The sequence below is a fragment of the Callospermophilus lateralis genome, chromosome 2 (assembly GCF_048772815.1).
Source record: "Callospermophilus lateralis isolate mCalLat2 chromosome 2, mCalLat2.hap1, whole genome shotgun sequence".
Classification (NCBI taxonomy): Eukaryota; Metazoa; Chordata; class Mammalia; order Rodentia; family Sciuridae; genus Callospermophilus; species Callospermophilus lateralis.
In genome coordinates, this window is record NC_135306.1 from 50,223,068 (window position 1) to 50,367,246 (window position 144,179).

The 144,179-nt window shown below is 38.1% G+C and overlaps 3 protein-coding genes and 2 non-coding genes across 6 annotated transcripts; 3 read left to right on the forward strand and 2 right to left on the reverse strand.

The window, feature by feature from the left end:
- Positions 1–880: 880 nt before the first annotated feature.
- Positions 881–21,349, forward strand: Plin2 (perilipin 2). Its single transcript, XM_076845942.2, has 9 exons — positions 881–966; positions 2,518–2,576; positions 2,663–2,858; positions 4,353–4,435; positions 8,424–8,709; positions 9,774–9,955; positions 11,213–11,347; positions 12,106–12,396; positions 20,978–21,349. Exons 2-9 carry the CDS (start codon positions 2,547–2,549, stop codon positions 21,104–21,106), a joined length of 1,332 nt encoding a protein of 443 aa, XP_076702057.2. The 5' UTR covers positions 881–966; positions 2,518–2,546; the 3' UTR covers positions 21,107–21,349.
- A 2,506-nt stretch (positions 21,350–23,855) lies between these two features.
- Positions 23,856–63,527, forward strand: Haus6 (HAUS augmin like complex subunit 6). Of its 2 annotated transcripts, XM_076845944.2 has the most exons (17): positions 23,856–24,218; positions 28,243–28,338; positions 30,324–30,402; positions 31,816–31,948; positions 34,108–34,255; positions 35,438–35,503; positions 35,808–35,856; positions 38,674–38,844; positions 40,729–40,922; positions 41,892–42,018; positions 42,589–42,691; positions 46,452–46,533; positions 53,164–53,230; positions 53,592–53,768; positions 55,762–55,897; positions 57,258–58,286; positions 60,375–63,527. In XM_076845944.2, exons 1-17 carry the CDS (start codon positions 24,091–24,093, stop codon positions 60,428–60,430), a joined length of 2,841 nt encoding a protein of 946 aa, XP_076702059.2. In that variant the 5' UTR covers positions 23,856–24,090; the 3' UTR covers positions 60,431–63,527. The 2 variants fall into 2 exon arrangements, with proteins under 2 accessions (XP_076702059.2, XP_076702060.2); XM_076845945.2 differs by lacking the exons at positions 23,856–24,218; positions 28,243–28,338; positions 30,324–30,402; positions 31,816–31,948 and adding an exon at positions 33,957–34,039 and having other exon boundaries at positions 34,129–34,255.
- On the reverse strand, positions 43,227–43,299 carry Trnaa-agc (transfer RNA alanine (anticodon AGC)). The gene has a single exon. It is a non-coding gene; the product is annotated as a tRNA-Ala (tRNA).
- Positions 52,950–53,080, forward strand: LOC143393247 (small Cajal body-specific RNA 8). The gene has a single exon (XR_013090547.2).
- A 2,178-nt stretch (positions 63,528–65,705) lies between the features above and the next one.
- Positions 65,706–67,337, reverse strand: Rraga (Ras related GTP binding A). The gene has a single exon (XM_076843411.2). It carries the CDS (start codon positions 67,062–67,064, stop codon positions 66,123–66,125), a length of 942 nt encoding a protein of 313 aa, XP_076699526.1. The 5' UTR covers positions 67,065–67,337; the 3' UTR covers positions 65,706–66,122.
- Between the last annotated feature and the right edge of the window lie 76,842 nt (positions 67,338–144,179).

Here is a 144,179-nt window from a genome sequence, read left to right on the forward strand (position 1 = left end):
GTCTTTTGAGGAAAAGGAAGAAGAGGAAGAGGAAAGGACAACAGAAGACAGACGGCCCATTCTAGGGCTCTTTTTGAAATTTTCCATTCATCTTTGAATTAGAAAAGTGTTTGACAAATTGTCTTAACAGTCAAAAGAGCAGTGGAAGAACTTTCCACAAGCACATTGTTGGGTCAGAATTTCATCAACTTTAAATGTTACTTGTTTGCTAAAAATTTCCTAGAAGCAGCCAAGGTTGCCCTTTTTTAAGGATTCTAATTTGAGGATTCACTCTAGGGGTTAATGACCTTCCTGGTCTGGAGCTAGAACCCAGGGCCTCGCGCCTGCGTGCTCTACTGCTTAAGAGTTCATTTGCGTTTTTCAAAACCCCAAAGGCCACCTGGGCTCCTTCCGCCATTTGCCACCGACCTCGCTGGGCCCCCCAAACGGGAAAACACCTGCTCCCCGCCGACTGACAGACCGCAGCAAAGAGGGAAGCGACAGGCGAATCCCGCAGACCGTACAGCAACCCCCACGTGCTCACGGCGCAGCTCCGGGCGCCCCCGCTATATATGCTCCTCCTCTTTTGTCTCTCCTTAGGCCCGGATCAGGCTAAGATCCCCTCCCCCAGGCAGGTGCCCCGCCCCTCCCTCCAGCCGCCCCCTGCGTCCAGGGCCCTTGAACCTGGCGGAGGTCCCTACCCACTGGCAGCCCGTCTCACGCCTCTCCCTGACTGGTCACACCGCTGGCCCGCGGCGGTGGGAGGAGGCGCAGGCAGGCTACTGAAAGCGACACCCGTTCTTTGACCTGAGGTGTTCCTAGTCCCTGGCCTCCGTCACGTGTTGCAGAGACGCGGGGCGGGGCGGGCGAGGTGGGGCATATATACGGGGGCGCCCGGGAGCCGCGCTGTGTGTGTCGGGGTTGCTCTACAGCCCGCGGGACTCGTGAGACTCGTCTGCCTCTTCCCCTCTTCGCTGCGGTCTGTCGGTGGGTGCGCACCCCCCAGCCACCGTGCACCAGCGAGCTGCCCCGGGCCACCCCGCAATGCCGAGATGGGAGGGATCCTCGGGTTTGGGGGGCTGCTGCTGTGCTCCCAGCGGGGCTCTAAACTGGACCGCCGAGGACGGTGGTCCCGGGGCCTGCCTGCGGGGGGGGGGGGGGTGGGCTCTGGGACGCCTGCTCTCTGTCGTTGGTGCTCCATCGGCGCTTTTGTTGGTAGAGGCTCTTCTCCTAGTAGCTTCTGTGCTGTTATATCTCTTGGTGTGCAAGGAAGGTTGTGAGGTAGCAACTTCTATTTGTTCTGAAGGGACATTTAATCAAGTATCTCTTGGTCTGCATGGAGGCTTGTGGGGAAACAACTTTTATTTGTTCTGAAGGGACATTTATCTGGGGCAGGAATTAGGAAATTGTTGTAAGGCAAGAGTTTTTTGGGGTGTACAGTAACAATACTTCTATCGATACTTCTCCAGGTTTCTGTTTCTTTCTCTCTCGACCGGTCTCGACCTGTACCAAGGATTAAACCCAGGGGCGCTTTACCAGTGAGCCCTATTTTGTATTTTATTTAGAGACAGGGTCTTGCTAAATTGCTGAAGCTGGTCTTGAACTCAGATCCTCCTGCTTCAGCCCGCTGGGATTACCAGTGTGTGCCACCGCGCCTGGCTCTTACTCATTTCTTTTAGAACTGTGACCCTTGGTGGTGGGAGACTGGGCTGACACGCCCAGAAGTGGTGGGCAGCCGGCTTGGCCGGTTCTTTGCTTCCAGGTCAGCTGATTGTCAGGGCGGCAGTTTTGTGTGGGTATGGGTCCTTGGGGCTACAAAAATATACACGTAACACATCCTGAAATCTTTCTCAATTCCTCTAAGCACCTCCTTCCTCTTAAACTTGGTTGCTCATAAAGTAGTTTCAGTCCTTTTACAAGGGAGTTAAAATAAGCCCCCATAAAAATACTCCAACTTTATTGTCCTGATCCTGTGATTCTCAAAGGAGTGTTGACTAAAATATTTTCTATTGAAACTTTTCTTTAGTCTCAACATGGATTTTAATCTGGTTAGCAATTTGTGAGCAGAAAAAAAGCATTTGTGAAGCTGGGCATAGTGGGTCTCACCTATAATCCCAGCGACTCAGGAAGCTGAGGAGGAGGATAGCAAGTTTGAAGCCAGCCTCAACAACTTAGGAAGACCCTTTCTTCAAAAAGCGTTTGTGGTTTGCCTTAGTGGTAGAGCTTAGCCTAACATGTGGAATCCCTTCAATCCCCAGTTAAGGATGGGCATTTCTAGCTTCCTGGTGGTGAAGCAAGACAACTGTGTCAACAACTTTGCCTTTGCCTTCTGAGCCTCTTTTCTAAGTTTACACTTAAGCTCCCAAACCTTGCTTAAGGGGTGTTTGCCCAGGAGAGGACTCAGAGGATGGGAAGAAGCATGGGAGACCACACTTAGCACTCTTGAATTTTTTTTTCACTTGAAATGTGCATTTACTTGGGTTGGAGAATAATCTGGGAGTTATCCTCGTGTCCTGAAATAAGTTTTCTCTTCCACAGGTTTATTTTTTTCCTCCTCAAGGAAGAAAATGGCATCTGTTGCAGTTGATCCTCAACCGGTATGAATTTTAAATAGCCGTTTTCTTGACTCCTTCCTCTCCTGACATGTTCCTGTAACTTAACGTCTACCCCTCTTTGGTTGCAGAGTGTGGTGACTAGGGTGGCCAACCTGCCCTTGGTGAGCTCCACGTATGACCTGGTGTCCTCGGCTTATGTCAGTACAAAGGATCAGTATCCCTACTTGAAGTCTGTGTGTGAGATGGCAGAGAAGGGTGTGAAGACCATGACCTCTGTAGCGGTGACAAGTACTCTGCCTATCATCCAGAAGCTAGAGCCACAAAGTAAGTTCTGATTGATTGACTTTATTTTCCCTCAAGATTCAACTCAAGGAGCTGGACATAGTGGCACATACCTATAATCCCAACTACTCTGAGTCAGGATCCTAAGTTTGAGGCCAGTGTGGACAACTTAGTAGATGCGGTCTTCAAAATGAAAATAGAGAAAAGGCTCAGTGGTAAAGTTCCCCAGGATTTAATCATCAGAACTGGAAAAATAGAATCATAAAATATTGGTTACCTAGCATGTTTTTTTTTTTTTTTTCCTTTAGTACTGGGGTGCTTTACCAGTGAACCACATCCCCATTCCTATTTATTATTTTTCTTTCTTTATTTTTTGAGACAGTGCCTCACTAAATTGCTTAGGGCTTTGCTAGATTGCTGTGAGGCTGGGCTTGAACTTGTGATTTTCCTCATCCTCCTGAGTTGCTGGGATTTCAGGTGTGTGCCACCATGCCTGGCTCACTTAGCATGTTTTCAGAGTTGATCCATTTTATTGTATCATATCAGCCCTTCGTCTCTTTTTATTGTGGAAATACCCCATTGTGTACTTAGACCTATTTTTGTTTATTTATTCATCAGTTGATGGACACTTGGGTTGCTTCTACATTTTGTAGATGATATTTCTGTGAATATCTGTGTACAAGTTTTTTTATGGGCATGATTTTAGTTTTCTTGGGTACATACTTAGGAATGGAATTCCTGAATCACATAATAATTGTGTTTAAGCTTTTGAGGAACAGCCAGACTGATTTCCAAAGTGGGTGCAACCCTTTACATTCCCACAGCAGAGTGGGAAGTTTTCTGTTTTTCTCCACAGTATGCATGAACTTCTTTTAATAAAAATTTTAAGTCATTCCCCAAATGGGGGTTAAGGCATAAATTTTCAGGATTATAAGGAACCTTTAAATGCCAATTTCCAAATGAATTTGGTATGAGTACTTGGCTTGATCAACCTTCAGGGAAGCTTTGGACTGAAATCTGCACCTTATTAGGGAACTCCAGGGTGCTGTTATCTACTGTTTCCTGATGAGAACCCAAAATGTACTGCCATCTACTAAATTAGGTGCATGAATTAAGTAGGGATTAAACTAAAATGGAAATGCTAATTTTGAGAGTTTCTGGACACTTTATTTCTTGAATGAGGGTTCAGGAAAAGCCTTGCTACTCTTGGCATTAACATTAGGGGTCAGCTGTTGAGGAAGAAGTTTCTTAGCTAACTTCCTACTGACGTGTTGATGCCTCTGCCTACTCCTCCTTCACACCCTCTTATTTCCCTTTTTGTGGAAAAAAGTTTCCGGCAACCTACCAAGCCTCTTTCTGTCTGATCTAGAGAAGCCAGATAATACATATTGTGGTGAAACATTAAACATTTTGGTTGTTTTGTTATAAAAAGGCTAAAGACATGAGGTACAGTAGTGTGGGTTCATTCCATAACACGTTACATTAGCATTATTTAGTTTTGCTATATAATCTCAGCAACATCTGTGATTGTTCCAGTTGCCGTTGCTAATACCTATGCCTGCAAGGGGCTGGACAAGATTGAGGAGAAATTGCCTATTCTGAATCAGCCAACATCACAGGTGAGCTTGAGACTAAAGTAATGAGGTCTGCTACTTCACACGTTTTCATGTTCTATTGTTTGGCACAGACTGTGCATGCCATAAACAAGAAAACAATTGTTTGTTCCCTTACCCTGGAACTGGATCTATTTTTGAAAGACAGTGGCCACTATCTTACTTTCTGAACTTTTGTTAGGTTGTGTTCAAGAAGCAGAGAACTAGTCAGCTTTGAGTAGAATACGTTTAGCCTATCAATTTATGACTTTGCTCTTGCAGATGAAATGGGTCTCAAATAACTGATTCCAGTGTGGTGCTGGATACATTCAGAAGTGGTATATGGAAGATTTTCTTATTTGGTACATTGCTGATAGGGACTACCATGCATAAGGGACAGCAAGCCCATGTTGACAGAAATGATAGGTTTATCCATCCCAGTGATATTTTGGTTCAGATAAGGTGCTGAAAGTTTCTTTCAGATTAAAAATAACAGTATGGCACAAAATGATACCAATTAGGGAGAAATCTGGCTCTGTGCTTTTCGTGATTAAATCACCCCTGCTGTGCTATTTATGGAGTGAACTCAAGGCTTTAACACATGGAAGGCCAGTGCTGTACCACTGAGCTAAATCTCCAGCCTTTGTCTTTTGTCTTTCATAATTTAAGTAGATAAGTTTAGTGTATAGCCTTTAGAATTACATGTACATTTGTTTAACAGTTTCACTAATGTTGCTTCATACTCATCTGTTGATGAATTATTTTCCATTTTGGGTATTTAAATTTTGGTGATTTGTGTATAATACTAAAAATAAATTTCCTTTATTTAAAAAGAATTAGATTGGGTTGTTGGAAGCCTAAAGCTCTAGTAAATCAAGACATTTCCAGTGCCTTGGTGTGTGTGTGTGTGTGTGTGTGTGTGTGTACACAAAGTATATACTAAAAGTATTCTACTCAAAGCTGGCTAGTTCTCTGGGGGAAAAAAATTAAAAAATTAAAATAAAAAAGTTCTTCCCCTGAGATATTAATAAGTAATTTAGGGAAGGTTTTCATGTGTCTGTATACCCCCTCGCCATCTCTCCTATCTCTTTCCATGTCTTATCCTTGAATTAGACAGCTCTGTATGTTAATACCTTGAATGTCAAGTTTAGTTTGATCTTTAATTTCCTTGCTGGATTTATGTGACCTGAGCTGTATAACCTCACTAACAGGTAACAAGTTACCACCTTCATTCTGTGATCCTTTTTTCCCCTTTAACCATATCCCTCATGAAAATGTGACATTTGAAGCATGAACTAGATGTTTAGTGTGTTTGTTTTTATTTGGGGTGGTAGCTTGTTGGTGATTGAACCTAGGCCCTTGCACATGCAAAGCACATGCTCTACCATAGAACTACACCCCCAGCCCTGTGGATGTCTAGTTTTTTGTTTGCTTTTTGCCATGCTGTGGATTAAACCCAGGTTCTTTAACAACTACAGACTTTTTTCGTTTGTGTGCTTTGATTAAAAGCCTATGTAACTGCCTTTTACTTAAGAGATATTTTGCGTATCTCAGTTTGCACTAAAATGAGCAAAGCAGTGGAACCAATGGGGTTAGTTATTTCTAGTATAATTATTAAAGCAGATAACTTCTGTTTATAGGACTAGGGGTTCGCATTTATCTTGGGTGGAGGTCCTTAATAATAAGCCCATGTAATTAAGTTCCAAGTGAACTTACTAGCAAAATCTGCCTTTTTTTTTTTTTAATTTTTTTTTTAAGAGAGAGTGAGGGGAGAGAGAGAGAGAGAGAGAGAGAGAGAGAGAGAGAGAGAGGAGAGAGAGAGAGAGAGGGGAGAGAGAGAGAGAGAGAGAGAGAGAATTTTAATATTTTATTTCTTAGTTTTTGGCAGACACAACATCTTTGTATGTGGTGCTGAGGATCGAACCCGGGCCGCGCGCATGCCAGATGGGCGCGCTACCGCTTGAGCCACATCCCCAGCCCCAAAATCTGCCTTATTTAACTTTTTAATCTTTTTTATTTTGTGTGGTACTGGGGATGGAGCACAGAGCCTATGCAGGCCAGGCAAGTGTTTTACCACTGAGCTATACCCCAGCCCTATTTTTTTTTTTTTAATTTTTTATTCTTTAAGAGATGAAGTCAGGCTGTTTTTCCCAGGCTGGTCTCATACTCCTAAGCTCAAATGATCCTCCTGCCTTAGCCTGTGGCCTAAGTAGGACTATAGGTGTGTACTACTGCACCCAGCTGAATCCAATGTATCTTAAGTTACCATATCTATTTTATTATGTATGTAATACAGATGCCCCTTGACTTTGGACAGTTATGTCAATAAATTCATCAAGTTGAAAATATCTTAAAATCAAATAGTTCATTTAAAGGCTGGGAATATAACTCAGGGGGTAGAATGTTTGCTTTAGCATGCTGGAAGCCTGGTTTTGAGAAAAGAAAGTTTTGTTTCCTCCCATTTAATCACATAACTATAATTATGGAGCTACAGATGTTCTTGTAATTCTGTTTTCAGGTGAAAGGGTTATGGTGCTGTGATCCCTGTCTCAAATCCCAGTCTTTACCACTTTCATGATATTTCTCATAATTTATCCTTCTCATATTTTAAAAGTGGCACTGAAGCTGGGTGTGGTGACACATGCTTATAATCTCAGTTACTCAGGAGGCTGAGGTAGAAAGATCTCAAGTTAGAGGCTAGTGTCTGCAATTTAATAAGACCCTGTCTCAAAAAATAAAAAGTACTAGGGAATTAACTCACTGATAAAGCGCTTCTGGGTTCAATCCCCAGTTTAAAAAAAAAAAAAAAAAAAAAAAAGGGCTGGGGATGTGGCTCAAGCAGTAGCGCACTTGCCTGGCATGTGTGCGGCCCAGGTTCGATCCTCAGCACCACATACAAACAAAGATATTGTGTCCGCCGAAAACTGAAAAAAAATAAATATTAAAAATTCTCTCTCTCTCTCTCTCTAAAAAAAAAAGAGGGGGACGCTGGACTAAGCCAGGATCTAGGTTTTTAGTCCACCTTTCATGTACATCTTGGACAAGTCGCCAGTTTATGAAATCACTTTGGAACTTTATGTTCTGTGCCTGAGATGTGCCTGAAGGGAATCTTTCATGTCTTTTCCTTTCCCTCCCCTGACTCCAACTTAGAAAAGCTCCTTCTTTGTTTTTTTTTTTTTTTTTAATATCAGGAATTGAACCCAGGGGTGCTTAACCTCTGAGCCACATTTCCAGCCCACTTTATATTATTATTTAGAGACAGGGTCTCTCTAAGTTGCTTAGGGCCTTGCCAAGTTGCTGAGGCTGGCTTTGAACTCGCGATCCTCCTGCTTCAGCCTCCCAAACTGCTGGGGTTGGAGGTATGCACCACCACACCCAGCTGCATCTTCTCCATAGTAATAAAATGAGATAGTAAGCTAGGCTTTCCCACGAGTTAGGGTCTCATGAGTGGAGCTTGGGCAGGCTGGTGATTTACGAGGGACCTGTATGAATGATAGCTATCTAAAGCACTCCTAGCAGGATGGAGAACTGCCTGTGGATTGACCTTCTGGGGCTGTGTACAAAGGGCAGCATGTGCATGGCGTACCTATGGCTATATTCTTAGGCAAGCATGAGCTGTTCTCAGTATAAGCATGCCATTCTTCCCTAGAGTACTATTTGTACCAAAGGTTTATCTAGTTAAAAACAAAAACAACAATAGAAAACCCAGAAAAACAAAACAATATAAAACAGAAAAGTCCCACAACAACTTGCCTTTGACAAATGAACAAATTTCATATTTGTTTCCCTCATTTGTACCTGTGAACAATCCTTGAGGAGTGGCTAGGTAGGACAAATAGACCTGACAAAGAAATTAGGGTTAATTGAATATTAGTGACTTAGCCAAGACTTAAAATTAGGCAACAAAAGGACCAGAATCCTTTTTAACTCTTAAACGATGCTTCCTCTGTAAGACCTTAGAGTGTTTTGTGCCCATATTCCTTATTTGCCAGTTGATCTGCTTTTCCACATTCAGGTTGTTGCCAGTGCCAAAGGGGCCGTGACTGGGGCGAGAGATGCTGTGACGACTACTGTGACTGGGGCCAAGGATTCTGTAGCCAGCACGATCACAGGGGTGATGGACAAGACCAAAGGAGCAGTGACTGGCGGGGTGGAGAAGACCAAGTCTGTGGTCAATGGTGGCATTAACACAGTTTTGGAAAGTCGGATGGTGCAGTTTGTGAGCAGTGGAGTAGAAAATGCGATCAGCAAATCCGAGATGCTGGTAGATCAGTACCTTCCTCTCACTGAAGAAGAAATAGGTAATTGGGAATTTTGTCTTAAAATAATGTTTTACACCTTAAACTAGTCTTTTAAAAATGACTATAAAGATTGTCTTTTAAAAAGATTACCTTTATTGAGGTAGAGTTTATATACCAAAAACATTTACCTGTTTTCAGTCTTAATTTAGATTTGTATAGCCATTATCACTGTCCAGTTTAAGAACTTTTGTTTTGTTTGGTTCTAGGGATTGAACTCAGGTGGCTTTACTACACAGCCAAATCTCCAGTGCTTTTTATGTTTTTATTTTGAGACAGGATCTCATTCAATTGCTTAGAACAGACCTATATCCCCAAAAGATACTTCACGCCTGTTTGCAGTCAGTCCTTTGTTCCTTCCCTACATAACCACTAATCTTTCTTTATAAATTTCCTACTTAAAGCAATCTGAAGTTTCATATTGAATTATACCTAAGGTTTTTTAAAAAAACTTTTTAATGATAACCACCCCCATCCCCCACCCCCTGCCCCAATATACTAAGTTTTAAAGCTCAGGAGAAATTTGCCTTGAAAAAAATTTTCTATAAATGGGTTGTCTTTTTTTTTTTTGGTACTGGGGATTTAAACCAGGGCAATTTACCGTTGAGCTATATCCCTGGTCCTTTTTTTATTTTTTATTTTGAGACAGGGTCTCACTCATTTGCTTAGGTCCTTGCTAAGTTGCTGAGGCTGCCTTTGAACTTGGGATCCTCCTGTCTCCATCTCCTGTAATGTTGAGATTACTGGCATACATAATTGTGCCATGGGTTGTCTTTAGTGGGCTGCTTTACAGAATCATTATTAGAATGAATCATCACTAACAAAGGCACATTAGTACCTATGGTGTGCCAGGTACGTCGTTGCTCAAATTATTTCTAGTGGGAGGAAGCATGGGTAGATATGTAACATGTATTAGATACAGTAATAGATTCAGGTGATCAAGCCCAGCTGAAGGCTTGAGCAGTCTTGGGAAAATGAGATTGTACTTGCTAGGTGGGTGGGCAGAGAAGACCCAGGTTATAGTTTAGACATTGGTACTGATAATTGTCCCTTCTTTCTAACTTCAGAAAAAGAAGCAAAAAAAGTTGAAGGATTTGATGAAGTTCAGAAACCAAGTTATTATGTGAGACTGGGGTCTCTGTCTACCAAGCTCCGCGCTCGGGCCTACCAGCAGGCACTCAACAGGGTTAAAGAAGCTAAGCAAATGAGCCAAGAGACTATTTCTCAGCTTCATTCTACTGTTCACCTGGTGAGTAAAGCTTCCTTTGTGATATCCAAAATAAGCTCATTCATCTCATGGAATAAGAGTAGGTATAGTCAAGAAATCCTAGAATTTTTTGTTGTTGTTGTTGTTGTAGTCGGAAACAATACCTTTTATTTTATTTATTTTTATGTAGTGCTGAGGCTCGAACCAGCGCCTTGCACATGCTAGGTGAGAGCTCTACTACTGAGCCACAACCCCAGCCCATGAAATCCTAGAATTTAATCTTACCTTATGAAAATCTAATTAAAAATATGGGCAGCTGGCGCTGTGGTGCACATCTGTAATCCCAGGGGTTCGGGAGGCTGAGGCAGGAGGATTGAGAATTCAAAGCCAGCCTCAGCAAAAGCAAGGCACTAAGCAACTCAGTGAGACCCTCTCTCTAAATAAAATAGAAAATAGGGCTGGGGATGTGGCCTAGTGGTTGAATGCCCCTGAGTTCAAGCCTCAGTATCCCTCCCTGCCAAAAAAAAAAAAAAAAAAATGGATAAAGGGATATAGACAATTCACAGAAAAGGAAGTATAAATAGCTGAAAATACGAATGGTAATTTTACTCAGATGTCAGGCACAGATACCTTTTTTGTTCCGTCACACTAGCAAAATTTGATGCTGTTGGTAGTGATGTAGAAAAAGAACAATACTGTGCACTTCTAGAAGATTCAAAATGGGACAGAGTCAAAGAATTGTTCTGGTAAAGTTATAACACACTTGTACCAGTATTAGGAGTTTCTCTTCTGATTATCCTGCATATATTTGTTTAGAGTCATAAGAGACTGTAACAGTACGCATCAACCATAGGGGACTAATTAAATTAGTACTCCACAATAGACTATTGTGTAGCTATTAAAGACTGCCAAATTATAGAACAGTATGTACTGTACAATGGTAGAAAAACCATTTCTTCTTGGAAGAGGAAATAGGTTTCTGGCAAAAGGGGAGACGAAGGTTGGTTTCCCTTTTTATAGTTCTAATTTATCCTTCATACATACAAACTGAATTTTAGTTGTCTTATGTGTGTTAAACTAGAGGTGCATTTGGAGTCAGTGGTTTAATAGTTAAAGAGGGGCAGGAAAGAGCTACTTGTTCTTGGTTGACTAACACATTGATAATAATAACAGTGATATCAGGATAGAATCTTATGGTTCTTGGTTTTTATGTTATCTGATTCATATCATGGAGCTGCAAACAAGCTGACAAAAATGTTTGACCAGTATATTCCCTTTTCTTATTTTGTTGTGTTCCAGATTGAATTTGCCAGAAAGAATGTGCATAGTGCCAACCAGAAAATTCAGGATGCTCAGGATAAACTCTATCTCTCATGGGTGGACTGGAAGAGGAGCATCGGCCATGATGATACAGATGAATCCCACTGCGCTGAGGTAAGTGGACTGGGATAGTTTTTACAACGGTTTGTGAAGTTCTTATTAGACTTTCCATTACAGTATTCCTTCAACTCTCTTAGAATACTATTACTTGTCAAAAGTTTGAACAATATTATCTATATAGATTGTTATGTGGCAGAGAAACAAAACTGGGCAGAGAGTAACTTTATCTTACAACCTTCAGATTGACATGTTGCTCCCCAAATGGGAAACATGGGTACAGACTGATGGGGAATATAGACACGTAGTGTTTTTTGCCAGGATAAACCTAGGTGATATGAGAGTATATAGGAAGGCTGTCTACTACAGCCTTGGAGTGGGGTGGCTGAGTCAAAGATGAATGCAAAGCTGAGAACTAAAGGGTAAATAAACTAGGTTAAAGGCCAGAAAGGGGACTAATGTTCCAGAAAGAAGAAACTAGTGTTGGAGTTCTAGAAAATGGTTCTTAACTTATTTGAGGAGGGGTTATTTAAATATACTACTAGCATGGATTGTGTTTTTATTTTGGTCTCCTCTGCCTATTATATTTCTTCAGTTTAAGGTGAGGAATTTTGGAGACTCATGCACTAGTTCATATGCCCCACTCAGCTATTTTCGAACTGTTAATTAGGGCAAGTTACTTAAACCCTAAGCTTATGTTCATAGCTATTGTTCTGTATTTATGGCAGACACATAACTAGTTTACTGTGATTAAACTAGTTCACACATAATACTGTTGAATCCACTGCTAATTCTTAACTTGGTCTTATTTTTAGCACATCGAGTCACGTACTCTTGCTGTTGCCCGAAACCTGACTCAGCAGCTCCAGACCACATGCCACACCCTCCTGTCCAACGTCCAAGGGTTACCACAGAACATCCAAGATCAGGCCAAGCACTTGGGGGTGATGGCAGGCGACATCTACTCAGTATTCCGCAATGCTGCCTCCTTTAAAGAAGTGTCTGATGGCTTCCTCACTTCTAGCAAGGGGCAGCTACAGAAAATGAAGGAATCTTTAGATGATGTGATGGATTATCTTGTTAACAACACCCCCCTCAACTGGCTGGTAGGTCCCTTTTATCCTCAGCTGACTGAGTCTCAGAATGCTCAGGACCAAAGTGCAAAAATGGACAAGACCAGCCAGAAGGTCCAGCAGTCTCAGCACAAAACTCATTAAACCTTTCTTTTCACCAGTGCATGTTATAGCTATCTAGATGACATCATTTGTCATGTTAAAATTAACCTGCTAGATAACTCTAAACTGGAAAAGCTTCCAATTAGGAAAAAGGCCTTCAGTTGTAGTCATTTCCAGCTGGTAAAAGCCTTAAAGTTTCTGGCATTAGGAGACTTGAGTTGCCTGGCTGGTAAGAAAAGAATGGTAGGCTTGACAGAGCTTCACTAGAACTCTCAAAGTTTATGTGCACTTAGGGTCTCATTCTATGGCCATTATGTTGCTACTGTTAATGTCTGTCTGTATTGTATAAAAACACCCTTGTGTGGGTTCTGGTATAAACTAGTGTCTGCTCCAGTGTAGTCTGAGCAGGCCTCATCATTGCTTTATCTCTTATGCTTGTACAACTTAATTTTAGTTTCTTTTTTTTTTTTAAATTAAAGGAATACCATCTTTAAATTCAATAAAATTCATAGTAGAATAGATCAGTTTTATGCTGTTTGTTCCATGTGCTTTGTGTGTTGCTTTCATAGAGCTGCTTGATTTGCATGACAGGGTTAATAACTTACATACATGAATTCCAATTAGCCTTTTGGGGAATTTTGATAGAACGATAGCATTGGAAGATTAATGTTACAAATGGAATTCGATAACAGATTTCAAACAAATTAAAAGCTAATGTGAGGCCAATCACAGAGATGTACCCCTGTAGTCCCAGCTCCTAGGGAGGCTGAGGGGGGAGGATCATTTAACCCAGGTGTTTTGAGACCAGTCTGGGCAACATAGTGAAACTCCATTTCCAAGAAAGCAATAAAGTGAAAAGCTGATGCGCACATGAGAATTTTTACTAGGTGATAGTTGTTCACTTCATTTTCTGATTAACTGGACTCCTAAGAGTGGATTTTTAAGCCAGTTGAAAGATCATATAGGGCATATTGGTGCACATCTGTAATGCCAGCAGCTTGGGAAGCTGAGGCAGGAAGACATGGAGTTCAAAACCAGCCTCAGCAATTTAGTGAGAAGCTAAGCAACTCAGCAAGATCCTGTCTCTAAATAAAATATAAAAAAGGTCTGGAGATGTGACTCAGAGGTTAAGCACCACTGGGTTCAGTTCCTGGTATCAAAAAATAAAGTCAGTCATGACTGATAGCCTTGCTGAAAAGGAATCAAAACGGCAAGGATATGACTGTATTTGCATCAGTTTCACAAAGACGGTAGGTTTTTCTTGCTGAGGATCTAGAGTGTGAGCCATAAAGTGTGACAGTGCAGTTTCCACTCTCTGGGTTTAACTTATGTTCTGACTTTGAGAGAATGTCACTAACCTCAATTGTTGGTGAGTTGCATATAGAAAATCATGTGAGAATAATTAAAAGTAAAAGACTTTGGGTTCCATGGAAAAAGGAATCTTTTTACCTCCTTTCTAGGGTTTTCTAGTCCTTTAGTGCTGGTTAGTAATTTAGGACTGATCATGAATCTCCTACCACAAAATAATCACAAAAACAAAATTATGGAACTTATGAAATAAAATCACATATTTCTGTTCCTGCTAAAGGTGAGTGGAGCTGGCTTTCAGTAGAGCTGAGTTTAAGTCAAATTTGTCTCCTCTTTTTTTTTTTTTTTTACTTTGTCAATGAGTCTATCAAAGCTTTTTATCACGTTACAAATATTTTCTCCACGTAACTACAGGAATCAATGAACAGGTGAATTGAGCTGTAGGGTAGGGACTCCTTCTGTTTTCCAGCACTGTGGATTGAGGCCAGGGGTGGTATTCCACTGAGCTACCCTAACACATTTTTTATTTTGAATGCCCAGACGGGCCTCAAACTTTCCATCCTCCTGCTTCAGCCTAGGTGTGCATTACCATGTCCTGCTACATTCAACTTTCAAAACACCAGCAGTCCCTGCTTTTGCCATGAGTTACCCGTAGGTGTGGCTCTGTCTTTGTGTCCCAAGTTTGTGTAAACATGCATTTCATTCACTTGTCACTGTATGTTGCAAAATGTGTGGTGTCCTTGAGTCTTATAGCTTTATTGTTACATGAAGTAGCAGAAAATTTTAGTTTTAACAGACTTCTTTCCAAGGAGGCCAATTCATTTGAGAGGAAAAAACTGACAAAGGCTAATATAGTATCTAACCATAGTAAGTTAGCAAATCCTTAGCTGGGTAAAGTCTGGCATGGTGTACCTGAAGGCTGTTGGATGTTTTTTTCCTTTGCCTGCAATGTTGATGTGCACTCTAGTCCTGGGCAAAAACTCAAAGGAATATGGTGTACTCTGAGCCTTAGTTTTCTTATCTTCTACAGGTCTTAGGTAACATGAATGATCCCTTCATGGTTGGAAGTGAAATATTGAGGATAGAGTGTTTTTTTTTTTTTTTTTTTTTTACTATTTTTGTATTTTTAGTTGTTGACGGACCTTTATTTTATTCATTTATTTATATGTGGTGCTAAGAATCAAACCAGTGCTTCACACATGTGAGGCAAGTGCTCTACCACTGAGCCACAACCCAATAGTGTGCTTTTGGTTTTGTTTTTTGATCCTGGGGACAGTACCAAAAGTACAGGGGTGCTAAACCACTAACCTCATCCCCAACCCTTTTTATTTTTGAGACAGGATCTTGCTAAGTTGCTGAGGCTGGCTTTCAACTTGCTATCCTCATGCCTTAGCATCTTGAGTCACTGGGATTATAGGTGTGCACAATTGGGCCTGGGTTCTTCTTGTTTTTAAGAGTCAGGGTCTTGCTATGTTGCCCAGGTTGGTCTCAAATTCTTGGGCTCAAGCAGTCTTCCGGTCTCTGCTTCTCAAGTATCTGGGACTACAGTATGTGCCTCTGCCCCCAGCTATAAAATATCTTTCTGATTTGCAGTACAGGTATGAGAACATCATTTTTAGAAGTAACATGTAGTGTCTTTAACTTACCAGTTAGGGTGTGAGTACATAATACCTAGGTCATGATTAAGAAAATACATCTTTGATAAGGCATTCAAAGTGTTAAAGAACTAATGAAGTGAGAAGACAAAAAGCCAGGTGTGGTGGCACACCCCTGTTATCCCAGCAACTCTGGAGGTTGAGGCAGGAGGATCACAAGTTCGAGGCCAGTCTCAGGAACTTTGTGAGACCCTAAGTGATTTAGTGAGATCCTCCCTCAAAAATAAAAAAGGACTGGAGATATGGTTTGGTGGTAAAGCATTGTTGGTTCTTGTGGGTTTGGGATCAGGCTAGCTAGGTTTCTGATCTGATTGAGCTTCAGAAATGAGCCAGCATTGAGGCTTGCATGTGTGATAGTCCTGTGAGACAACCTTGCCCTATAAGCCAAGTTATTTATTCTTTGTATCTTAAGGTGCCACACCTTTGTGTCCACTGTCCAACAGGTATCCTGTACCCTAGGATATCCTATAATATTTTGTAATAACTGCTTGGAAAGAAATATGCTGAATAATTCCACTGTCGAGTATCTAAATGACCAGGATAACCTGTAGCAGCCTATTCATCTAAAAGATGGTGAGACTGGCAAGCATTGGACTGTTCAGAGGAATGAGTAGGATAAGAAGTCTTTCTTCCTTTCTCCCTCCCTCCCTCCCTCCCTTTTTGTAAAAATGAACTCAGGGGCACTTAACCACTGAGCCACATCCCCGCTCCTGAGTTGCTTAGCGCCTCACTAAGTTGCTGAGGCTGGCTATGAACTCGAAATGCTTCCGTCTCAGCCTCCTGGAATTATGGGCATGTGCCACCACGCCTGGTAAGAAGTCTTTCTTCAGGGCTTGAGGTCTACTTAGGCTGAAGACATGTTTTATGGCATACTTCTTCCTCCCTTCGCTTACTTTTTTTTTTTTTTTTTTTTTTTTTTTTTAGTTGTAGATGGAGACAATACCATTATTTTATTCATTTTATGTGGTGCTGAGGATTGAGCCCAGTGCCTCACAGGTGCTATGTGAGCACTCTACCACTGAGCCACCACCCCTGCCCCAAACAAACATCTCTTTTTTCGGAGAGGGGGCGGAATACTGGGGATTGAACTTGGGGCACTTGACTACTGAGCTACATCCCCAGCCCTATTTTGTATTTATATTTGTATTTGTATAAGCAACTTACTGAATTGCTTAGCCCCTCACTTTTGCTGAGCTGGCTTTGATCTCCTGATCCTTTTGTCTTAGCCTCCCAAGCAGCTGGGATTATAGGCAAGCACCACTATGCACAGCCCTTCACTTACTTTTGAGATTTGATGTCACTCCCTCACCTTATGTTTTTGAAGTTACTGACTGAATCCTCACTGGGGTGGACTCAAGTCATATTTTCAGTGAGTTGAGGCCTTTTAATTTATTGTCCATTTGGAGCTGAGTTGGGAGAAGTGGGGAAGAACTTAGGAGGAAAATGTTAAATTGGAACAATCACACCCTCAGTTGGTGGTGAGGTGGTGAGAGGCAGGCAGATTATGCCCTGTTGAATTTGTCAGATGAGATTGATGATTAACACAATGCATCTTTTGTTAAGATTGGCAGTGAGATGATAATGCGAAGTGACCTGAAGGCAGAGTGAAAGGAAAGTGGTTGGGAGCAGGGCAGACAGAATTGCCTAAATTCTTCTTATATACTTAGCTTGCTTAAAATTTTTTTCATTGTGTACACAGCTAGATCACAGGAACACTCAACCAACTAAGGAGATAGCTAATATATCTATCTGTAAGTCTAACAGCCTTGTGTAAAATGGGTTAAATTAGAGCTCAGCATGTATAAAACGTCATCATCTTTCAGCAACCTCCCACTGCTTTCTTTGTGTATGCCAGGAATTATCAACTGGGGAGACTGATAAAATGCAGATCCTGGGTCTCACCCCCAGAGAATTCTGGTTGGTAGATATGGAGGTAGAACCAAGCTTCTGCACTTTAAAAAACAAAACAAATGAAACCAAAAAACATTTATTTACTTTTTTAGTTGTACTTGGATACAATACCTTTATTTTATTATATGTGGTGCTGAGGATCAAACCCAGGGCCTCACATGTGCTAGGTGAGTGCTCTACCACGAAGCCACAATCCCAGTCCTGCTTCTGCACCTTTAAAGAGCATCCTGAGCCAGGTGTGGTGGCATGCACCAATAATTTCAGCAACTCTGTAGGCTGGGGCAGGAGAATTGAGAGTTTGAGGCCAACCTCAGCAATTAATTAAAAAGGGCTGAGATGTAACTCAGTGGCAGAGTACTTGATTTGCATGTGTGAGGTCTGGGGTTCCATGCCCAGCACTGCCAAACCAAAAATAAAGAAACCCTGCTCAAATGAATCAAATACACAGAGATTAACATTGAACCTGTACAGTAGATGATTTTGTTATCAGTGCTAGCCTGCACCTTAGCCTGAGTTCAAATCATCCTCAGACCTATTAGACAAAAGCAAAACATTTATTTGCAAAGCATCCTACTTTAGGAGATGTGCACTAGCCCACTCAGCTCTTCCAAATTGTTCAGTAAATGGCAGATAGAGTTGAGCAAAAACTAAGATGCTCCTGGTCCTTAACTTGAAAGTGTACAATCAAGCTACATAAGCAATGTTATGGGTGGTGAGAGGTTTCTGTAAAAACTGAACTCTGAACAAGGTTAGTCTTCACATATTTGGTGTTACATAGCTCAATTTGCCTTTTGCACAATCCTTTTTTAGCCTAAAACATTAAAATTTAGGGCTTTCCCAACTTATTATTTGTATTTAAAAATAAATTATATTTCCTGATCCTGTGTCACATTTATCAGCATTGTATATACCCCTATCTGTACTGGCAAGTTAAATCCCTAGTGGTGGTGTTTCTATTCTTGTTATAGCCTCAGTATCCAGGGCTCAGGGCCATGACTAGAAAAGCTTTATGAAAATTTGAAAAAGGCTCCCCATCCTCAAAGTGTTTAGTGCCATCTAATGAAAATTTGTCATAATAAATATGTGGATCTATGAAGTTTATTATATGAGAGTTTATTATATGTAGGTGCCCTCTACAGGTTGCATGGTGCACAACTGTCTTTTTTTTTTTAAATAATGTATTACCAGGACTGAGGTTTTGGCCCAGTGGTAGAGTGCTTGCCTAGCATGCAGGAGGCACTGGGTTCGTTGCCCAGCACCACATAAACTAAATAAACATAATAAAGGTATTTTGTCCATCTATAACTAAAATGAATTTTTTAAAAAATATTTATTGCCGCAGTCTGGGCACAAAATAACCGAGCCGCCACAAAGCCTTGTAGGTTGAAACAGCAACTCTTTATTCCCTAACTCTCACCACAAAGCCTTGTAGGTTCAAACAGCAACTCTTTATTCCCTAACTCTCACAGGCACTCTACACACTCTTCCCGGGAATACACTCCCTCCACCGGGCTCCCCTTGCCAATTCTCCCAGAACCCCTCGAGAACTCAATGGGAACTCCAAAGTAGCAGGCAGCAGGATCTGTGCTAATTCCGGAGCCGCCCTATTCCCAGCAGGATCCTCTCTAATCCCCCAGCCATCCTGGTGCCACCCTATTCCCGGAGCAGGGTCACCTTTCAACCATTCCTTCTAGCAAAATGCCAGGCATCATTCCGACTAAACTGTGGCTCTCAACAATTTATTTTTCAGTTTTCGGTGGACCCAACATCTTTATTTTATTTTTTATGTGGTGCTGAGGATTGAACCCAGCGCCCCGCGCATGCCTGGAGAGCGCGTTAGTGCTTGAGCCACATCCCCAGCCCCAAAATAATATTTTTTTAAAAAATGTATCACTCGCTTTCTATTCTTGCAATAGAGTCTGTGGTTTCCTTATTACTGTCACATTTGCATCCAATTTTGATTTTGGCCTCTATCTCTGATAGGCATTCAGAGCAAGACACTGTGTACATTCCTGCTTTGATAGTCCATAACTGTACTGTTTATGCCAATGAAACAGGGATTTTTTAAATCTATGAAATGGTTTCTAAAAACCCAGTGAAGATGATCAGGCAAAACCACCACATTGTAAATTAAACTTACTGTGAAAACTTGATAACCTCTTAGCTTCCCACCCTTCCCTATTTCCTTCACAGCCCAAGCTTCACAGTAGGGTCTGATGACAGCCAGACATTGGTGATAGTCTAATGGAAATTGGACTCTAAATCATTCTGAATATATGGAAAGCAAATTATTCATATGGTTCTCTCAAGCCATATTGGGGACCATAGGTACTTTTTTGGATTGTGGTTGTGGGGACTAAAACTCTGAATGTAGAACTTGTACTATTCTGCAAAGAAATCTACTTTAGCCCAACTGTTGCCTTGTACATAGGTGAATTTGTGTGTGTGTGTTCATGTGAGTGCATGCGTGTTATGTTACTATTTAAAAAACTATTGTTTATTGAGCACCTTTCAAAAGCAAGGCTCATACTACTTTTATTTCTGACAACCAAATCAATTAGGTATTTTTCTCACTTGAGAGATGAGGAAACAGGTGAAAGAGGTTAGCTAGGAGGGAGGAGGTTAAGTGAAAAGGCAGGGACTTTGCCAATGTCTACTGATGTCCAAGTGCATTTTTTTTTTTTTTCCATTCTAGCACTCTAGTCCTCTGATAGGAGAAAGCTGCCTCTTGCTTAGAAAATCTCTCTGCTTATGTCCTCAGTGTTGCAATTTCCTGTTCCATTGTTTAAATAAAAACAAAGCGAAATTAAGTAGATACAATTTAGTAATATGATAGTAAGATAGATAAAAATTAATACATATTGAAAATAAGTATTTCATTGGATGTTAACATATACAAGAAATAGAAATAATTGAGAGATAAATCTAAGCAAGCATATCTTAAACTAAAAAGGCTAAAATTAAAATAGTTTTCTGACTGATGCACCGAACCAATTTGTATAAGCATTACTGGCTTTTTTTTTTTTTCTTTTTGCTATCCATGGGGGATTGAACCCAGGGGCTTGTGCATGCTGGGAAAATACTCTACCACAGAACTACATCTTCAGACTTTTTTTTTTTTTTTTTGGTACTGGGGATTGAACTCAGAGGCACTTACCACTGAGCCACAACCCCAGCCCTATTTTATATTTTATTTAGAGACAGGTTCTCACTGGGTTGCTTAGCGCCTCACTTTTGCTGAGTCTGGCTTTGTACTATTAATTCTTCTGAGCCGATGGAATTACAGGCATGCGCCACAGTACCTGGCATGTTCAGACATTTTTATTTTTTGTTTTGAGACAAAGTCTTGCTAAATTGACAACACTGGCTTCAAACTTGTGATCCTTCTGCCTCAACCTCAGCAACTTAGCAAGACTCTTAGCAACTTAGTGAGAACTTGTCTCAAAAAAATAAATAAATAAAAATTAAAAAAGAGGACTGGGGATGTAGCTCAGTGGTAAAGCAACCCTCGGTTCAATCCCCAGTATGAAAACAAACCAAAAAACAACCCAGAATCATAATGTTTCTAAGACCTCATGTGGACCTAACAGTTCACTTAATTAGTGATCAGTTTAATATCCAAGATTCTTCTTTTACAGGTGATTGATTTCACTATCATAGACTTGACATCAGAGACTGATGAAATTCCAGATATTATAGCTTTGGAAGAGGAGGATGGAGCAAATCATTCACATGCTAATGGTCCTGAACTCTCAGGGAATAATTAACCAAAAAATAAAAATTCCTTTTGGCTGGATATGCAATTTGTATCACAGTAAAATACATCTTTGCTCGTGTGTTTATTCCTGTGGTTTTTGAAGGGTGTTAATGTAGTTTTTGGTTGCTTGATCTTAATTGCAAGAAAACTTTGACCTAAACTTTTGAGATCTTATTATGTGTCATATATCATTTTATAGAACTCTTCAAAGTTTAATTTCTGAAATGCCTATAATAAAAATTGAGCTGTGTAAGCTTGGATGTCTTCTTTTCTTACTTTCGTTCTTTTTTCTTTTGGTACTTGTAATTGAACCCTGGGGCCCTCTACCACTGAGCTACTTTCCCAGCCTTTAAAAAAAAATTTTTTTTTTTAAATTTTGAGATAGTGTCTCACTAAATTGCAGAGACTGGTCTCAAACTTGTGTTTCTGTCTCCACCTCCCGAGTTGCTGGGATTGTAGGTATGCACCATTGAACACAATTACCCATTTTTTTTTTTTTTTTTACTGGACACTTGTTTTTTGGATCTTTCAGGATTCATTTCTGCTTCTTTTGGTATCTCTATGAGTCTGCTGGTCAAGAGTTTTTGCTTTCCCTTAACTAAGGGATGGGCATGTGAGTAAAAAAAGTAGGTCAACTGGGAACAAGTAAAGCATGATGGATAAAGGCTCGGACTCCAGTTACTAAACTTACTCTGCCAATTACTGTGTGACCTGAGCAAGTTATTTCAATTTTCTGTGCCTCAATTTTCTCATCTATAAGGTGAGATTTCGTAGTTAACATTTTTTAAAAGTGTGGAGCAATCCCTGGCACAAAACAGCAATAAATAGATATTAGTTAATTAAGTAAATGGTAGAAGCATTGGCCAACCCAGAAGCTATGAACATCCCTAGTGCCTTTATAGTCACAAAATATCATTTCTCACTAAAAGAAATCAGATTTTCTTGGAGAAATGACTAATTCCAGGTCTGAGGCAAGAAATGTACAAAATGAGTCTAAACTTCTTGAATACCAAGTTGAATATGTTCCAGTTGGCCAAATATAAGACAATTTGAATCTCTACATGGATAATAAATATAATAGATTGAACTCCTTAAGTAAGTTTAAATTTGTGAGTTCATAATTATGTGTGTGTGTGAGTGCATATGTACATGTAAGCTTTGGGAAAAATAGTGTTCAGTGGGTAGGCTTAAGAGCTCACTTGAGTTATAAATTCTGGGTGAGAACAGACAAAATAAGTGTTTATCTCCTGAAGTGCAGGTGTAGAGTAAATAGAGGGCTGGATTTAATAGGGGTTTGGGTTTTGCTAAATAAATATGGCAGAGAAAGATGCCAGAGAGCTGATGATGTCTTCAAGTTAATGATTATAATGTTATCAACAGAGTAAGAGACAATGTAGAGACAAAAGGATTAGAAATTCTAGTGATCCGAGGACTGTTGGAATAAGATTTGGAGGGATTGAGCTGGAAAGTTAGAAGATGGAGGTTGAAATTGAAGTTATGGAGGTGTTGCAGTAGTTGATAGTGGTAGATTTTATAGTTATATTCCAATAGAGTGGGTGGAATGTGTAAGATCAGGCAAGGCGGGCAGCGACCAAAGGAGGCAGATTTAAAAAGGCCGCTGAAGGAGGCTTTATTTGAGACTCACTCCCCATTAGAGCTCCATCAGACCGACAGAGTGGACAGGAGAAGGCTCTGAGGAGAAACTCAGTGGGAGCTTGACCAGACTGGGCTTTTATGGGGCTTACAGCAGGAAGGGAAGGGCTTGGGACAGGAAAAGGTGTTTTTAGGGTCCCTTGTCTCGCTGGAGTTGGTCAGGGGAGCTGGTTAACTCCAGGATTGGCCAGGGAGTTCTGCTGATTGACAGGCATTAGTCAGGAGATGTCGCTGATTGACAGATGTTTCTGTTGGCGCATGATTGATGTTTCTTACCCTATGAGCTGCTTTGTTCTAAGTCATCGCCACCGACCTGATAGAATGGAAGACAAAGTAATTGGAAAGCAGGCTAATTAATTGAGAGGCTAGGGTATTGAAAAGGTCACCTACATGGATATTGATATCACCAAAACCTCTCACTAACAATGCTGGTGAGACAGGGAATTAAGTTGTAAATCTCAGGCTGAGGTCCAGTGATTCTAAGATCATATAGATGACCTCTATAAGGAAGAGAATAAACTTCGGAGGAGCTGGTTTTAGTGAGGCAGGAGGCAATAATTGCCAGGGATGGCAACTTGAAATAAGGAGGATAAGCCATCCCAGCTCCAGGCCTGTTTTATAGGGGGTTTACCAAAGAGAACAGTCAAAAATTGAGAATGCTGCAGGGGATACAGTATGCTTAGGAGAACATCAGATTTCAATTACAGAAAGAAGATGAAGGGAAGATTTAGCATTTGATGGTAAAGAAGATTTTGCTAATGATAGAACTGAGGCTTAGAAGTTAGGTGACTTGTTCAGGGTCAAACGCTTGGTGCTTTTCTCACTACATCGAGCCGCAGTACTCCGTCTGTGCCTTTTTGTCTGACTATTTAATAATCACACACAAGTAGTAGGAATCGCAAACATCAAGGATTGGAAAGGCGCGGGCACGGGGACGGTCCCTACCCGCGACGCATTGTGGGCCTTGTAGTTTCCCGCTGGGAGTGAACGGAAAGGCCGGGAATAGGGCGCGTTGCATGGCGGGAGATACAGTTCTCCAAGGAAGTCCCTCCTTCCCCGGAAGTTAGGTGGAGTCGGCTCACTCCGCTCTTCCTGAAGCGCGGGAGTCTTAGTTTGTGGTGTCTTCACTTAGGCAGCGGTGGCCGCACTGTCTTTTGACGCTCGTTTTTTCAGAGTCCTTTCGGCCATTTGAGACGAAATGGCTCCAGGCTAGAAAGCAGCGGGCGGGCAATGGAGGGGACCTCACTACATCAGGCTGAGGGTAGGGAGGGATATTGAGGGCCCTCACAGTCCCTTGAGCCGGCCTTTTTTTCCTTTGAAGTCACTGTGACTACCGTGAGGATGAGCTCTGCCTGGAGCGCTTCTTTTGAGAGGCAGCATCTCTGGATGTATCTGCTGGCGCTCGGATTCGAGCCGGGCCCGGCTACCATCGCCTGCGGAAAGATCGAGTCGCACACAAACCTCGGAGTGTAAGGAGGCGGGGACCCAAGGGGCTGAGGGAGCCTGAGCCGGGAGACTTATGGGTGGCCCGCCTTTCCCCAAACCCCCCGGGTCGATGAATCCGAGGCGGTAGAGCGGTTACTGTGTGCCAGGCACTGGCTACCAAGCCCCCGCTTCCGATTTCTGCCGGCTGGTGGCAGAGACTGACAGTATCAGTTATCTACCAGTGGCTTTGTAGGAAGGTAGTCTGAAGTTGGGGTAACCCTCTCTGGATGGTGGAGGTGGATGGTCTGTGAAATGGTGGGAGGAGGGGCGAATTGGCAGTGGAAAGGTGTGGGAAGTGGGCATGCAAAGATCTCTAGTACTCAAGGGAGCCTTTGAAGGTAGTTAACTTTGTAACTTTTGCTTTTTGAATTAGGAAGCTAAGGCATGCCACAGTTGGCAAAAAACAAACAAACGCACAACAACAACAAAAACCCCACACAGTAGAAATGGGCATTAAAATGAACAATATAATTCCCTTCCTTTACTTTTGCCACTTCTGTTACGGTTATGACCATGACAGTAAATACTTTGTTTCTATTTCTTTGTCTTAGTAATTTTAGACAGTATCTGTTATCTTCCCCGCTGAAGGCCAAGAATTTGGGACACATTGGCCATCTCTTGCCCTCCACAATCTATTTGATAATTGTAAATTATTTCAATTCATCTAGTTGCCATGTTTTAATAATGTGCTTAGATTTGATTCATCAATCTCAAAAATCTATGATTCTCAACTATGTAATTTCACAATGAATGTAGCTGTTATTTATAAAATAATTGATTCGTTTATCTTTCCATCTTCCTTTTCTGCCTTCCCCTTCTTGACTTTTTTTTCAGTTGTATTTTGACTTTTGCTATCAAAGTTTAGAGTTGTAATTAAGTTTTGTTTGGTTACTGTTTAGAAGTTAATGCTATTAACATAAATGAAGGGTTTTGAATAGAAATCTTTTCTAAAAACTGTTAATAGGTAGTATTTATCAGGTTATGATAATGTCTTTATTAATAAATACTTCATTTATTTCATATGATTTGATGCCCTATAACACAGTCTCATTTTTTTCTGAACTGGCAGAGGTACTTAAAGCTTCTTCAGGGGTTCCATCACTGAGAATGGCTTTTGTTATCCTTCTTTCCAGCGTTTTGGCCATCTTAATTTTCTCTTTGGTTTATCCATCAATGCAATTGCATTCTGCCTTTGAAAAAATTAAAAAATATGTCAGGTACTGGTCCAGTGATGGCAGTTTTTATTTTTCCCTCTCAACACAGATATTTTTTTCCCCTATGTTATTAGAGTTGTTTTTGTCTGTTATTGGAGGGGATGTGTCATTGTGTAACAGATGTCTCCTGTAAAATAATTTAAACATGAATGTAGCATCACATTTACTTTAAAAATGTTTTAATTTTTTTATTTGCTTATATGGCAAAATTCTTTTTGGTTTGCAATTCTGTAAGATTCTAGTTGGGTGAGCATATAGTTGCTTAACCATTTTCCTTATAAAGTTAAACATGCTATTAATATATGACCCAGCAGTTCCATTGCATAGTATTTGCATTTTTTTTTAAAGAGAGAGAGAGAGAATTTTTAATATTTATTTTTTAGTTTTCTTCGGCAGACACAACATCTTTGTATGTGGTGCTGAGGATTGAACCCTGGCTGCACGCACTGCACGCATGCCAGGCGAGCGTGCTAACTCTTGAACCACATCCCCAGCCCCAGTATTTGCATTTTGAAAAGATCATGCTTGTTGCTTTACAGAGACTGGGTTAGAGAGAGAAGTTGGGCTTCATAGTTACCTATCTAGGCCTGAACTAAGGTGGCAGTGGGAATGGAAAGAAGTGAGATAATTTGTTCATTCAACAGGTTCAGTTAATTTTTTTCATTCATTATTTTATTGAGAATCAGGGAGCCCTGCAGGCTAGCTAAGTGCTTTAACACTGATCTACATTCTCAGCCCTCTTAAAAAAAAAAAAAAAGAAAGAAATTGAGACTGTGTCTTGCTAAGTTGTTAGGGCTGGCCTAAACTTTCAACCTTCCTGCCTCAGCCTCCAGAGTAGCCAAGATCACAGGCATGAGCCACCATGCTCGGCTCAACAGATATTTATTGAATTTGATATGATATTGGACCTGGGTGTACAGTGGTGAAGAGAATAGATGTAAACTTTCCTTAATAAAATTTAAGTCTAGTGAGTGAATAAATCTACAACAAATGTCTTATTAGAGATTACGATAAGTGTCACAGACAAGAACAGTGTCCTCTGTGAGAAAAATAACAGATTTCAGAGATGATAAGGAAGTAGGATAGATGGAACTTCATTTGTATTGCTTGAGGAATACAGACCTTCTAAAGACAAAAGAGTTTGACATATGGATAGGAATGGGAAGTTAAGCACAAAAATAATAATACTAAGTTAAAAATTCACTTGATTTGATTCCTTGGAAATATATTTGATGCTTTGCTTTTCATGTTAACTTTTTTTTTTTTTTTGGTGGTGGTGTAGTAGATAAAACCTGGAGCCTTCTATATGTTAGGCAAGAGTTCTATCACTGAACTGTACCTTCAGCTTTTATATTAACTCTTGATTTCTTATAGCTGTGTGACATTTCTTATGCGTTCAGTGGGTCTTTTGTTTTTGTTTATTCGTGTGTGTGTGTGTGTGTGTGCACGCGTGCACGCACGTGTGCGTTTTAGGCTTTGTTTTGATTAATTAGGGAAACTGGAACAATAAAAACTTAATGGATTTGCTAGCATTATATCATAAGGATGGTTCTGGGAATAAAATCTAGTTGTAAAAACCCTGGACTTGGGGGGCTGGGGATATAGCTCAATTGGAAGAATGCTTGTCTGGCATGCACAAGGCCCTGAGTTCAAACACCACAAAAAAAAAAAAAAAAAAAAAAGAGAGAGAGAGGGAGAGAGACCCTAGATTTGGGTCATGGACATATTCAAGTCAGTGCTTTCCTACACACACACACACACACACACACACACACACACACTTATTTTTTCTTTTCCTTTTTTGGTACCTGGGATTGAGCCCAGGTGTGCTTAACCACTGAGCCACGTCCCCAGTTTATTTATATATATTTATATATATATATATTTATATGTATTTTTTTTAAATTTAGAAACAGGGTCTCCCTAAGTTGCTGAGGGCCTTGTTATGTTGCTGAGGCTGGCTTTGAACTCTCGATTCTTCTGCTTCAACCCCCCCAAGCTGCTGGAATTATAGGAGTGCACTGCTGTGCTGGGCTGATTATGTTTTTTTTTGGTACCAGGGATTGAATTCAGGGATCACTGAGCCACATCCCCAGCCCTATTTTGTATATCAGAGACAGGGTCTCACTGAGTTGCTTAGCACCTTGTGGTTGCTGAGTCTGGCTTTACACTCACAATTCTCTTGTTTCAGCCTCCCAAGCCACTGGGATTACAGGCGAGTGCCACTGTGCCTGGCTGGGCTGGTTGGTTTTGAACAAGTATATCAATTTCTCTAAATTTAAGTTTCTCCACTGTGTAATGAGGTTAATCAAACTACTATCTATTACCATTAGGATTAAATAAAATAATTCATGGTAAAGCTAACAGCATAAGACTTAACCTTATGTGCTGGTGAAAATTAGATGAATTACTACCTGTAAAAGGCTTAAAATAATGCCTGAGAAAAAAGAAATATTAAAAAAAAATTAGCTATTTTTTTAATGTTATTTATTAATTGTTGGTTGGTATTGTCTTCATATCAAGGTTTTCCTTCCCTTTTCTGTAGAATGTTTTCATTGCAGTAAAGCAAGGCCAATTTTCTTCTGTTGGATCTGTGTTTTCAGAATCAGGAATAAAAATTTGTATGTTCTGAATTGGTTATAAAATGTACACGACTGAAAAATTAATTTGCCTTGGACTTTTGAAGAGAATGAAAAAATATTAACTTGTGTCAAACTCTTATACAGCTTTTGATACTGTTTTATTAATCATTTCCTTTTTCTCTTCCTACTTCTTTTTAATTTTAAACCACTAGGAATATGTTTGATAAACTGAACCGAGATGCCTTTCAAATAGTTTCTTATTTTTTGTTTCAAACGCTGGACCAGTCACTCACCAAAGAAGTTTTTAAGTAAGGAAAAATTATTTATTTCATTTTATTTTCTTGATGTAAGCCAGAATTTTAACTTGTTGAAGATTAACTATTGTTTTGAATGGATATTGCAAAATTCAGGTTTGAGTCTTAGAAATTTAGTGCTTAACTTTTTTTGTGTGTATATGTGGTACTGATGGTTGAACCTAGAGATGCTTTACCACTTGAGCTATATGCCCAGCCCTTTTTTATTTTTTATAACATATAATATATTCATAGAAAAATTAAGTATACATAGGGGAAAAAGACAAAGAATGAAATGTCAACAGTGATACTGTCAGATTGGTGGGTTTAGGAATTAGATATACTTCCTTACCTTTACTAGTATTTCTTGAAATGCTTAAAACAAGCCATAAGGTTTTAATCGGGAAATTTTTTGAAAATGTATTTTTATTTGGCAAAGCCCTATACTGTAATGATAGGGATTTCAAAGAAATGTTTCAAATATACCCATTTTTCTGGACACTTAAAACTTATAAATGAAGGTAAAAGGTTAATAGTAAATTATACAAAATGAATATAATGTCCGAACCCTGGATTTATTTGTCAAACATATTCCTTATGTTTATTTTTATATGTTGCCAAGGGTGGCCTTGAACTTGCTATCCTCCTGCCTTGCCTCCTGAGTTGCTGGGACTACCAGCCATGTGTGCCACATACAGCAATGTTTAACTTTTATATATATGGATGATTGTTTTGGGTACTTACCTTAAAATCATTACGTATTTCATAGGTAATATAGGTTTTGTTTCATAAAATTAGTTCCTAACAATCTTCATGGTCTTAATTAGCAAAATAATTAACTGATACCAGTCTGTTTATAAATTTAATTTTGCCCCCCCATTCTCATTTGGTACAGAGGATTGAACCCAGGGCTCTTAACCACTGAGCCACATCCCCATCCCTTTTCAATATTTCATTTAGAGATAGGATCTTGCTGAATTGCTTAGGGCCTTGCTAAGTTGGTGAGGCTGGCTTTGAACTCACAATCCTCCTGCCACAGCCTCTCCAATCACATGTGTTGCTGCACCCAGCTTGTCCTATTTTTTAAGTTAATTACCCCAAGCCTTACTACTTCTATAGGCAGTGCTATTTATGTTGTCTATTTTAACTTTCCAGTGCTCTGTAAATCCTTAATATTTTGTTCAGTGATATGTTCTAAAGTGTCAGTTGTTATAGGCAAAAATCATTCCTGTTAAGTTTAGCCTGTGCTAAGTTTAAGATGATTGTAAAAATGTAAACACCCAGTAGTCTAAGTTCTAAGTTATTTTGTATGTAATTTTGGGTTTCTTCTGTCTGAAATAATGTTCAGATTGTGTTAATATTTATATTGTGCTGTCAAACGTTTTACATAGAAACCAACAAATAAATTAGAATAAATTAATCTCTAGCAGTCATACTCTCATGCAATCCTTCTCCTTCCCTCATCATGTAGATACATTAAATTTTTTTCCTTTAATATCTTCTCCTTTTAATATACTAGTTTATACCATCTTTATACCTTGATCAAGTGAATCCATTGAGCGCTTTGTCTTTTATTTTCAGTACTTTTAAATACCTGCTTCTTAATTATTTGTATGTATATGTATTATATTTATTCATATATATATTCCTTAACTGCACTAAACTCAACCCTATAGATAAAAATACCCAATTTCTTAGATTGGTATCTGTCTAGGTGAAATGTAAGAACTTTACATTTTTTAAAATAAATATTTTTTTTTAGTTGTAGGTGAACACAATATCTTTATTTCATTTTTATGTGGTGCTAAGGATGGAACCCAGTGTCTCATGTGTGCTAGGCGAGCGCCCACTGAGCCACAACCCCAGCCCCTAAGAATGTTACATTTAATCTGTTTTGCTTTAATGTTCTTAGTATAGGAAATAAATTTGATGTGATTTTAAATTTTGCTGAGTTTGATTTTTTTGAGTATATTAGTGTAATGCTATTATTATTTTTAAAGATTTTGTTGGCCTCCATTTGATCAAAAAAGTGACAGTGAATTCCGGAAACACTGCTGTGAGTGGTTAAAAAAGATTTCTGTAAGTATTCTCTTTTTGGAAGATGCAGACTTTAAGAAATTAAAAGCTGTTAAAAACTACATCTGGAGCTGGGGTTGTGGCTCAGTGGTAGAGTGATTGCCTTGCACTTGTGAGGCACTGGGTTCGATCCTTAGCACCACATAAAAATAAACAAATAAAATTAAGGTATTAAAAAAATTTAAAAAACTGCATTAACGTTTTGGATGTAAATCTTTTTCATTGGTATTGAGTATTCTACTACTGAGTTTCGTACCCAGTTCTTTTTTTCTCTTGGCTGGAAATTGAACCCATGGGTGTTTAACCACTGAGCCACATTCCCAGCCCTTTTTTTTTTTTTTAAATATTTATTTTTTAGTTATCGGTGGACACAACATCTTTGTTTGTATGTGGTGCTGAGGATCGAACCCGGGCCACACGCATGCCAGGCAAGCGCGCTACCGCTTGAGCCACATCCCCAGCCCCCCAGCCCTTTTTATATTTTATTTGAGACAGGGTCTCTTGAAGTTGCTTAGGGCCTTGCTAAGTTTCTGAGGCTGGCTTTGAACTCATAATCTTCTAGCCTTAGCCTTCCAAGCTGCTGGGATTACACATGTGCATAACTGCTTCTGGCTTCCAGTTCTTTTTATTTTTTATTTTGAGATAGGGTCTTACTAAATTGCCATGGCTGACCTCGGACTTAAGATCCTCCTGCCTTGGCCTCCTGAGTCACTAGGATTATAGGTGTGCATCACTATGCCTGGAGAGAGAGAGAGCGAGAGTGAGATAGATATTGAGATTGATTTATTTAAACTGATGTGATTCTGCAATCTTTGTAATGTTTTGAATAACCAATAAAAAAAAAAGAGATTGATTTATTTAATGTTTCTAGTTGTAGATGGACACAATACCTTTATTTTATGTATTTATTTTTTATGTGGTGCTGAGGATTGAACCCAGTGCCTCATTTGTGCTAGGGAAGTGTTGTACTGTGAGCTACAACCCAGCCCCTACATAAAATATTTTTTGGCCAAGATTATTTCAGTATGTTTCTTTAAATAGCATCAATGTTTAGAGTTTATTTAATTATAATTATCTTTTGACCAAATACATGTAGAGTTTAGAAAAACCAAACAATATGTGGTAAATTTTTTTATGCTTCAAAAATAGTATGATGTGAGGAGGGAGTGAGTTGGGGTGGTGATTGGCCCTCTCTACCCATTTTCCACTTTGCAATGGACTTGGATTTATTCAAGCCTTATGCTACGTGGAGGGGTTGCTAATGATTAGTACTGATGGTTGAGCTTTCCCTTAAAGTAAAGTGCTCCTGATATACAGCTTCTTTCAAGATTGTCACTCTTTAAAAAAATACTTGATATAAATATGAGAATTATTGTTGATAAGGTTTTCAACTCATCTTGTCTCTTTTCTTCATAGGCTGAATGTGGAAATAGCTTTCCTCAAGTTGTTGGTTCATTGTTTCTGTCTCCTGGTGGTCCCAAGTTTATTCATCTGATGTATCATTTTGCAAGATTTGTTGCATTAAAATATATTAAAACCAATTCTAAAAGTAAGTAAATCTTATAGTAGGATTTTTGTTGTTGTTGTTTTGGTACCAGGGATTCAAATCAGGGGCACTTGACTACTAAGCCACATCCCCAGCCCTATCTTTTGTATTTTATTTAGAGACAGGGTCTCAATGAGTTGCCAAGCACCTCACTGTTGCTGAGGCTGGCTTTGAACTTGAGATCCTTCTACCTCACCCTCCTGAGCGTGAGGATTACAGGTGGGTGCCCTGTGCCTGGCTTGTTTGGTTTTGATTCTTAATTTTTTTTCTTTTTTTGAGGTAGTAGGAATTTAATCCAGGAGTGCTTTACTACTAAGTTAAGTTGTTGAGGCCATCCTTGAACTTGGGATTCTCCTGTCTCGGCTTCCTGAGTCACCGAGATAGATTACAGGCATGTGCCATTGTGCCTAGTGTGATTCTTAAATTGTTACTATTCTTCACAGTTTTAAAATCAAGAGATTTTTAATAAAGCAAGATAAGTTAAAACATTAATTTACCTCAAAAATCAAATAGTTCGTATTTTACTGGAATTGTATGTTAAAATCTCAAAGTGAATCTATTACATTATTTACTATTTACATTATTTTATATATGTTATTATGTTTTAATATAGGAGTTTGGCTTTCCATAGAAGGCCAGATAATAAACATTTTAGAATTATGAGCCACCTAGTGTCTCTGTTGAAAATCTCTTTGTTTTGTTTTTATAACCCTTAAATGTAGAAACCATTCTTACCTTATTGGGCTGTCAAAAATAGCAGGTGGGCCAAATTAGGCTTGCAGGTTATAATTGATCTCTAATCCATAGTGTTGAATGAGTTAGAGATTTATTTTGGTTCCTAGTAATATATTGGAAATTTCTGTTTTGAATGGATTTGATTAATTTACTGGTATGATATATGTATACATATTTGAACACATAGGCTGATATATGTATAATGTTTGCACTGTAACAATTTTTTATGTTGTTGACAGTGACAGTCTCACTGAATTTCTGAGGCTACTTGTGATCTTGCTACTTCAGACTCCCAAATTGCTGGGATTATAGGTGTGTGCCACCAGCTTGTTTATACCTCATCTCTCTTATTTTGGGTACCAGAGATTGAACCCAGGGTTTCTTAACCACTGAACCACATCCCCAGCATCCCTCGCCCCCCTTTTTTTGATATCTCTGATTGAACCCAGAGGTGCTTCAACACTGAGCCACATCCCCAGCCCTTTTTATATTTTATTGTGAGACAGGGTCTTGTTAAGTTGTTTAGGGCCTTGCTAAATTACTGAGGCTAGTTTTGAATTTGTGATCCTCCCACTTCAACATCATGAGTTTCTGGGATTACAGGCATGTGCCATCTGTTTGGCCCTTTTTTGTTTTGTTGTTTTGTTTTGTTTTATTTTATTTTATTTTGGTGCTAGGGATTGAACCCAGGGCCTTGTGCATGCAAGGCAAGCACTCTACCAACTATTATATCTCCAGCCCTTATATTTTGAGACAGAATCTCTTCAGGGTTTTGCTAAATTGCTGAGGTTGGTCTTGAACATGCAATCCTTCTGCTTCAGCCCCATGAGTTGCTGGCTTTATAGTCACCGGGTACTGTGCCTGGCTCATCATCTCTCTCTCTCTCTCTCTCTCTCTCTCTCTCTCTCTCTCCATGATGGGGATTAAACTCTGGGTCTTGAGTATGTTAGGTAAATACTCTGCTCTGACCTACATTCCTAGCCTCACCTTATCTCTTTTAGTTAACTTTCCTTCCTTTGCTGTTAAAAGATCTTGTTAAAAAGCCTAATAGCTCATATATATAACAATGTGTTTGTTCAGAGAATCTCTGCCAGATAATTATATTTAAAAAACTTTGCTTTTGATAACCTTTTTAGTTAACTAGTTTTAAAAAAGGTTATCTTGGTTTCATTAACATTTAGTTTTATCTTTTAATGTATTATGTGTGTGGTGTAATTTTATTTCTTAAAATTAGATTTTTATTTTTTTGAGAAGGGGTTTTGCTGTGTTGCCCAGCTGGCCTTGAACTCCTGAGCTTATGTGATCCTTCTTCCTCAACCTTCTGAATGCTGGGTCTACAAGTGTGCACCACTGCACCTGGTAAAAATTGAACACTTTTCATATTTATTAGCTTGTAAGTCTGTTTTCTGATATTGTCTTCCATGTAGATTCTTCTCTACATTTTACAGAAACATTTAATGTAAAGCCACAAGATATGTACAAGTGCATGGCCAGATGGCATGTTTCACGTAACAGATTTTTACAAATTTTGCAAAGAGAAGATTATGTTACCCAACAATATCAGGAAAATGCACAGTAAGTAGTATTTTGATAGAAAATATTTCCTTTCTTTGTGAACACATGTCATCAAATGTGACTTCAGTAGAAATATGAAATATGCCTACTTCAAAACCCTGGCTATTATCTTTGCATTTACTATTTGTTTTGTAGTCTAGGGATTCATCTTAGGGCCTCACACATAGTAGGCAAGAGCTCTACCACTGAGCTATATTGAACTACACTCCCAGCCCTTTGTTTACATTTTGAAATCAGATAACTTGTGAATAAAGTATTTTTAAGCTCTAGGCATATTGTAAACAAAAGTTTAGAGAAAAGGATAAAGTCATTTTAGTTAAAAAAATTCAATTTCTTATGTGCTTTTTCTTTTTTTATGAAATATATTTTTATGCTGAAATTGTGGTCATCCTATTTTGTATTCTTTTGGACTTGATATTTCATTCTATAAATTTTTACATTATTACTTTTTTTGTACCAGGGATTGAACCCAGGGGCACTTAATCACAGAGCTACCTCCCCAGCCCATTTTAAAATATTTTAGAGACAGAACCTCACTAATCTGGTAAGGCTGGCTTTGAAGTGCCTCAGTCTCCAAGACACTGGGGTTATAGATGGGCGCCACCAAGTGCAAATAATGTATTACTTTCAATGTGTATTTATTAATTTGTTGAGGAGATATTTTATGAAGTAACTGCTTCTTTAAGTAGATATTCCATATTTAACTTTTTTTCTTTCTTTTTTTTGCATTGCTAGGAATTAAACGTAGAGCCTTGTACATGTGAGGCAGGCATTCCACCACTGAGCTATATCCCCAGCTCCCTTAAGATAATTTTTCAAATGATTGTTACTAATAATACTACAGAATCCTTTGAAATATACCTTAAAATGGAAATGTTGCCTGACTATATTTTATAATATTTAAGTTTACCCTCTAGATATATGAGATGGATAAGAGAGCAGAGTAATCTTATTGACCCCCACCATTCTACTCAATGAATTCAGAATATTAGCCTACAAATTGTTGTTCATCTCAGTAGTACCTTATATGTTACATCCTCATGTAACTACTGAAGGGAGTCCAGAGTCTTAGTTGACTATTGGGTGTCCCTAGAAGCAAGGATATAAAAAGGGAATATATTTAAATGGGTTATGATGGCTAATTGTAATAGAATTATAGTTGACATTTTATATGTTTTCCAGATTATCAGTTAAGCAAGTACGAAATTTGAGATCAGAATGTATAGAACTGCAAAACCAAATAAAAAAGTAAGTGACTTTTAGAGGTGGCTTATATGTATTTTATAGCAGTTGCATTTTATTTGTTTGAAGAAACAGATTCTCAGAAACATTAATTAAAATAATATGTCAGTAGCTAGATGATGATAGGACTAGAGCATAGTTCTGATTTCTAATCCAGTCTTAAAAGTTATTGTTGCTTTGAGCTTGAATTTTATTTTTATTATTATTTTTTAATTGAAATGACTATTAGTAGGTGGTTTGTAGACCAATTTGGATATTAAATCACTGTGTAATTTTCTAATGACTAATTAGATTATTTAATTTTTGCTAGAATGGAACCCTGTGAGGATGAAAGTAACATACAAGAGAAAATTCAAAAGGTGAGACAACTTTGAAGGGACATATTGAGTCTTTTTAACTTTTGTGATATGTGATAATTGCTTAATTGGACTATTTTTTAATATATATCTACACACACACACACACATTTATTTATTTATTTATTTAAAAAGATAGGGTTTCACTTTGTTGTCCAGGCTGGCCCTGAATTCCTGGGAGTCAGTGATCCTCTTGCCTCAGTCCAGAGTAGCTGGAATGATAGGCATGTGCCACCATACCTGGCAACTGTATTCTATTTTCTTTTTGCAGTTTCTTTTTGTAGTAATACTACTTTTTTTTTTTTTCTTTTTGCTCTTTTTAGAAGATATATAAGACAATATCAATAAGATGCTAGTAAAACCTTGAATATAATAAAGAAAGTGGTTTATAATTTATATGATTTAGTACACACGCAAAAATTATTTTAAATGATGAATTTAAAATAATTATTCCAGCAAGAAAAATTCTGCTTGATTATAACTTAATTCCTGGGATTAATTTAGCTAAATAAAATAAATTAGCTGAAGGGAGATGGTAAGTTTAGGAAAATATGAGAAGTCAAATTGAGGATTACGTGGCAGTAGAGAGGAATCTGGAAAATGTAAAGTATCTAAGGCAACCAGAGTTTGGCTTTGATATGGGCTCAAAGTGTTTTCTTTTTGTTTGTGTGGAATCTCTTTCAAGCTCTTTATTGTGATTCTGTGATTTTCAAGCTGCTTTGGGTATTAATTTGGCATCTTATGTACCTTTTCACTAGAAAAGGTGAGTGCCCTCTTCAGGAAATAGTTAATCATTCAGAGAGTGTTTCTTTATTTTTTTGGTACTGAGGTTCTTTACCCCTGAGCCACAAGCATTTTTATTTTTTATTTTGAGTCAGGGTCTTACTAAGTTGTAGGGTCTCACTAAATTGTTGTGGTTATCCTTGAACTTCTGCCCCAGCCTCCCAAGTTGCTGGGATTACAGGTGTATGCCATTGTGTAGGACAGTGAGTATTTATTGATTGCCTTCTATGTGCCAGGCATCTTCTAGATATTTGGACTACAATAATGAAGAAACAGCCAAAGTTACTTTCGTTATGGATCTTTCAATTTTGTGAATAGGAACATTCTTAATATTGAATGCAATATCACTGATGATAAATTTAATAGGTTGGTATGAAGCCTATTAATATTTTACATCATTCTGTCCTGAATGTGGTTATTATTCATTTCCCCTGAGTCCATCAGCTTTGAGTCATTAATAGACAAAATTCTAGACTTGTAAAAATTGAGAACTGGATACTGGATGATTATGAATTAGGAGGGAATCCCATCCTGTGAGACCAACAGGCCACCAACCAAGTCTATGTTTGGGGACAACTTTACCTTGTTATGCAGCACTTTAATTAGAGATATACTTCAACAGATTTTTCCAAGTAAGAAGAATACGGTAAAACATGACTACACCCATGTTAGTCTTCTCATGATTCAGATAAGATAATGAATAACATAAAAATACAAAAAATGTGCAAATCATAATATATAGGCTGTCAAATCTTCAATCTAGATGAACCTTTGTTTCCAGTTTTAACTATTACAAATAAAAGTTCTAGAATGTTTTTGTTAATGTTCTTATTTTAATTGATAGAAATAATGATAGTGCTTTTTTAGGGGTACAATTCGGTATGTTGATCTTTATGTAAATTATAGAAAGATTTAGTCAATGAGTAACATTGATTACCAATTTATCTTTTTTTTTTTGTCATGGGAATGTTAAAAATCTCATAGCAGTTTTGAAATATGTATTGTTAATAACTGCTCACCATGCAGTGCAATAAGCCATTAAAACTTTTTTCTCTAGTCTTTCTGAAACTTTGATAAATCTACTGTGGAAATTCTTGTATATGTATTTCTTTTTTAAAATGTTTTTTCTTTTTTTTGGTTGATGGATCTTTATTTTATTACTTATATGCGATGCTGAGGCAAGCACTCTACCACTGAGTTAAAACCCCAGCCCTTTCACAAGCATTTCAGTGAACATAGGTTAATATAGGCCTGAGAGTTTTTGCTTTTAGAGAAGCATAATTATATTTTAACTTTTCTGAAATCTGAATGACTTAAGATAAATGTTTAGTAGTATTTCTTTTCTCTTGAAAACCTTTTTTATTATTTTTCCTGAAAATTCTCCATTAAGATTTTTAGAATACAGGAAATACTAATTGTATCTTGGTATAAAGATTTTTTTTTTTTTTTTTAAATTATAATTGAGCTAGATTCTTCTGAGAAATTCTTTCATTTTCAAGCCCCTTTAAAAGTAATATCAATGTTTTTAAACTATTAGAATTAGTAGTTTAATTTTCTCACTGGAATTCATCCCAGGAAATTTACTTATTAACTAGCAGTGAGCAAATATTTATGCTTATATTTCTTTTATATATGTATAATTATTATTATTATTATTTTGGTACTAGAGATTGAACAACTGAGGGACACTTCCCCACTGAGCTGCATCCCTAGCCAAATTTTGTGTTTTATTTAGAGACAGGATCTCACTGAGTTGCTTAGCGCCTTGCAGTTGCTGAGGCTGGCTTTGAACTTGCGATCCTTCTGTTTCAGCCTCCTGGCCACTGGGATTACAGACATGTGCCACTGTGCCCGGCCATTTTTCTACTTTGAGACAGAGTCTTGCTAAGCTGCTTAGGGCCTTGCTAAATTGTTGAGGCTAGCTTTGACTTGGGATCCTCCTGCTTCAGCCTCCTGAGCCACTGGGATTATAGGTGTGCACTACCGTATGTATAAACTATGTGTAGACTTTGATATTTCATTTGTTTCTTTTTAAAGGTTCGGTTTTTGTGGACTTCAGTCAATGAAACACTTACGTTTTTGGAAAAAGAGAGAGAAGTTGTTAGCTCAGTTCTTAGTCTTGTTAACCAGTATGCTTTAGATGGAACTAATGTCATTATTGATATTCCAAGGCTCTTACTTGACAAAATAGAGAAACAAGTGTGTCAGGTAAGCATTAATATTTTCTAAAAAGCTTTTGGAAAAGCTCCATGCAGTGATTTTATATGTTAAGTTTGATTTTCTAGAAATATTTTTCTACTGTTTTCAAATTTTAATTTTGGGAATATATGTAGTAAAATCTTCATAAAGAGGGTACTTTTAAAAGGATACATATTTATTACTGTCAACTTTTATTATTTGTCTATACCTTATACATCACACGGTGTAGAGAGGACAGGATTATTTAGTAGGTAGATAGTACTGTACTAGTTCTTAATAAATTCCCAAAGAGAAAAATTATCTCATAAAAAGTCTTCATACTGTTTCATTTTTATCTTTTATCTGTCAAGCATTCCATTTTATTTATTTTTTCCTCTTCTCATGGTACTGGGGATTGTTCTCAGGGGTCTCCTACCTCTGAGCTACATTTCTAGCCCTTTTTGTTTTTTATTTTGGTAAAATAAGGTTTTATTTAATAAGAGTTTCACTAAGTTGCAGAAGCTGGCCTGAACTTGTGATCTTCCTATCTCAGCCTTCCATGTAGTACACTGCTGCACCCAGCTAAGATTTCTCTTCTTTTAGTGTTGTGATATCCAGTGTCTGTTTTTTTTTAGACTGATGATCTCATTATTATTTTTTTTTTAATGGTTCATTTTTCTCTGTCTAGCTTGCTTGCTTGTTATTTATTTATTTATTCATTCATTCTGGAGACTGAACTCAAGGGCTTTTTACCACTGAGCTACATTCCCAATCTTTTTTATTCTGGGACAGTTTCTCTAATTTGCTGAGGGCCTTGCTTAAATTGAGGTTGACCTCAAAGTTGTGATCTTTTTGCCTCAGCCTCCTGAATTGCTGAGAATACAGGTGTGCCCATCTCTACTAGCTTTAAATGAAAAGGTTTTCCATGGTTCCTTTGATGCCTGTTTTTCTTTTCCCCTCATTATAGATCTATTTGTATTTTCTTAACAATTCTATGGTTTTTCATTCAATAATATTACCAAGTTGATATTTCTAGTTTCTGCCCTTCAACTAAATTCTATCTAGATAGTTTATTTTCTTATAGTAATCATGATTTATTTAGTATCTACTATATACATGGTATTGATTGTAACACAGGGATTACAAAGATTAAATATGGTTGTGACTCTGAAAAGCTTTAATAGGTAGCATGATAGGCCCATCAAATTCAAAGTACATAAAAACCAAGATGCATAAACTTAGATTTCTGTAGAGAATACAGGCAATAGATATGGAGTACATTAATTATTTATAACAATAGGGAGAAGATAGGAATTGATGAGGTCTTGGAGCAAATTACTGTAATATTCGTGGTGAAATTTATGATTTAAAAAATACTGGTAACTAGGGACTGGGGTATAGTTCAGTGATAGACTACTTCAAAGTATGCAAGAGACCCTGGGTTCTTGCCCAAGGTCTAGCTGTGCAGGCCAAATGGACATGACCAAATTTTGGAAGCAGCTTTTAGGAGTCATCAGTTTGTAACTCTTTTTTTAAAAAAATTTTGTTTTACTACTGGGGATTGAACCCAGGGCTTTGCACATGTTAGGCAAGTGCAAAGCTACACCCCCAGCTCAGATTTTAACTTTTGATTAAAAAATGAACTCCTGATCTCTTTGCCAAACTGCTCTTTCTTCTCAATTTTGATTTTTTCTTTCCATCTGTTTGATTTCTTTTACTCTGGTTTTCAATCTTTGCAACTTATAAAAATGTAGCATGATGGTATATTAGTTAGATTGAAATTATTTATATAGTTTTGTGTTTGGATGGTGTTTAATCTTTTTCGCAACAGTAAAAAGATAGATATATTTATGTAACAATTTATTATCTGAGGAACCTATAGTTTTTTACTTTTTCCCCTCTTTGATTCTTTAGATGCATATGGGAAGTGTTTATGAGGCTGGAAAATTGAATCTCTTAACAGTAATTCAGTTGTTAAATGAAGTCCTGAAAATAATGAAATATGAACGTTGTCAGGCTGACCAAGCAAGATTGACAATAGACCTTCACTACCTTGAAAAAGAGACCAAATTGCAGAGGGAAAGATTATCAGATCTGAAGCATATGAGGTACACTAGAAAGATCTTTTTTTAAATTTTAGTACGAGAGGAATAGACTGGCTTTCTCAGCAAAATTCTTGTATAGATAATGCCTGTTCAGCTTTGTCGAACAAGTGTGAAATTTTTAATGTAACTTTGTAATCAACTCAGACACATGAAGTAGGAAGTTAATGTAGTTTTTTCTTCTTTATATGGAATACATTATTTTTTCACTGAGTGATAATTTATGAAATAATTTAACTTTTCTCCTTTTGTGTGTGTGTGCATATGTATATGTCATATAATAATAAAACTGAACTTCAGAAAAGGTTTTTTTTTTTTTTTTTGATACTGGAGATTTAACCCCAAGGTGCTTTACCACTGAGTTATATCCCCAGTCCTTTTTATTTTTTATTTTGAGATAAGGTCTCACTAAGTTGCTTAAGGCCTCACTAAATTGTTAAGGATGGCCTCTAACTTGCTATCCTCTTGCCTAAGCCTTTGAAGCTGCTGGGATTATAGGCCTGTACCACTGCGCCTGGCCAGAAAAAAAAATTTTTTTTAATTGTAAATGGACACAATACCTTTATTTATTTTTATGTGGTACTGAGGATCCAACCCAGTGCCTCAGTGTGCTAGGCAAGCTGTCTACCACTGAGCTATAACCACAGCCTGAAAAATTTTTATTTTTGAAAAGAAAGACTGGTAATTATAGATTGCATTTAGGAACAGAGTGTGGGCGTAGAATTCCCCCTTAAGTTTTGAGCTAAGAAGAAAAATTGTATTTTTAAGGTAAATGGGGTAGATGTTTGATTGCTGTCTGGTTTTAAAAGGAGAAAGGGTATTTTAAATTCTGAATATTTTCTTGAGAGCTTATTTGATTGATTATGTGTTATATTGGTTAAACTTTCTCCTTACCTACTACTGTTGCTATTAAATTTCACTCCATATTTTTTTGTATATTCATGTTTGAATAGTTTTTTTTTTATGCTATCATAGGTGTAAAATAAAAGAAGATCTCACAACTATAAGACATTCTATTATTAGAAAGCAAGGAGAGTGGTGTAAAAAATGGGAAGAGTTTCTTGGATTGTCTCCTTTCAATCTAATTAAAGATTGGACTCCAGTAAGTTACATTGATTTGCCCTTTGGAGAGTATTTTAGTTTTGGTAACTTTTTGATTTACCATGTTACAAATGTCCTTGAAACACTATGTGGGTTATCATCTCTGACTCTGAGTCTAAAGTTCAAGTTTTGATTTCTGTAATTTTTTAAATATGTGATAGACTTTTCATTAAGCTAATGTTGTCGTTTATAGTTAATTTTTTTTTAAATTCAGAGGGTTGTATTAAAAAGAAAATGAGGGTGGGTGGGGTGGTATATGCCTGTAATCCCAGATACTTGGGAGGCTGAGGCAAGAGGATTGCAAGTTCAAGGCCAGCCTCGGTTACCCTGTCTCAGAAAACTAACACCAAAACAACCCCAGAAAAACTGCATGTGAGATACTATGATATCTGAGACATAGTTGGAGGACAAAATGATCCCCTTGTTTGTAATATTGTATCCTTTGGTTTAAAAACAGTATGGGGTATATACTTTGTATTTCTATTTTTGCTTGGAAAAGAATCATTTGTATATTATTGTTATTGTAGTAATTAGCATGTTTACTTCAAAATTGTGAATTCTGTATTTAAAGGCTGTGGATCTTTTACCACCTATGTCTCCGCTTTCGTTTGATCCTGTGTCAGAGGAAGTATATGCAAGGAGTATTCTTTTTCAGTATCCTGCTTCACTACCAGGTTGTTTATTTATCTTTTTCTCTTTTAATCCTCATTTCTGTCATTATTCTCATTATTATAATGTTTCTTTATATTTATTGCTTTTGTCCTCCAATTGTTTTTTATTGTGGTGAAATGAACATAACATAAAATTTACCGTTTCATTCATTGCAAAGTGTACAACATGGTGACATTTAGTCAATTTATAATTGCGCAATCATCATCACTCTCTAGTTCCAGAACATTTTCATTGTCTTAAAAGGAAATCTCTTACCCATTAAGAAGTCGCTCCGCATTTTCTCCTCTTCCACTCTATGGCAATAATATATATGGCAATAATTACTATACTTCCAGTTGCTATAGATTTTCCTATTTTGAATATTTCATATAAATAAAAATCATACAATATGAGTTTTTTTTTTTTTTTAAGTTGTAGATGGGCACAATACCTTTATTTTTTGCTCAGGTAGTTTATTTATTTATTTTTTCCTTTTTTGCGGTGCTGGGGATTGAACCCAGGGCCTTATGCATGTGAGGCTTGTTCATGTAGTTTTTTATGTGGTGCTGGGGATCAAACCCAGTGCCTCCTGCGTGCTAGGCAAGTGCTCTACCACTGAGCCACAACCCCAGCCCAAAGTTTTTTAATCTGTTGCTTACACAGTTTTTCACTTTACATACAATGTTTACAAGGTTCGTCCATTTTGATGAATGTGGGTATCAGTCCTTATTTTCTTTTTCCTTTTTTTTTTTTTTTTTTGAGACAGGGCCTTGCTGTGTTGCCCAGACTGTCTTTTGATTCCTGGGTTCAGGTGATCCTCCCTCAGCCTCCCAAATAGCTGGTACAACATGCATGTTCCACTGTGCCTAGCCTTAAAAATTCCTTTTATAGTTCACTAGTTATCTTTTAGATATATATTTGATCTGCTTTTTTTTTTTTTTTTGGTACCAGGGGATGGAACTCAGAGGCACTTGACCTCTGAGTCACATCCCCAACGTTTTTTCTTTTTATGTTGAGACACTGTCTTGCTAAGTTGCAGAGGCTGGCTTTAAATTCACATCCCTCCTGCCTCAGCTTCCTGAGTTGCTCTGCTGTGCCCGGCTCGATCTGCCTTTTGACCTATTTTTAGTATTTATTCTTCATCAATACTTAATTTCTAGATGCCTTATTATGCTTCTTTTCCAAAATTTGTTTTTTTATGGTCTTCTTTCATTATGGCTTCTTTTGTTTCTTTTTTTGCTAATTATTTTATTTTTTTGTTACTGGACTTGAACCCAGAGCTACTTTACTTTACTACTGAGCTACATCCCCAGTTCTTTTTATTTTTTATTTTGAGATAGTTTGACTAAGTTGTTTAGAGTCTCGCTAAGTTTCTGAGGTTGGCCTCAAACTTGAGATACTCCTGTCTAAGTCTCCTGAGTTTTGGGGATTACAGTTGAGTACCCTGCACCTGGCTACTAACCATTTTAAATATACTGATTTTGTCTTTTTAATTTTTCTGTCTTCTGTCTTGCTTATTTCTGCTTCTATATGTTCTGCTTGCCAGTGCTCATGGTTTTTTGCTTCCTATGAGAATAGGTGATCATGATTTCAACTTTACCTCTGAAGGATTCTTGGGAGCTCTGGGTTATAAAATAGCCTCTATAGGTTATTATATAGATATAGGTTTTTCTTTTGAATTAGACCAGTTAATGTCTTTGGGATTCGTATAACAAGTAACCATTATAATTTTGGATTTTATACCTCCTTTTGAGTAGTAAAGGTTTTAAATTTCATTTCCCCCCACTCCCCAACTCAGGTATAGCAAGAATCTTTCTACTTCTTCAGTCCAGGTGGCAGAATTTTTATAATCCCTTTTGAGGGTTAGAGAGCAGCCCTTTCAGTATCCTGGCTTTATGTCAGTCTCTTATTTCAGATCCCAGCTTGAGTGGCTTCAGAATTTAGCCAGATAGGCATAAATTTTCCAGTGTCCAGCCCCTAGAGCCTGCCTGCTTTTATCAGATGCCCTTTCTTAGTTTGAGCTTGCCATTCTGATCAGACTTTCTGTCTTATACTGATATTTATTTGTTCTTTTAGTTCCTTTATTTTTCTTAATTGAATTCAGCAGTTCTAGTGTACTTATGGTAGGGTACCAATTAGTGTCTGTTTCTGTTTGGTTTGCCCTGTTATGAGTTCAGTTTTATTTTTTTCTTTCAAATGTCTTATCCTCACATTTTCTATTTTCATATCTAGTTCTCATTTCGTTTTTTTTTTTTTTTTTTTAATATTAGTGCTAGGAATTGAACCCAGGACCTCATGCATGTTAGGCAAGAACTTTACCACTGGGCTACACCCCCATCACATCATTTCTTACTTGAAATTATATTCAGCCTAGTTATGCTATCTCCAATATTCAGTTTGTTCCATATTCACAGTGACTGTTAGTGATCTTACTTTAACATAAATATGGTCCCTTTCATTTTCTGATATAAAACACATTAATAGCTTCTTATCATTAAGGGGAAGAATTTGAAATGCTTACCAATTTTTATGTTTCAAGCTTTCTTACATGCCAGAATAAATGTTTCAACTCTGGCTCCCTACAATAGAAGGTGTTTATAGTGGTGTGTAATAATTTTTGTTCATGATTTTTCTACCAGTTTTGTAGTAGAGTTGTATTTGTGCTTATTTTTGGGATGTTTATAAGCATTAGTGCAGTTTCATTATAATTAGTGGGTTCCTGAAGGTGAAAATGTTATAAGAAATGGCATATTTATAATGATGGATTAAGAGGAAAACTTTACATAGTATTTACATCGGCTTCTGATACAGTGACATTTGGGACACATGTACAAATAGGGAAGCCTTTTGGAAACTAGCATGTTGAAAGAGGAGTAGTCCCTGCAATATCAAATCCTATGTAGCATAACCCTGGCTTTCTTCACTAGTCTCATTTCCCTTTATGCCTCCGAGGTATATATTCCCTAACCCAGTGCTGTAGGGCATAATCCCCATGCTACAGTACCATATTTTCTCAATACCTTCATACCTTCTTCCCTCTCCCCAGTTTGGGCCAGGTGTTTCTCCTGACTTCTTGCTTTTTGTACATACTTCTGTAAAATAATACTTAGCAGTATCACACTTCATTCAATACTTGACTGACTCACTAGAAGCATGGCCTCTCTTTTTTCCATTGTTAGTACAGTAGTGGCACATAGTTATTCAATGATAAGTTGAGTAAATATTTAGATTGATTGCTGCATAAAAACTATGCCATGTATGCTAAACACTAGCTTTTTGGCCTTGCTGGCTTATGTGGTATTACATGATTTGTGTACTTAAACAGGAAACATGGTTATATAACACTGGAAAATTTATGGACTGTCAGCTTTTGGAAATTTTGTTTTAGTATGAGTTTCCAGTTCAGTTGTCTGTTTGTTTTTTTGCATGACTGTGTATCAAGGTCTTGGCCTTGCACGTGTAGCAGTCTTTTTATAAAAGCTTACTATTTAGATATGCTCTATTACTTTTGTGCCTATCACTTTACCTTAAGAATTGGATAATTCTTTTTTTTTTTTTTTTAAGAGAGTGAGAGAGGAGAGAGAGAATTTTTTGAGAATTGGATAATTCTTATTAAGTGTTTGTTATCTTCTGATTTCTTCTGTTCTGGGGCTAAGAGATTACTTATCTAACAGGTGTGAAGACTGGGGTTTAATCCCCAGCACTGTACAAAAAAATAAAAAGGTTTTAGAATTTCAAGAAATACTTGAACATGTATGAACATAATTATTTTTTCTATTTTAGATATACCTAAGCAACATAATGAAGAAAAGGATTGCAAAGCAGACATTGATACCTTGATAGCTGTGTGTGATCTAGCCAATAGGTAAAACAAATTTGATATTTATTTGACTTTCTATATTTTTTTCAAATAGATCTGTTCTTTTTAGATCTACGTGACAGTAGAGTATGTTTTGACATATGTACATGGAGTATACCCATTCTTGTGGTTGTACATGATGTGGAGTTACACGGTCAAATACACATATCCAAACATAGGAAAATTATATCCAGTTCATTCTACTGTCTTTCTTATTCCTGTCTCCTGTTTTCCCTTCATGGTCCTTTGTCTAATCCACTGAATTTCTATTCTTCCCTCCCCACACCTTTTTGTGTGTTAGCATCCGAATATCAGAGAGAACATTTGCCTTTTTTTTTGGGCGGGGGGATTGGCTTATTTCACTTAGCATGATAATCTCCAGGCCATCCATTTTCCCATGAAAGACATAAAGTCATTCTTTTTCATGGCTGAGTAGTATTTCATTGTGCACATATATACACCATATTCTTTATCCATTCATCTGTTGAAGGGCACCTACGTTGGTTCCATAACTTAGCTATTGTGAACTGAGCTGACATAAACATTGATGTGACTGCGTCACTGTCGTATGATGATTTTCAGTCCTTGAGGTATAAACTGAGGAGTGGGATAACTGGATCAAATAGTGCTTACATTCCAAGTTTTCTGAGGAATCTCCATACTGCTTTCCAGAAAGGAAGAAAGAGAGAGACCAATTTGCAGTCCCACCAGCAAAGTATGACTGTACCTTTTCCCCCATATCTTTGCCAACACTTATTATTGCTTGTATTCTTGATAATTGCCATTCTGCCTGGAGTAAGTTGAAATCTCAGTGTAGTTTTTAATTTGTATTTCTCTAATTGGTAGAGATGTTGAACATTTTTTATATTTCTTGATGGATTTTATTTCCTCTTTTGTGAAGTGCCTATTCTTCTGTGAAATGCCTTTGCCCATTTATTGATTGGGTTATTTGATTTTTTTGGTGTTAAGTTTTTTGAGTTCTTTATATATCTTGGAGATTAATGCTCTATCAGAAGTGCGGGTGGCAAAGATTTTCTATAGTAATTTTAGTCCCATCTTAAGCTAATTTCGAAACTTTTCTACTAAGTTTCCAAACTTTACTATATAACTGCCCTATCTTAACCAGGCAGTATTTATACTTTCTATAGTAGACCCACATTTTCAGAAAAGATTTAGCATTTATGATGCATGGGCATTTTTTCTCCATCTGTACTTTAAATACTGTGTTTCATGGGGATAATCTTATATTGAAGAAAAAAATGTATATGGAAATTATCTAATGTAAGTTTTGGAAATTTTGCCATTTTTTGCACTTGTGAACTTTTTTGAAAACATTCTGTAAAAACTTACTAGAAGTCAAGAATTTGGGAATCTTTGAGATCATCTAGTTTGGTAGATTTCAGACTATATTCTGCTATGACTGAATTTAATTCAGGCTTTGGTTGGCTCAACTGTTTCCCATTTCAGCTTGTTCAGTTATCTATATTGTGTACTGAGGCTTTTGACAAACCACTTGCTAACAATTTTTCCATGGTTTCAGAAAATATTGGGAGACTCTGATTTACTCGCACCCCCAAATTTAACATATGAAAATCCTAAACTTACTTTGTTAGTTTCCTTCAGGAGTAGTCCTATTTTCTTTATTGCCCATTTTCTCTGTTATCTTATATTGGCTCTTAAAACTGATGCCAGGTTATATATATTAAAAAAAAAATCCCTAAGTGTATGTAATTTACTAGTGGAATATATTTGGTCTTTATTGAGATTATTAAGCATTGTAAAGGAGCAATAGAATTAAGACATACTGAATAGATTATTTATTTATTATTATTTTTATTGCCATTTGACTGGGTTTTTTTTTTTTTTTTTGGTATTGGGGATTGAATCCAGGGGTGCTTAAGCACTGAGCCACATCTCTAGCCCTTTTTATGATTTGAGACAAGGTCTTGCTAAGTTGCTTAGGTCTTGCTAAGTTTTAGAGGCTGGCCTTAAACCTGTGATCCTCCTGCTTCAGCCTCCTGATTGACTGGGACTAATGGCGTCCATGCCACCACACCTGGACATTTGACTTTAATGGGTGTCTCAGTTTACCTTCTCCAAGTAGATGAGGGACAGATATGAAAATAAAATTATTAGGAAAGTTAAATCAGAAAGCTCTATAAGTTGTGCGCAGTGGCACATATCTGTAATTCTGGTGACTACAGGCCAGCTTGGGAAGTTAGTGAGACCTTGTCTCAAAATAATATTAAAAAGGGCTGGAGATGGTGCTCGGGAGTAGAGTATCTCTGGGTTCAATTTCCAATATTGTGGGGGAAAAAATAATTCTAAATTTCACGTGAAGTAGTTTTCATTATATATATTTTTAGAAAGTTGAAGTACTGTAACTAGAGTCAAAACTTTTGTGTGAAATTGAGCCATTTGCAGTTGCCTCTGTAATAACTTTCTTGTTCATAGGAGGTCAGTGTTAGTTGTGGAAAAATTTATGTCTTTTTTTTTTTTTTTTTTGTGGTGCTGGGGATTGAACTCAGGGCCTTGTGCATGCGAGGCAAGCACTCTACCAACTGAGCTATATTTCCAGCCCTATCTCTTTTTTCTTAAGTTTGGATTTGTTGTTGATTCTCTGAATACTTAAGGAAAAATAATAAAATCTCTGAAGATCTAGTGTTGATAGTAGAGTATTAGCTTGCCCAATTTATCCTCATGTCACAATTTTCTTATAGCATGCCAGGAGGGTATATTTGATACTTACCAATCTTAGTTATTGTCTTGGTTTGTCTTCCTTTGAGAGGGCAAAATAAGTATTTCAATTAAAGTCTTTTGTTGAACTATAGATTGATGGAGGTACTAGATTAATACGTAAATTGAGTTTTTTTCATGAATGTTATTGAACCTTGATTCCTTTTTGGAAAATTGTATAATAATATATATTATCAATTCAATACAGGAGATAGACATTCAGCCCTTAAAAGGTAGTTCGAATGTAATCTCTTAATATAGAAAAAAGGAGACATATTAAGTATTCTTTGATGTTCACCATTGTCCTCTTTTAATCTCCTAGATCTTTAAATTACTTTGATACTTTAAAAAATTATAGGTTTGGGATATTGAAGGGTGTTTAGGTAAAGGATTCCTCCCTCCCTCTCTCTCTTTCTTCCTTTCTTCAGTTATTGGTTCTGGTGATTGAACTCAGATTGTGGTTCTGAGCTATATCCCTAAGTCCTTTTTATTTTGAGACAGGGTCTTGCTGAGTTGCTCAGGGTCTCTCTTAGTTGCTGAGGCTAGCTTTGTACTCGCAATTCTCCTACCTCAGCTACCCAAGTCCCTGGCATTACAGGCGTATGCTACCACACTCTGCTAGGGAAGGCTTTTCATGGTGAGGAGTAAAATGCTTAATGGGATGTGAAAAGTTAGTATTGTTAGCAGAACAGAAGACCTGTGAGGAGTTGAGTTTCTAAGATATAGAATAAATTATATTGCTTAGAATTCTTCACTCTTAAAGGTATTTGTGAGGCTGCGTGTGGTGACTCATGCCTGTAAATCCCAGTGGCTTGGGAGGCTGAGACAGGAGGACTGCAAGTTCAAAACCAGGCTCAGCAACTTAGTGATGCACTAAGCAATTCAGTGAGATCCTGTCTTTAAATAAAATATTAAAAAAGGGCTGGAGGTTTAGCTCAGTGGTTAATCACTCCTGGATTCAATCCCTGTACTTTGTTCATGTGTAATATGGATAGCCTATGTTTATTGAATGAAAAGAAAATCCCCTTTTCTGAATAGTTCAGCATTTACTCAAAATTTTAAGTTTGTAATACTATCATCTTACATTATTGGGAAATTTATATGTGAATATGGTTGATATAACTATTCAATTAAAAATCTGGAAAGAATGTAGATTTAGAATGTGTTGTTGGCCCTTTCATATGCAGTTATCATTTACACGTATCAAAATAGTCTTCTCCATAAATGTCATTGCTGGTTTTGACGTAGTGAGCTTATGGAGGCTGCACCATACTTGAAACTGAAGTTCAGTGATTGGTGATTCCTTCTCTGTCACTATGGTCACTATTTTTCTTTAAAGTGGTTTTGGGGAAGTTTCCGTATTGTTTCTAGTGGTGATGATGCTGCTGTTCTTGACCCTTAATGTCTACATTTTCTCCGTTAGTTAACTTTGAAGGTAGGGTAGTATAATATTAATATGTCAGCTGAACATTGTTAGTGTTAGAATTGAATTTCAATCTCACCTTTCTTTTAATAATTTCTATTATTTCTCAGCTATGTAGATATAATATAGCAACAATAGTAAATTAAAGTGAAAAAAAATTGCCTAAAATTTCTATGAAATCACTTGTCACTTTTTTCCTTTGAATTTCTTTTCTACAGTTTATATAGAATCATGTAAATTTAGTTCTAACAAAGAATGGATACTGTCATGTTCTAAAATACAAAGTTTATATAATATTAGTATAGTGTAAACAGTTTTGTGTTTGTCTCTATATTTTAATGAGCATTATTGTTAACTAATTTCCACTTAATGCTTTGTACTATTATGTTTATTTTTAGACATTTATATTTATTTCTCCCTTTGAAAAAAATGAATGCTGCATTTTTTTTTTTTTTTTTTTGGAATTGTTCTTTCTTTGGCATAAATGCCATGATGGGATCAATACCCTTTCTTTTGGTCTGTTACAATGCTTTGATTTTATTGGCCTTGCTTGGCATGGAAGTAGATTGTGAGTTAGGAATGAGCTAGGGCTGCTTTAACAGTGTCTTTGGTTTTAATGTTAGCAGATCTAATAGCATGTTGCCAATTCAGAAATGAGAGAGAAGAGGGTATAAAATGCATTTCTATTGTTCTCTATTACAAGGCTCCACAAGAGTGATTTAAATAGAAACAATTGTTGTCACCAGAAGAACCCTATCCTCAAATGACATTTACTCATTGATTTGGTCAATCCATCAAACAATTAATGCGTATGTATTGCACTATCTCACACTAAACTATGCTACCTGGGAATAGCTTTTGTGAAGAATGTAAACCTTTGTCCCCTTGTCCCAACCAATCTGGCACCTTAAAGGCATTGGTCAATAAATTATTGGCCCTGTTTCAGAGAGCTTTTTGATAATTTTGATGTGAAATTTAGGGAAATATAATAGCCTGTTACCTTTGATACCTACCTCTTTCCTGTTACAGCCAGCTTCATCATATCTTGTTAATGCTAAATTGAACCTTCAGCAATTGTAGTGACTTTGAGTTGTGTTTGGAGGATACATGAAGATTCCAACAGTGCATTTGAAAACATTTGAAAAATTAATCTGGGTATTGTGTTACATACCTGTAATTCCAGCAACTAGGGAGGCTAAAGTTAGAGGATCTCAAGTTTGAGGCCAACCTGGGCAATTTAGTGAGACTCTGTTTCAAAATAGAAAAATAAACATGCTTGGGTTGGGGTTATAATTCAGGTATGGTGTCCCTGGGTTTAATCTTCAGCACTGCAAAAGTGTGCGCACACAGACACACACACAAATTGGCTAATATACTTGCAAAAGCCCTTAATTTTGTACTTATGGCTGTGAAAAAACTCAGTACTATATGCTTGCTGTTGATAGTGGTCTCTTTGGTAATCCTGTTTTTTAAATTACCTAGGGTAGAAAAGCTTTTGACCTTTGAATTTAAAAGATCTTTTGAGGTCAAGAGCAAATGGTTAGTTTTTTTTTTTTTTTTTTTTTTTTAAGTATCAATGGATCTTTTATTTATATTTATATCAAACCCAGGGCCTCACACATGCCAGGCAAGCACTCTACCACTGAGCCATGACTCCATCCCCCCTCAAATGGTTACTTTAAGGTTATCATTTCCTTTAAGGTTTTAAAATTTAATAAGTTACTTTATAATTAGTATAAAAATATACATGAGTTTTTAGTATTCATTCAAATGGGCAGGGGATCTGAAAGATTAAAAATAAACATAACAGATTACAGTGAATGAAAACTGAATAAACTCATGACTTGATATGTAACATATTTTCAATTAAGCGATATTTAGCATGAGAAATTGATTTTGGAGACATGAATTATCAAAAGAATCTTAAATACTTTGCTACAATGAAATTCTGTGATCTGGACCCTGTAAACCTTGTTAATATTGCTGTTCTAATAAATTGAATCTGTTTTAAGCCTTTTTCAAGTTTTTGAGTGTTCATCAGGTTATTTAGCCCTTTTAAAAAATGCTGTTGACTTGGGGCTGGTGTTATAGCTCAGTGGTAGAGCGCTTGCCTCACACTTGTGAGGTACTGAGTTTGATCCTCAGCACCACATAGAAAATAAATAAAAAAGTAAATAAAATAAAGATATTGTCCATCTTAAAAAACAAAATTAAAAAATGCTATTGACTTAAAACATATATAGCAAGTAAGTAAAATGTGAATTGGGAGGCTGATACACAAATTGGGCTGAAATACTGCTCTACTTGTCACCATACCTCCCTAGAATAAACTGCCTTTTGATGACCGGGACGAATTGAGTGAAATCGTAACGGACAGATACGGGGCAGACAATTTTTAAAAAAATATTAAGATACATCAAGTGAATGGAATTTTTTCCTACTTGTAACTTGAATTTGCTATTTTTTTTTCCTTTTAGTTCTGCCTCTTTCCTGTTACAGCCAGCTTCATCTTCAGATAGAAACAATGTTACACTACTTGAAAAGGTATATTCTGAAACAATTGATTCTGACTGTACTAAATGATATTATTTTTGTTGCTATAACAGTTTTATTAGATTTAATTTCTGTTTTCTAATTTATCAGTGTTTGTATATTTTATGCCATTTCTGTTTATATATTTTTTTGCCAAGTGGGACTATTGGAAATTATTTAACTCTGCTAGTGAGCATATAATTTTATGACAATATTAATATTTTTTGGGTTCATGATTTTACACATGAACGTTTAATGAAAAAAGCTTCAATATATCTTAAAAGAACAAATGTAAAAAATTAAAAAGAAAAAGCTTCAAGATTGGCCATGATTAAGGTTTTAATATTACATGTCTTTTTTCTTTGATATGAAGATGAGAACTCCCAAAGAAAAAAATGAAACACTATCTAAGAAAACACCAGAATTTAAAGTGGAAGATTCTTCATTATCAGATGTTGCAAAGAATACAGAGACTAGAGCATTTGAAGGGTCTCTGGCTCCCCCAAAAAGTGATCCTTTCCAAAAAGAGCAAGATCATCTGGTAGAAGAGGTTAGAAAAAGACTGTTGATAAGTATACTTAAATACCTTTTTTCCACTCAGTGATCAGTAGTGAATACAGTTAATTTGCAGTTAACTGAGGTTGGTTGGGGGAAGGGAGATCACAAATAATAAAAATCTTGGTTAATGCAAAATTGGTACCATCCTAAAAGTAGAAATAGATTGCTTATAAAGGTGCTAAGATTACACCCATGTTTTAGAACTCTATCTCCATTCTACAAATGTCATCCAAAAGTATAAAAATCCTAGGGTGGTAATACATACCTGTAATTACAGTGACTTGGGAGGCTGAGGCAGGAGGATCCCAAGTTCAGTGCCACCCGCAGCAACTTAGTGAGGCCCTAAGCAATTTACCAATGCCCTGTCTCAAAAAATAAGATGGGCTGGGAATGTATCTCAGTGGTTGAGTGACCCTGGGTTCAATCCCCAGTACCAAACCAAACCAAACCAAACCAAATCAAACAAAAAACCCAAAATATAAAAATACTTCTTTCATATTTTAGGGATTTACCATTACATAATTGTTATTTAAATATTTTTTAATGTTGCCTTTTTTTAAATATTAAAACAAGGAATATTTAGAGGTTTTTTTTTGGTTTGTTTCCTAAATATTTTGAAAGTGATTACATACATTGCTGTTCATGAACTCAGTTTTTCTAGCTAATCCTGCCCCTTAATGCTATTCTGCTTTTCACTAGTAATTGAACACATTATACCTCAGTACTACAGAACTCAGCTTACACAAACTACTTGTCATTCATTCATTAATATTATTTTTAATACATGTTTTCCATAACATAGCTTAGCATTATTTGGATTTAGTTAAGCATATGTTTTTTGTTTTTTATTTTTGTTGATACTTAGTTAATAGATTGCTATTTCATACACTTTCTTATCTTTACTTTAGAATGTATCCCTATTGCTCACTACTTTGGATATGATAATGAGGTTTTTGGCAAGGAAGTATATTGTCAGAATGTATTCTTTTTGTTAACAGAGATATTATTGTGCAAATGGATTATAAGGAGAATCTGTTTGCTTTAAAATAGTCATTTGAGTGGGTATAGAGTAGTCAAATCCAAAGATGTGGCAGATAGTAACTTAGATCACTGTCCATACCACTAATAAATCTTCCCAAGTATAAATCTGTTTTTCTACACTGTTTTCTAGTGGGTTATCCATTTAAGAAAATGAAAATATTGTTTTGTGTTTTATTTCACTCCAGATAATGTATACATAGTACCTTGGAGTTTTATTGTTGTTTTTTTTGTGTGGTACTAGGGGCCCTCTACACTGAGCTAACTCCTCAGTCCCCCGCCTTTTAAAAAAAAATTTTTTTTTTTTTTGTAGTTGTAGATTGACAGCAGGTCTTTATTTTATTTGTTTATTTTTATTTGGTGCTGAAGATCCAACCCAGTACCTCACACGTGTGAGGCAAGCGCTCTGCCACTGAGCTACAGCCCCATCCTTCTCCAGTCCTTTTAATTTAATTTAATTTTTATTTTGAGACAGTCTCCCTGAGCTGCTGGGTTGCCTAAGCTGGCCTCAAGCCTTTGAATTGCAATCCTTTGGTCTCAGACTCTTGAGTAGCTGGAATTACAGGTGTATGCCATGGTACCTGGCTCATGTTGTTTATTTTATTTTATTTTATTTTATTTTTTTTTTTTGCCATCTGCTTTGGGGGGATTTGCTGACTGTGAAGTGCTTATTCTTTTTTATTTTTTGTTTATTTATTTTTCAGTACTGGGGATTGAACCCAGTGGCACTTTACCACTGTTTGACAACTCCAGCCCTTTTTATTTTTTATTTTGAGACAGGGTCTCATTAAATTGTCCAGGATGGCCTGGAACTCCTGCTTCAGCTTCTCAGCGGAGTAGCTGGGATTGCAGGTGTGCAGCCTTGCACTTTTACTATTCTTAAGAAGTTTTTGTTGCATTTGACTAGTGGGGTTGGCTGTTTTTTAAGTTTTCTCTTTCTGTTTTAGGTTGCCCAAGCAGTTTTATCTGATTCACCACAGCTCTCTGAAGGAAAAGAAGTAAAATTAGAGGAACTAATCGACTCTCTAGTTTCTAACCCCTTCTTAACAAGGAAACAAATTCCCCGAACTCCAGAAAACTTAAGTAAGTTAATAATGCTTTCTATCTCATTTCCTCTTTCTTATATATTACCACTCTTAGACCTATTGTCTTTTGGAAACATATTTTAAAATTCTGTTCTGTATCTTTCAACTTAGTTGACAATGGCTCTTTATTTGTTGTGATGTAAGGGAATTTTATTGAAGTATTCAGTGTGGATACTTGCACTTGAACAGCAGTCTTTCAAAAGTATTATTTTGTGATTTTAATGTACTTTCCAGAGGTATAATTTGCCATGATAATACCACAATTTTGTTTTTGGTGTGTTACCTGGATTTTTTTCTGGAGAGTATTTTACTTAACCACTTTCTAAAAAGTCTCCTGCATTCAGATCTGACCACATTTAGAAAGTATAGAGGCTGTATTTTCCCAGTCAGCAACCATGCATATTAGCCAAAAACTGCACAGATTTTTTACTTCTCCTCAAATAGTACCAGATCTTTTTTCCCCTATAATTCGTAAGCAGAGTTCTTCATTAATTTATTTATTTATTGTTGAGATAAGAGTCTTGCTGTATTGCCTAAGCTGGCCTCAAACTTGGGATCCCCCAGCCTCAGCCTTCTGAGTAGCTGGAGGAATTACAGACGGGTTGCCATCACAGCCAGCTGGCAAAGTTCTGATACTGGTTTTCTTATGTAACCAAAGCAAATCATCTTGGTTGAATAATTAAATACAATTTCTCTTTCATGCCTGATTTAATTCAAGTTCAACTCAACCACAGCCTAGATTGGTTGTTAGCAAACTACATTCTGTGAATCAAATCTGGTCCTGCTCTTTGTTCTGTTTAAAAAAAAAAATTATTGAGCACAACTTGCTCAGTTGTTGACATTTTTTTTTTTTTTAAAGATTCACTGTAGTATAGTCATATATGTACATGGGAAAGATATGTCAGATTCATTCCACTGTCTTTACTTTTCCTATTACCCCCTCTCTTGACACATTGTTTATAGCCACTTTCAATTGCAGAGTTGAACAGTTTGGACTGATCAGATGGCTGCAAAACTTAAAATGTTTCTATTTGACCCTTTATAGAAAAAGTTTATACCCTGACCTAGATGGAACAGAAATTGTCTTTTTAATGCATATAACTCATATGTATTGTGAAAAACTATATGCATATTTAAGGAACATCTTTTCTTACACATCTTGTGTTTCATCAGCTGAAGATGGAGTTATCTGATGTTGTTGGGGTTTGGTATTTTGTGGAACTTTAGCATCCAACCAGCATATTTATGGAAAATATACTGAATCAGTATCTTTATTTTCAACACTAAAAATAAAGTTTTTAATTGCTGGCTTTGTTTTGGGAATTTTAGTAAATTGTATTTTCCCCCCTTTTAATTAGTAACTGAAATTAGGAGCTCATGGAGAAAAGCAATTGAAGTGGAAGACAGTAGAAGTACAGAACCGATTCAAGTGGATACTGAACATAGAGAAGTATTGTCAGGATCCCTACCTGTGTTGCATAATCAGGAAGAATTCAGCATGGCCAGTTTATTCTCAGATTTTGATCAATCTCATTTGGCTGAAGAGAAAGTTGTTTCAGGTTGCATTAAGGGTATGCCTGAGAAATATGTGACAAGTCATAAAACTGAATCCCCAGTAGAAGATCAGTCAAATTTGTTAAATAAGAAAATAATTTGTAAGCAAGATTTAAAATGTACACCTTTACCAACCAAGCTTTCAACAATCAACCAAATAGAGAGATTTTCCTCTACTGTGGGAAATAGAATAAATGTGATAGGTAAAAGTGAAGAAGAGTATATTAAAATATTGGACTGCTCTCAAGCTTCTTATAATGAACCTTCCATGCATAAGACTATGTTATGGAACTCTTTTCAGATAGCAAGTGAAATTAGTTCCAAGAGTCTTAAGGATACAGATTTTGGCATATTACATGAAACTCTTCCGGAAGAGGTTGGTCACCTAAGTCTCAATAGTTCTAGTAGTTCAGAGGCCAATTTTAAACTGGAATCAAATAGTCCTGTGTACAGAGGCATTTTTCCAGATTATGTGGGAGAAAGACAGACTACTTCAGAATCAGACTTCAATTTACAGGCTATTAGTAGTAGTTATGAGGCTCTGAAGAAATCTCTTTCCAAGAAAAGGGAAGAATCTTACCTCTTTAATTCTGAAGCACTTGAAACACACAAACCAGAATCAAGCCCTTCACCTAAAAATATGCAAGCAGATGATATGCTTAACTTTTTGGACACTGATGATTTGCTCATTGATTATACAAAACCATCTTTACGCACGTCCCTTGGTGAAAGAAAACAGTCTCTATCACCACTAATTAAGTTTTCTCCTGTGGAGCAAAAATTGAAGAGCACAGTACCATGTAGTCTTGGAGAACTTCTACCTAATTTAAAAGGTAAGATTTAACTAGATCTTTGCATCACCTATTGAAGTTTTCTCTCAACTTTTTATAAAAATCATACATAGTGAATGCTGCAATATATATATATATATATATATATATATATTTTAAGTTGTAGTTTTGGACACAATACCTTTATTTTATTTATTTATTTTTATGTGGTACTGAGGATCGAACCAGGGCCTCGCACGTGCTAGGCTAGCGTTCTACCGCTGAGCCACAACCACAGCCCCATAATCTTGGTTGTTAATATGATAAAATATGTTCTGTTTTCTTTAATTGGGGGTTGAAGGAGTGAGCCCTTACTTTACAGGTACTTTCAGAATCTATTTATGCATATGTAGTTTACAACTGGTTAGGGTCAGAGGTAGAAAAAAAATTCACAACTCCTGAAACTTAACTGTTAGTAATCTCTTTGAAATCTTCTTGTCTAATTGTAAATGGTTTTATTTATTTATTTATTTATTTATTTTTTATATCTGGAATTGAACCCAGAGGCTCTTTATCACTGAGCTACATACCAGCCCTTTTTATTTTTATTTTTTAGCCCTTTTTATTTTTTGAGACAGGGTCTTCCTTAGTTTCTTAGGGCCTCACTAATTTGCTGAGACTGGCTTTGAACTTGTGATCCTTCTGCCTTAGCCTCCTGAGCTGCAGGGATTATAGGCACATGTCACTGCACCCAGCTGGAAAGTGGATTTAAAAATGTCTAGAAACACTTTTTTTAAATGGAGATTGGATCCAAGGGCGCTTAACCACTGAGCCACATCCCTAGCCTCCTTTTTAAAATATTTACTTTAGAGAAGGGGATCTCGCTGAGTTGCTTAGGGTCTTGCTGAATTGCTGAGGCTGGCTTTGAATTTGTAATCCTCCTGCCTCAGCTTCCCTAAGCCTCTGGGATTATAGGTGTGTACCACTACATGCAGTTTATTTTTTATTTTGAGACCCAATCTAGGTTGCGTATTAGAGTTTGTTAAATTGCTAAGGCTTGCCTTGAATTTGTAGTCCTCTTGCCTCACCCTCCCAAGTTGTTGGGATTATAGGCCTGTGCCACTGTCACTGTCTCTATCTTTTCATAGCTTTATTCCCTTATGTGTCTGTCTGTCTCTCTCTCTCTCTCTCTTTTTTTTTTTGCACTGGGGATTTAACTTAGGGGCACTCAATACAAAAAACACCTGTTTTATATTTTATTTAGAGACAGGATCTCACTTGAGTTACTTAGGGCTTTGCTAAATTGTTGAGGCTGGCCCCTGGGATTACATGTCTGTCTCATCTTATATTGACATTGTCATTTCAGTTAATTTAGGGCCCACCCTACTCCAGTATGAACTCACCTTAGCTAATTTTATCTCTAAAGACTGTTTTTTTTTTTTTTGCAAATGTCACATTCTGAAGTTAGTTGGGTTAGAATTCACATACATTTTGGGGGACATAATTCAACCCATAATAGTTAGCTTAATCATTATTGAAGCTTGGTAGAAGATAATGTTGGATTAATCATAATTCTCTTCACTTGTGATTGTTAAATATTGCTCTTATACCCTGTTAGGACAGATTGGAATCTGATGAAAAAGATTCATTTACACATCACTCTGATTTGCTCCTGATATTTAAATACTAGTATTTTGAAAAGTATCCTAGGAGAAATGTATTGATTTCTGGAAGTAAGGTGATTCAATGGAAAAAAAAAAAAAAGATAATTTTATCATAGTTTGAGTATTTTCATAAATATGAACCTTTGTTAAATTAAGGAATTTGTGAGCCAAGCACAGTGGTGCATGCCTATTATTCCAGAGGTTCTGGAGACTGAGGCAGGAGAATTGCAAGTTCAAAGTCAGCCTCAGCAACTTACTGAGGCTCTAAGCAACTTCCAGGATGCTGTCTCATAACAAAAAGGGTTGAGGATGTGGCTCAGTAGTTAAGTGCCCCTGGGTTCAGTCCCCAATATTGAAAAAGAAAAAGAACAACAACAACAACAACAAAAAAAAAACCCCAAATTTGCTACTTCTTGAAATCTTCCCAATTTCTTTTTCTTTGTAATGTTTGTTTATCCCTTTTCTTTTTTAAAAATCAATTTTGCAGAAGAAGAAATCTTGAATAAGAGCCTTGATGTGAAAGAATTTGACTTGACAAGATGAAGCAGTATCCAGATAATTGAACAATGATGTACTTATTTGAAGCTGTGTCACAAAATAACTTATAACTTAAATACATAAATACAGGTTGGAAATGTAACACTCTTTTTCAAGGTCTAAAAAAATTCTAAATGCCTTTTAGTCTTTTATTATAGTGTTTTTAGGTAAGGAAAGTACGTTTGGATTTCTTTGTAGGGATGTAAGATTGAAATGTGAAGTGTTTGGAAAGCAGATGTCAAATATGGAAAGCCATTTTGATTGCTTGAATCCTGTATGCATTAAGTGAATGATAAAAGTAGTAATTGAATTTATTGTTATAATTTTGTTAATTAACATAAGGATGAGTAGTTTTTGATGTGCTTTCACTGGGTGGTTTAATATAATAGCCACTGAATATATTCATCTTCCTTTTCATGGAAATAAGCCACTTTTTTGATTTTTTTTTATGAAACATTCTAGTACTACCCTCCTCCCCAAAAAAGTGATAAAAATAGTGCCTTGGGATGTGTAGTGAAGATGATAAGTTTTAAGATTTCAAAAGCTCTAAGCAGGCTTCATGATTATTCAAGTAAGTTGATCCTGAGAAGTGATGTTTGATGGAATCAATTACATAAGTGAAGAATGGGCAGAATATATTTAGAAAAAAGGAAAAATGATGGAAGAAAATAGAAAACGACTGGACACTTAAGGAACACTTAAGTGGATTATAAATCCATTCAGTGGATTGTATTTATATTTAGTCTATATTTAGTCTAATTTAGACTGAGAATTTAATCTTAGTTTATATTTTAACAAAAATATAAGTTAAAAATTCATTAGTTTGTTTTATTGTTGGTTTTTCTGGGGGGAGGAAAGGGAGGTACTATTTTGTGTTAGTATTGATTATTTTACTTTACTGCTCAAAAATCATTGAAGTCCCCTACTGCTTACAAAGTAGTTCCAAAATAACCTGAGAAAACAGAACTTGTCTTTAAGTAACTGGTAACTCCATTCAGTCTTCTGCCTCACTTTGTCAGATCACATGACCTAGAAATGATCTTGTCTCTAGCCTCCAAGTGAATACATGCCTTCACCTCATGAACCCGAAGGAATGGAACAGATACTGGAAAGGCAATCATCTTCAGTACTTTCTGTAGAATTCTGACACATAACCATCAAAATTTTGTTCACCAGCCCCCAAGTAATTGATAGGAGAAAAGTTGAAAGGAAGAGTTCTGAAAGTATATGGGCTCTTTAATAGTTTATCTTGGACTGCTCTTTTCTCTGTCTTATCTCAGTTTGAAGATCAGTCTTTTTGTAAGAAAAAAAAAAACAGGAAAAAGCATATATGAAAGTACTTTCTTTATAGTGGATAAGAGAAAGGAAAACTCCTCTAAGGTGCTGTCTTTATTAGTTAATATAACAAACTAGGAACTCTAGTCTTCCACTCTAGATCATAGTGGAAGACTAAAAGAAATTATGTAGGAGATCTATGCCTTTAAATTTGAACTTTGTTCAAAAATTATCAGTGACCTGTTGATTTTTTTTTTTTTTTTTTGGTATGGGGTGTTGAATCTAGGGGCCACTGAGCCACATCCCCCCAGCCTGTTTTTATCTTTTATTTTGAAACAGGCTCTAAGTTATGTGTTTTGATGTGCTTTCACTGTGTGGTTTAATATAATAGCCACTGAATATTTTCATCTTCCTTATTAAATTGCTGAGGCTGGCTCCTGCTTCAGCCTCCGGAGCTGCTGGGATTATAGGTGTGCATCACCATTCCTGGCTTAATGGGTTTTTTGAGTAAGGAAATGACAAGGACCTGATGTGACCATTCTGTAGTCTGCTTTGAGAAAATCTTGCACTTCCTAAATTAGCATCCAAAATTAGGGAGAAGTTAGGACTATTATATTAGCATCTGCCAAGTGCCAGGGCCATTGCTAGACACTTAATATGTTATTTCATTTAATTTTTATAACTGTATAAGATAGCAATTATGCCTATTTTACAGATAATTGTGCTGAAGCCAGGAAGCTTAAATGACTTGTCTGAGATGGGATTTGAGGACCAGCTGTGTTGGCAATCAGATACATTTTAAGTAATTCAGGTCTAAAACAGGAATTAGAAACTGCAATTTAAATATGCTCCTCTGGTAATTCACAGGTTCAGTAAAAAACTTGAGAACCTCTGCTAAGAAACTGACATACTTAGCTCTGAGGTACCTTTAAGAAGCAGGCACACTAGTGTGTATATACTGCTGTAAAGGTAGCTAACTGATTGGAAAGCTGGAGTTCACCAATAAAGTGCAGGAGGTCCTTAATTACTGAGAATCAAAAGATGAAATGTTTCTGGATGTTGTGGACTTATAAAATCATATTGAGTTTTACCGTGATAAGCTGAAAGTGATTGACCTCCTTGTCCTTGCTGTGCCAACAATATAACAAAAACTCAAATCTTTCATTTCTTTAAAATCATTGTACTTGCTTGTAGCTTTTTGCCTTCAGCTTCTTCATTATCCATTTTCTCCTTTAGATCATGAGGAACTGCTTTGGTTACATCATTTCCTTGCTTAAGAGCCCATTAATAGTGCATTGCTAATTCTAGATGAATTCAAATTTAAGGGCATATAAGATTTCTTACATAAATTTCCTCTAGTCCCCATTCCATTGTAATCTCCCATTTTTTTACTGAGATTCGTGAGCATTGGTCTTTAGAAATTTTGATTCAAAATTATTCTGCAGTTGGAGTATCTTACCTTCCCCTTCTACAGCTATGTTGTAGCCTATTATTGCTATAGCTCTCTTAAGGTTCAGAACAAATCTTATTTCCATCTTGAAGGCTTAATTTGTCCTTTCCATACCTACATGCCTATCCCCCTTCTCTGAAATCTATGGTTTATCTTATTATTTGTTTAGTATTTCATTTAATTGTATATTACCTTTTTTGTGGTTGTGTGTGCTCATTATAGCAATTGTTATACACATACATACCTATATGTAGATGTGTGTGTGTATGCATCCACAAGCATACATAATACCCCAAGGACCATGTTTTGTCATTAGCAATTGTAAGTATTAAAATTGTTTGCCTCTTACTCAAAGGAATAAAAGTAATGTTAAAGAGAGCTTATGGCTTTAGCTGTATTTTTTCTTATTATTAGCTTACATAGAATGTACCTGTTTCACTCTTTGCAAGACATAAAGGTATGTAAATTGACTTCTACATCAAGTTTAATCTTTAGATAATGTAATATGTCCTAATTATTATTGTGTGTGTGGACCTGGGGTTCAAACCCAGGTCCTTGCACATGCTAACCATGCACTGTACCACAGAACCTACACCATTAGCCCCTAACTACTTTAAATGTTTAAAGAGGACGAACATGTAAAGTTGCTGAACATGAAAAAGTTATCAAGCAGAATAAAGAATAATTGAAGAGGAATTTAGCTGAAAACAAAACAAAAAGTTATTTTCAAACTTTTTTTTCTTATCCATAAAATATGAAGTCAGTTTTTTTTCTAAAGAAAAAGTGGGAATTCTTGAGACTTATATGAAAGAAAATCCTGTTTTTTCCTTACTCTGAATGTACTAAAATAAAAAATGTTTATGGACATTTTCTTCAACATAAAAGTATTTGCTAAAGTTGAATTCTTTTTTGCACAAAATTCAGCTACATAGTTGCTCTAAAAATAACCTTTTTCCTTATTGTAAACTGGCAAATCCATATCCTAAGACTGTGAGTCCTGTTGAGACTACTTGTACATATGTTCAATACACTGTTATCTTTTAATAAATATTAAATATTATACTATCTGTCTGGAATTTCCTATATAATATCAAAAAGAACCATGACTTGCAAACTGTAAAATGATTATGTACAAAAGTAACATTAACAACTTGATCAGCAACATAGAGATAGTGATTCAGGTTAAAAGAATATTTTGTTACTGTCATTTTAATGACTAGACTTACTACATGAAGTTTTTTTTTTGGGCGGGGGTTGCGGGTACCAGGGATTGAACTCAGGAGTGCTTAACCACTGAGCCACATTCCCAACCTTTTAATTTTTTTAAAATTATGAGCTAGGGTCTAAGTTGCTGAGGCTGGCTCTGAATTTTTGACCCTCCTGCCTCAGCCTCCTGAGCTGCTGGGCACATGCCTGTAATCCCAGCAGTATTTTAAAATTATTTTAAGTTTTCTCATGAGATCTTTGTTATTGCCAATGGCTGTAATTAGGTGATTTTTATATCCTAGATCTTCACTTCTTACTCTTCATGGGTAGGAACCCTGTCATCACATCTGGTGCTGCAGGGTTTAATACATGCTAATTAACTTTATAAAGTCTTGAAAATTCTAAAGTCCTATCACTTATATTTATTCTTTATGAAGCTCTTGCCTCATGTAAAACAAGGCAGCTTGGAGTTATCAGTGGTCTTTTGGCTCTAAAATACTTAAGATTTCATATAAAATAATCTACAAAACAGCCATTACTAAACTGGAGTGGGACATTTTAGGTCTGTTTTCGATTTCAGTAGAACATATTGCTTATCCAAATTAGTAACTTTCTATTTTTCCTTGAAAGCAGGCAATCTAAGAATCTTTGAATATCATCTCAATTTTAGTAATTGAGAAAGCTGTTATGATCTTAATCAAGGTCTCCCAGCCCCTCACCCAACCATTATACCCCACCATTTTCACAGAAGTTAAACATCCTTGCTTTTAGGTGATTATTACTTCATATAATTCTCAATTTACATGCTTAAGTGACTTCTTTCAAGGAATAGTTTTACTGGCTGATCAAAACTATTCACATTTGAATTTATCTAGAAATTGGATAACAGTAATACCTCATAGACTGTGAGGTTAAGATAAATGCCCTTCAAATATTAATACCTGGCATTTAGGCTCAAATATTCAGCTTAATTTCACAGTAATTTGGGAGGAATTAGTAGATAGTAATGGTAGCTAAAACAATAGTACTGAGTATATTAGGCATAATTCTGAATGTTTTGTGTTAATTCAATCCTTTCCTATAAAAGTGGTATTGTCTACATTTCATAAATGAAGAAACAAACACAGTGAAATTATGGCTCTCTCTTAAGTTCCTAGAGTTAGTATGTGAAAGGCCCTGAATTCTAATTCAAGTGTTTTAGCTCCAGAGTCCATATTCTATTGCTGACAAATATCAGTAAAACAATAGGGATTAGTCTCACAAAATTAAGTTTTCCAGTTAAGCAATACTTGAGGGCAATCAAAATCTTTAGTTTCTACACACTTTCAAATTATTTCAAATAAGACCATGTTTTAAATTGCTAAGTTAATGTTTATTCATGATTGAAGCCAAGAGGAATTTATAAATGCATTTTAATACCTTGCTGATAAAATAGGAACATTCCATCTTTGCAATCTGATAATACAGGAGGATACTGGTAAAGGCTTTGATGGGCTTATCTATTATAACCAGGTATCAGAACATACACAAACCACCTACTTTAGTGTTACACTGTACCAACTTTTCATAAAGGCCATCTTGAAGCTCTACTGGATAGCTGAGTAAATAGTGTCCAATGTTTAAAGACTAGGGAACAGGGAAGAGATGGAGTAGTAAGCAGCACACATTTCAAAGCCCACTTTTAAGCACACGACATTATGAATATTAACAACAAAGGATGCAAAAAAAAAGTAATTCAGCATTTTCATAAAGAGCATTTGGCAATATTCAACGCATGAGGAGACTGTGCTTGGGGCCATCCACTCTCTCTAGCTTCTCAAAGTGTTTCCTGGCATTGCGAATGTTGATCAGAGTAGCTGCAGAGGGGATGGATGGATCCGACATAACCACCATCACATATGTGTTTGATGTGAAGATGTCGATGAAAGCAGCGAAGTTAGAATTCCTAACTTCCATGCTCTGGAAAGATGCGGCCAATTTACTGCAGCTTAGCTTGAACTGCTTAATGATATTGCTGATCTTCTCAAACCGGTGGACGTCACGCTGCTCTTTGCACTGGTAATGGGAAATCACCAAGAACGTAGCTCTCTCGAACAGCAGAACTTCATCAGCCTCAATAATTTGGGCAAAATTCCTTAGGTTCATTTCCAGCTGCTGAACGTTGGGAATAAGCTGATAGACGATACTGGACCAGGCTTTGTAGAGCGTTTCATCCCAGATGGATGTTCGAAAACAAGCGCACTCCAGTGGGCGAGATAAACGCCTCAGGTCTTCCTCTCGCTCTTTAAAAATTAGGTCACGCTGATCCTCCTGAACTAGATCCATTTTGTGCACCAGGCAGAAGATTTTGGCATCAGGTGAGTTCTGGAGGATGGCCTCCAGACATGACTGATAATAATGCATGTCCTTTTCCAGTTCGCGGCTCTCTACATCAAACACGTAAATCAAAACCTCGACATTACGAAAGATGTTATCTCGCTGGCTGGTGAAGTAATTTTCCATAAAGGTGTCCTGACCGCCACAGTCCCACAGGTTCAGCACCAGATTCCCCAAGAATCGGACGTGAGAGTGCTCCACATCAATGGTGGCACCCAGGCGCCTGGTATCGCGAGCGATATAATTTGCAAAGATAATGGACCTCATGCTGGTCTTCCCCGACCCGCTTTTCCCCATCAACAGCACCTTTTTCTTCATGGCTGTATTTGGCATCACCCGCCGGAGCCGCCGCGGACTGGGCCTGAGGGCGCGGCCTAACTGCAGCACCGAGGAAGGGTTGGGGAGGGAGCTCCGCAGGCTGTGCTACCGCTCGAACCGACGTATAGTTGTGCAGTGGGGGAAGCCGAGAGCGCGAGCTTGGGGCTGGAGAGGCTGCAACAGCGTATCTCTTCCTTAGAGGAGAGCGCCTGGGGCGGACCGCTGCAATCGTTAGAGAGAATTGCTCGTCTTCCAGACAGAGGAGACGTTGCGTCCCTGCCACCACCCACTTCCCGCGGAGATATCGCGAGCGTTCCGCGCTCCTGCCACCACCCACTTCCGGCGTCGGTATCGCGAGAACCCTACGCTTTGCGGAATCTCCAGTGGAACTCATCAGTAAAATGAAACCAAGCATGGGCGACGGGAGATATAAAATGGAAGGGAAAAAAACCAAGGCTACTGCTTTGTTCTATTTAAGCTGGGCTTAGGGTTGCAAGAAGTACGTTTGTGATCGGTGGAAAGAATGCTGCCCAAACTCCTTCACTCACTGTCACCTCGCCTTAAAGCGAGAGGTGCTGTGGGCATTGGCAGCGGACAGCTGAAGTGGAGTGAAGCCCTAACTTCTCAGATCACCTGGGCAGGGCGAGTGGGAACTGTGTAGTTGAGAAGGAGATTTCGAGAAATTAAACGATTTCCCAGTGTTTCACAGCTAGATGGTAGTACATATCTACTGGGAGACATCCTGACTCCTAGTTAAGTGTTTTTTTTCCACTTCCAGGCAAGTTTCTTCCTCACATTTGATTTTCCTGTAATCTCAGACTTTGTAATCAGAATTCCAAAGCTCGAGGGGACTGTCGTGTGGAACACCATGTAATATCTACAGCCTCACAATAACCGTGTGAATAAGTAACTCTTAGTTAGAAAGTCAAAGCTTAGAAAAGTCCAATAACTCCAAATTACACAGATTTTAAATGAAAGGGAATTTGGATTCATATAGTCCGGCTGCAGAGTTTGGTTGCCTAACAATAGGCCACATTGCCTTCCTAAAAATGAAGTTCTACTTTTGGTCTTCATGTAGATAAATGAATTAGTGCCATTCAGTATTATTCAGAGAATGAATCAGTACCATTAGAATATTGAGCCTCTTAAGTTAAGGTACTTCATACCTACCATAACACCCTTTTCAGATTGTATGCTATACACGTGTAGGTATCCCATTCTTCCAGTCATTCAAAAACTATTTTTGGTGCCTACTATATGTAGGTCACTCAGTTAATATATGCAGGGAAAAAAGTTGGAAATTGTCCTTGATTTTTAAAATGTAAATAAAGTCTGCAGTTAATGCAAAAATAGTGTATGAAAAATCTTTCAATACATTCAATTCAGTTTCACCTCCTGGGTGACAATTCTTCAGAACTTTTGAATCTACTGCATAGGTACTCTGAATTTTCTCTGTCATTCTGGGGCTTCTTTTCTAAGTTGGGTGCCCTTTTTTCCCTGATCCCATGCCTTTCTCACTTTTGGCTCATTAACTTATTTGGTGGAACATGTTTTCCAATAGTTTCCTGATAAAAAGTATGACAGCAGGCTGAGCACAGCCACTTAGAAGGCTGAAGCAGGAGGATTGCAAGTTTTGAGACCAGCCTCTTCAACTTAGCAAGACCCTGTCTCAAAAAGAGCTGAGGATGTAGATAAATAGTAGAGCACTCCTAAATTCAACCCCCAGTACCAAGGTGGGGTCAGGGGATGTGAGGGCAGTACATATTTCAAGACATGCCTGTCTGAAAATGTGTTTGCTTTTACCTTCACATTTGATTGAACATAATCCACCCCCTTGTCTTGGAGGCCTTAATTCATGTCTTTTAGCTTCTAAGTCTGATGGCTGCTTGTTTGTATTTGACCTTTTTTTTTTCTTTCTAAAAACTTGTTCAGTTTTCTTATTATCTGGTGTCCTGAAAATGACAGTTGTAATTGTGAATCCCTAATTTTCATTGTGTTGGACCTCCAAAATGTGGAACTGGAGAGGGAATCAAATTGCTTCTTAAACATCTTTAATCATTTATCTTGTTTATAGTGCAAGTTTTGCCTGACTGATGCTGTCAATTCTCGAACCCTTAGGAGGATTCTGTGGTTAAACTCTTCTACTTGTCTTTTTCCACTAATGGCTAAAGATTCAGCTTTGCTGAGTAAGCTAAGTCAGTTAGTCTTCCTAGTGTTTTTCTGCTTCTAAAAATTTGATTTTATCCCAGCAGTTTGGGAGGCTGAGGCAGGAGGATTTCAAGTTCAAACCCAGGCTCAGAAACAGGGAGGCACTTAGCATCTCGGTGAGACCTTTCTCTAAACAAAATACAAAATAGGGCTGGGGATGTGACTCTGTGGTCAAGTGCCCCTGAGTTCAATTCCCAGTACCCCGTGGAATAAACAATTTGATTTTATTATTTCTAAGTTCCATCTTTGTATTTACCCTCTTATCCCATTACTCTTATTTGAGTGGGATATAGAAGGATAAATGGATGTGTTTGCTCTACTGCTTTATTTGAAAATCATAGAGAAATCTTGAGCTAAAATATTCATAATAATAATTAATAATTTATGATATTGGAAGGGACTTTATGCAAGGATTTTTTTCAGTAGGGGGATGGAACTCACGGTCTCATGCATGCTAGGCAAGTGTTCTAACACTTTCTTTAACCCTAGGCCAAGGAATTTTTAAAGAATAAAAGCCTTATTGAGTATAATTTTACATAAGTGTAGAGTTCAACCATCACAATTTGGTTTTAGGATATTTCCATCACCTCCAAAATTCCCTTATCCTAATTTGCATTCAATCTCTGCTCTGATCCCAAGACTAATCTGCTTTCTGTCTCTATAGATTTGCTTCTTCTAGAAATTTTATGCAAATGGTTGTATTTTGGCTTCTTTCCCTTAGCATGAAGTTTTTGAGGTCCATAAATACTGCAGCATGTATTAATTCTTTTTTATTGTTGAATAATATTCCATTATTTAACTGTACACTACCACCTTTTGTCAGTTCACTGGATTATGGAAAGTAGGATTGTTTCAGCTCTCAGGCTATTATGAATAATACTACTGTGTAACATTCATATTCAAGTTTGTGTGTGATATAACACTCATTTTACTTGGATAAATACCCAGGAGTGGAATGGATGGGTCATCTGGTAAATATATGTTTAACTGTTTAGGAAACGGCCAACATGGCTGTTTTTTACATTTACATTTTACACTCCCTAATAGCAATATATGAGGACTCCACTTTTTCATATTATGGGCAAAAAGTTTGAATTATTGTCATTCTGGTTACAATTTATGTATCTTTAGTGATTATTGAGTTATGCATTGTGTTGGGGTCTTAAAGACCACCCTCAGGTTTATGACTTGCTAGGGGGACTTACAGAACTCAGCATATAGATATATTTACAGCTAAAATTGACAATAGTGAAAGGACTTATGGTGAAATCAGCAAAGGGAAAAAGCACATGGGGAAATGTTTGGAAGAAACCAGGTGGTAGCTTCCAAGATTCCTCCCAATGGAATCCCACAAGGTGTGCTTAATTCATGGAACAAATGAAATGTGAAATCTTGATCTCATTAGTTCCCAGGGGTTTTATGGGGGACAGTCATAGAGGCACAATCTGCCTATCATATACCTAAATTCCAGATTCCTAGAAGGAAAGCAGATGTTCAGCATGAACCACGATATTTGTAACAAATATTCTAGGCGCAGTGAGCATTTCCTGCAGAGAAAAAACTCTCCCCAAGCAGGTATTCCAAGCATAGCAGTTTCTGGATTGCTATGTTAAATATTTTCTGTACAAGTATTTTTCACGTGCTTATTAGGCATCTATTTTTCTTTAATGAAGTATCTATTAAAATCCTTTGTACTTGGGTTGTGTTATTATTATGAGTTGTAAGAGTTCTTTATATTCTTGATACAAGTCCTTTATCAGATAGCTGATTGGCAAGTATTTTTTGGTCTGTACTTGTCTTCCCATTCTCTTAACAATATCTTTTAAAGAGTAAATTATGCCAGGAGAGGTGGCGCACACCCATAATTCCAGTGCCTCCAGAGGCTGAGGCAGGAGGATCTAGAGTTCAAAGCCAGCCTCAGCAAAAGTGAGGCACTAAGCAACTCATTGAGACCCTGTTTCTAAATAAAATACAAAATAGGGCTGAGGATGTTGCTTAGTGGTTGAGCGTTTTTGAGTTCAATTCCTGGTACCAGAAAAAAAAAAAAAGAGAGAAACTTATGAGATTTAATTAAGTCTGATATATTTATTTTTATGGATCATGATTTTACTGTACATCTAAGATATCTGTGTTTAACTTAGTTTCACAAAGTTTTATCTTTTTGGTACTGGGAATTGAACTCAGGTTTTATATTTAAGTCTATAAACACATTTTGAGTTAATTTGTGTATGATGTGATATCAATGTTTAAGTTCTTTTTAATTTTTCCTAAAATTTGGCTAGTTGTTCCAGCACCTTTTGTTGAAAAAAATCATCCTTTCCTTAGTGAATTGCTTGCTACCTTTGCTGAAAACCACTTGGCCATAAATGTACAAGTTTAATTATGGACTTTTCTTTCTTTTTTTTAAATGTAAGTATTTTTTAATACATTTTTTTTTAGGTGTAGATGGACACAACACAATACCTTTATTTTTTATATGGTGCTGAGAGGATCGAACCCAGGCCCCATCAGTGCTAGGCACACTCGCTGAGCCACAATCCCAGCCCTGACACTTTTCTCTTTCATTGATCTATATGACCATTTTTATGCCCTTATCCCACTGTCTTGATTAATAGTCTTGATAGTAAGTTTGAAATTGGGTAGTTGAAGCACATTTTTATTTGTTCATTTTTGAAACTGGCTATTTTTAGGGTCAGCATGTCAATTTCTATGAAAAAAGCTTACTGGAATTCTGAGAGATTTTATTTACTGTATAAATTAATTTAGAGATGATTATTTTCTTAGCAATATTGAATTTTTGGTCTACGAACTTGTATACATCTCTCCATTCATTTAGATCTTCTTCTCTCAGCAATGTTTTGTTATTCATTGTATTTATTATGTTAGATTTTTTTTTTTTGTACTGAGGATTGAACTCAGGGGCATTCAACCATAAAGCCACATCCCCAATCCTATTATGTATTGTCTTTAGAGACAGGGTTTCACTGAGTTGCTTAGTGCCTCACCTTTGCTAAGGCTGGCTTTGAACTTGAGATCCTCCTGTCTCAGCCTCCTGAGCCTCTGGGGTTACAGGAATGCACCACTGCACCTGGCTAGACTTTTTTAATGGGCTGAAGATTGAACCCAGGGTCTTGTATATTATAGGTAAGTGTTATTATCACTGAGTGTTTTTTAAAAAAATTTAAATTGATTTTAGTTATACATGATAGTAGGATGCAGTTATGCACTTTGATATATCATACATAGATGGGATATAATTTCTCATTTTTTCTGGGTGTACATGTTGCAGAATCATATTGGTCATGTAGTTACATATACACATACAGTAATAATGTCTGTTTCATTCTGCTATGTTTCCTATCCCCACATCCCCTCCCCTACCCTCCCATTACTTCCCTTTACCTGATCTAAGGTAACACTATTCTTCCCTAATGCCCCTGCCTTATTGTGAACTATCATCTGCTTGTTAGAGAAAACATTTGGCTTTTGGTTTTGTGGGATTGGCTTATTTTGCTTAGCATGTTATTCTCCAACTCCCACCATTTACTGCAAATGCCATAATTTTATTCTTCTTTAATGCTGAGTAATATTCCATTGAGTATATATACCATATTTTCTTTATCCATTCATCTATTGAGGGACACCTAGATTGGTTCCATAATCTAGTTATTGTGAATTGAGCTGCTATAAACATTGATGTGGGCTGCATCACTATAGTATGCTGATTTTAAGTCCTTTGGGTATAAACCAAGGAATGGGATATATCACTGAGTTTTATGCCTACATGTGTTCTTAAGTATTTTATTCATTTTGATGCTGTGAATCAAATTATGTTAACTTTGGGATTGTTTGTTGCTAGTATACAGAAATTCAATTATTTTTGTATATTGGTCTTGCATCCTCTGCAACCTTGCTTGACTCATGTTTTTAGTTTTAGCTTTTTCCAAAAATAGGTTTCTTAGAAACTTCTACATAAAGAATCATGTCATATGCAAATAAAGATAGTTGTTGTCTTTCTTTCCAACTGTGCCTTTAATTTCTTTTTTTTTTATTCCACTGATGAGAATCTCCTATGGGGTGTTGAATATAAGTGGGAAGAGAAGACATCTAGTCTTGTTCTTCATTCATATCAAAGGGAAAAGCATTCAGCCTTTCACCTCTAAGTGTGATAGTTGCAGCTTTTTTGATGCTATCCTTTATCAAGTTGTGGAAATTCCCTTTTCCTAATTTGTTGAGAATTTTTATCAAGAATGAGTACTGGATTTTGTAAAATGCTATTTCTGAATCTATTGAGATTTAGTAGTTTTTATTTTTTAGTCTTATGATGCAGTGTATTACATTAATTGATTTTTGCCTACGTTAAAACCACTTTGTATTCTTGACCTCTTTTGGTCATCATGTATGGATTTTCTGAGGCAACAACTTGTCTTGAGAAGTGAATAAATAAAAAAAAAGAAAAAAATAAATAGAAAAAAAGGATTTTCACATTTATATTCTTGAGGCATGTCAGTCTATAGTTTTCATGTGACAATATATTTTAGCTTTGGAATCAGAGTATTAATGTCCTTATAGAATGAATTGGGAAGTATTTCTTCTTCCTCTGCTTTCTCAGAGATTATGTAGGATTGATATTTCTTTCTTAGCAAGTTTCCTTACTTTTTTCTTCTTGACATTTATTATTTATTAATGATACACTTGGGCACTATTTTTTTTTTCTGATCTTCTCTCTAGACAAAGTTCCATGAGGACATTGACTCTTGTCTCCATTATTCAGTACAGTGCCGAGTTTATCATGGGTGATCTAATATGTAGAATGAATGAATTCTGGAGTGGTAGAAGTTTTAATTTGTGTGACGGTGGGATAGACTTCTATTGATGTCAGTGAAGATTAGCTATCCTAAATAGTTAGGGATGCTAGAAAGACAATGTTTGCTAAAAGTGCTTTGTGCCCAAAGGAATAAGTATAATTTTTTTAAAAACAATGTTTTAAAAAACCAGCTTTTTATATGGTAGACAATAATGAATTTGGGATTATGTGGGTTATAAGGCCACTGAAAAACAATTGTGCAGTTCCACTGAAAAATTTACTGAATAATTTTTTTTGGAAAGTATTAAATGTACAAAGATTGCCATATTAAGATGTGATTTTTTTTTTTTCAGAGCTGGGTATTGAATCCAAGTCCATGCTAGGCAAATGCTGTAGCACTGAGCCAAATCCCCAGCCATAAAAGTTAAATTAAAAATAATACTGTTTGTAGTGGTCACAAAAATCTCCAACTTACTCATTCTTTCTTTTATTCGTTTTTTTTTTTTTTTTTTGTGTGTGTGTGTGTGTGTGTTGCTGGTGATTGAATCCAGGGCCTTGTACATATAAGGCAAGCACTCTAGCAACTGAGCTATATCCCTAGCCCCCGTTCTTTCTTTTTGCCCTTTTCTTGGGAGAAGAAGTTTGCAAAGAAAGACCAGTGTATGTCTTGAGTCTAAGATCTAGTACTCATTAACTGTGATTTTTCATTTACCTCCCAGCTTCAGTATTTTGATTTGTAATACGGGCATGATAGGTTCATGTCAGTTTTAAGAGATAAATGAAACAGCATATAGGAAAGACTCCAGAAAGGTTTTTTGGACTAACAACTGACAATAGTTTAGAGCTGGGAAATTTGGGCAGTAAGGTTAGGGAGGTGTTTAGATGATTTGGTGTAGTGTTGGCTGGATATTACAAAACTTGGGCAGTAAGTGTAACAAGGCAGAGTGAGGTTGTCCTACTGTCTAGTGCTAGCTTTGTAGATATTGTTGGAGCTAATACCCAACATCTTCTTCTTTCAAGATCTCCACCCATTGTAGAGGGCATTTTTTTTTTTAATTAGAAAAATTTAAAAATTCTCATTGAGGGCATGGTTGTTGACAAGGCAACATCCACAGGGGTGGTTTGAACACAAGGGGGTACAAATGGGCTTCCTTCTGCTGGAAGATTTATTGATAATATTTAGGCAGCTGTGAAGAGAAGGCTGGCATCCAGTACTGTAGTTCCTCTGTAAAGACCTCATTATGTACCTGTCTATGGAAATGGACAGCACTGAAGGCTTTACTTTGGCTTCCACCTCTCTGACTCCCTTCTCCATGTCTCGTCTTTTTTTCTTGTCTTTAGAGCTCTAGTCTCCTACCAGGAAGACAAAGAGTAGCTTCACTATTCTTACAAATGATCAGTAAGCTTTGCTCTTGACTTTCTAGAGCTGGGATTGGAAAACTTTTTCTGTAAAAAGTCAGATAGTAAATAATTTACCTTCTGTAAATAATTTGACCAAGAGACCAAAATAGGAGTGTTTCCATGGAATTTTTAACAAAATTCAAAAATTTATTTATAGACACTGAAATATGAATTTTATATAAGTGCCATGTAATGTTAATGTGTCCACATTTAAAGTGAAAACCATTCTTAGCTCACAGGCCATACAAAAACAGATGATCAAGCCAGGGCACAGTGGCCCACACCTATAATTCCAGAGGCTTGGGAGGCTTGCAAGTTCAAAGCCAGCCTCAGCAACAGCAAGGTGCTAAGCAACTTAGTGAGACTCTAAATAAAAATACAAAATAGGGCTGGGGTTGTGGCTCAGTGGTTGAGTGCCCCAAAATTCAATCCTGGATACTCTCCCCCCCAAACAAAAACCCACAAAAAACCCAGGTGATCAGCTAGCTGAATTTTACCTGTAGGCATTAGTTGACCTCTGTTATAGTGTCTACTGTGGAAGAAAAAGCAAAACAACAATAACAACAACACACCTCCCAAACTCTTTTGAATACTGTGTTCTGCACTCCAAGGTATTTCACTTGTTTATAAAATAAGTGAAAAGAATTAGGAAGTGTGGGGAAGAAAATCAAGCATAAAGATTGTCAATACTTTAGGCTTCCATTTTCATAAGCAAGAAACTTCAGTGTTTAAATCCAAACATCCTACCAGAGCATGTCTCTAGTTCCTCTTGAACTTGCATGATCATAACCACCTGGCTTCTTCTCATAACTAGATTTCCAAACTAGAGGTTTTATCTCTGGGCAGAAATCTGTAGTCGTTCTCAGGACCAGGAACTTGAAAAACCCTGTACCAGGAGAAGGCAGATCAGAGAGGGTGAACAACCTCTAAAGCTGTGATCTTTACAGTGTATTCTCTGTCCCAGCAGCATCAGCATTATTTGTATACTTATAAGAAATGAAAATTATCCCCAGCCCCAGCCCTTCTGAAGAAGAAACTTTGAGGGTGGAGTAGGTGATCTGGTTTCTGTCAAGGCAGGTGGTTCTGATGCTCACTAAAATTTGAGAAGCACTCCTCCAAGGCATCAGTATTAGCACCTGGAGAAGTGATTATGCACCCCCGTGAGCAATAAACGTCTGGCACACTTAAACTTCTTTGTTTTCAAGAAAGAGCAATACTAACCCACACCTCAGAGGGAAGGCTAGATTTCACAGGAAGATCTGGAAATGGTATTCAAGGCTTGACCTCTGGCAGTCCAGGGATGGGTTTCCATGAGAAGGGACATCATGCATCCTAGAAAATAGAAAGTGTTACCCAATGTGCTGGTATGGAGTTTTCAGCCTTTTTCGCACATGAGACCATGGCACCTGCTGCCTTTGGAATCCATGAGCTTTCCAAATGGTTCATCATGTCCTCCGTCTACCTTCAAGATCCAGTGGAGAACTCTTGCCTTGTGCCTGTGCAGGGAGGCACAGCGGCTCTTGTGAGATCATTGGTGCCCCAAGGTACTCCCCTTCTGGCCCTGCGGACGTCACAGAGGACTCTGGGTCCTGGGTCCTGCGGCTTCCACCGGCCGGCCAGCCACTGCAAGTGCGTGGGTGGGTCCGGGAAGCAGATGCGGGGCGACAGCCTGCAGGAGGTCGCCCAGGCTGTGCATTGTCCATGCTCCGTGCTGCTCAGTCGCTCAAAGCCAGCTTCCAGACGACAGAACTTTGCAAAACGGCCGCTGAAATCTTCTTTTGAGCAGCCGCCGAAGTCTTCTATTGAGCAAATTTTTAGAACGTCTGCCAAAGCCCTGGAAATTTGGCCTATCCCCGCCGCAGAGTTGGGGTCCACCAGGAGGCTGCAGTTGGGCATGCTCTGAGGGGACATCAGGGCATCCGGGATGGCCCCTATGAAGAGGAAGTGCATTTGTGACCTGTGCTGCTGCGGGTAAGGTAGTTCTGCCCTGGGCAAGACTGGGAGCGCCTGGATTTTCCAAGCGAGGCCCCTTTCCTGGAAGGTAGGCCAGGGCCTCACACTGCTGCTTAGGTAGGCCCCATCACAGTGCATTGGTCCACTTGTAACGTTCATCAGGCGGCACTGTTGTCAACAAGCATTTAATACACTTGTGTCAAATCAGTCCATGTGGCTGTTTTCTGGGCCTTTTTCCTGTGTTCCTTCACTTTAGAACTTACGGGAAGGTCAAGAATGGCTACACCTCTGAACAGTTTATACTCCCTTCTCCCAGTGCAGAAAGTGTCAGACAAGAATAGAAAACTCCTGGGCAGATTGGGACCAGCAGACTTACTTCCCCCCACCTTTTTTTTTTTTTTTTTTTTTTTTTGGTAATAGTGGGAATTGAACTCAGGGCACCTTACCACTGAGTTATAGTCCCGGTCCTTTTATTTTATTTTTGAGACAGGTTCTGGCTAAGTGGCTGAGGTTGGTTGCAAATTTAGGATCCTCCTGCCTCAGCCTCCCAAGTCCCATCTTGTAATTCTTTAAGAAAGAGATGGGATAAGGAAGAGAATTCCTTTCATGTAACTAAATTTCTCAAAAGAAATTGTTAACTTTGGCAGAGAAGTTTAAGGTATTTGTAAAACTTGTTTCTACATTGTATAGAGCTGAACAAGACTAATGAAGGGAAATTACTTTTGCATAGTTTTGTCCTTGATCAGTTAGGTTTCTCCCCTACAGTTTTCATATAGGACCATGCAGAGGTGAAACATGGCAGAAAGTCCTAGGGAGAAATGGTGGGCTTACCAATTGTAACATGTTACAGAAAAAAGAAAAAAAAAGTATCAATAGTAGGGATATTTAAAGGGCATTGTAAAAACTGGGTTAGGGTGTCTGGCATCAATGAATGGTTCTTATATTGGTCAACTTTTTGGTGCTGTGACCAAAATACATGACAAGAACAACTTATAGGAGAAAAAGATTTTTTTCTTACAGTTTTAGAGATTCTGGGCCTAGGACAGGAAGAACATCATGGTAGAAGGGCATGGTAGAGAAAAGCTTCTTAGTTCATGGCAGCCAGGAGAGTGAGAGGGATAAGGAGAAAAGCCAAGGAAAAATATCATCCTTAAAGCATACCCTCAGTGACTGACTTCCTACAGCTTCGCCTCACCTGCCTACAGTTACCACCAAGTACAGTAGTCCTCTAGAATGATTAATTTGCTGATTGGGTTACAGCTTTCATAATCTAATAATTTCATCTCTGAACATTCCTATATTGTCTCACAGAAGCTTTTGGGGGACACCTGTTTTCCAAACCATAACAGTTCTCAACCCTGGCTGCTCTTTAGAATCTCCTGGGGAAGCTGCAAAAGTATACCAGTTGCCCAGGCTGTTTAAATCAGTGATCTCTGAGGACAGCCCCATAGCAACCTGACCATTTCCCAAGATTGGAAACTACTGATTTCTATCACATTCAGACATGGGTCTTGCTTTTAAGCTTCGTTAGGTGGAACCACACCAGTGTCTAGTCTAGGACTGATTTTTCAAACTACTAAGGCAAAATCCAATTTTTTTTAAATTAATTTTTATTGTAGGTTGTTCAAAACATTACATAGTTCTTGATATATCATATTTCACACTTTGATTCAAGTGGGATATGAGCTCCCATTTTTACCCCATATACAGATTGCAGAATCACATCAGTTGCAGAACCATTGTAAAATCCAATTTTTAAAAGACTTGCTTTCCTATCCTGGCTCTTTATATCATATCATCCTCCTGCTGTTTTGTAGGCTTTGAAATAGAAAGTTCTCAGACATATTTTCCATTTTGCACAGTATACCATTGAGGTAGGAAGGTAGGAATGCTCCCTGGAGAGGTGCAAAGAGCATACAGTGAGAAGGCTCTTCCAACCCCTGTCATAGGGGCACAGCTTATCTGGATGTTCTGTCTCTGATTCTGATCCCCCTTTAATTCCTGCAAAAAGGTAATTTCCATCCGATATGGAGCCTGTTTTGAGATTCTTTATTCTGCCTTCTCTCCTTCTCTTGGATCTACCTCTTTACCTTATGGTTCCTGCAAAAGCCTCTGGTTCGACACATCCACCCTCTCTCCTGACTTCGAGTCTCATTTTCACCTAGTCAAAATGCTTGTTGTGCAGCTATCTAGGAACAAGTTCTTTTATTTGGCCACAAGATGGCAGCCTTCTCCTAACCAACTCTTATTGCTGGTTCAATCAGAGTAATCTAAGTAGAAAACAAAACCTCTGAGGTTCTGGGTTTTATTTAAAAATTTTTATATAGATTTTAAGTTTTTTAAAGTGAGAAGTTAGAGTTTAGGACACAGCAGAGTTCAGGAAGGTGGTATTCCTTGAGGAGTAGATCACAGATTAGGAAGTGTGGGTGTTTCAAACATTTGAACCTAAAGATTCTAACCACTTATAAAACTTTTTAGTGAGCTTTACTGGTTTAAGAAAACCAGACACATTTCACTATATCTAGGTCCAGGCTCTCCCTATACAACACTCTCCACTCCTTTCTTTGACAATCAAAATCTGGCAACTGGAATATTACACAAAATGTTATAATATTCTGTTTTCTACTGTATTTTCAATACAATCATCAAATAAGCAAATACATTCATAAATTATATAATGTAGTAAAGACAGTAGTTTTGTTTAAACCCATCTACTCCTTAATTATCTTGACAACAGAGCTACATTGGCCTGGGGGGTGTTGAGAGACCCCCCCCCCCCCCTTTATTTTGGAGAGGATACTGTTTCCAATTTTATCTAAATATACCTAGTGTTTCTGGTTATTGGAAGAAGTGCTACCCTTCACAGTTTTACAGAATTACATCACCTTACATTTCTGTAGTGTTTGAAAATTTAAAAAATATATTCTCATCCATTATTATTATTCTGGGGGATCCCTCAGCAGGGGAAGCATTGCTTAGTTTGAAGATTGGATTACTTGATCTTACCTTGTTTTTCTTGAGGATGTTTTCAGTTGATTGAGCTGTTCATTCAAATTACTAAATCTGAAACTGGGGTGGGGGTGTGGCAGTAGAAAATAAAAGTAGAATGTTAATTAGCTTTTTCAAGCTATAAGGGATCTTAGTGGTCTCTATGTCTTTAATCTTGTAGATAGGAAATCGAAGAACTGGGTTTAATTTTAAATAGGAGAACACATTTTGTTAAGCTTTATGTAAAGTTTAGATTGATCAATTAAATTTTATTCATCTTTTACAGTGTATCAGACACAGGTAGATGTTATAATTCACAGTCTGGTCTATTTTCAAGTCATATGGGACATTTTTGACTACAGATTATAATATGAAGGCTCCTGTCCAATTGAGAAATATTATCTAATATAAAAAATAGGTGTAATTGTAAAAGGCTTTTAGTAAAGTAATATAAATAGCAAATCTTTCTCCTGAGATTAAAATGTAATAACACTATCTTTTTTTTCTAAAATTCTGGTTAAAAAAAAAGAATGGTTGTTAATGAGGGTATTGACATAGCTTGCTTTTATATCTGATGATTTTATGGCTTACAGTGCACCATTTAAAAGATTTTGTTCAATCTCCAGGAAATTCCAGGACTGGGTAATGTATCATGAAATATTTATGTAGCATTGGTAGTATGTGCAGCATTTCATAAAAGAGGTAGTCCCAGAGAGGACTCGAAAATTGCTGCAGAGGATGTGGATTCGGCCTTTTCACAGAGCTTGGGGAGGAAGGTGATCTCTGGGGCAGTCATGTATCTGCAACTTAAATCAGTTATGTTAACCAGGGAGGAACTTGTTATTTTAATTTTGGAAAATATTTTCTTCACATTGATGGAAATTTCCTTAACCTTAGATTTTATTTTCTTTGAGTTTCTGTTGCAAATTAAGAGGAAGGAAAAAAAATTGAGAACTTGGTTTGATATTACATGTTTCAAGGAGAATTCTTGTTTTTAATTTAAATAAAATTGACTTCATAAATTCTGATTAAGAAAAAGAAAAAAAGACAAAGAACAGCCTTTCACAGATACTTGCTGGTGGCTTTTTATCCTCAGCTGAATTCAGATTGAGATGCCAAGAAAAAGCACAAAACTCTTTCACTTTAACATTGAATTATTTTTATTGTACATTTTATGTACTTTTCATATTAATCTATATTATATACTTTTGAATTCTGATATCAAAAACAATTTTTAAGACTTAATTATTCATATATGCCTTTCATCTTAGAAAATGAGTAAGTCTGTATAAGTTGTCAAATTTCAGATTGAAATTATGAAGTACAATTTTGTAGTCATTCAAATTACAGCAGTTAAAATGATCTATTCAACCTTATAGTCTGCAAATGGATCAATTTAGAGTATCCTCAGTCTAATTCCATTCTGAGTAGGCGGTTTTAAATACCATTTCCTCCATTGATTATTAAAATATTGGACTGACCTTCAGGTGATTTATAGTTTCTTTGGAAAGATGATACATCTCATTGGGGAAAAACAACTTTTCAATGAGACCAATAAAATAACAGAAGACTTCAGGGGTGGGAGAGGTCACTTTGGGATGAGATTGCAGGGAGGCCAGGGGAAGAGGAAGTGGTTGCCTGGGATGATTAGGAAAGCAAAGCTGGAACCAGGATTGCAAATTCCAGTTTCAAATCCTGGCTCTGCCTACCTGTGTGAGCTTGTGCCACTCACTCACTACTTCTGTACAACAGCGTTATCAGACCTTATTCTTAGGGTGGGATGAGGATTAGGTTGGGAGCAAAATAGGCCTGGAAGTACATGTGTCCACATGAGCACTGAAATCTGCAGAGGGAGAGACCAGAGGTTCCATGGAGGCAAGCTCAAAGGGGCCTAAATGCTTCAGTGTGAACGTGAACGGCAAAGAGCCACTGTGGGTTTTGAGCAGGGCAATAACATGGATTTTTAAAAAAATGGTCTTGCTGGGCACAGTGTTCACACCTGTAATTCCAATAGTTGGGAGGCTGAGGCAGGAGGATCATGGTTCAAAGCCAGCCTCAGCAATTTAGTGAGGGCCTAAGAAACTCGGAGACACCCTGTGTTTAAATAAGATATTAAGGAAAAAAAGGGGGCGGGGCTGGGGATGTGACTCAGTGGTTAAGTGCCCCTGGGTTCATAAAAGAGCAGTATTTCCTTTTTTTTTTTTCTTCCTGTTGAAATAAATTCCCAATGTTGAATTAGGCCAACTTTAAATCTACTTTTTTTTTTTAGATCATCATCATCTCTTTTTTTTTTTTTTTTTTTTTTTTGTACCAAGGATTGGACTGAGGGGCGCTTAACCATTGAGCCACATCCCCAGCTCTTTTTATTTTTTTGAGAGTGCCTTACTAAGTTATCAAGCCTGGCTTTGAACTTGTGATCCTTCAGCCTCAGTCTCCCAAGTTGCTGAGATTACAAGTGTGCACCACTCTGGTCAGTTTAGATCATCTAAGTGGATTTGTAGTTTGCTGATATTTCTGTGAAGACATTTCAGCTGCAATCCATTCTCATCATTTTTTCTAACTTTATTCAACAAGGAATGGAGTGACGACTTCCTATAGGAGGCAGCAGAGCCAAGAGTGATAAACATGCTGGAGCCAGACTGCCTGGGTTCAAACTCCAGCCTTCCCCCTGCCCAACAGTGCCATGTTGATGTCTCAGTGCAGTCTTCTACATACCTCAGTGCCTTTCTCTGTCAAATAGAGACAATAGTGGAATCCACCTCTTAGAGCTTTTGTGAGGATTGAATCAGTTTTAAGGACACAAGTAGAACAATGTCAGGCTTACATAGTGAGGCATAGGTAAGTGTTGTATAAATTGAAGCAAAAGTGCCAGGCTGTTCTGGGCAAGAAGTCCTAGGAGAGGTGGGTGAATAAGGCCTCTGTTCTCTGGGGAGCTTGCATTCTAGGGAAGAGAGTTTATGAGGCAGGTAATGTAAGATGCTCCACAGAGAATTAAATCAGGGGCATGTACTTATGCACTTGTGCTTGGAGAGCTGGATTAAATTTAGAGGATAGGGATTGTTTAAAAAAAGATTTGATTTGCTCTTTACGCACCGCTGGCAGGCCCTCTGCCTTCCCTGGGATGCTTGTACTTGAGTCCAACAATGATTACACTCTACAAGTTCAGACTGACATTAACCAACACGAAGTGTTTATTCAGGTTAGAGCTTTCACACTTAAAAACAATGAGGATTAAAGACATCCTCACTGCATGACACAATCTGTCATTCTGTTTTATCACCTTTTTTTTTTTTTAAACTAGCTTCTTCAAAATAACTTTGATTGCTTCTGTAAGTTTCTAAGATTGCTTCCCTAAAAGTAAAGGATAGTGTTTTTAAGTGGCGTCAAGTTAACCACTTAGTCAAATACATCCATATATTTTAAATATCCAGATATCTAAAGGCCCCTCATTCTAGTTAACAAATTGAGTTTGTAATGTAAGGGATCAGTTAAGTTTTTGTGTGTGCTGGTCAATTACTTAATTTTTAGAAACATTATCCTTTACAGATGATTATTTTTTAAAAAGTCGCAATCTTTCTCTGTAACTATTTTCTTTTTCAAGTATGATGCATTTCAGCTCTGTTCTCTAAATAAAGAAAATCCACATAACATCTGTGAACAAGAGCTCAAAATGGAAAGCAAAGAACTAATTGAAAAATCTCATTCTTTTATCCTGTTTTAATTGGGAGGGATGCCAAAGGGTTAGGGAAATAACTGGGGAGTAGTGAGTTGGAGCATGTGCATTTCAGTCCTGTATTTGATGACTTATAAGCCTTATGAACTGAAGAGGTCCTTTAACATCTCTATGCTTTTAAAACTGATGGTCCTCAGACAATGAGTAGCTTCTATTCTCTCCAGCATGTTTTTCTAGGCTCAGAATTTCCACATCAGTCTACAAAGGTGTCTGTAGAGGTCTTCTGGAGGCTCTGTGGATGTCTCTAGAGAAGAGAAGACAGGGCTGGGGTTGTGGCTCAGTGGTAGAGTGCTCGTCTTGCATGTGTGAGACAAATGGGTTCAATTCTCAACACCACATAAAAATAAATAGGTATTAAGTTCATCTACAACTAAGAAAATATTTTTTAAAAAGAGGAAAAAGGAATGATAAGTCACTGAATTCAAGATGGATTTTCCTGCCTTTCCCAGAAACTACTAAATGGTTAGTAAGATGTGAATCTTTTTTGAGCCTTATGGACTTTGGGGACACATCTGACCTGTTTTCATCAGGGAATTCTGGTTTTCTCTTATCAGTCATCTGTGGGCACCCCAGCCCAAGCCTTACACTTCTCATTGCAGATAACCTAAGAGGTAAATTGGATTTTAGTGTACTGTTTCCAGATTCCAAGGGAAAGAGGGCCTGGTTGGGTCAGGCTCTGATGTGGTTCCTCTGGCATTTGGGGTTTCTTCCTGTTGTCCCATTAGCTAAGCTTCGAGAGGCAGGAGGTTAAAAATACAGGCCAGGTCACTGAAGGGGAGGGCTGTTTTGTATATTAGGAGTACTGAGAGAGGAAAGTGATTAGAAGAGGAAGCAATTGGTCTTCTGAGGACTCTTGCCAAGATAGTCTTGTAGATAAAGCTAGTGAAAGATGGGTTGGATAATAGTCTAATTAGGTAGATTCCCAGCTCATTGAACAACAGGCTTAAAGAGTGTTGATTGATGGCTTTTTGCCTACTTGGAACAACATCTTCAGAACCCTGCCATAGGCCTCTTTCATTAGCCTTCTCTTATTCAACATATTTTTTATCAAAATTTGGATGAGGACATAGAAGTAATCCTTATCAAATGTACTGAAAACACCAAATGGGAAGAACATAGTAAGTATGATAGATGACAGAATCAAGATTCAAAATTATCTTGACAGGCTGGAATGCTGGGTCAAAACCAAGCTGAAATTTAACAAGAGTGAACATGTTTAGGATGAAAAATCAATTACACATATTCATAATGGGGGAGGTTTGTCTTGGCCATAGTTTGTGAAAAAGTCTTTGGGTTTTTACTTAACCACAAGTTAGTATGATCTTATGGTATGATGTGGCTATGAAGAGGCATTAACTTAGTTTCAGGCTGAATTGACATAGGGGGCCAGGTCAGCAGATGTAATTACTTTACTCAACTTTGGCCTGGTCAGATGCTATTTTTTAAAGGATACCAGCAGGTGACCTGGATGGCCATGTTACAGGAAATGCATTCTGGAATTGAAAAAAATTGAACTTGAGTAGATCAGGGCATGGATGGATGGCCAACTAGTGTTTGAAGGTTGTACCCTGCAGAGAAGGGCTTGAGCTTGTCTTGAGTGGTTCAGAGGGTAGAAAGAAGACCAGTGAGTGGTCACTTCAGGAACACTGATTTGGGGTCAATACTAATGAAGAATTTTGGAACAGAAGTATAAGAACTCCAAGTGGACTTTCTTTGACCCTTGAGCTGGGTGTGTGCCTGTTAGGATGCTGTGAAAAGGATTCCTGTGCTGGGCAGGAGGTTTGACAAAATGATCTCTAGGGTCCCTTTCAACACTGGAACACAGATTTCTGGAAAGACAGAAGAGCATTTATTTTAATATGATGATTGAACTTGAAAGGCTACTACAGAGCAAAGAATGATGGGTGCATGTGATATGAAGAATAAGCTGAGATCCATATGTGCCTGAAAAAACAAGTAAATTCAGAGGATTCTGGAGGCATCTATCTTTAAAGTTGAAAAGTACACGTTCAGAATTTAGCCTCTTGTCTGTAGCCACTGTGGCGTGTGCCTTTTCACTTGATGGTCTTGTTTTTCTGAGAGCCCTTCAATCACCCTTGGGTGGCTTACCAAAAAACAAAAACAAAAAACACTTCACTCATTGCTTCCACAACTTTCTCTAATTTTTAAATCTACATGTGGCAGTTCATGTTAAGGAGGATCTTACAGGCTAGCCTGGGACTCTAACCACTATGTGAAGGGATACTTTAGTAGGAAGTGTATTTCAAGTTTCCAATGGATTTTTGAAATGTGTTCCATTGCAAAGCTACAATGACCCATGTTTCTCTCTTCCCTTATGATGTCCTATTTCACATTCACCTTGCAGCATTTTCTCATCTGGGCTCAGGTTGTGGAAGCCTTCCGTGCTCCTTGCTGTCAACCATGGCAATTCCTGAAATTCTGACACCTCCATGAATCAAGACTTTCTGTTTCATTACTCTATCTAGAAATGGCTTTTATTAAGATGCTTTTTCCCCCAAAGGTATTTGAAGCATCGTAAATAACTTTAAATGATATAGTACAAAAAACAAAAGCAAAAGAAAAAAATCATAGCGAATATTCCATGTCATCTATTGCAATAGTACACTGTATGCATGCTCCTGATCATAGTGTGTGTAGATTTAGAGTTTGTTTTGGTGTTCTCATCTTCTTAAGCTTTGGAGCTAGCGGGGACATTTTTAAACAATGATGCTGGTACTAACGAAAGCTCCTGGAATGGTTATATTATTATTATTATTATATATTATATATTATTATTATTATTATTATTATTATTATTATTATTATATTCCTAGATTCTTGGTTGAAGCCCCTGAAATGAACAAAGGGTGGTTTAAGCAGGTTTAAACAAATGAAAGGTGATAGGGCAGTTTGCAGATTTGCAGGGAAGTCTGGAGAACCACAGTTTGGAAGATGGGTGGGGATGGGAGCGGTCAGGAGGCAAGAACCATAGCCCAAATGGCTTTAGAGACTGTCTGGTGAGCATATTGTTGGTGCCTGCTCTGGACTGGACATGTTGTGCTGCAACCACAGCCGTGGACATGGCCCCTGCCCATGAATGAACTCACCATTGTTACCCTCCTCTTCCTTCTTCTCCTTCTTCTTCTTCTTTTTAAAATATCACTTGTTTTACATTAAAATTTACAGAAGGGAACTTCTATTGACCAGAATTTGGTCACCTGCTTAGGCCTCATTGCAGGAAGTGGGGTCTAGAGGGGTGTCTCACTTTTTGTTTTCTATAGTGGGAGCTGGGCACTGTTTCCCACAAGATTTAGTGGGATTTTACCAAACAAGGGCCCCAGATGTGAGGCAGATAACTATGGCTAGATAAATGTTAATAATTCATGTTTAAATTTCTGTATTCATTTATGAAAATAAAAGGCTCAACTTAGGATACAGCAGGGATTCTTTTCTGTGCCACACATGGACATTTTTGTTTTGGGCACTTGTCCTGTGCACTGTGGGATGTTTGACAGTACCTCTGGCTTCTGTCCACTAGATGCCAGTGGTATCCATCCAGCTGTGACAACCAAAAATGTTTATTGACATTGTCAGATGTCCTTTGAAGGGCAAATTTGCCCTAGATTGAAAATCATGGAGCTAGCGGAATCCCTAAGCCATTACAATTTAATAATAATGGTTTTTATCACAGGAATAGAGCTCATACTGTCTTTGGAGTGAAGCAAAGCTTTTCTCATGAGAGTGCCCTTCACCTGCAGGTGAATTTCCAAAACCCCATTGTGCTCAACCTTAACTGTATCTGATAATCAAATGGAGAAGTATTTGAAAGGTCCAAATTTCTGGGCCCTGTCTCCATATACTTAGATTTTGTGGGTCTGAGATGCAAGTTTGAACAATTAGCATGGGTGATTGTGAAACTACCAACAATGGAGAATACTTTAAGAAACGTGGTTATTTCATTGAGTGAAGTAATAAAGAAACTTCAAGAACAAAGGGCATATGTTTCAGAGTAGAGGTGCAGTCTTAAGACTTTCATATCTTTCCAGCCATTGGTTAAAAAGAAACAAGGTAAAGATGTTATCAGTTCGTAGAATGCTTCAGCACAGGTTGTTTGAAACTGGCTTCTACAAGTGATACCAGCAGTGTTCATTGCCCTCTGTCACCACCGGCATGAAGTGTTTTCTCTTGTTTTGAGCTCTCACTTGCTTGTCAGTCCTTGAGAGGGAAACCTTTACTCCCGACTCCCCAACAGCATTACCTCTCAGGGAGGTTTTAATGGTGTCTGAGCCTCACTGGCCTGTTTTGTGGGCTTATTCACCAGCTTCCCAACCCTGCAGGAGCAGAGGAGAGTGTCTGTCATCATCACTGATGAGATAGCAGGACACTGGCATTCTAACTGCATGGGAGGAAGGAGATGTGTGGTGACACCTGTGACAAAGCTGTGACCCTTCTGAGCCTCTAAACCTCACTCAGAGGTGGCCTTCCATCTAAGCAAGATGATCCCATCTACCCACAAAGCTGCTTGTAATTTTTAAACATGCCTGGGGTGTTACCTGAGTTACTTGGTTCTATGTTCACTCTTCTTGCTCTAGCTGGGACTAGTCACAGGACTATTTATGCCAGCACTTCCCCTAAAATTCAGTTTGTGTGTCAATTTAAATAGTTGTTTGCCTTTGATAGATCATTGAGTATAAACTTGAGCCTTATGCAAGCCCTTGCTCTTCCAGCCATTCCCCACCATGCACCCTATATTTTAGGTTCACCAAAGTATGTTGCTTACTCTAATATCATGTCTACTAAGTACAATTCACTGACACCCTGTATACTATTTATACAGACGAGCTGGATTCCAGATTCACCAAAATTTGAAGATCAGTACCCCCAGTTTACTTTTCCCTCCAAAACTGGAATTAGTTGCTAACATCGTGTAAAATCTCCCGAGTTTGAATCATCTAAACTTCCAGACTCTTGATGAATCAAGATGTGCCCAGCACCTATAATCCCAGTGGCTCTGGAGGCTGAGGCAGAACTCGAGTTCAAAGCCATCCTCAGCAACTTAGTGAGGCCCTAAGCAACTCAGTGAAATCCTGTCTTTAAATAAAATTCAAAAAAGGGCTGGGGATGTTGCTCAGTGGTTAAGTGCCTCTGGGTTCAATCCCCAGTACCACACACACACACACACAAAAAAAAAAAAAAAAAAATCAAAAGATGTGGCAGTATTGTGACTGTGTTCCTGAATGGTAGTGGCTAGCTCTTGCCTTGTGGTTGATCCTGTTCTTTCCAAAGCAATCGTGGAAAAAGGTAAGAGGAAATACCATGAAACTTCATCCTCCTCTTTTCCACAAGAGGGCAGTCTAATCTCTTTAAAGTAAAAAAGGACAAATTGCATAAACTGGTAGCTTGGTTTTGTCACCCAAGTTTAAAGACCTGATTAGATACACACCTGCATTTTGCACCTGGATAGGAAGGAGTACATATGCAGTGTGAGCTTCTTGGTCACACTTCCGTGAATACATTTCCTTTGGCCTGGTCCCCTCCAAAATCTCCGAAAACCAGTTTGATGAAACTTCATGCCAAGAGGGCCCATTGGTTTTCTACTTCTGGAGCTATGTTCCCGTGTTCCTCAATGGCACTTCTTGTTGGCCTAGAATTTTAAAAATATTTTGTAGTTGTAGATGGACAGAATGCCTTTAGTTTATTTGTTATGTGGTGCTAAGGATCAAATTCAGTGCTTCACATGAGCTAGGCAAGTGCTCTGCCACTAAGCCATGCCCCAGCCCCATTTTTTTTAAAGAATTTAACCTTTGTTTTTTATGTGGTCTGAGAATCGAACCCAGAACCTCACACATGCTTGGTAAGTGCTCTACCACTGAGCCACAATCCCAGCACCCCAGCCCCATTTTTTTATAACTTTTTTTTTTTTTGGTTGTAGATGGACATAATACCTTTATTTTATTTATATATGTAGTGCTGAGGATCAAACCCAGTGCCCCACACATACAAGGTAAGCACTCTACTGCTGAGGTACAACCCCAGCCCTAGCATCTTGATTTTTTTTTTTTTTTTTTTTAAAGAGAGAGCAGGGGCGGGGTGGGCAATTTTATTATTTTTTTTTTAGTTTTCAGCGGACACAACATCTTTGTTTGTATGTGGTGCTGAGGATCGAACCCCGGGCCGCACGCATGCCAGGCGAGCGCACTACCGCATGAGCCACATCCCAAGCCCTAGCATCTTGATTTTTAACACTACTTGGACATTGCTTGATACCAGCCAGGCCTATGGGGATTGCTGTGTAAACCAAGATGCCTGTTGGTTAGTTTAGAATGAGACGTATCTGCTGAGGGGGCCTAGAAATTCATATGTGCTAACCAGAGTATACCTTTATTTTTTTTTTTTTTAGAAAAATTAACAATAGAAGCTGAAATATAATCAGTTTGCTTATCTAACCCTGAACAAGGGGGCTGCTATGATTTGTATGTTGGAAGGTCCCATTGTGATGTTCTAAAGTCCTTCTGCATCAAGGGAATGGATGGGTAGAGTGCCCCTGTCAGGTCTCCCGACAGTGCTGTGGGTACCTTGCTAAAGCTGCCTCTCTGCTCACCTCCCCATACCTGCCCCATATGGTCTAAGCCAGTGTTAGTACTCCTTAAATATACTGACATCAAAAATTAGATTGTATTTGCTTGTAACATTTCCATGGTGATATTTTTGTATCTCATCTCTTACAAATTATTTAAATAATTTAGGTGTAAGGATTTTGGGAGGGTTAGGGGTGAGGCCCCTTAATAACTCTTAAGTATGCCAAAGGAGATCCCAAAGATTTAAGAAAACAAAACTATTTCTTCTGTAATCTAAACAACTTAGGAAGTTGGGGCAGAAGGACCTCAAGTTCAAGGCCAGCGTGGGCAACTTAGTGAGACCCTGTGTCAAAGTAAAAAGGGTGGGGATGTAGCTCAGTGGTAGAGCACTTGCCTAGCATGTGTGAGCCCTGGGATTCAATCCCTAGTACCGCAAAATAAAAATAGTCACCATCTAGGAATTGAGAACTAAGTATAGATGAATGAAAACAAAGATCTCAAATTTTACTTTCTTTAGATCTCTTTTTCTTTCTTGACTTTTGTGGAAAGATCTCTTTGCTTCATTTTTTTTTGATCATTAAAAAAATCCATCCTTAATTCTGGAATGATTTGAAATGGTTTAATCAGAATGTGGAAATATGGGAAAGAAGTAAGAGGAGGAAGAAAAGGACCTGGAATGGTTCCTCAATGGAATACATTGAATCTTGGGTTATTTAACTGGCTTTGGTTGTTAAAACCTTGCAGTTTTTTTCTTGTATCCATTTGGGTTGAATAACCTATCCCTATCCCATTAGGTAAAGCATATACTGAATTGAACACACACATATTCTCTCTTTTATTCTCACTTGCACACGTGCTCTCTCTCTCTCTCTCTCTCTCTCTCTCTCTCTCTCTCTCACACACACACACACACACACACACACACACACTTATGAATCCTGATTTTAACCCTACTTTCCACTAATTTGCCTGTAATCAGAAAGGTTATTGACTCAACCTTGGTCTTATAATTTAGGACTTAGCTCTTAGGCCCATAAGGAACTTGAGTGCTTATTAAAAAAATTTAATAAATACTTATTCATGTTCCCCAGGTGTGTCTCCTTCATTCATGTTTTGTTAAGTTCATCCATGACCCTGCGGTTCCCAATGAAAGAGCCAAAGTGGGACATAAGTGTTTGGTGACATTTTGGCTGTGCCCATCTCTCCCTCTCCATCAGAAAGAGTGGCCCTGGACTCAAATGCCTCATTAGGTAGTTTGATAGGATTTGAAGAAATAGGGTAGTTAGAAAATGAGTTATTTGGTACTAAAGTGCAGTCAAGCGTGTATTTAAAGGTCTTTTTTAGTGCTCTGAATCTGGCTTAGGTTCATGGTGCTATTAGGGTAAGTAGAAGACTTCTTATTTTTAGGGAGTTTAAAATCTGGGCATCTGAAACTTTTTACATAAAACAATTGGCAATTCAGATTCCATAGTGTAGTGAAGAGTGTAGAGAAGTGGGTTAGACAGACCTGATTTTTAAAAATATTTGAGCCTTAGTACCTTAATATTTAAATTGGAGATATTGTAAAGATTATATGAGGTAATATATGTAAAGTACTTAGTTTAGAGTCTGGCATGTGGTTGAATGTTCAATATTTGGTAATAATAGTAATTGGGTCTAATAAAAGGTTTCCTTTATGCAGTCTTATTGAGAAAGGAAGTATTTCTTATATGCACTCTTGTTAATCATGTTGAAAAAAATTTTCTAAAATACTGTTATATATCTTCCTGACTTCTTTAAAAAAATTTTGTTTGTAGTTATAGATGGACAGTATGTTTTTATTTTATTTTTTGTTTTTATGTGATGCTAAGGATAGAACCCAGTGCCTCACATGTCTAGGCAAGCTCTCTGCCACTGAGCCACGACCCCAGCTTCCCTGATTTTTTTTTTCTAAAAAATTCTTTAGTTGTAGATGAACACAATACTTTTATTTTGTTTATTTTTATGCAGTGCTGAGGGTCGAACCCAGTGCCTCACATGTGCTAGGCAAGCACTCTACCACTAAGCTACAACCCCAGAACCCTGTTTTCTTTGATAAACATTCTTTTTCTGATAATAGAAATATGGACTCATTGAAACTGTCCTCTTAAAAACAATATTTTCTTACCATCAATATGCCTACCTGTAATTCCTTTTTAAACTTCAATATTTCCAGGTGCAGTGTATGTACATAATTGTAATCCCAATTACTGTTGAGGCGGGAGAATCGCAAGTTCAAGGCCAGCCTGGGCAACTCAGCCAGCCCATGTCTCAAAATAAAAAAAATAGACAGAGATGTATCTCAGTGGTACTGTACCCCTGACTTCAGTCCTTCACTACAGAAAACTAACACCCTGAGAGAGTTCAACAACAAACAACTCCTGTCTTTTATAAGATGCTTCTATTCTGGGGCACTACTAGCAAACCACAGAATATATTTCTGTACAAGGAGTAAAGTGTACAAAAAGACCTGTAGGAGGCCTAATTATGAAGGGCTTTGGGGTACTCAGAATCTTTTGCTCTGGACTTTCTTGTCATGTTCTAAATGACTGGGGTTCCTAGAAATGTGGACCTGGCTAAATGGGGTGTTTGTCTAGTAGGATCAGAGGTATATAGAAATAGTGAGTAGCCCCTGGATCATCTTTATTTCCCATCAGAAAATGAGCTTGGTGGAAAAACAGATTCGGAAGCAGGAACTGAGGTTCCAGCTCTAATTATGCAACCATGACACTGTGCCAGGGCTGTCCCTGTATAGCACAGACATTGGCTGCCTGGGGAGGCTTAGCTCTCCTGGGAAGAGTAAGGTGCAGGATGAGTGAAATTGAACTTACTAGGTCTTAAGTTTATAGGTTTGTGGGATTTCTTTTTTTTTTTGGGGGGGGCGTTAAAATGTTTGTTTAAAAAAAAACTTTAATGGACTTCACCTCTTTAGAGGGTGAATATTCTCTTTGAGGTGATGGAAATTGCATGCGTAAAGGAAAATCTGAGTGGCTTTGGTAATGAAAGAGTGTAGGAATGTCAGGATTCTCGCAGCTGTTTTAGTAGGCAGAGTGCTTGCACTTGGGGAATAGCACCACGAGAAATCTCAATTTTCCCTGATGTTTGTTCCTTTCACTCTGTGTACTCCTTGCCTCACAGATTTAAATACCAAATTGCTTCTATTACTTCACAGTTTCCACCTGGGGTCTTGGGAGTTTGCATGGAGCCAAAAAAGCATCTGCAGTTTCCCCCTTTTTGCCACATCTTATAACTCGGGGGCTTCTTTCTGAGCTGTTTATGTCATCAGCACTCTATCTCTGGTATTCCTGGTCGAGTTTTTAGTTTCAACTGAAGCTGTAACCCCAGAAGTGGCGGGACTCCCCGTGCTTAAAATCCAACACCGGCTTTAGGGTTTTCTTCTGTGATGTTTGAGGTGACTTAATTTTTGAATCTCCCTTTTTACCTTTTTGAGCTCTGCTGAGATTTTTCTTTAATTTTTAAATTTTTCAGATTTTATGAAACACTTAAAGATAATTTTTTCGTAGATATAGAAAATAGCTTCAGCACAGTCTTGTTTGCATATTTCTTTTATTCTCTGAACACAGAGATTGAAAACCATAGGCAGTAGATTGAATTGTGGCTGCCAGTGCTGTGTGGCACTGATTAAAATGAAGGGATTTGTTTATTTGAATGCAAATGGCGGTTTTTGTTTGAAAACAGTTTGCTGCATGTATGAATGAGTTGGACCATTTTGACTAAATTGATCCATTAGTTATCTGAGTGATCAACTACTTTCAATTTGGGGATTAATATATTTTGGGTGCTGTGATCAGTATTTCCCTTGCTGAGTTGCTAAGCTGCAAGCATGCTGAGAGAGGTTCCCCAAGATATGGCCTGTTTACTAGACATAGCTACTCCTGGACCTGTCCTTGGAAAAAAGACCCCTGCAGCGGCTAGGGTTCTCTTCCCTCCCTGTTTTAGTCAGCCTTTTTACTGCTGAAACTCAAAGACCTGACAAAAACAATTTTAGAGGAGGAAAAGTTTTAGAGGTTTCAGTCCAAAGACAGCTGACTCCATTCCTCAGGGCTCCAGGTGAGGCTGAACCTCATGTGATAGATTCACAATAGCTAAACTGTGAAACCAACCTAGAAGCCCTTCAGGAGATGAATGGATAAAGAAAATGTGATATATATACACAATGGAATATTACTCAGTATTAAAAGAGAATAAAATCATGGCATTTGCAAGTAAATGGATGGAGTTGGAGAATATAATGCTAAGTGAAGTTAGCCAATCCCCAAAAAACCAAATGCCAAATGTTTTCTCTGATTTAAGGTGACTGACTCATAATGTTGTTGGGGCGGGGCGTGTCGCATGGGAGGAGGATTAGATGAACTTTAGTTCTGGCAAAGGGGAAAGAGGGGAAAGGAGGGGACATGAGGGTAGGAAAGATGGTGGAATGAGATGGACATCATTACTCTAAGTACATGTATGAAGACACAGATTATGTAACTCTACTTTGTGTACAACCAGAGATATGAAAAATTATATGAATTATAATGCATTCTGCTGTCAGATATAATTAATTAAAAAAAATAAAAGAGCAGCAGAAAAATGTGATAGAGGGAAGTGGTTCACATGGTGATCAGAAAGGAGGGGTGGAGAGGTGGGCATAGAAAAAGAGAGACTCCACCTACCAGATACAAAACACTACCAATGACCTACCTCCTCCAGCCACACCCTGCCTGCCTTTAGTTGCCATTCAGATAATCATATCAGAAGATTAATTCACTGATTGAATTATGGGAGCCTTAACCCAATCATCTGTCCCCTAAACCTTCTTGCGTTATCTCTCACTTGAGCTTCTGGGGGATCCCTCACATCCAAACCATAACATTCCCTTATGAATTTTTTTTTTCTGTTCTTCATTCAATATCTCATGCCGTTGGACTGAGTGGGTTGGTGTGACAGCTTGATGGGCGTTGAGAGTTCAGCTTGCTGGCCTCTGAGAGGTTGGAGGTGAGACCTTGGAAACATTTCCCCAACTCCCATAGGGTTCTTGCATCTCTTCTACTTTCTGGCTCACTTTTCCTCTATCCTTTAGAAGTTCAGTGTCCTGTGACTGGCCAAAGATCCACACTGAGACCTCAGTCCTACCTGCCCCTGTGCACCTGACTTCAAAGCTCCTTCTTGCTATTTTCATGTTGTATTTTAATTGATGTGTGATTTATTCTGTATTCCTTGTCCCTAGAACAGTGGCACCTAGTAGTGTTTCCTTTAGTATTTGAATAAATAAATGAACAAATGTTAGTTTATTGATAGACAGCAATCCGATTGAGCTACAATAAAACAAATGACCAAGTCTCCCTAAATCTTCCATGAATATTATTTCAAGTATTATAGGGAATTCATGCTTGAGTTTGATGCATATGTACCATTAATTTATCATTTTTATTTCATCAGGAAAAAGTTTTAAAGGAAATACATGGTTTAAAAGTTCAAGTTATCCCTCAATTCCTTTCTCTGATTCCTTATGTATGTTTTCTGAGAGAATGTATAAATAAATATACATGCATATGCTTACATATTACAATTCACATTTATAAGGAGATACTTTATGCCCATTTTCTTAGTTAGTATAATAAAATAATGGCCAAATAAATGAATGTCTTGTCCTGCCCTTTTAGCTCTCCTAAAATAGATGATATATTTGTCTTAATTCTGAATGAGATCCATTTTAAAATTTATTTTTAAGATCCATTTTTTGATATATTTTAGGATAAGTTTTGGCTGCATCTTTTAGAAAACATAAAATAGCTGTGGATTAAATAATCCAAGTTTTTCTCTCACCTGGGAAAAGTCCAGCTCACAGTATCAGAAACCTAGTTTCCTCTGTGGGGTCGATTTGCTGTCCTTTAGTGCACTGCCTTGGATCCTAGATGGCTGTGTAAGCTCCAGTCATTACATATATTCCAGGCAGTAGGAAGGAGTTGTCTCCCTTTGCCCTATATTACAAACACCCTTTAAGAAAACCTCACAGAAGTGTCATACAAGACTTTTGAGCAGACCCAGCTAAAAACTAGTGCTTCTTTTACAAAGGAAGAAGAGGTAGATATTGAGTTGGCTATCTAGCACTTTCTGCCATAATCAGTCCACTCTTCAAATAAGCCAAGACCCCTCACCCCCCAATTTTTTCATATTTTTACTTGTGTTTTATAATTAAGTATAATAGTGGGATTCCTGTCACGTATACGTACATACACAATATACACACAATATAATGATATAATTTGATTGGTATTATTCTCCACCCCCACTACTTTCCTCTACTGGTCTCCCTTCTATTTTCATACCATTCCCACCCCAACCTTTATTTCCCCTCTTCTCTCTCTAGATTTCACATATGAGAGGAAAACACATGACCTTTAATTTTTTGAGTTTGGCTTATTTTGCTTAATATAATGTTTTTGAGTTTCATTCATTTTCTGGCAAATGACATAATTTCATTCTTCTTTATGGTTGAATAAAACTCCATTGTGTATATATACCACATTTTCTGTATGCATTCACTCATTGATAGACACCTAGGTTGGTTTTATAATTTGGCTATTGAGAATTGTGCTGCTGTAAACATGTATATGCACATATTGTTATAGTATGCTTACTTAAATTTTTATTTAAATTATTTTTTAGTTGTAGATGGACACAATACCTTTATTTTATTTATTCTTATGTGGTTCTGAGGATTTAACTCAATGCCTCACACATGCAAGGCAAGTGCTCTACCACTGAGCTACACTCCCAGCCCCTTACTTAAATTCTTTAGGATAAACACTGAGGAGTGGTATAGCTAAGTTATATGAATCTCCATTCATAGTCTTTTGAAGAACCTCCATACTGATCTCCATAGTGGTCTTACTAATATACAATCTTTGAAACTATGTACGTGTTGCTTTTTGTTCACATCCTCTCCAGCACTTATTATCGTTTGTATTCTTTTTTATTTTTTATTTTTTTGGTAGCAGGGATTGAACTGAGCCACATCTCCAGCCTTTTTTTATATTTTATTTAGAGACAGGTCTTGCTGGATTGCTTAGGGCCTTGCCAAATTGCTGAGAGCTGGCTTTGAACTTGTAATCCTTCTGTCTCAGCCTCCTGAGCTGCTGGGATTACAGGTGTACAGCACTGTGCCCATTCCATTGCATGTCTTGATGGCTGCAATTTTAACTGGAGTGAAATGAAATCTCAGTGTAATTTTGATTTGCATTTCCCTAATTGCTAAAGATGTTGAATAATTTTTTTTTCATGTATTTGGTTGCCATTTGTATTTCTTTTTTGAGAAGTGTCTGATTAGCTCATTTGCCCATTTATTGGGTTATTTTGTTTCTTGGTTGGTAAGTTTTTTGAGTTCTTTATGTATATTGAATGTTAATCTTCTATCAGAAGAGTAGCCAGCAAAAATTTTCTCCTATTCTGTAGGTTCTCCCTCCACATTCTTAATTGTTTCCTTTGTCATACAGAAGCTTTTAAATTTGATTCAATTTCTTTATTCTTGGTATTTTCTGAACTTTAGGAGTCCTATTGAGGAAGTTATTGCATGTGCCTATATGTTAAGTGTTGACCCTATGTTTTCTTCTAGTTGTTGCAAAATTTCTGGTCTAATTCCTAAGTCTTTGACATTTGTGAAAGGTGAGAGAAAGGGATGTAATGTAGTCTTATTTTTCTACATATGGATGACAAATGGTTTTTCCAGAACCATTTGTTAAACAGACTGTCTTTTCTTCAACATATGCTTTTGGTGTTTTTGTCAAGGATCAGATGACTGTATCTGTGTGGGTTTTTCTGTGTCTTCTAATCTTAAACATTGGTTTATGTGTCTGTATTTATGATAGTGCCATGCAGTTTTTGTTACTACAGCTCTGCAGTATAATTTGAAATTAGTATTTTGATGCTTCCTGCTCCATGCCCCCACTCCTCCCCCCGCCTCTTTGAATTGATTTGGCTGTACTGGGTCTTTTATTCTTCCAAATTAATTTTAGGACTGATTTTTCTGGTACTGTGAAGAATGTAATTGGCTTTTTTTTTTTTTTTTTTGTACCAGGGCCACTTAGCCACTGAGCCACATCCCCAATCCTTTTTATATTTTATTTTGAGACAGGACCTTTCTAAGTTGCTTAGGACCTCACTAAGTTGCTGAAGCTGGCTTCAAACTTGTGATTCTCCTGCCTCAGCCTCCCAATCCACTGAGATTACAGGCATGTACCATTGTGCCAAGCTCATAATTGGCATTTAAAATTTTTTATTTGTAGTTGTAGATGGACATAATACTTTTTTCTATCTATCTACTTATTTATTTATTTATGGTGCTGAGGATTGAACCCAGTGCCTCACACATGTGAGACAAGCACTCTACTGCTGAGCCACTACACCAGCCGCTCATAAATGCAATTTTGATGGGCATTGCATTGAATCTGTGTATTGCTTTTGGTAATATGACCATTTTAACAATGTTAATTCTGCCTGTTCACAAACATGGAAAGCCTTTCTATCTTCCATGTCTTTCTATCTTCCATGAGTTCTTCAATTTCTTTCTTCAGTGTTTTCTAGTTTTCATTGTTGACATCTTCCACTTCTTTGGTTAGATTCATTCCTAGGTGCTTTTCTTGGGGACCTATTGTGAATGAGACTGCTTTCCCAATTTCTTTCTCAGTAGAATCATTATTGATGTCTAGGAAAGCTATTGATTTTGTATATAACTACAGTATGAAGTAGCAGTATGAAGTGACCTTCATGCTGATTAATTTACTGTCTTTTATGATTAATTTTAGGCTTGAAATCTGCTTTTCTGGATATGAAAGTAGCTATTCCTTCTTGTTTTGGGGTTCCATCTTCATGGTAAATCAGTTTACACCTTTTACCTTTATCCTATTGCTGTCCTTTCATATTGTAAACAGTATGTAGCTGGGTCTTATTTTTAAATACATTCTGCCAGCCTATGTCTTTTAATTAGAGAGTTGAGACCAATAACATGTTCAGTGTTATTATAGAGAGATACTTATTAATAATTTCTTGCCATTTTGATTTATTTCTAGTGTGTAATTTAATCCTATTTCTCATTTACATAGCAACTCTTCAAATGGTATTTATTCAATGGTGAGCTCTAGAGCTTATTTTTGATTTCTTCTCTGTGTAGTATTTCTTTAAGTATTTTCTGTGGTGCTAGTTTAGCCAGTCATGAATTCTTTTAGCTTCTGCTTATCTTGGAAGGTTTTTATTTCTTCTTTAATTCTGTAGGATAGCTTTGCTGACTATAGCCATCTTGGCTGATAGTTATTGTCTTTCAGGGTTTGGAATACATCTTTCTAAGACTGCCTGGATTTCAGAGTTTAAGCTGAAAAGTCATAAGTAATTATGATTGGCTTGCCTTTAGATGTGACCTGACATTTTTCTCTTGAGGCTTTTAAAATTCTATTCTTGTGTTATGTATATTAGGCATTTCAATTGGGTCATGAAGTATCTCTTTTGGGATTTTTGTCTATTTGGGATTCTGAATGCTTCCCTTATCCATATGTCCATCTCATTCCCAAGGTTTGAAAAATTTTCTGTTATTTCTCTGAAGAGAATATGCCATTATCCTGCATCTCACAACCTTCTTTAAATTCAATGATTCTTAAATTTGGTCTCTTAATGTTGTCCCAGATTTCTTGTAATAATTTTGACTTTAGTTACTTATTAAGTATTGTTTGAACACTTAAAGCCAGCCACTTTGTATTTTACTTTTGAGATTATATGTGTGTCTGGTCTATTAGACTTTATTAATTTATATATTTTGTACTGGAGATTGAATCCAGGGATATTCAACCACTGAGTTACATCCCCAGCCCTTTCACTTAAATTTTTTTTTTTTTAATTTTTGAATTGCTGAGGTGGGCCTCAAACTTACAATTGTCCTGTAGCCTCCTGAATCACTGGGATTATAGTTGGCTACCATTACACCTGGCTTAGACTTTTAGTTGGGTATTTTATTTGTTTTATTGTATTTCATTTCCAAGATTTCTGTTTGGTTCTTTTTCAGTATCTCTGTCTTTATTAAATTTCGCATGCGTATCCTGTGCTGCTTTCCTCAATTTATTCAGTTGTTTTCCTGGAATTCACTGATCGTTTAAAAAATTATTCTTTTGAATATTTTACCTGATATTTCATCCACTTCAATATCTTTTTGAGTGTGCTACTGGTGAATTATGAAATTTAGGGAGTGTATTGTTATTTATTTATTTATTTAGTATTTCTTGTATTCCTGTGTTGGGTTTTATGCATCAGTTTGGATGGATTTCTCCTATACTTGAATGTTTGGGCCTTTTTAGGGTGCAGCCTTCTCTTGGCAAAGTATTCTGGGATATTAGATTGAGAATTTTTCAATATATTTTCAGTTGGTTTTGTAGTATAGTTTCCCTGCTAGTTCTTTGGTGGTGATGATTAGTGTATCCTGTTGAGTGTGTACTGTGTCAGAGGTTGATGATTCTACTTTCTCTGTAGGAATCACAGGAGTGGAGTCCATCTTGTAGATCTGGAAATTGTGTACAGAAGGGTGTACACCCTCTGTAGTTGCTTTCTTATACTTAATATAACTGTACATTTCAAAGAGAGGAGTGATCTGGACTGAGATTCCTTGTAGTATGATGTCCACAGTCTTTGTATTAATACCTTGTTTTTGCAGTAGAAGTGAATGTCCATGAGTGGGGCCTGAGGGCCCTCATAGACTTTCATACTTGGGGCATTTCCACATGTTTGGGGTTTTTATCTTCCCTATTCTTTGTATTAAGTTATCATGGAAGTTTAAGCATAGTTAGTTTGTCTGTGGAGCAAGGTGCTTGATCTGTTGACTGGGTTTTGAGTGCAACTTAGCAGAAGCATCTCTATCGTGTGAACTCATAGTATCCCAGTAGTTCCTAGCACCTTTCAGAAAGGGGATGCAAACAGCACATAATAGCAGAGAACAATATGCAGCATTAAAATAAATACTCAGTGCCTACAATGACATTACAACACTAATTACCATAAAACATGTATGGTGGGGCCTAAAATTGATAATAGCAACAATAATAAATAGTTGTGAATTAGATTTGGCATTTAACGTAAAGTACAATGCTATCTATTGTACTGATAACAGCAATAACATGAATGGTGGATGCAGGAATTTTATAAGCCAAAGAGTCCTCTAAAAGATGGTGGAAATACAGTTCATTAAGAAAAAAAGAAAATGTGGTAGGGAGGTAAAAGAAAGTTTATTTCAAAGTGTGAACAGAAAAAGCAGAAGAGATGTAGCCCAAGGCGGCTATAAAGAAGGAGGAGAAAAAAGTGAGCTGAAGAAACAAAGAAAATAAGTGAATTTGGCTAGAAGGAGGAGAAGAAGAGAAACAAATAAAAATCCCAAAATAAAAAACCGTAATCTTCAAAAGACAAAAATAGCAAACATAAAAAGACAAAAATTAGAAGAAACAATATGTATACAAATATGTATACATATGTATACCCATGAACCAATCAGCATAGCAAGAACACAGAAGAAAGAAAGAAAGAAAGAAGGAAAGAAAAAAAAAAAGGAAAAACATTCTTAAACTGAAAGAATTTTCTGAGGTAGTTAAGACTGTTGGCAAGAATGAATGTTCAGTGCTTATGCCAGACTGCCCTTCTTTCATTTCTTCTTGGGCTGGGGTGTTAAATCCTTCCTCCTTTGTGTCACTTATTGAGCTGCCAGCTGAAGTGAACTGGAGCTGAAGCTGGTTGAAATAGTGCTCAGCTTCCCTTCTCACTAGTATAAGGTAGGATAGAATGGGAAATACTATGGATTGGAATTTTGTCTAGACAGAACATATGGATGCACTCCCAGGGCTGGGCTGCTGCGGAGTTCTAAATGAAGCATTCTGGTGGCTGGGGTTTAACTTTAATTGGGCCTTTGGGACTTTGTTGGGTGGTATCTGCTCTGGAGAGATTAGATCAACATATTTCTAGAGCTGGGCAGATACTCATTTGTGCTGGGCATCTGGATCTCAGGGGCCTCCTGAGATTTCTGTTCATAGGGCAGGTGAGTCAACCCTCCACAGGTCTTACAACTCCATCACCCACAAATGTGGCCTTCTCAGGCTTCATCCCTGAGTATAATGCCCATCTGTTCATTGTTCTGACTCTTTTGAGCTGATCACGTAAACTGCCATGCTCAAGGAAAGTGAGTTGCACTCCTCTGTATCTGTAACCTTAATTCCCCTAGGTAAAATCTTCTCTGTTCCTGTTTCACTCACATTCTGCTACCTATACTCTAGGCTAAACAGTAGATGCTTGCTGGGTCAGTGAGGCAATATCTTCTGTGATCTCCCAGGCCCCTGCAGCAGCAAGCTGCATTGTGATCTCCTCAAAATGGCTCCTACCTCAACTCTCCACTCTTTACTTGAGAAATAGAGAGCACTTTTCAAATACCAGTCTGCTGTACAGCCCCTGGTTCAGCTTAATTCAGATGGCTTTTCTGTCTACAGGTTTTTCTATGCCAAATTTAGCCATTGTGTTTCTCTCTCTGTTTGTGTTATCCCTTCCCTCTGTGGTGAACCAGTGCTGCTGCAGCCACTGCCACCACCAGAGGCTCCAATGTACTCTTTCTTGTACTTTGTTCAATATACCTGAATATCTAGCCCTCTGAGCCTCTGTCTGATATTGAATTTTAGTGAATTCCCTTTTACCCATCTCACTATAAGGATTTTTATATCTTCCGCTGCTTAAATCTAGAGCCATGGAGTAACTGGAAATACAACCTCTTTGCTGTCTCAAATCCACCAGCAAACTGTTATAGTTTTGATCTGGACTGTCCCCCAAAGCCCCATGTGTTAAAGGCTTCTACCCCAGGGTGGCACTATTTGGGAGGTATTAGAAACCTTAAAAAATGAGCTAGTGGGAGGTTTTAGGTCATTGGGGGCGGGCCCTGGAAGGAGATTGTGGGATCTGGGTATCTTCCTTTTTCTCATACATTTGAACCTTGAGGTGAACAGCTATGCTGTGCCAAGTGCTCTAATATGTTGTTGCCTGGCCATATATGCCTAGAAGCAATGAAGCCTACCAGTAATGGACTGGAATCTCTTAAGACTGTGAATCAAAAGGAGCCTTTTCTCTTTATAAGTCAGTTGTCTCATGTATTTGTTATAGTGAAAGGAAACTGATTAACACATAGACACTCCCCACCACCTGTCACAACTATTCAACTATGTCTCTCTGCAAAAGCAGCATGGACTACACATAAAGCATGTAGTCCTGTATACTTCTCACATGTCATGAAATGTTATTCCTTTCAATTTTTTCAACTATTTTAAAATATAAAATTTAATCTTGACTGAAAAACTATAGAAACACAGGTGGCAAGCTGCATTTAGTCCAAGTGCCACAATTTGCTGACTCCTAATTTAGATGATATTTGTAGAAATAAGTCCTAAGCAATATTTTGCTCTTCTGGATAGAAGTTTGTTATATAAGATTTTGTTTAGAGGTTATACAGTCATGTGCTTAAAAATATCTCAAAGTGAGATTAAGAAAGTATCTTTTTGTAGAAAAGAATTTTAATGTGATGATACTGTAAAATATAACACTTAAGCCATTTAATCCATGTTTAAGTGTACAATTTGATAATATCGAAACATTTATAATGTGATGCAACTATTACCACTATCCATTTCCAGAACCTTTTCATCATTGCAGACAGAAATTGTATACCTGTTAAATAATAACTCTCAATGATGCCCTATCATTTTGTAGTAAGTTTTGAAATCAGGAAGTATGAGTCCTCCAACTTTGTTCTTCATTTTCAAAATTGTTTTGGCTATTTGGGTTCTCTTGAGATTCTGTATGAGTTTCAGGATGGGTTTTCTATTTCTGCAAGAAATTCTAGGGATTTCAATGGGGCTCAAATTGAATCTGTAGATTGCTTTGGTTAGTGTTGTCATTTTAACAGTTTTTAGTCTTCCAATGCATGAACATGGAATGTTTTTCCACTTATCTGTGTTGTCTTTAACTTCATTCAGCAATGTTTTATAGTTTTTAGTGCACAAGTCTTTCCACAATGATTAAGCTTATTCTCAATATTTTATTTTTAGTTTGATGCTATTAGAAAATGAATTGTTAATTTCTTTTTCAGATTGTGCCTTGTATGTAGAAATTCAACTGATTTGTGTGTTGGTTTTATATCCTGCAACTTCATCTATAAATTCTGACAGATTAAAAAAAACTTTGTTTAGTATCTCACATAGAGATCATATTTGTGATCAGATTTAATTTTACTTTTTTTTTTTTTTTAACAATTGGATGTTTTTTCTTTCTTTTTACTGCCTAAGATCTCTGGTTAGAACTTTCAATACTATGTTGGCTAGAAGTGATAAAAGTGGGCTCCCTGGTCTTGTTTCTGATCTTAAGGAAAAAGTTTTATGTCTTTTGACATTGAATATGATGTGTGCTGTAAATTTTTCATATAGGTCTTTATCATGTGTAGAAATTTGCTTCTATTCCTAGTTTACTGTATTTTTTTAATCAAGAAAGAATGTTGAACTTTGCCAAATGCTTTCTCTATTAAAATGCATATCAAAGTATACTAGAATGATTTGGGGAATTTATTTTATAATATTTCACCAAAGGAAAAAGATTGATGACACAAGTTTGGCAAAATATGGAAATCTGTGAGGAATGGATGATACTTATTTGGGGATTTACGAAGTTATTTCTACTTTTTGAGTATGTTTGGAAATTTGCATAACAAAAATTTTGGTAAGGACGAACTCTTATTAAAGGTCTCTTTATTTTCTTGTTTGTATGCTCTTATTAAAATATCTTTCTGATTCTAAAGTCATTGATTAGTTTAACTTACTTTCTTACTTTAGGGAATATTGTGCCCTTTTGAAGTTTCTATTTATATTATACTTTTCCCAAGGTAGAAGAAAATGTTCATGTTTGTTGTATCTTAAAGTTTCACTCCTGCCTAAAATGTTCTTCTTGTTTCCAGAAGTGGATTAAATGGGTTCTTGTGTAATCAGGGGTGCTTAGTATGAATATGCAGTGATTTCTAAACCTAAATTGGGTAACTTTCAAAAAACTGTAGATCTCATGTGTGGATTCATCAGGTCCCCAGAGGTGACTGGTGTACAGCCAGTTTTCTTAAGAAAGGAAATGGGAGCAATATCTCTTTGTACTCTCTTCTACTGGCCAGGATAACATTCTGCTTTACTGGGGGGAAAGCAGGACTTGGAATCAAAAGTTCTAGTTCAACCAGTAGGTGTAGATGTCCTTGGCTGAACAGGTAACTGAAACTCTCTGGGCCATTTCACCCTTGCAAAATAAGGATGCTGCCTTAAAGAAGAATGAAATTATGGTATTTGCAGGTGAATGAACAGAACTTAATAATATCATGCTAAGTGAAATAAGCCGAATCCCCAAAAATCAAAAGCCAAATGTTTTCTCTGATAAGCGGATGCTGATCTATAGTATGGTGGTGGAATAGGGAAGAATGAAGGAACTTTGGTTTGTGCAGAGAGGAGTGAGAAGAGGGGTGGGGCTGTGGGGATGGGAAGGATGGTAGAATGAGACAGACATTATTACCCTGTATACAGGTATGATTACACTAGTGGAGTGACTCTGAACCATGTACAGCCAGAAGAATGAGAAGTTGTGCTCCATTTGTGTATAATGCATCAAAAGTGCGTTCTGCTATAAAATAAATTCATTAGAAAGAAAGAAAAAAAAGATGCCTAGCCAGATATGGAGGTACAAGCCTGTAATCCCAGTGGCTGAGAAGACTGAGGCAGGAGGATCATGAGTTCAAAGCAGCTTTAGCAACTTAGTGAGATCCTGTGTCTAAATAAAATACAAAAAATGGCTGGGGGGCCAGGTGCAATGGTACATGCCTGTAATCCCAGGGGCTTGGGAGGCTGAGGCAGGAAGATCATGAGTTCAAAACCAACCTCAGTAAAAGTAAGGTGCTAAGCAACTCAGTGAGACACTGTCTCTAAATAAAATAGAAAATAGGGTTGGGGATGTGGCTTAGTGATCAAATGTCCCTGACCTCAATCCTTGGTACTTAAAAAAAAAAAAAAAAAAGGCTAGGGATGTGCCTCAGTGGTTAAATGCTCCTGGGTTCAGTCCCTGGACACTGAACTAAGGCCACCATTTAGTTCCCTGGCTGAGTTAGTTATTCCACAAATGAGAGTTTGGCTGATGAGAGCTTCAGCAAGAGACTGAAGTTGATCACTAGAAATAAGATTAATATGGAATAATCCTGCATTTGGATGAAGATATTTATGTCTCTGTATTAGGTTGATGAGTTTTGTTTTTTTTTTAAGAAAAAATGGCCAAGGGAAATAAGGACAAATTCCCCCAAATAATTTTTTTTTTTTAAGAGAGGGAAAGGAGAAGCTTGCTTTAATAATTAATTTATTTCTGTGTTTATTTATTTAAATCAGCATAAATAGAAGGAATGTGGCATTCTATAGTTTCTTTCTACATTTCAAAAAGGAAAACTCGATCTCTTCTTGGATGGTTTAGTGGAGCCACAACCTTGACATCTTTAATAAAATTAAGCACTGTACAATGCGCTTTTCTTTTGAGGCCTTCAGGAATGTTCAAACATGCCTTGTTAGCTCCCTAACAAGCCAAACTGGGAGGCTGAGGAGATGCTGGCAGCCTGACAGATCCTGGGGCCCTCAGGCACTGAGATTAGCCCCAGATCACATCCTGGGGTTAGTGTGGAACTATTAACAGGTTCCAGTCTTTAAAAAATCCAGGATTCAGAGGGGAAAGGATCTGAGAGACTTTCAGAGTAGCCCCTCCTGTTATAAATGACAGAATGGAGGGCCCCCTAAAGGAGGACTGTTTATCCCAAGCAGAGCAGTCTCCTGGGAGCCTGGTGGTTTCCACTTCCCTAGGCCTGTGTCAGGACTGCAGCACCTCAAAACACATAACACACTTCCCTGCCGGAAGCCACATCCTTCAGTGGTGACACCCAGAGGCAGCCCCCTTGGTCTTTTGCTTGTTTTGGAGAGATGCAGCGTGACTGCTTTTATTGTTACAGCAGTGGGTGGTCTGCCAGGGAGCACGTAGTATAAATAACAACTAATAAATAATTTTACAGTAAAAGTCCTAAATCTTTCCAGAGAGTGCACTGGTGCATGGCTGTCAAATGCCAGACAGATCCTAAGAAAACAGTAACTTTAACCCATCTATTTTTTACATACATGTCACATTGTTGTCATAAAAATTTTCTAGGGTTTTAATGGCTCAAGGGAAAGAATGTACACGTAAAAACACATGTACACAAACACACCCACATATGCATAGTTACCCTAGCTGGTAGCGTTTTTTTTTTTTTTTTTTCCCCGTGTCTTTGTGTACCCCAGGCAAATATTCTACCACTGAGGTCCCCCACCCCCAGCCAAACTTTTGTTTTTAAACTTGACATTTGTATATCTTTCTGATTCTCTCCTACTTTGGCTATTGTAATCTGTTTTATTTTGCTACAGTGATTTTGAGCAGACTTGATATTTTTGAAATAAAATTTCTCAATTTTTTGCATTCTGGACCATTCTTTTGCATTTGTGTTCATGTCAGAAATGATAAAAAGATGAATTGATTTTATTCATTTTGTAGATTTGACTTTTTTTTTTTTTTTTTTTTTTTTTTAACTTTTGAGAGCCTTTCAGCCATCTAAGACTTTGAGTTTTCCTGCCAAGGTGGGGATAAGATTCTGGTCCCTCCGTGGAATTTCCAAAGCTGGTTTCTTTACCTATAAACTGGGGATGAAAATGCCTGTTGCATGGGGTTATCCTAAGGATCAAATATGATTGCTTACCTGAGAACTCCTAGCACTTGTTTCCATATGAAGTTTTTAGTGGGTGTTTGCCTTCTTTATTTATATTTGATAGTGCCTTCTGTTGAAATTCTGCTTACAGAAACGTCTGTTCTTCGTTGAAGCCATTGTGAGTTGGCATGGCAATCGCACTGCTCTGTATTTTCATAGTGTGCTCCACCTTGTACCTGTCCCACATAGTCTTTGATTCGATGTCTTTCACTATAGTGATTACAGGGAACACATCTATGCACCCACCTGCTGTCCAAGCAGCAGAGGTGTGAGACAAAAAGCTGTCTGAGGATGCAGGTTGAGCTGATTGTACCCTGCAGTTCCTAACAGGGAATTGATGCAGTGCTGCTCACATGACAAGCCCTCAACAAACTACCGGGGTGATTTTTAGAAATTTTTACCTGGTAGAGTGGCGCACACCTGTAATCCCAGTGGCTCAGGAGGCTGAGCTAGGAGGATCACAAGTTCAAAGCCAGCTTCAACAATTTAGCGAGACACTCAGCAACTTAGTGAGTCCCTGTCTTAATATCAAATATACACAGGGCTAGGGGTGTGGTTCAGCTGATGTAGGACAGATGAGGCTAGACACTAGAGGAATTTTCAGGAAGCAAGTTTATTTAAGCTGCAGGAGTCCAGAGGAGTTAATGCCTAAAAATCTCTGGACCCTGAATCTGAAAATTCTTTTAGATTTATACTCAGTGGGGTGGTTACATGAGAGTGGGTGGGAACTTAAGAGTTACTCTTTGTCTCATATTCTTAGGCTATACAGAGGTTTTACAAGTTTTCATGGAGAAAACCGAGGTAATATCTTTTTGCACAACAAGCTTGATTGCAGACTCTAACGCTATCACACCTTTTACACAAATGCAAACCTGGCATTTACAAGAAAGAGGAAGCTTCAAACTACAATGCTCTCTGAAGAAATCCTGACATTCTGTTGAAATTCTTTGTAAAAATCTTTGACAAGAAGAGAAGCTTAATTATGGCAAGGGTCTTTTTGGTGTGGGTGCCTGGTCTGCTTCACTGTGGTTAAATCTCTAGTCCCCTCCCCTTCAAAAAAAATAAAATTTTTTTGGTCATTAGAATGGTCTGTACTCAGCAGGTGGTCCCCCTCATCCCTGTGACTTTCAGGTTGCCCCTTCTTTCTCCAAAGCTTTTCCCTTGGAGGCCCTCTTCTCTTTGCCTGAGCAGGATGATCTTCCTCAGGACAAAGTTTAGAGTAGTGGTGAGGTGGAGGTGGCCTGATTACTTACTACCTGTGTACTGTGGGTTGAATTGTGTATCTCTCCTTCCCCCACAAAAGATGTTGAAATTCTAATCCTCAGTACCTTCAAATGTGTCATTTTTTGGAAAAAGGCTCTTTATAGATGTAATGGAGGTCATGAAGGTGAACCCCAATCCAGTATGACTGGTATTCCTATTAAAAAGGGGGGATTTAGACTCAGAGATGTGTGGATGTGAGGAGGTGGTATGAAGAGAGAGAATGCTACCAACAAGCCAGTATCTGGGGCCACTAGAAGCCAATAGAGAGGGCTGTGACAGAGTCTCAGCCCTTAGAAGGAATGGACACCTTGATTTTGGACTTCTAGACCCTAGTACTGAGACAATAAATTTCTATAATTTAAGCCACTCAGTTTGTGGTACTTTTTTATGGCAGCCCCAGGAAATAATACTCATGGGAAGCAGGCATATTTTTGTATTTTTTCACCTTTTTTAAAAAAAGTAGAATGGAGGCTGGGGTTGTGGCTCAGTGGTAGAGCACTTACCTAGCACATGTGTGGCACTGGGTTTGATTCTCAGCACCACGTATAACAAAGGTCTATCAACAACTAAAAATATGTTTAAAAAATTGGATAATATGAAGAATCATACCTTATTTATCATGAGCTCTTCTGAGGACATAATTTTACTTGGAATTTTGGGGATACCTTCATACAAGGTACCCTTATGGTGTTACTGTCCCAAGAACCCTCTGCCTGCCTTGGTCCTGGACTGCCTTCCCATATGGCAGTTTCTTGCAGAATTTCTCTAGAAGCCTCTTCAGTCAAGTGTTGGTGGCCACAAGCCACCAAGTGCTACAAGCCTTAGTGTAAAGCAAATAACACTCTCCCCATAGAAATCCAGTTCCAATTAAGAGTTTCATTGGTGTCAAAGCATTCAGCAACAAAACTACAAAACTATTCCATCCTATAGGTCAATATGTGCTGACAGGCCGTACACAGTCTGTCTCAGGACTATTTTAACTGGGAGCCTTTGTTATGTATGATGCCCTTTGAGAACTTACTATTTTCTTACTTTAGATGCCTGTCATTGTTGGGTGTCTACAAGAAAAAAATGAAGTGGCTGAATCCCATGTGGCATGGGTCGGGAGGCAGTATCTGGAACCAGGTGTGGAGCCTGGGGATATGGTTCAGTGGTAGAGCCCTTGCCTAGCATGCACAAGGCCCCAGGTTCAATCCCCAGCCTATTGGGGATAGGGATGAAACCAGGTGTGGGCTCCAGTATGACCCTGTATAACATGGGGCCAGCTAAGCCTTCAGAGCATCTGCTTGCTCCTTTGCAAAATAAAAGTGGTGATACCCATGCATGTTTATAAACCTTATGTTTTAAGGTTTGTCTATGGTTATATAGGAAAATAAATTCCTTTTCCATGTGGCACCTAATTAAAAAGTTGTCTTTCCTCCCATCTCAAGAGCAATGGCTTCAGTGCTGGCCATTGGTCGTGGAGGTTACTTTTGAAGGTAAAGAGCTTATTGTACCCCTAAAATTGTATTCTACATAAAGCTGCTCATCAACTATGTGTCAAGAACCTTGGAGTGACACTGTTCAGATTAAAGTTTATTTCAGCATGGTCTGAATTGTATTTACTATTCTACTTCTTGGTTCTTTGTAATTATATAGCTTTTGAGTTTTTATTTAAAAAAAAGCCTAAAAGTACTAAACATTTAAAGAATGAAGTATCATGAGGCAGGCATATGTATATGTATATAATGGCTAAAAAAGTAAATTTAACTATAGCTCATGTTCTTTATGAACTGGACATCTCTATAAATTAAATGTATATTTTAGAAGTTCTCTATGATAAATCTGCATTAATAACTATGGATATTTGAGCTTTTAGGGTTCAGATAACATCAATAACCTAAAAATCTCAAAGCTTTTTATAAACATCAATGCAGACTGTATTAATGTCCATATAAAACAGTACTTCAGCTTGAGCTTAATTGAATTAGTCATTTGGTATCAGATGAGGAGTCTGTTCTCCAGTTTTGCTTAAAAAGCAATGGTGCAGGGAAATAAAGAGGCATAGAATGTTATGTTTTGGCATCATTTTATTTATTTTATTTCTAGTCTAAAGCCATTCTTAGATGATTGCATTAAAAGGAGGTGGGATATTTTCCATGAAAGAAATGAGATAGGAGAGATCCTTATGCCTCATTATAACCAACATAACTCATTATATGACTACTCTTCTGTGCCCTTAAAGTTAAATGATTTTATTCATATTATTAAAAATAAAAGGTACAAATATCTTAGGGAAGAGGTTAAAACAGGAAATTTCTGAAAATTTTTACATGTTTTTCTAATAATTATTGTTACAAACTACATCCAGGTATACCATGGTTTGGAGTGCTATATATTCTGGAAGCCAGTGTAAAGTGAATCATAATGAAGCAGATCATGTTTTCCTATAGAAGTCTTTTCTTTCCTGCAAAGTGTTTAGCATCATGTAAACCCCATAAATGTAGCCACTAATATTATAAAAGTAATGATATAGCAATACACATAAGTATAATAATTTAATATAATATCATACTCCTAGTTACATATAATAGTATATACCTTGATCATCCAAAATGCCAAGCACTTTATAAAATATACATTCAGCATATAAAATATATAGCTTTGCCATGATTTAATGTATGTGAAATAACTTAAACTGTTGAGTGCTATATAGATGTAAGCTGCAAGTTTATTAATTAGCCTTGTGCATGTAACTTAATATAATACATATATATTAAGACATTCCTAAATATCTAATTAGGAATATTTTTGCTCTCAGAATTTGGAAGGACTTAGGTATAGGTAACCAGTGGCTTAGGATATGTAGGGAAGTTTTGATGCTTTTTTTTGGGTTAATATTTCTTTTTTTTTTATTGGTTGTTCAAAATATTACAAAGCTCTTGACATATCATATTTCATACATTAGATTCAAGTGGGTTATGAACTCCCATTTTTACCCCAAATACAGATTGCAGAATCACATAGGTTACACATCCACATTTTTACATAATGCCATATTAGTAACTGTTGTATTCTGCTACCTTTCCTATCCTCTACTATCCCCCCTCCCCTCCCCTCCCATCTTCTCTCTCTACCCCATCTACTGTAATTCATTTCTCTCCTTGTTTATTTTCTCATTCTCCTCACAACCTCTTATATGTAATTTTGTATAACAATGAGGGTCTCCTTCCATTTCCATGCAATTTCCCTTTTCTTTCCCTTTCCCTCCCACCTCATGTCTCTGTTTAATGTTAATCTTTTCCTCCTGCTCTTCCTCCCTGCTCTGTTCTTAGTTGCTCTCATTATATCAAAGAAGACATTTGGCATTTGTTTTTTAGGGATGGGCTAGCTTCATTTAGCATAATCTGCTCCAGTGCCATCCATTTCCCTGCAAATTCCATGATTTTGTCATTTTTTAGTGCTGTGTAATACTCCATGGTGTATAAATGCCACATTTTTTTTATCCATTCATCTATTGAAGGGCATCTGGGTTGGTTCCAAAGTCTAGCTATTGTGAATTGTGCTTCTATGAACATTGATGTGGCAGTATCCCTGTAGTACGTTCTTTTAAGGTCTTCAGGGAATAGTCTGAGAAGGGCAATAGCTGGGTCAAATGGTGGTTCCATTCCCAGATTTCCCAGGAATCTCCATACTGCTTTCCAAATTGGCTGAACCAATTTGCAGTCCCACCAGCAATGTACAAGAGTACCCTTTTCCCCACATCCTCGCCAGCACTTGTTGTTTTTTGACTTCATAATGGCTGCCAATCTTACTGGAGTGAGATGGTATCTTAGGGTGGTTTTGATTTGCATTTCTCTGACTGCTAGAGATGGTGAGCATTTTTTCATGTACTTGTTGATTGATTGTATGTCCTCCTCTGAGAAGTGTCTGTTCAGGTCCTTGGCCCATTTGTTGATTGGGTTATTTGTTATCTTATTATCTAATTTTTTGAGTTCTTTGTAAACTCTTGATATTAGGGCTCTATCTGAAGTAAAAATTTGTTCCCATGATGTGGGCTCCCTATTTACCTCTCTTATTGTTTCTCTTGCTGAGAAAAAACTTTTTAGTTGAAGTAAGTCCCATTTGTTGATTCTTGTTATTAACTCTTGTGCTATGGGTGTCCTATTAAGGAATTTGGAGCTCGACCCCACAATATGTACATCGGAGCCAACTTTTTCTTCTATCAGACGCAGAGTCTCTGATTTGATATCAAGCTCCTTGATCCATTTTGAGTTAACTTTTGTGTATGACGAGAGAAGGGGATTCAGTTTCATTTTGTTGCATATGGATTTCCAGTTTTCCCAACACCATTTGTTGAAGATGCTATCCTTCCTCCATTGCATGCTTTTAGCCCCTTTATCAAATATAAGATAGTTGTAACTTTGTGGATTAGTCTCTGTGTCCTCTATTCTATACCATTGGTCCACCCACCTGTTTTGATACCAGTACCATGCTGTTTTTGTTACTATTGCTCTGTAGTACAGTTTGAAATCTGGTATCGCTATACCTCCAGTTTCACACTTCCTGCTTAGAATTGCTTTTGCTATTCTGGGTCTTTTATTTTTCCATATGAATTTCATGATTGCTTTATCTATTTCTACAAGAAATGCTGTTGCATTAAACCTATAGAGAACTTTGGTAATATTGCCATTTTGATGATGTTAGTTCTGCCTATCCATGAATAGGGTATATTTTTCCATCTTCTAAGATCTTCTTCTACTTCTCTCTTTAGGGTTCTGTAGTTTTCATTGTATAAATCTTTCACCTCTTTTGTTAGGTTGATTCCCAAGTATTTTATTTTTTTTTGAGGATATTGTGAATGGAGTGTTTTTCCTCATTTCTGTTTCAGAAGTTTTGTCGCTGATATACAGGAATGCCTTTGATTTATGCGTGTTGATTTTATATCCTGCCACTTTGCTGAATTCATTTATTAGTTCTAGTAGTTTTTTTGTAGACCCTTTTGGTTTCTTCTAGGTATAGAATCATGTCGTCTGCAAATAGTGATAATTTAAGTTCTTCTTTTCCTATTTTTATGCCTTTAACTTCTTTCATCTGTCTAATTGCTCTGGCCAATGTTTATGTTTATGTCTTCTGTAATCCATTGATCATTCAGTAACATACTGTTCATTTTCCATGTGATGATCAATGGATTACAGATTCCATGTGATGTAGGATTTTTCCTTCCTTCTTCTATCATTGATTTCCAGTTTCATTTCATTATGATCAGATAAAATGCATGGTATTATCTCCACCCCTTTATAGGGCAACCCTCAGTAAATATAAAGGGGTGGAGAATAAGATAAATTAATCTCTCTGGAATCCAAGTCGGCTGCTATTCTCCCTGTGGAAACACACAAACAGACCCCCGACTCCAGACAATTACTGGGTCAGGACCTTTCCATTGTCCTGTTAGAATATCCTTCCAAAATACCTTGGGCTTATGTACATTTTTTGGACACATATGCCTTTCTGCAGCACTAAGCCCTGATGAATCCCAATTTAAAAAGTTTACAGTAAAAAGGGTTATTTTAAGTTTATCTTTGGGGAATATATACCCCTTCCCAATTCCTTCTTTTTGCTTTAATAAGTACATTTTAATAGTTTGATGAGCTCTTTCAACTATGCCTTGTCCCTGTGGATTGTATGGGATTCCTGTTATATGAGTAATGCCAAATGATGAGCAAAATTGTTTAAAAGAGGTTGAAGTATAACCAGGGGCATTATCTGTTTTTAACTGTTTTGGAATGCCCACAGTGGCAAAATTTTGTAAGCAATGAGCTATAACATCTTTAGTTTTTTCTCCGGCATGAAGGGAGCCCATCAAAAATCCAGAAGAAGTATCAACTGTAACATGCAAATATTTCAATTTTCCAAATTCTGGCAAGTGTGTGACGTCCATCTGCCAAATATGGCTAGGTATCAGTCCTCTAGGATTGACTCCAAGATTAACTTGTGGTAAAAAGGTCACACAATTTTGAAATTGTTTTATTATTTGTCTAGCTTGTTCCTTAGTTATTTTAAAATGCTTTTGTAAAGTATTAGCATTGACATGGAACTTTTTATGAAAATTTGTAGCTTCTTCTAGTGTAGAGAAAATATGTATGTTATGTGTAGTTTTATCTGATAAATCATTGCCCAAAGTAAGGGCTCTAGGCAATCCTGTATGTGCCCTGATATGTTCTATAAAGAATGGATCTTTTCTGTCCCAGATTAGACTTTGTATAGTGGAAAGCAAAGAGAAAACAGTAGAGGAAGGGGAAATCCTACCAGCATCTTCAAGGGATACTATAGCATTAACTATATACTGACTATCGGAAAATAAATTAAATACAGAATCTTTAAACATCACAAAATCTTGTAATACTGCATTAAACTCTACCTTTTGAGCTGATTGTTTGGGTACTAAAAATGTAAAAGTTTGATCAGGTGTAACTATTGCTGCTGTACCATTATTTGATCCATCAGTGAATATATTTGGAGCATTCCCGATAGGTGTTTTTCTTGTCATTTTTGGAAAAATTACAGAATGCAATGACCAAAAAGACAATAAAGGATTAGATGGTAAGTGGTTATCAAATGAAACATTAGATTTGCACATGATTATTGCCCAAGTATTTAATTCTTTAGCTAACTCATCAATATGATTCATAGTATATGGAGTAATAATTTTATTGGGAGAAATTCCAAACACTCCCTTTGCTGCTTTTATTCCTTTGAGTATTAATTGTCCTACAGCCTCAGGATACCTAGTAAGAATAGTGTTAGGAGAATAAGATAAATGTATCCATAATAATGGACCTTCTTGCCAAAATACTCCTGTAGGAATATTTTTTGTTGGTAGTACAATAAATAATAAAGGCAAACTTACATCAATTCTATCCAAGTGCATATTTTCCATATATGTTTCAATGATTTTTAATGCCTTTCTTGCTTCAGGCGTTAACATTTGGGGTGAATTTGGATCTGATGGACCTTTTAGGATATCAAATAAAGGTCCCAACTCTCCTGTTGGTATACCTAGATAAGGCCTTATCCAATTTATGTCTCCTAATAACTTTTGAAAGTCATTAAGTGATTTGAGTTGATCTACTCGTATTTGAATTTTTGGTGGACGGACCATGGTTGAGGATAATAGAACTCCTAAATAATTAATTGGAAAATTTAATTGTACTTTATCTATTGCTATCTCTAGATTATAATTTTTTAATAAGTTTGTAAGTGTGGCATAACATTCTAGCAATGTGTTTTTAGCTTTGTGTGCTAATAATACATCATCCATATAGTGAAATATTTGTAGTTCATGATTTTGATTTCTAAATGGCTGGATTGCTTTGTTAACATAAATTTGACACATAGTTGGGCTGTTAGCCATCCCTTGAGGGAGTACTTTCCATTCATATCTCTGATCAGGACCTTCATGATTCAGTGCAGGGATAGTAAATGCAAAACGTGGACTATCCTCAGGATGAATTGGAATTGAAAAAAAACAATCTTTAATATCTATAACTAAAACATACCAAGTTTTTGGCAAAGCAGACAATTGAGGAATCCCCGATTGAGCAGGTCCCATAATAACCATCTCATTATTAATGGCTCTTAAATCTTGCAATAATCTCCATTTACCAGATTTCTTTTTGATGACAAAAATGGGAGTATTATGGGGAGATACAGAAGGTTGTATATGTCCTTCCGCTAATTGTTGTTTGACCAGATCATGGGCTGCTTGTATCTTTTCTTTAGTCAGGGGCCACTGAGGAACCCATACTGGTCTTTCTGATTTCCAAGTAATTTTTATTGTCTCAGAGGCCCTTTCTGAAAATCCAACCCATGTCTGTCTGTTCCTTGATCTATTTGTATTGGTGCTGCTATACCTTGTTTTTGTTTTTCTAATCTTTTTCCTTTCCTAAAACCTTGTCTAGTCATAATAGTGGGTGCATTTTGGTTGATGTTATTTGTTAATGTCAAACCTAATTGATCTAGGACATCTCGTCCCCATAAATTTATAGGAAGATGATCCAATACATATGGCTGTATAGTTCCTTCACATCCTTCAGGATCCTTCCAATCTAATACCATTGCACTTCTATGGGGATTAGTCGCCACTCCTAGGCCTCGAAGCGTTTGAGTGGCTTGTTGTAATGGCCAATGTTTTGGCCATTCTTGACGAGAGATGATGCTAAGGTCTGCACCTGTATCCAGTAGCCCATTAAATTCATGTCCTTGAATATTTAGTTTTAGCATGGGGCGAGAATCTAAATTTAAAGACAGCATAGCCCAATCTACACCTGTGGAGCCTAATCCCTTGGAACCTCTTTCTACAGCACCACTGGAAAATTTATCATGTAGGCTTGGTATTATTAGTAACTGTGCTATTCTATCTCCTGGTGAAATTACAGATATACCGTTTGGAGAACTGGCTATAGTTTTTATTTCACCTTCATAATCGGGATCAATTACCCAGGACTTATCATAAGTCCTTTTAGAGTAGAAGAGCTGCGTCCCAATAATAAGCCTACTGTTCCTTTGGGAAGAGGTCCTTTTACCCCTGTGGGAATGATTTGAACTCCCATCTCTGGAGTTAGTACTGCTCTGGCGGAGGCACAGATGTCCAACCCTGTGCTCCCTCTGGTTTGTCTGATGAGGGATCTGATGGACAATGTGTCCTGGGCACTACCCTGATGGGGTTGCTGGGTTCCTCCAGTGCTCTGTATATTTGTGGTTTTGGGCCCCGGAGCATTGGGCCCCCTTGTCCATTTTTTGGCAATGGAGCCCGATGCCTTTCTCCACGATATCATGGATAAACACTTGGTCCTTGTTCATTTTTTGATAATGGAGTACCCTCTATGGTGGTTTGAGAACGGCATTCATTAGCCCAATGTCTCCCTCTATGGCATTGTGGGCAAATACCCGGTATTCTACTCCTTTGATACCTAGTTTTGTTAAACCCTCCTCCTATGGGGCAATTCCTTTTAAAATGTCCTGTTTGTTCACAATTGTAGCATGTTCTTGGCTTGGCATCTAAAGCCTGTTTTACTGCAGCTGCCACAATTTGCCCTTGTTCATTAATGTCTCTGGCATCTAAAGCCTGTTTTACTGCAGTTGCCACGACTTGCTCTTGTTCATTAATGTCTCTACATAATTTAATATATGTGTTTAAATCTTCATGTTTCCATGGTCTAATGATATCTGCACCAACGATTCACTTGGTCATAAGCCAGTTGTTTTATTAATGGCATTGCTTGTTCTGTATTCCCAAAAACTCTGGTAGCTGTTTTGATAAGCCTATCTACAAATTCAGCGTAAGATTCATTAGCTCCTTGTATTATCTTAGATAATTGACCTTGTAAACCTCCATGTCCTTGTAAAGTCTTCCATGCCTTAACTGCATCTACAGCAATTTGTAAATATACACCAGGATCATATGCAATTTGTTGCTGCTGATCCTCATAAGGTCCCTTTCCTAACAACATATCTAGATTTCTCTGAGGATAACCAGGTGCTGCATTTCGCCTAGCCGTCTCCTTGCAAAATTCCTCATTGGCAACCTTCCATAACAGGTATTGTCCTCCATTTAGCACAGCTTTACACATATTAGCCCAATCTGCTGGCGTCATGTTCAAGTTGGTAATGGATTCGACCAAGCTTACAGTGAAGGGTGCTTGAGGACCATAGGTTGTTACAGCCTCTTTTAGCTGCTTCACTGTTTTGAAACTTAAAGTGTGGTAAATTCGCTGCCCTCCTACTTCAAATACAGGGCATGTTAATACTTGAGATCCTGTCTCAGAATCCCAACTATCAACTGCGGGGGTTGGGAGCCTCCCAGCATATGGAGGTGGTGCTGTTGGTTGGACACTTAAGCCCTCTGGTGATAGAAAGGTGTTAGTAACAGTCTTCTTTTGTAACTTTCCCCCTGATGGCTTTTTCTGCTTTACACTTTCTTTCTCTGTCTGACTACCTTGAGAGACCTTCTCTTTTACTTGAATCTTTTCCTCTGTCTGACTAGTTCGAGAGACCTTCTCTTTTACTTGAATCTTTTTCTCTGTCTGACTAGTTCGAGAGACCTTCTCTTTTACTTGAATATTTCTACTATAACTATAATACAACCCAAGAAGATAACGCCAAACAAAACTGAAACAGAGTGAAACAAAATTGGAACAACAGAAAATCATTATAGCCTTTCTATCCTCCTAAAATGTCCATCCGTCCTTTCTCCCTATCTGTTCCTCAGATGCGAGCGGTTTTTCTTCCATCTTACACATCTCCAGGGACAGGCAACTTAAAACAAAAGTGAAGCAAAACAAAAGAGGAAAATGGCTACCCATCCTCTCGCCCTGCCCTCAGGGGCGAGCAGTTTACTTACCCTCAGTCGTTCCCCGTGCAAGCCACCAAATGCCGCAATCTGGCTGGGCACAATTCAGGAGCCACTTGTCAAAAGAAACTAACTTTATTTTTAGAACCACACACGCCAAACAAAACAGCTCCTCAGGAAAAAACCCTCAGAGCCCAACTGCCACCACCGGCTTCCCACAGCCACACTCCCCCACCATCAGCCTCCACACCTCCCACAATCCTCTTCCTCTTGAGGCCGATTGGCTGGGTTGCATGGGCGGAGCCAAAAGTCCCCCAATGAGCAGCTCCGTGGCCTAAAAGGGCAGAAAAACAGCCCAATGAGCTTCACCGCAGAGGAGCCAATCAGCTAGATGTTGCTGGGGCTGCTGTGAGCCAATCATCAGCTGGCAGTCTGAAAGTTTGCTGGGGCCCCTTCGGCTATGGCTCTCAACAGTTATTGTTTTTCATTTCTTCCTTGTGTAGTGTTTTGCTCAAAATGCTTTGCAATGCTGGTTTTCTGGCTGCAAATTCTTTTAACTTTTGTTTATCATGAAAGATTTTTATTTTGTTGTCATACCTGAAGCTTAATTTTGCTGGATACAGAATTCTTGGTTGGCATCCATTGTCTTTCAGTGTTTGAAATACGTTGTTCCAGGATTTTCTCGCTTTCAGCGTCTTTGATGAAAAATCCGTTGTTAACCTTATTGGTTTACCCCTGAATGTAATCTGCCTCCTTTCTCTTGTAGTTTTTAATGTTTTTCTCTTTGTTCTGTATATTGGATATCTTCATAACAATGTGTCTTGGTGTTGGTCTACTGTGATCTTGTATGTGTCTACAATTTGTATATCTGTTTCCTTTTTTATTTCTGGAAAGTTTTCTGTAATTATTTCATTCAGCAGGTTACTCATTCCCTTGGTTTGAATCTCTATACCTTCCTCTATCCTGATGACTCTTAAGTTTTTTTTTTTTTTTTTTTTTTTATGTTATCCCATATCTCTTGGATGTTTTTCTCATGATTTTTTACCAGCCTTTCTGAGTTGGCTAGACTCTTTTCAAGATGATATATTTTGTCTTCATTATCTGACGTTCTGGCTTCTACTTACTCCACTCTGTTAGTGATACTCTCATTTGAGTTTTTAATTTGGTTTATAGTTTCCTTCATTTCTAGAATTATTGTTTGATTTTTTTATAATCTCTATCTCCTGATAAAGATGCTTAACTTCTTCTTTTATCTGTTTATGTAATTCATTTTCAATGTGTTATTTCACTGTTTGAATTTGCTGTCTCATATCCTCTTTAAGGTTCCATTCCATCTGTCTAAGGTATTCCTTGAGTTCTTTATTTGACCATTTTTCTGATGACTCTAGGTCCTCCTGAATATTTAGGCTGTCCTACATTGTTTGTACTCCTTTTCTTCCTTGCTTTTTCATGCTGCTCATGGTACTTCTTGTTCTGTTTGACTGCTGAGTTACTGTTTACTCCTATAAATTTATTTGATGCTTGGGAGGAAAGCTATTAGAAGGGAAGGGAAGAAGTCACTAAAGAGAATGAGAGTAAGCAGGTAGAATTCAAGGAAGGGGGAATAAGAAAATTGAAAAGAAATGAAAAGACAAAAGAAAAAAAAATAGAAAATAAAAAAAGAAAAAAAATTAAAAAAAATAAAAAAAATAAAAATTAAAATTTAACAAAAAATAAAAAAATTAAAAAAATTTTTTAAAAACAACAACAAAAAAATGAAAATGAAAAAAAACCTAAATTAAAAAAAAATTAATAAATGGAGTCTTAGAGTTTGATTAACTTCTCTTCTAGTAGGTGGAGCTGTGCCCACTGGGCCAAGCTTCTCCTCTCAAAAGGCGGGAACCAATCCCTGTGCAGCAGCTCCTCCTCCCAGACTGGGTGGGTCTCCAATCTTGAGTGCCTAGGGCCTTCTCTTGTGTCTAGTCACTTCCTGACTTTTCCTCAAGCCAGGCCCCGCTCACCGGTGATGCTCACCACAATACTGGCTGCACGCCAGGTCTGCTGCTCCCGGGAGCCCTGTTTTCATGAATGACTGGGCACACTTTCCCTGTTTGCCATTCCCTCAGACCCTAAGTTTGTAGAGCTTGGGGCTGAGAACCCTCAGTGAATTTTGCTTGCCCTCCGGTAGCCACACCCCCGGTTGCTGGTGCAAGAGACCTCAGTTGTCAGCACTGGTGGGAGAGGTAGCTGGAAGTTCTGCGCTGCGGGTCCCATGCCACTCCTGATTCCCCCGGTCTGGCTATCATGCTCACGGGAGAGCTGGGAGGGCCCCTTAAGGCTTCCCCGCTGTGTGGAGAGGGAAGGCTAGTGGGTTACACACCTGTCACCGCTGGTTTCAATGAAGTTATCTCCTGCGCTGCATTCTGGTGACGTCAGTTCTCTGCCATGGTGGTATCCCATGCAAATGGCGACAGTTCATTCCCTTTGCCGGGTGACCAATGCAATGGGTGGGTCCTGACTGTCTCTCCCAAGCCCTGTTTCAATCCTGTGGCCACTGCCTATGAAGGCTCGATTGGCATTAACCTCTGTAGGATCAGAAGGGCCAACCAGTTGTTTTAGCAGGTTCGTTTAGTGCTGAGTCACAGCAGTTTGTCTGTGAGAAGCAGGCGAACGGGAGCTTGAATTCAGCCGATCCGGGCTCGGTGTGTGTTCTGAGAGGCCCAGACTGTTCGCCCCAGATCCACATCAGCTCAGCATTGCCTAGTGATCCTGAGCAAACAGCATTTAGATAGTTTACGACTCCCTATGCCCATGCTGCTGAAGAGGTCAGAGACTTGATCTCTCCGCGCCCGCCGCCATGTTGGATCCAGGTTAATATTTCTTTATGCTTTGTTTAAAAGTGTTGACACGTGTGTTTCATAATGTAATTCTCATAATAATCTTTCAAGATAATCTTCTCCATCTTGAAGAAGAAGACTCCATGCTCAGGAAGGTACCTGCTCTTCATCACCTGTGCTCCTTACCACTGCTTGACTGCTTTCCATCACTGGTACCTTCAGGGCTGTTTTGCTATAGGAAGTAGCAAAATCCAAAGCAAAAACCTGATCTTTCTGATGCCTCCTTGTGTGCTGTTGCAAATATATAAAGACCTGACAGTCTCCCCTAGTAAAAAGATGCCGATAAAGTTATTCCAGGGATCTTAGAACTGTGTTCAAAGTTGGGATCACCCTTGAAGGGAACTGTCACAGAGCCAGAAGGTGTAGTCCTCACAGAAGACTTTAGGCAGGAGGATTCAGACATACAGAAACTCTTGGGCCTTTGCCCTTTCTTGCTCCCCTCCTACAAATGGCATTTGAACGCAGTGGTGGTGGCCAGGGTCACAGTGGGCTGGGCAAATGGGCAGCCAGAGACACATGGAGAAGGAAAATGGGGTCACGATTCCTTGCCTAACTGTATTATTAGTCAAGGAATACTGGTCTCTGCTGCAATAGCAAATAAACCCGGAAATCTTGTTTGTTCTTACAAAGGTTTATTTTATCATATAGAATCAGACTCTTTCAGTACAGTGACTAAAAGGTCAGGGCTGCTGCCATCCTGAAAATCTGGGGTCTTGGCATTCATTTTTTTCCCCAGGTATGAGAAAGAGAGAAAATATGTGGCTAGTTCTGAGTGAAGCACATAGGTCTGCTGGTTCTTCTCACTGAGGTGATCAACTTCAACAGCAATAAAATTATGACACGCTCTTCAGTGGCGTCCTGGCTAATCACTTGAGCTGATCGTGCCTGACAATCACCTTAGTGGCTTTTTGTTTGCTTAATAAACATGTGTCGTGCGTTTGTATGCAAGGAATTGGGTTGAAAGAGTAATTTAAAGCAGTAATTGATCCCAAAGAATTACTTGGACTGTTTCACTCAGTAATCATAATCTCTCCATCAGGGTCACTGCTATTGCACGTGAATCTTTTGTGCAGGTTAGAAACAGGCCTCTTTCAATACATTTTACTTCTATCTTTCAGGAAATTATTATTTTGATTTTATTAGAATAATACCTTTCACTGTTATCTCCTGAAAAACTGTCACAAAAAATACACAAATTCACAATGTCTTTGAAGTGGATATTATCCTCTTAGACGTGTCACTCTTGTTTAGTACACAACCTAAGCAACTTGTATGTGGCAGCCTTTTCCCTCGTTGCTTCCTACTCTTGAGTCTTTCTGAAATTCCATAGATATTCTCAGCTAAAAATCTTTCCCCTCTTTGTAAACATGGTTGGGTTATTCCTTTTTGGAGAATATGATTTTTGTTCTGTTCATAGGAAAAAGAATCTTTTTTTTTTTTTTTTTTTAGTTTTTGATAGACCTTTATTTGTTTATTTATATGCCATGCTAAGAGTCAAACCTAGTGCCTCACACATGCCAGACAAGTGTGCTACTGCTGATCCCCAGTTCCAAGAGAATCATTAAAATTTCTTTTTTTAGTTGTAGTTGGACACAATATCTTTATTTTATTTATTTTTATGTGGTGCTGAAGATCGAACCCAGGGCCCTGCACATGCTAGGCGTATGCTGTACTGCTGAGCCACAACCCAGCCCCAAGAGAATAATTTTTTACAGTCAAGTTTCTATAGTTTTAGGCTAAGTGAAGTTAGCCAATCCCCAGAAAACAAATACTGAATTTCTTCTCTGATATAAGTGGGGTGACTCAATATGGGGTAGGGAGGAAATGCATGAGAAGAAGATTACCTCTAGATAGGGAAGAGAGGTGGGAGGAAAAGAGAGGGAGAAGGGGAATTGCATGGTAGATGGAAGGAGACCCTCATCGTTATACAGAATACATGTATGACGATATGAGGAAAAAAAAAAAGAAATGAGTCAGTCACATTAGAGTGGGTAGAGAGAAGTGATGGGAGGGGAGAGGAGGGGAAAGGGGGAAAGAAGGACAGCAGAATAAAATAGACATTATTATTGCTGTGGGTATATAGGTGACTGCATGACCAATGTGATTCTGCAACCTGTACACTCAGAAAAATGAGAAATTATATCCCATCTGATTCAAATATATGATATGTCAAGGTCATTGTACTGTCATGTGTAACTAATTAAAAACAAATTAAAAATTAAAAAAAAGTTTCTATAGTTTTTTTTTTAATTTAGTTCTTTCATAGTCAAGTTCTATAGTTTTTTAATTTAGTTTTTGTTTGGAGGATCTATCCAGTGGTGACAGAGGCATGTTAAATTTACCCAGTATTATTGTGTTGTGTTCTATTTGCCATTTTCTGAGGCAGTGATGATCCCTCATTCATCTTCAGGTAGTTTGTTTTAAAATTACAGGACAATAGTTTATCAGTAGGGTGTTCTTGGTACTGGAGAAAAAAAATCTGTCTATCTTTCTATTGGTTTCTAGTTTGTGACCATTTGTGCCATTTTAAAAATATGGAATTACACTGTTACAATAGTTCCTTTTAAAGATTTTTTTTATGGCTTTATCGAGGTAAAATTGAAGTACAGTAAAATGCACATATTTGAAGTATGCAATTTGATCAGTTTTGCCATGTTTTGACACGTGTATAACCAATACAATCAATATAAAAAGCATTTCCATTACTTTTTTTAAAAAAATGAAATCATTCAGACTATTTGCTGCATTATTTATAACATTAGAAATAAATCACCTTAAGATATGTAGAACCCCACCCCACATGTCAACTATTTTAAAATGAAATTTATAGGGAAGAAAGCACAATAAAAATAAGTAAAAAGTGTTGAATTAAGTGATAATACAATCTTAAAATATCAGAATCTCTAGGATGAAACAGTACTCAGATGAACATTTATAACTTAAAGTATTTGTATCAGAAGATTAACAAGTTATTTTCAAATTAGGTAGTAGAAAGGAAATAATAAGACCATTTGTGCCATTTTGGGAATACGGAATTACACTGTTACAATAGTTCCTTTTAAAGAATTTTTTTCATAGCTTTATTGAGTAAAAAGAGTAGGAGCAGAAATATATGAAATAGAAAAGAAATAATAAGATAAAAATCAAACAAGCCTGATCAAGAAAAACAACACCAAAAAATATCAATGGAAAGGGAGCTATCAAAACAACCCTACAAATGCTAAAAATATATTAGGGTAATATTACAATTGTATGCCAACATGTAATAGCTTATATAACTTGGTCTATATTAGTGAAAGATCTGTGTGCTGCTGAAAAGAAAGTGTATTTACTCATTGATTGATGAAATATTCTATATATGTCTGTTAAGTCTAAATTATTAATTGTGTTTTTTAGTTTTATAGTTTTTAATTTAGTTTTTGTTTGGAGGATTTATCCAGTGGTGACAGAGGCATGTTAAATTTACCCGGAATTATTGTGTTGTGTTCTGTTTGGTTCTTGAAATTGAGAAGTGCTTGTTTGATGTACGTAGATGTTCCATTGTTTGGGGCACAAATAGTTATGATTATTATGTTTTGTTGATGTATAGTTCCTTTAAGCAGTATGAAATGGCCTTCTTTGTCCATTCTGATTAACTCTGGCTTGAAGTACTCTGTATCTGATATGATGATAGAAACTCCTGCTTGTTTATGGGATCATTGTGAATGATGCATTTTTTGTCCATCCTTTTACCTTCAATCTGCAGATGTGTTTACCTATGAAGTGACTCTGGAAAACAGCATATTGTTGGGTCTTGTTTTTAAATCCAATCTGCCAGTATGTGTCTTTTGATCGATGAGTTTAGCCCGTTTAATTCAATGTCATTATTGAGAAATGATCTTTACTCTGTCATTTTAATGGGAATATGGAATTACACTGTTATAATAGTTCCTTTTAAAGAATTTTTTTTATCCCTTTCCATTGATATTGTTTGGTGTTGTTTTTCTTGTGTTTACTTTGACTTAATTTCTCCTTCAAAAATAAGTTTCTTCTAGTGTAGTTCCTCCCTATGATGGGCTTCACTTTTATTTTTCATTTCTTCATGAAATTTTTGGTACTGAGGATTGAATTCAGGGGCACTTGACCACTGAGTTACATCCCCAGCCCTATTTTGTATTTTATTTAGAGACAGGGTCTCACTGAATTGCTTAGGGCCTTGCTGAGTTGCTGAAGCTGGCTTTAAACTTGTGATCCTCTGGCCTCAGCCTCTTCAGCCACTGGGATTATAGGCATGCACCACTGTGTCTGGCACTTCCTTCATGAAATATTTTATTGAGTATGTTTTGTAGTACAGGCTTTTTACTTGTGAATTCTTTTAGCTTTTTGTTTGTTTGTTTGTTTGTTTTGTCTACCAGCGATTGAACTCGACCACTGAGCCACATCCTCAGCTCTATTTTGTATTTTATTTAGAGACAGGGTCTCACTGAGTTGCTTAGCATCTCTCTTTTATTGAGGTTGGCTTTTAACTCATGATCTCCTGCCTCAGCCTCACAAGCTTCTGGGATTATAGGCATGCACCACCGCATCTGGATTCTTTTAACTTTTGCTTACTGTGGAAGATTTTTATTTCATAATCAATTCTAAAGCTTAATTTTGCTGGGTACAGTATTCTCAGCTGGTGTCCATTTTCTTTCAGAGCTTGGTATACATTATTTCAAGATCTCCTAGCTCTGAGTCTGGGTTGAGAAATCAGCTGAGATTCAGATTGATTTCCCTCTAAACATTACCTGCTGTTTTTCTATGGCAGCCTTTAAAATTCTATCCTTATTCTGTCTGTTAGGTATTTTCATAATAACATGCTTTGGTGTGGGTCTGTTGTAATTTAGTATATTTGGGGTCCTTTAAATTTCCTATATTTGATTTTACATTTCATTCTCTAGGTTTGGGAAATTTTCTGATATTATTTTATTGAAAAGATTGTGCATTCTTTTTGTTTGTTTTTCTAAGTCTTCTTCTATTCTAATAAATCTTGAATTTGGTCTTTTAAGGTTATCCCATGTTTCTTAGAAGTTCTGTCATGATCTCTTAACATCTTTTCTCCATGGCCAACTTTGTTTTCAAGATTATGTATTTTGTCTTCATTGCCTGAAACTCTGTTTTCTTAGTGATCTAGTCTCTAGGTGATGCTTTCCATTGAATTCTTAATTTGGTTTATTGACTCCTTCATTTTGAGGATTTTTTTAAATATTTATTTTTTAGGTGTAGATGGACACAATGCAATGCCTTTATTTTTTACGTGGTGCTGAGGATCGAACCCGGGTCCTGCCCATACTAGGCGAGCGCTCTACCGCTGAGCCACAATCCCAGCCCGATTTTTTGAGGATTTTCTTTTTTTCAAAATCTTTATCTCTTTATTGAAGTGATCTTTTACTTTCTGTATTTTCTTTTTGATTTCTCCATACATTGTCCTTTACTTCACAGATCAGTTTGACTATGTACATTCTAAATTCCTTCTCTGACATTTTTTCTACTGTGTGTCATTAGATTCTGTTATTGAAATATCTTGATTTGTTTGGGGTGATTTGTTCCCTTGCTTTTCTATGTTATTTGTGTGTCTACCCATCTAGAAGTATGGATATGAGCTACAAGTTTCTACTCTGTGGACTTGTAGTATTCCTGAAGATTTCCAGTACCTCTCACAGCTTAGGGGGAGACAAATAATAACAACAACCAATGCAAACAATATACAGCATTAAACCAAATAGTTCCTATTATGACATCTACAATGTTAATTATTACAATAAACAGAAATGGTATGATCAGTTATCACCCACAGTAAAAACAGTTTTTTTTTTTTTTTTGCCAAAGGGTTTACCAATTTTGAATGGTTGACTGGGAGAGAACAGAAATGAGTAAGATGTGATAATTATGAGGAAGAAAGAGAGAAGATAGAACTAAAAAAATAAGGGAAGGGTGAAAGAGAACAGTAGAGATTGGCTGTTAGCAGTAGGAAAGAGGGAAACTGGTGAGAAAAAATACAAAGTAAAAACTAAAAAAAAAATACAAAACAAAATTGAAATATACTAATCAAATACCCTAGTCCTCAAAATATCGATCCATGAAAAGTAAATGGCTTCAAAAATGCCAAAAATGAGCAGACAAATATGAATATGTATAAATGTCCATAAACCATTGAGATCACAGAGGAAAAAAAGATCTCAATGAAGAGTTAAAGAATTGTGTCCTTTGGAGTTCAGAAGATTCTCAGTTTCCCTTCTCAGCAATGTTGGCTGGGGTCATGAAGTGAGAGAAGTAACCCTGTATGTGGAACTCCTGGAGGCCGGGTTTAGACTTAGGTGGGCTGGATGCCAGTTGGTCTGGAGACTTTAAATCGGCTCACCTCCAGGGCCCAGCAATTGCCAGTCCTCAGTGAAAGACTGCACCCTTGGGATCTCCCTTGTGTTCCATTTGGGTGATTGAGGAGCTAATTATTAGCCAACTATATCTCCTTCAGTCCCCTCACTTCCTTGTCTTGGGTTCAGTGTCCCAACTCAATCTCTCCTTCCAGATACAGCTCTCTCAGCCAGTCCTGTGAACAGACAGGTTGGAGGAGGAGGGGTAGAGCCAGGTGGGTTTCCATGACCAGTAGTTTACTGTGTAGACCTCCCTCCGTGTTTGATTTTCTTGTGGTCACTGAGGCAAATTCTATGTCATGCAGTGTGGATTTGCCAGGCCAAACTTGGGTTTGCCAGGAACTGGCTTCCTCAGCTTCAGCCTCCATGCCTCAGCTGAAAAATGGTTCTTACTTCTGTCCTCTGCATGCAGCCTGGAGAGATGGCAGCGGCTTTCCCATGCAAGGATACTGTGCAGCATGCCTTTAAGTTCAACTGGGTAGTGTCTTTGATCTCTGAACTCTTTGTATCCAGACACACCTCAGGCCTCTTAAAAATGCAAGTTCCTTTAATTCCCTTGATTCTCTGCTTGTGGAGGGACCACTCTGGCTAGTGACTCTGGCAGCAGCTGTGTTGCTTGGGATTTTTTCCTTATTATATCCAACCTCCTGAGTCCCCGATCTGCTTTGAACATCCAGTATTAAATTCCAGAAAAGTCCCTCCCTGCCTTTTTTTTTTTTTTTGGCTCACCCACCTCGTTGAAAAGCTGCCTGTCTGCTTTCTTGATCTCACATCACAGAGCAGGCAGGAAAGCGACCTTCTCTATTCCACCATCTTGAAACTCCTCCATAATAGTTCTTTTTTTATTCAAAAATCTTTCACTCAACTAGGACTCTAATAGAATGGTCTCAGAGTGAAAAATTCCTGCCCAGGGGCTAACAATTATTGCCATTAATAGAAAAAAAAGATTTTGTCTGCCTGTATTTGAAATAGATCAACCCAATAGGCAATGTTATTATTTGTTAAATGAATTAATGAATCGATACATTGTGAAGGACATTTAATTTTAATGTAAACCAATTACTTTAAAAAAATCTGTTTTATGATTGCATGTTATCGTGGAAGGACCCAAACCTAGGAAAGCCCATTACTATTTCTCTGAGTTAAGGATCTATGCTAAAAATGAAAGAGCAATCATGTGTGAAGAAAGGATAGTATGTTTAAAAAAATTTCAGTACTGCTCTAATTGCACTTTGATTACTCTGTCTAGGGAGTAATTCTTGCTCCTTGGTAGGAAACCACGAGCAAGTCTGACCATTTAGTTTTGTGAAAATAAACTTAGTTTAATTTATTGACACATCAGACGTACCTGCCAAATTTTCTCATGCTTTTTTCCTGACATGTGTCTTGCCTGATAGAGTCACTGCAATGTGGTCTATATGTTTTTAAAGACATTGTGTTTTGCTAAGGAATGTATAGAAATTGTTAAACCATGTTACACCTTGTTCTCATTAGTCTCTGGAATGCAGCTGCCTGAACAGCCAGGGCAGGGAGGCCAGTGGTGGCTGGGAATGCCCGCACCTCCTCTCTTCTCCATGCTATAGGAGAGCACTGTCAGGGAGCCCTGTAACCCAAGCCTATTGCTGCTCTGTTCACTGAAAAACTTGACAACAAAATGAAACCCCTACGGACAATCCAACTACAGCCATACTGTGTGCAGCCCCACTCCCAGCATCCGATTTCCACCGCTAACACTGCTAAAAGGAGATCTGCCTGGGTGCGTTAATAGCAGTGAACTCTGAAGAGCATCCAGATGTTCCAGGTCCTGACAACTGTTTCCTAACATATCTCCCTTTGCAGTTCTTGCTTCTCACTGCGGATATCCCTGTCTGGCTCAGCGTCCCACCTCTCTCCCTCCTGAACTGGTGCAATAGCTTCCTAGCAGGACTTTCTGTGCTCTCTGGTTGTCCTTCACATTGTGGCCTCAGTAATCTTGTTTAAAGGCTTGGCTTTTTCTCTTTTGGGCTCAGAACCATCAGGGTTACTCATCACCAACAGTGTAAAATGGCAACTACTTTGCATGTTGTTCAAGTTCTTTCCAAATCGCTTCTGTTGCTTTGTCCAGTTTAATCTCCCAACACTTTTCCACTTTTGTTTTATGCTTCTGGAGAATAAGATAGTTTGGAATGAGCCTTGCTCTCTCACACCTCTATACCTTTGCTCTTCCTCACATATCCTCCCTGCCGTGGTCCATCTGGCTGACTCTGCTTAGCCTAATGCCACCTCACATTTGAAGCCCTCCCTGATTTCCTGTACTGACTCAGGTGCTCAGCAGGCACCCTATGCTCTCATGGAGCTTTATGTAAATACAGCCATCAAAGCAGTTACTCTGGTGTAAATACTTGTTTCTTAGCATCCTGAGGGCTAAGACGGTAGCTGTTAATTTGTACTTCCATAAAACACCACAGACTTGGTACATAGAAAATCAGAGAATAAATTAAGGAAAGTTTGCAAAGATACTTCTGAGTGAATCTTCAAAAGCAATTCTTTGAAAAAGCAGGTATCTGTGAATCCAGAGGGTTAATGTAGGAAAATGGAATGACTTTGTTGAAAATGGTCGGGTATCTTGGTAAAAAAGTCAAGAGATTGCCATTTCTGCATATAGCTTTTTCTTCTACACTGGTGTGATGTATAGTCACAGGAAGAAAGGTCCTGCTTGGGTCAACCCCCTCTGTCATGGTGACTGTGGGAAGTCAGCCAGTGACACAGGACCACGTGGCAGCAGCTCTTGTCTGCAGTGCTTCAGTGTACTCCCTCCCACTACTATACCTGCATGATTTTGTTTCAGGGTGACGTCTCAGTGGGATAGATTTGATTTGGAGACAGTTTCCTCTGGGAATGGGTTCTTGTGATAGGTGAAGAAGGGGGAAGAGAAAGAACTGGCTTTGATTAAGGTAGAGATGGGTCAAGATGCCACTGGGTTTGGGAGAGGGACAGAGTTCTCAATAGAGGAATATTTCTCTCCCCTCCCCTCCCCTCAACAATGTACTGTCAAGGTTTTCCAGAGACTGGTTGCCTGCCATATGTTTTAGCGCTACTGCCAGGGACCCAGATTTGGGCCTCCTTAGTTTCTATCTCTGGGGAAGGGGGATTATATTGTATTACTCAATACAAATTGTTGTGGACTATGGAATTCAATAAATGGAACATCTAATCCATCAAGCTGTTTTGTAGCGAGATGTTTTCTGGCACTCCTGGCCAATGGATTCTCAATATCTCCAGGTTTGGGGAACAACCATATCTTCATCAGATATCTTAATATTATGGCCTGTGGCTGGTTTGGGCTGAGCTGGACAGAGAAGCCTCTGAGATGGCAACCTGTAGGCTGCCCTGGTAAATGAAGATCTTCAGGATGGAGCCCTGCCTGGCCTTAGTGAGGACACAGGGGAAAGCTGTCACAGGTACTGATCCTCCTAGTAGGTTCTGGGAGGACAGCAGGGAAGGGAGTCTGTGCTGAAATGGTTTATTTTTTTTTTTTCCTTTCTTGGTGACAGTGTCCACCTCACCCAGTCTGTGAGAGCCAACTGCCTCTAAATTTCAATAGTGTAGAAAAATGTGGAGGCAAAAGGTTTTAGGGTTGAGCAGAGCTCAATCAGATCCTGGTGCTGGCACTCACTGTAGGATCTTGTGCAAGATACAGAGTGCCTCTGGGTTGCTTTCTTTTTGACTTGTGAAATAGGGTCCCTTGTCCTGTGGGTCAGCTGCAAGGATTAATTGTGAGAGCATTTTGATAGAACTCCTAGTTCTGTCCAGGCCCTCAGAGTTGTTATTGTTGTTTGTGAATATCTGCTCTGATTAAATATTTGAGAAGTACATAGAGGCATGGAAGGGGAGTGGAGTGGCTGTTTTTTTTTTTTTTTTTTTTTTGTTGTTGTTTCATGCTGGATTAATGAAATGGCAGAAATTCCTAAATTCCTAGTGTCACACTGATTTGACTCCAGCTCTGTGCGAGAAGGCTTACCTGGTACCTTCCACAGAGGATCTATTCTGACCCCTCTGGAAAGGAACAGGAGAGGGAGGCTTTGCCACCAACCACTTGTATGACCTTGGATGTGTCATTGGCCCTCTATTTGCCTCAGCTGCCAGACTGGTCAATGGGTGTGAGCTGTCTCCAGGATTTGTAGATAACCACACCTTTATCAGACATCTTAATGTTGTGGCTTCTGGCTGGTTTGGGCTGAATGGAGAGGTCTCTGAGATGGCAGAGACATGGGTGTGGACCAGTCTTGAAATTAAACAATGTAGATGTGAAAGTATTGTTGAAGCTGTAACAAAGTAGTATTTTATCATGGAAGTAATGTGGGGTGGGAGACAGGGGACTTTGCTTTCTATTTCTTTTATTCTTTCTGCTTCTTTCCATTATCAAGCTATTTAATTATCAGCAAGAACTGGGAAGCAGGGAGGAGGTGAACTTCTGTTAAAGCAGTTTCTTGTGGATACCATTGTATTAGTTTCTGGAGGTTCTTAGGCAGGACTTTGAAGTTGGGTTAACATTTTCCACCTGCTCTGCTGTCAGGTGCTGGCCAGACTTGAATTTCACAAGTCCATGAGTCCATTTATTCCTTAGCTCTTAGATAATGCTCTACTAGAATAACTACATTTTAAAGGTGAAAATCTCTTTAACTATGTTAAAAATGCAATCTAAAAGCCTGGAAGGTAATATACTAAAATGACAACTGATGGGTGAGTGGTGGGCTTCTGCACGAGTTTCTTTTTTTCTTGATACTCTTCTGTCCTTTCCATGCTTTCAAGCTTTGGGTTTCTCTCTCTCTCTCTCTCTCTCTCTCTCTCTCTCACACACACACACACACACACACACACACACGCACACACGCACACACGCACACACACACACACACACAAAAAAAAAAGAATTTCCTTTTGCAATTGGTGCTCTTATTTAATATTACTTAAAGGCAATTTAGAACATTTGTGACTTGCCTGTAAACCAAAAACCGCTAGTGTCTGTGGAGGATCCCAGGAGGCAGGCATGGCGCAGCCAGGCTGATGGAACTTGTCTTTAGCTCCAGCACGGTACTCCTTGTCCTCCCCGCTGCTGTTCAGAGCTGAACAGAAGTAGGACATGACTCTCCTTCTGGCCAGGTCTTCCTTGTAAGTTGGGTGTTTAGTGCGTCACATGCCAGCTTCGTAGGCCTGGAGGATTAATGAGCTGCTATAACTTGACTTCTTCATCTTCTGAAGCTTCCTTTAAAATCACGCTTCCAAAGATGACTTACCACAGCCACTGACCATCTCCCACTCTACTTGTGATTTGTGTGCTCCAATGCACTCTGACACTGCCTTGATTTCTACTGTGGAGTCTGAGGGTTTGAACCAAAAGGTGCCAGAGACACAGCTTTATGAATGAGCTGGGCAGCCTCACAGCATGAAAATGACTTAAATAACCCAGTTTTTCAGCCTCTATGTATATTAAGCCTTCTAATTATTCTAATTTGTTAATCCTAAACACTTGAATGAATCAGAATGTTTTAAAACCTGAATCCTTCCTTTCTAACCACCCCATTTCAGAGAGTAATGTCACCAGGCTCTTCATTTCTCTGTTCTATCACTCAATCACTGTAAAAGATCTTGAGTGAACACTTCACTTTCTCTCCTGCATACCCCTGTGTAGGCTTTTAGTCATCTCACAACCAGACAGTTGTAATTAGCCCCTGAGTCTAGACTTTTATTCCTCCAGTTCATACATTGTTGGTCTTCCTGGAGCATAAAGCTGGTTGGTCACTCCCAGTCCATGACCTTAATCAGCTTGCTATTGCCCTTGCCTAATTAAGTGGAGAAGTCAGCCTTTCCCTTTCTGAGCCTTGTGCATACTTCAATCCAAGGATTGGGGCCAGAGGAGGGATTACCTCCTCTGTGCGGATTACCCCTTCAAGTGGTCTGTGATTTCTCCTCCCTGTTTTTGCTTGGATCCTTCTGTTTGTTCACAGTCTCTCTTCACCTCTGTCCACTCATCATTCCCATGCAAAAGCCCACCCACTCTCAGTTCAGGTGCCATTTCCTCATGAAGTCTGAATGTATCATACACCATTCACTTTCCCCTCACATGAAAACCACTGGGTCCTTGTTTCCATCTTTTGAGGTTCACTTAGTGTGAGATGATTTCTTCCTCTCCCTTTGTAGTAAATTAAGAAATCTGTATATGATTCTGTTCCAATTATTGTGTGACTAAGGAAGAAGGACAAGACTATCATACTCTTGGATCTCTTCATCATGTCTAGCCTGGTGCCTTAAATCCATATTTGCTGAATGTAATGAATAGTAGGCATTTGAAAGTGTCTTTTAATGAACATCTAGAATACTTTTAAGAATATAATATCGTCATATTTCTTATCTCTATTTGTAAACAGTGAGAAGAAAAAGAATCCTTTTTTCCCCCTTGGGTGGTCTAATGGAGGTTCTACTTGTGATTTGTGTCCTCTGATGCACTCTGCATAGCACCTTGATTTTTTAATTTACATGGAGGCTTGGAAACTGGGTTATTTAAGTCATTTCCATGCTGTGAGGCTGCCTAGCTCATTCATGAAGCTGTGTTGCTGGCAATTTTTGGCTTAAACCCTCAGACTCATGGGGGCTAATTCTTTTTTTGTTTTGTTTTGTTTTTAGTAGAGTGCTCTGAAATGATATCACTTTATACCTACTCAAGATGCTAAGACCTGAAAGTCTTTCTTATTTTCCAACTTGAGAAGACTTTAAAAGCAAGTAACTTCAGTTCCATGAGGGGTGGAAACATGAAGAGATGAAGCGGTGGAAAAGTTTTGTGTCCTAACATGGGGTCAGATCTTGGCTCCTGATCAATTACTTAACCTCTCTGTGGAGGATATCTGCCTAAGCGCTTGTGCAGGTTGTGGATGATGGATGTAAATGTCTAGAACAGTGCCTGGCACACAGTAGACATGCCCCAAAGGCAAGAACGGGCACTTATTTCATAGCTGTTGTACATGGTTGAGTGAGGAAGGGGGGCATCTGCAAGTGCAGCTGCAGACTGAAACCAACTTTCTTTAAACAATTCACCTTGTACAATGGCTCTTATTAAAATGCGAGATTGTTTATAAGGCAGAAGATTACTTGATAGCTGATCCTGAAAATGGCTGGAGCTCATGCAGGAAGGGCCAGATGTGCTGTGCTGTTCCTTGCTGGCCTCTCCTCAGCAGGTGAGCTCTTTAGGTGGGGCAAGCAGATGTTTGATTTTCTGGGGTGAGCAGGCAAGACAGAGTTCTGCTTGCTTTTTCATAGTGTGAGTAGGCTGTGAAAAGCTGGCCCAGGAACTTTGCTAATGGAGCTCTCTCATGTGTGTGGATGAAAAACAGCTTTAAAATATTCATCACTCTCACTGCATCCACAGTGGGCTGTGGAGGGGGTGGATCCAAGAAAGGACTAGAAAAGAGAATTGGGTCAATTGAATGGCTCTTGGTTGAGTGCAGCAGTGGTACAAAATATAGGATGTAAGGTCGAGTCCTGCCAAAGTCTAGAATAATCATTCTCAAGCTTAAAAAAAAAAAAAAAAATTCTAGACTCCTTTGAAAATATGGTAAAAGTTTTGGACTTTCTTTAAGAAAGATGTACACATACACATACCATTTTACATGAAATTCAAAGGCATTCATGGATTCCCTGAAGCTCCATTGGAGAGATTCCAAGTTGAGTCCTTTACTTAGTAATTATAATCTAGTGGAAAACATAAGCATGGATATCAGATTCAGAAACACATGGATCAAGTTCACGTTCCACTCCTTGCCTGCAATGTATCTCATTGGCCAAATGAGTGGTCTTAGATAAATTAACCTCTCTGAGCCTTAGACACTGCACATGCAGAGGAGAATAATAGCACCATCCCATGGGGTTGAGGTGAAGATAAAATAATTTTTTAAAAAGGACATTATCACTAAGCCTGGCATGTGGTAAATGATCAATAAATGGTTACACAATTATTCTTCGTGAGCCTGTGGTAGGGGAGGCAGAAAAGTATAGCATCTATTGGCATTTGAGAGGAAAGTAAAAACCACAGATTTAAGTTGAGGTTTTGTAGATAAAGGAATTGTGAAAAACAACATGATGGGGGTTCCCTCTGTTAGACAATAAATTTATGGTAACTTTTTTTAATGCCAGTTTGTAAAGGAAGGCAACCACAGCACTATTCCATAGGGGTTTCTGTGGTAAGATAGTCCATGAAGGTGACCTCATTGAAGGTAATAACTCGTGCACAGTGACAGCTATATACTGATAGTTGTAATCCATCAGCAATGATGAAGAGAAAGGCTAGCATGACAACAGTTAAGCACTATGGAGGGTTTCCCCTGGGCCAGGCATGGTGCTAAGTGCTTCACATTTGCTAAGGTTTGAGGTTGGTAGGGTCCTTGCTGATGGAGCTTGAAGACTTTGACTTGGTGTGGCTGGGCACAGCAGGCTGTGTGTGCATGCGCACTAGCAAAGTTTCTTCTTATCAACTTCTGCTCATTTGACTGCTTTCAGAGCCCTAAGTTTTATTTTGGAATGTGCCTGTTGCAAAAGGAAGGTTTATCATGCAGAGTGTAAGATTACAACCACAAGATTGAGAAAAGGGTTTCTGAGCTTGGGGGAGAGTTACAATTAACCTCGTAAAGAGTGCAGATGAAAGTCTTTCCCATCGTTACAATCAAAGACACTTTAGATTCTCTTTCCCCAGAGGAATAGTTTCTTTTTATGGCACGTTTTAAAGTTTTATTTCAAAAACAGTCAGCATCTTAAAGCTGAATGCTCGATGCTCCCCAGGCCTTCACTCACAATGTGTTTTCAGTTTTCTCAATCATATTACCAAGTTCCTGGCTAGGATGTGAGCTGCTGTGCTCACCGACCTGCGCACGGAAGGATTTAGCTCTCTATACTGTGGTATTGCAAGAACCCTCCCAAATGGCTCTGCTCTTTTCTTCTGAGGAGAGAGTTCTAAGTCAGCATGGTTGTTAGAAGATATCACCTTTTCAGTTCTCTTATTTTCAGTCAAGGAAACTGAGGCCTGAGAAAAGATGAACTCCTGTTCCATCCAGTACCCTTTTTACTATACCCAGGTCTTACTGCTCCTCAAACTCTAGAGAATGGGTTTCTTGCTCACATCCTAGGTAGGAATGCTCCCCAATTTTGTCATACGGTGGTGTGCACATAGTGGTGTGTCTGTTTTAACATAAGAGTGCAGATGAAAGTCTTATCTTCTCCTAAGTCATAGAAACTGTGACTACTTGCCTTTTGCTGAGTCTTTCACTGAGTCCAAATGTTGCAGGGAGTGACCAGGCATCCTGTTGGAGAGGTGCTGCCGTGCTATTGGGCTCTCTCGGTCACTGTGTTTGCACAGTTTTTCCCTTCTGACTGCCTGCTTCCCTCTGGCTTTGGTTCTTTCTCCTGGGTCTCCTCTCCTCTGAGTACAATCTCCAGCTTGTCCTGGGTTCTCTTCTTGGAAGAGTTCTGTATGTGCTCCTTTACCACCGTGTGGCCTCTGACAGCGATGAGGCAAAAGCTTGGGGTTCCACTCAATCTGACTTTGTGTGGAGGTGCAGCTCTTGGATTTGTAGTACATGGTACTATCATCAGGGTCTTCTCACTAATCACTGTGCCTGTCACTTATTCCTTGATCAGTCAGCACTGGTTGAGGGTCTAGCTTTGTTATACCTATTAAAACCCCTGGAAAGCCCCCAGCACCTGGAATAGGGACAGCAAATGATTCCATTTTAGGTGCCAATTCCACGTGATGCTAGTGGCTGTGAAGTATAATAAAGTGATGTGATTGGTAGGGTCTGATGTGTGGGGAAGGGGAGGGATAGCAGGTGTTCCATGTCATCCCTCTCTAAGAGGACAAGGTCTAAACACCTAAGCATGGCACATTGGACTCTCCTGGATCTGGCTTTTATCAACCTGTCCAGAGTCATTTACCACCCTGCATGCACTGCTCCCCATCACCCATGCCCTCACACCAACAAGGCTTTGAATCTGCCAAACTTCTGCCAGAAGTTCCTTGCCCCTTGTTTCTTGATTGTAGCTTCATCTGCCAACACTTGATTCAAGGCATTACTCATCCCTGTGACCACAGTGCCTGACAGGAACAACTTAGAAGAAATTAATTCGGAGCTCATTAATCAATTAATTAATCAAGAAATTAATTTAGAGGTCTCAGTCCATAGGTGGTCAACTCCACTGCTTTGGGCCCTAGGTGAGGCAGCACACCTCCTCAGAAGAGCGTGGAGGAGGAAAGCAGTTCACTTCATGGCAGCCAGTAAACAGAGAATAACAAGAAGGCCCAGGGAAGATGCACCTTGCAGGACATGCCCCAGGGACCCACCTACTCCAGCTACACTCCATCTGCCTACAGTTACCACCCGGTCAGTCCATTTAAACTAAGATGATCAGGTTACAGATCTCACAATCCAGTCACTTTACCTCTGGACATTCCTGCATTACCACAGGTTTTATTGGGGATACCTCATGTCCAAACCATAACAGAAGCCTTTCCACCTTTCTGCCCCTCAGTCATACCCCACAAGTACTTTCTTTTCTTTAGTCACTGCATTCTGTGTATTTGTAATATCATTAAAACATTGTATTACAATCATGTAATCATTTGTTTGTTTTCCTACCCAGTTATTCAGTGGGAAGATAATATTAAGTGAGCTCCTTCTGGAGTCAGTTGCTGGACAAGGCAGCTTCTCTCTATATGGCATAGCACTAGACATATGTGAGTCCTTTAACCAGTTGAAACAGTTGAAAAGCAGTCGGAGCTTTGGCTGCTTCATTTTGTTTCAGATTGGGGTGAGTTTGTATGTCAGTCAGTTTTGCACCATTGTGACTAAAATAACTTGGAGGAGGAAAAAGTTATTTAGAGCTTGTTGCTTCAGAGGTTTCAGTCCATAGATGGCTGACTCCATTGCTCTGGTCTGAAAATGAGGCTGTACATCATGGGGGAAGGGTATGGTGGAGGGAAGCTGCTCTGTTCAGGGTGGCCAGGAAGCAGAGGAGTTGGGGGGAAGGGACCACAGGAAAAATAACCCTTCCAGGGCATGTCCCTATTGACCTACCTCTTCTAGCCAAGCCCCACTTGCCTACAGTGACCATCCAGTCCATTCAATGTAGGATGAACTGATTATATTACAGCTCTCAGGATCTAATCATTTCACTTCTAAACATCCTTGAATTAACACAAGAGCTTCTGGGGAACACCTCATATCCAAACCATCACAGAGCTACCACAAAACAAGACCCCAAAGAAGATGGTTCCTGTCTTCCTCTTTTTATTTTTTTAACATTTTATTTGGCTTGCAGTGTTCCATGGTGTCTCTGTCCAGTTCTACTGGGATGTACAACTTTCTGGCAACAGTGTTGGTCGCTACTTTAAAGGTGCTAGTGTTTGAGAATGGATGATTCCTCTTTAACAGTGTGCAGCTTCATATTAGCTCTATACATATCTAAAACCAATTATCATCCTATGAGTTTTCACTAACCCATACCATGGTGACCACCTGTACTCCATTGAGAATACATAAAAAACATTTTGTTAGAATCATTCTGAGAATGGATCTGTCTCGTGGTCACTTAAACTTTTCCACAAACCTCATTTCTCTTGCCTATTTTCTACTGTTGGTGACTGAAGAGGCCACATGCTTGATTCTGAAGCTCCAGTCCATGAGAAGGCTTGTGGGGTGTTTTTCATTCTTTTTTTTTTTACCTGTTTTTTGAGGGTTGGATTCTTGAGTATTTGCTATTGCTGACACTATGCTCTATAGGTGGGGGCTTTACTTCCTTGTAACTATGCTCTATAGGTGGGGGCTTTACTTCCCTCTGCGTTGGGAATGGTCATGGCCTAAAAGCCTGAAGTTCAAGGTTCAATGCTTAGTGAATGGTGGGCACAAAGAGGAGGAAAAGAGGTAGGGATAGGACAGGAAAAGCAAAGGGAGGAGTATGGGCAAAGAGATGGAATTTGATAGAAGTCGAGGGAAGCCCACCCTGGGTATCTGTGACGACTTAGAGGCTGGGGGCTGGGGACTCCAGGTTCACTCCCACATAGATGTCTTTCTGTGCCTTTTTTGTCTGAGCTGGTTCTCAGATGGTCATGTAGCCCTAGACTGCTGGGTAGCATGATTTCCAACTTCAGTTTTTGAGCCCTGTGGTCTAAGGGTGGTTTGTTATAAAGATTAAGTGAAATAATACATATAAAAGTTAAGAACTATGCCTGGTACATAGTACTCAAAAGCAGTCTTCACATTGTGCTCCAAGGTATACAGATCTGTAAGCATGCATATGCTATGCACGTATGAACAAAAAGGCCAAGATCCATAGAGAAGGGTTTTCAGCCAGTCTAGTGGAAATGTATGGTGTTTGTCTCCTCCGTGATTTGAGATAAGGAAAAGAAGTGGGTTACTTTGCAGAGATCAGAGAGAGCTGGGGATTTTATTTTTGTGAATATTAGTTTTTGTAAAGAAGGGCTGTCTTCTACCAGAAATCTAATGTGGAATTAACACACATCACGTGTGTATATCTGCCTATTTTCTCCTAACACTTCCTCATCCCCTAGAACTTTGCCAGCATCTGGGAGGTCCAGTAAGAAATGCTCTTTAAATCCTCTGGATTCTTTTAGAAGCCCGAGGGGTTTCACAAGTTCTGATTTTAGCTAAAATATAAAAAGTATGGTTTTTTATGCCAGAAATTTTTTGTGTTTTTTTTTTTTAAGTAATTAAAACCTGGGTCTTTTGTTATTGGTTATTGGTCAGTTAATGGAAAGTAGGAGATTTGTTTGGAGATAGGGGGTCATCTTGAACATTTTACAATGCTGTGTTTATTGAATGAGTAAGTTTTATATATTATAAGTAAACTTTAATTTCCAGAAGGAATATATTGAAAAAATACAGTTGGAAAGGGATGATTTAAAATTTTCCCTTTGGGCTAAACATCTGACAAGAAATAGAGAAAAAAATCATTAATGAAATCAGAGACCACTTTGACATATTGAATTATGGACACACAGCACAGGGAAGTAATTTCATTCCAGCTGCTCAGCTGTGGTAATAATTAAACTTGAAGTCTAGCCTTCTACTTTTTTTTTGTTGTTGTTGGGGGGTGTCTTATAACAGTGACTTCAGTCCCTAAGAATCAAATACTTGTTTAAAAATATTTATTGTACTCAAAGGAATAAATTTTTGAAATAAGACTATTTTTCTAAAATCATTCCACTCATTGTTTAAATTATTTTTCTTTTACTTTAATGACATTATAGGAGATTTGGCTCAATTTCTGAAAAGCTCCATAGAGGCAGAGAGGAAAAAAATGTAGATTAGCACTGATAAATCTTTTTTGATGGAGGATACAATAGTTGATGAAATTTTGGCTATCAATTAAAATTCTGAAGGTTTCAAAAATTGAAGCAAGCAGCATCGGAGCGTGGGGAATATTTAGTTTATAATGGTAAAGTCAGTGGCTTATGAGCAGTGGAGAAAATCCTCACTATTTGAATTAGATGTTGGCTATTGGGTTTAGATCTTTGTCTATGTGTCTTGCTCTGCCACTTCCTGCTGAGAAAGTGCTCCTTTCTGTGGCTTGTCAGGGAGAGATGGTGCTTATTGGGTAGAAAGATGGGTAAGACTAGTTTTGGTGTGCAAGATCTATTTCCTTTCCATTACCCACAGTCTGAGGCAGGGCCCTGTTTAGAGGTGGAAAGGCCCCCAGTAATTTTAACAACTTGGCTTGGAAAATCTGAACCTCTGATATGGAGGGTCAGATGCTTCTGCAATGGATTTTGTGGCTCAGCAATGTGGACTTAGCAATGTGCCAGTAAATGGCTTAAGATCAATAGTTCAGTGGACTCCCAGACCTTCCAGTAACTCTGTATGGGACACACAAAGGGTGATTGTACCCCAGAGAGGGATGTGTGAGGTTGGGATGCTTTTCAGGAGAAGATAGATGTAGCTGTCCTGCGAGTCCTATTCTTTGGATCTTTTGGCTTCATTCAAGTTGTAGCTGGTTCACCTCCTGCAACCCAGTGGAGGAATCGAGGTCAGCCTCTCCTTCTACCACTCCCTCCATCTTGATGGATTTGGGGAATAAGCAGCAACAGTGGTCACTGCAGCCAATGCCATTTTATAGACTCATGCAAAACTTCTAGTTCTTTCCCCAAACTTGAAGCTAGGGGAAGAAGAGGAGGAATCTTTCATGAATTGCTTGGGGGTATTCTAACCTCAGAGCTGGCAGTCCAGGGTAATCCTAGCTGGTCCCTGTGCATCTCCAAAGGGATGGAAAGCATAGCACCTTGTCATTTATGCAAAATGAAGAGGGAGGCCTGTGTAGTGAGAAATTATGAAATTAATTAATACATGTGGAGTGGCTAATGTCACATGGCTGGTGGAAATTAACATGTTGTCTAGCATAACTGTTATCTTTCTACCTTAATTAATTACATGAGACATTTAACATGTTGGCACATCGAGCCAAACATCTGGAGTTTTATGGATGGTGGCGTTCATCCAACTGTTTGCTCTCCCTGCTTTCCAAGTTAGATCCTTGCTCACTGGGTCCTGTTCACTCATAACTTAGGCAAGAGGCTACACATCCCCAACTCTGAGCGAGGAATTTGTGGGTAGAGGAGGGTCTCATATTCTGAGCAATCAACTTGAGTTTTCCTCAAAAAGGAATTTGATAGGATGAAAAGATCATCCTTT

Excerpts from the sequence above, each read along its gene's own strand:
- Plin2 (XM_076845942.2), top strand. The coding sequence starts at position 2,547 with ATGGCATCTGTTGCAGTTGATCCTCAACCG. Across the intron at positions 4,436-8,423 it reads TGAATCAGCCAACATCACAG|GTTGTTGCCAGTGCCAAAGG; the intron begins GTGAGCTTGAGA and ends TTCCACATTCAG. Across the intron at positions 8,710-9,773 it reads TCTCACTGAAGAAGAAATAG|AAAAAGAAGCAAAAAAAGTT; the intron begins GTAATTGGGAAT and ends TTCTAACTTCAG.
- Haus6 (XM_076845944.2), top strand. The coding sequence starts at position 24,091 with ATGAGCTCTGCCTGGAGCGCTTCTTTTGAGAGGCAGCATCTCTGGATG. Across the intron at positions 53,231-53,591 it reads ATGTTACACTACTTGAAAAG|ATGAGAACTCCCAAAGAAAA; the intron begins GTATATTCTGAA and ends TTTGATATGAAG. Across the intron at positions 55,898-57,257 it reads CCGAACTCCAGAAAACTTAA|TAACTGAAATTAGGAGCTCA; the intron begins GTAAGTTAATAA and ends CCTTTTAATTAG.
- Rraga (XM_076843411.2), bottom strand. The coding sequence starts at position 67,064 with ATGCCAAATACAGCCATGAAGAAAAAGGTGCTGTTGATGGGGAAAAGC.